General features: G+C 38.7%; 3 protein-coding genes across 3 annotated transcripts; 1 reads left to right on the top strand and 2 right to left on the bottom strand.

Moving 5' to 3' along the window:
* Nucleotides 1-34,404: 34,404 nt before the first annotated feature.
* cnih3 (cornichon family AMPA receptor auxiliary protein 3) lies at nt 34,405-90,592 on the top strand. The gene is made up of 6 exons (XM_055232273.1): nt 34,405-34,482; nt 58,142-58,210; nt 66,205-66,252; nt 78,594-78,706; nt 83,944-84,087; nt 89,975-90,592. Exons 1-6 carry the CDS (start codon nt 34,405-34,407, stop codon nt 90,003-90,005), a joined length of 483 nt encoding a protein of 160 aa, XP_055088248.1. The 3' UTR covers nt 90,006-90,592.
* Nucleotides 90,593-98,756: 8,164 nt separating this feature from the next.
* On the bottom strand, nt 98,757-104,009 carry si:dkey-1j5.4 (leucine-rich repeat-containing protein 15). The gene is made up of 7 exons (XM_055232270.1): nt 103,898-104,009; nt 102,706-102,893; nt 102,440-102,624; nt 101,667-101,923; nt 101,053-101,173; nt 99,490-99,625; nt 98,757-99,012 (listed from the first exon to the last, which is right to left on the bottom strand). The coding sequence occupies exons 2-7, from the start codon at nt 102,887-102,889 to the stop codon at nt 98,828-98,830; spliced, it is 1,068 nt and encodes a 355-aa protein (XP_055088245.1). The 5' UTR covers nt 102,890-102,893; nt 103,898-104,009; the 3' UTR covers nt 98,757-98,827.
* Nucleotides 104,010-106,096: 2,087 nt separating this feature from the next.
* enpp1 (ectonucleotide pyrophosphatase/phosphodiesterase 1) lies at nt 106,097-138,129 on the bottom strand. The gene is made up of 23 exons (XM_033991135.2): nt 137,929-138,129; nt 131,978-132,050; nt 125,737-125,794; nt 124,456-124,553; nt 123,860-123,939; nt 123,124-123,243; nt 119,062-119,171; nt 118,711-118,776; nt 118,552-118,624; nt 117,899-118,007; nt 115,835-115,966; nt 114,911-114,942; nt 114,492-114,619; nt 113,783-113,852; nt 112,658-112,745; nt 112,293-112,477; nt 111,510-111,549; nt 111,267-111,427; nt 110,195-110,321; nt 109,413-109,487; nt 107,833-107,965; nt 107,320-107,464; nt 106,097-106,757 (listed from the first exon to the last, which is right to left on the bottom strand). Exons 1-23 carry the CDS (start codon nt 138,058-138,060, stop codon nt 106,605-106,607), a joined length of 2,388 nt encoding a protein of 795 aa, XP_033847026.1. The 5' UTR covers nt 138,061-138,129; the 3' UTR covers nt 106,097-106,604.
* Nucleotides 138,130-144,179: the final 6,050 nt, after the last annotated feature.

The following is a 144,179-nucleotide window of genomic DNA, read 5'->3' as shown; positions in this document are numbered from 1 at the left end:
TGTACTGTCAGTTACTTTTTTTTTACTTAGCTGTGATACATGGGTTATGGTATTACTTATTGCTGGTCCCGTTTTGTACAGGCCAGGTTCCAGAACTGGATGGCGAGCTAGAAGGCCTCGAGCCTGGACAAGTATTGAGTGCGCCCGTCCGCCAGTGCGGTAGGAGGCGCTGCAGCCGCTCCCCACACACACACACTTGCATGCACACCAACAATCTCTGCTGGTGATAGGGTTCTGGACTTTGCAAGTATTGCACAAACCAACAACTGGTTCACCGATCCTCCAAATCTGAACTCTTTTTGCGCCTATGTGGATTTATGGACCCTTTTTGCGCTTACGTGGATTATGAACTCTTTATGAACAGTGGGAAAAAATCTCAGCTTGTGCACTCAACCTAAATAACTTCTTAAATGCATTGGATCCATTTTTGTTCTACATCACACACACATCTTGTAAATTATTGTACATAATGTCTGTTTGTCTATGGCGCTTTTGTAAATAACATCACAACTGAGCTCAACTCCAATATTTGAGTCTGGTTTTCATTGAGCACCCCATTTTCCTCCGAGCCGACCTATATCTTCTGATCCTAGCCTATTTTATTGAACTATTATTAACATTGGTAGTTATTATATGATTATCATATTGCAGCATTATACGTGCTACAAAACACATCTCACCTCAGGTTAACACAGACCAGTGCTTCAATCATTGATTCTGCATTGTATGATATTTCTTTTCTTTTTTTTCCTCATAAGCAGACATATTTGTTTTGATATGGCTTGACTATGTGTGTCCCTAAGTGGCTAATCACCTCTCAGTCATGCCTACCTGAACTCTGAGGTATACAACCAGTGACTATACCTACATCTTTGCAAAATATTGGAGAAGTTTGGATCCCAGGCTATAACAGGTGGACAAGGTCAGGCCATGAAAAATAAGTACTACACCAACGAAATCCTGATAATTACATGTGTACCGTTTGTGTAATGTTACCGGGCAGATTGCTGGTAGCTAAATAACATCATTTTACAGAGTGCTTCTTTGTTGCCCATATCCCCAAAATGTGCCGCATGTGAAGTGAGCCGTGTCCATAGCGACGTGTCACTTTTATGATGTTGGATGACTTTACAAGGATTGTGTGGAGCATGGGACACTATAGATGGAGAGCTTACGAGATGCACTGCTGCTTCAGACTAGAATAATGATAAGGCTTTATGTCGGGTGCATCCAAATACTGTACATCTGACCTTCACATGAGGTGGACTGTGCCATATTAACATCCATATAAACATGCACTCTCCTAATAGACTAGAAGAACACTGAATCTGAGAAGCACTGAAGGCACTTTAAATATACGGTTTTGTTTATTAGCAAATCATAAACATTTGTTTGGCTCATAGGGGCAAATGTATCATAGAAATTCACAGAGCTTAATGATAGTTTAACACTGTCTTATAACCTATCCAATAAATCTTTTATTATGTGTGAATAATTGTGTGGATTCTGTAAATGAGAGTTTTTAGCAGGTGCAAAGTGTACTGTATGCTTGGTGAGCTGCTCCTACTAGATTTATTTTTAATTAACCTTTTTATCATAGTTTATATTAGACTATAACCCCAAAGCAAATACCTAGTTTGTGAATTCTGTTTTGTTTATGATGATATTTTGCATCAAGCTGTAGTTTTCAACTTTTTACCTTTGGGTCAGTAGTGATTGGCAATTCCAGGGCTGAAATTATCCAGATATCCAAATTCTAGTGAAAAGGTATAGAGTTTAAAAACACAGTGGAGCACTTCCTGTATTACCACATGACATCACAAGGTGGAACAGAGCGTTTTCTGTTTGAGACAAGAACTCGGCCTAGTGTTTGTGTTTTAATTATATGTGAATGAAACAAAACACAACTCTGGGTACGTTTTTGATGAGGAAACAACATAACATAGAAAAGAAAATAACATAATAATAATAATAGTTTATTATTATTATTATTGGCTGTATTATTATTAATTTGTTTATTTTCCCTATATTTTTTTCTTTCAAAACAAATCTGTGTGAGGCAATTTAGATGGACAAACTATCAGTAATCCATCAGATATCTAAAATTGTGTAAACATATTATGCAATGCTCTGGACGCACATTCAGCACATCTTTTCTATTTTGCACATGAACAAACGTTAACGAGAAATCAGGAGCTATCTTTATTCCATTCTCCATATTGTACCTGCTCTTGCTACAGTAGTTTCTTCCTCCCAACTTAAAAAAAGCGGCGGTCATCTGTAATAAAAGTTCAAGCCTTAGTTTTGTCCCCGTGCCGCAAAGTCACAGACGTCATGGGAAGCAGAAGAAAGCCCACCATCTGCCCCCCTCGCTAAACTGCAGCATATGTTAATGTTAATGCAATACCGTGAGGCGTTCATGTGCTGCTGTGTAGTCAAGGACAAAATTGAATTGCCTGAGGATATTGTGTCATCCATATGCTTGACTTTTCAGCTCCATTGTGCCCCATGTCTGTCTCATTGCAACATCGCTCGCTCCTACTTGCTCCCACTCACATTTCTATTACTTACTTCAGATTGTCCATAATTACTTGAGGGTCGTATGTTCTCCCAGCGTTTATTTCTATAATTTGAAGAGACCGGTTACACTGCCGTGCCAACAGGCCAACTATTTCCTAGAGAGTACAAGGCTTAGTAAATCTAATTGAAATGATGGAAGCCTATATTGTCCCGCAATGTAACACCTAACATGTTTATCATGCATTTGTTCAATTAAAGATGTTTTTTTTTTTCTTTTAGCAGGGTCACCTCTTCACAGATCTGACCTGTAATTTGGCTTCGTAGTGTCGCCTGCTTTTCTCCATGTAGATCGATGAGTTTAAAGCCAGTAGGAGTACATTCCAGTAACCTTGTGTTCTGCAAGCTGATTGTGGCAAAGTTTGAGTTTTGAAGCTCACGAGAATCCATCTGCTCCCGGCTGATTCACTCAAGTCCACACAACTATTGGTGCAGTGCAGAAAGCGTACATTTTTAGAGAAAAACATTGTATTTATACTTGCCAACAGGGTATCAAGAGAAAGAAACGGTACCATGCTGCTTATTAATTTAGACAAAATTATATTGTTTTATCATCATGTAATCACCTGGATAGCAACCTTAGCGGTTCAAGGAGGAACAGAGCAGAGCTGAGACAGTTTGTCCAGTGCAGACCCAAGTGCATTTATTTGAACACCAAAAATATTTACAAAAACAAGGAAAAATTTAAAAGAATCAGCGTGGTAGTGATTCGGAGCGTGTGCCGAGTAGGGGAGGGGCCGTTTCCGCGATGCGCGTATCAAGGCTCGCTTCATTTAGGGGAGGAGCTCAAAATGATGACGTCCGAAGCCTCGCTGCCCGGCTGTAACACGTGACTGATTCAGTGATTTCAGATTTTGCCTCGAGTAACAACTTGTAGCGTAGGTAACAACCTGTGGTGTCGCCTGGATGACAGTGTCACAAACACAAAACGTGAGAGCAGACGCAAATATTGAGGTCCAACGCTACATGATGAAGCAAGGCTGGAGGACCACCTTCAATATTGGGGGAGACAGAAAAATGTGTATCCAGAGCCCATGTATATGTGTGTGTATTTACATAAGTTAGCAGTGGCATTCTTGTGTACACCTGCCTCATCTGTGCCCTCTGAGTGGGTGTTTTCCGCACACATACACAGATATACATTGTGTGTGTGGGTGTGGGTGTGTGTGGGTGTACACACACCACACAGTATACTGCCATCACTATAGTATACATATTTTGCATACTTCTTTATTTTGCTTTCTGCAAAATGCCACACACTTTAAATTCATGTAAACTGATATTTTTGCGTCCAGTAGATGTCCTACTAGAGCAAATGAAGCTTCAAGAAGCTCTGTGCTGAAGTGAACCAATTGGATAAAAGGCTTCAATGCTTCATGAAGCTTCATCTGCCCATCACTACAGCATGGCAACACCTCCCATACACGCAGCACCCTCTCCTTAGCCAACTGCGGTTTGCTCCTTTTATAGAGCACCTCCCTAATTGGCTGAGCCCACTCTGTAGTACAGGTAAGTTTACCCACATCCCATTATGTTGTTAAAAATGATCTCTACTCAAACAGTGTACAAAGGTATTCAAATAAATTGTTTGTTAAACTAATAATCTATGTTTAATTTATTTGTTTTAACAGTGAACACAAATTAGATAAGCTAAAATATCTGACACCCCTCCTTGTTAGCACCCAGTTGTCTGTCCCAGAACCTTCTTAAGGTGCTTTGGCTCCCCAGGGACTCATTTGGCCACAACATGGGTGAGTTGAAATTTGCAACAATTCAATTATAATGAATTGGCTGATACAACATTTTCATCAATAAAACATTTTAAACTTTTGTGTATTGTCCTTTCTTTCTGCTAGCCTCAAAAATAGGCCCATGTAATGGACTAGCAACATCACATCAGTATTTATTAGCTGCTGTGACTGGCTAAAACTCAGCAGAAAGTCCATCACCTTCCCGAATAATATCATCAGGAGTCATACCAGATTGATATCAAAAGCTAACCTTATTAGCGTTGGTATACTAATCAGCAATAACATCTCCATGGAGACAAGCATGGAGAAAAGTGACCTGGTGCACCTTTAACATTACTCTGACTAACAGTGCAAATACAAAGAAGACATCCCCGTGTTCTTTTAGACTCCCAAAAAAAAAAGTAGGCCCATTCTGCAGTGTTTCTGTCAGGAGCAATGGGCAATGCCAATTCATGGATCTTTTTTCAGATATTGACTTATAGGTTCACAGACAATAGCACCTACCCCTATGTATGTGTGTGATTTAGGTTATTGTGGCACCCAAAAGGAGACGAACAAGTCAAACCCGAGACGTCCCTGCTGTGCGGCAAAATTGTTACCGATCTGACTTAATTGTATCGCCATTTCCGGGAGATATTACACGGCCAAACATTCTTCTCCTATTACTCTATAACTGGCTGTATAGTGCAATCCCCCATAATGCACTGCACACGTTGTCATAAATAGCGTTGTGCGTTGGTCTCCGGAGAGCTAAATCACATTATATGGCACACACAACATAAACATATGAGATGAGAGCAGCGTAGCACGGAACATTCACCCAACCACCACACAAAGCAGGAATATCAATAAGCAATTTGTGAGGCGGCTGCTACCAAGGCGGCCGCTCGCAGATAAGTGCCAGAGGAAGGAGGAAACGGCAGGGACTGAGTGACTGTACAATCACAGGCATTTATCTGCTGCTGCTCTGGGATCAAGAATGGGTGTTATTGGGAAACACAATGGGCAGTAGTCTGGGCCATTTTGGTGGAAAGAATGTAACATGCACTCCTTCTTCCTCTCTTTTACTTGCCATTTTAGTATCAGCTAAAAATGGCAGTTGTATTTGTGTATTGTGGAGAGTCCAAAAAGAGAATACACAGCAAACAGGCAAGGCAAGTTTATTTGGATAGCACAGTTTGCACACAAAGTAATTCAAAGTGCTTTACAGAATAAGAAAGACATAGAATATAATACAATACAAACAAATCAAACAACATAACATCTGAAAATAACTAATCATAATGTATAGCAATAGTCATAATGTATAGCAGAACTTTTAAACAGTATGCAAAATATAATTAGGCTTGTCCTCTCCCACTCTAAATAAAATACCATTATTGTCACTCAACATAAGCTTTAAGGAAAGTAATGTGAGCACAACAAATAAGGCTCAATGTAGCTTATTAGATTGGCTTATTTTAGCTAAAACCCTCTGGACATGTACGTTTTTTGGGCTGAGGTCACTATTTTGTGCGTATACAGTCTGTTTCCCCATATAGCGCTCCTCTGAAGTGCACATTTCTAGAGCTGAGAGTTGGGCCAGGCAGGCTTGTACAGAGTCTGAGGCTGCTGCAGTCGTGCCAGCCCCTCAGGGTCTTCCTCCACTCATCAAAGTTTCAGTGTTTGGAGAAGCACTGAGCGCTTTCACTGAGAAAAGCCTGTACAAGAAGTGGCAGAGTTGGGTCGTTCCTCATATGAAACCACATATAGACATGATCAAGAGATGCTACGTTATTTGCGATAATTTGGTCAAGTTTTTCCCAAAGTCCAACTTGAATTGACTCTTGTGAAGTTTAAGCCATGTTATAATGTTGTTAACTCCTCAAAAACATTCCTGGAGTTGTATTTTGTGTTTGAATAACCCTTTATTATTAGTCTTTCTACCTCTCCAAAGCTCAAAATACTCTGTTGCACCTTGTGATGTCATGAAGTGGTAGTTTTCAAGTTAACAGCCACCTTTTACCTTTTGTTCAGTAGTTGCTCAGAAGACATTTGACTTGTAGATCTTGATAGAGACAAGCAGGTGGCAGCTACAGGCCACGTTACAAGTCAGATCTGTGGAGAGGCAAGCCCGCTCACAGTAAGAAAGCACGTTTTTCAAGTAAACCTTTGCCACACTATGTAACAGTCAATAACATCTACATAGAGACCAGCACCACCAGAAGATTTGCATATAGTTCACCTTTAAAAATCAATGTTGCTAATTTGTGTAGCATTGCATGTGGACTATTCACTTCTCTCTTCTCGGCTGGATATTTAACACATATTTATGGCATTGCTTTAACCTGAAGGGAATAGTATTTTCCATCTGCTTAAAATGTGTCGATGTGAGCACTAGGCATGGGGGACGATCAATAACAATAACATGGTACAGTGCTGAGCTGCTCCACAAGGCCCACACGGTTCACTCTTACTGCAGGGTGACCTCCCCATGGATACTCTGTGCTAATGAGAAATAATTGTAATTACTTGTGGGATGATTAGGCCATATTACAGCAGTAAGTGTTACCTGCCAGCTGTCCCCCACACAATAAAGGTCATTAAACATGCAGTATTAATCTGTCCTCACGAGGGCCGGTCCAGTGGGCTCTCCTAAACTCCATAGCTTTTCTGACGCATGAAGAACATAACAGATAATTAATATTCTGCATTTATACCGAGAGTGGTGTGTTACCTCTGGGTCTGTGCAATGTCACAAAGTACTGTAAAGACAGAGGGCATTGTGCTTTTGTTTTAATATTGGAAATGTGAATAGTGTTTGCCATGCTTTTAGTCACAAGAAATATTTGATGGCCCTAGAACAGCACCCTGTGGAACTCCTCTGAGAAATACCAGAACACTTCATCATGTTGCGAAGTGTTCTGGTGGAAAGCAATTACAGTAATACAAAAAAAAAAAAAAAAAGAATTTAATGTGGGCGACTGTAGCTCAGTTGGTTGAGAGTCAGATTCACTTATCCGAAAGTTGGTGATCCGAATCCCGCTTTCAATGTAAACATCATTGGTTGAGCGGTCAGATCCATTGACCCACAGGTTGGTGCTGCGATCCCAAGTCCCACAGATGACTGCTGTCTTTGTGTCCTTGGGCAAGACACTCAATCCACCTTGCCCTCAGTCTGTGTATACTGTATGAATGTGTGTGAATGGGTGAGTGCCTTGAAGATGGAAAAGCACTATATAAAAACGTGAGCATTTACCATATACTGTATTTATTATAGTCACTTGTATCTAAAGGTAGACATTTTTAGTCATAGCAACACAGGTGAAAGTAGATTTACCAATACATGGCGTGCCAGCTTTTGTCTTTAATACAAATGCTTCTTTATTGATCTCAATTTCCTTGGTTTTGAACACCACAAATTTGACTCGAAACCCTTAACTTGAATATATTTACTGATATGGTTATAACCTCTACAGTAGTGTACCCAAAGTCACTCTTATAAGAACAGATTGTTTGCAGAGTGGACCAATTCATTATTATAGACTGAGTTTGAGTAAATGAACACCACAAAGTTTTTTTTTTCTTTTTTTACTTTATTCCTGGATGTTACAGATATGTTTTCAAAAGTGCGATATAAAAGCATTTTCCAGCAGCGTTTCTTTTCCCCACTGCTTCTTAATTCCTTTGCATAAAACATTTTGGCGAGCGAAATTCATATTAAAATCATATGTATCTCAAAGTCAATCAGCTTTCATTTCTCATATCATTTGAAAGCAGCAGCAGTGAGGCACAACTGGTTAAATCCCATTGCTGCATGCTGAGTTATTATTGTCATTATGATGGGCACATTCACCAGCCCCTGTCAGTCCCATTTATCAGTGTCGCATGCAGATATTAAGGAAACTCATGATTGAAAATATCCACAGTGAATGCGTCAGATGTTGCTGATTCACACAAAACCAAACGCTCCACCATAAGAAAGTGGATTTTGAATGTCAAAAGAGCATTAAGTTGATTGTGGTGTGGAGATACGGGGGGTGCTCTAATAGGAAATCAGTGCGGCGTATAGCATTGGCAGCTTTTGGTCTATTTCTCGAATCAGTTTAAGAAGAAGAGCAGGTGCGACCATCTGAGACCGTCATGCTGGGGAGCCGAGGAATGTTCCGGATGAAAAGTGTGGAGCAGAAAGCGCCCTGGGCTGAACTGATTGAGAGCGTTTTGATCTGTGACAGTAATGAGATGAAGTTGTGCTTGGATAGGCTGCTGCCACTCAAATAGGCCGGGATGCTATAGGATGCGAGAGGTGACAACTTTTCAACTGGGAACAGAAAAATAAAAACGGAAATTGGCACTACAGTGAATGTGGTGTACGAAGGGGGCGATGGCACAGATTGGCAGACTTTCTTCTGCCAGTTTACTCCAAGGCAGCTGTGGCTAGAAGTAGCTCATCATCACCATGGAAAATGTGAAAAATGACTACAGTTTGTGATTCACATTACATTACGAGCTTGCATGGGCGATGGTTGGAGATGTAAGAATTGTTCATTTTTGGTGTAAGTATCGAAGAATACAAAGAGACTGAAACATAAAGTCAGAAGGGTTTAATGAGTTCCACACAGGTAAACTGAACCATGAAGCAACGGACTCTCTGGAAATGACAGGTGGAGAGCCCTGAGATGTGTCTGTTGACAGCCTTTATAGGGTCTTCCAATGTATGTGTGTGTGAGGCGGGTCTTCTTCTGGTCAGCATGGCGTTACACATTAAGAAACTTTAGTGTTTTATGACCCTCTCAAAGTGGAGGTCACACATTCCTGAGATGTAGCTACAGATAAGAAGTGGCTTTAATCAAAAGACCAGAATATTGGTGTAATGTTCTCATCCACACATGCTTGTAAGCCCCCACGCTAGTCTCCATAGCATTCCCCCGTGAATTCCAGTTTGTAGTAGTGCTGCACTGCTAGAAAATACCTCACAGAGATAGTTGAAATGGCAAAAAAAAAAAAAAAAAAAAATCATCAACACACCTCCAATTATCGGAATGGTTAAAGCAGTTTATATTAGTCAAATTAAATAATCAAAATCTATCGTATTCCTCTCTTGATCATCCTGGTACGTGTAAGCAGTGGGTTGGCAGCTCTTGATCAGGGGCCCTGTGTTATCTGGCTGAGTGAAGAGGGCAGAGATAAATGGCCATGTAAGAAGACAAGGAGCGGCATCAGAGGAAGGTAATGGCTTTGGCTGCCCACTCAGCGATGCATATACATTACACTAGCTTTTTATCCAGCAAGTAAATAAATGAACGCAAACCATTAGGATCATTACACTTGGAAATCACTCTTTGTAAAGGTACACCAACCTCCGCTATTCAAGACAAATGCTGTAGCCGATGGCAACTTGACGTGAATTAAATGTGAATGGAAAGAAACATGAATCACTGTATTTGCTCTGGCTACCTCAATACTTAGGCAGTATAAGCAGAGATGCCAAATGACTGACCACCAATATGAGCTTTCTTAAAAAAAAACTGCTGGAGACGTGGTTGAACATATTGTCAGTACAGAGACATTCTCCGTTTTGCTTGTAATTTTTTTTTACCCTTTGAGGTATTTAAGTGTTTTGTAAATGGTCAGGAGCTCTAGTCCTTTTCTGTGGCCTTCTCCTCTCACTTAAAATATCCTCAGAAGAAGAATTGTTTGTCCTTTACTGAGTAAGTGTTTTCATTATTGGATATTGTTGGACAAACTGTTTTTGTAAAGCTCTGTAAGGCAGCTGCTGCTGGTGTAATACTGGGCTACATAAAAATAAACTGAATAGCATTTTTCTTCATAGGCTAATAGAAATTGACCCACTACTAAAATAGTGTAGTGTTTTGACCCTCATTATGGTTGTTATTTTTGTTCTAACAATATTATTTATGTGCACTTAAACAAATTTTATTTTTTATAAATCCACATTTTGCATTGATTAAAGTTTTATTTTGAAGGTAAAGTGTTGCCCACTTCCTGTACCTGCTGTGTAAACAAGGTGCTAAAATGTTGTGCTGTAAAACATGTCAGAAGAACAAGAAAATACTTTAAACTCAACACTGGTTTCAAAATTGTCATTCAGTCCATCAATATTGCTTAGTATCGAATGGAGTTTTGGTATCACAACAACACTGAAGTTTGACTAACTGCGTTTACTGCATCAATGTCCAACAAGCACGACTAAATTCAAGTTTCCATCATAGCCTGTGACTATATCTCCTGATCCCCTGTTTCATAATTGTACTGCAGCCTCCCCGTCCTCTCTGAGCTGCTGTTTACAAATGCTCCCCTCTCTGGAAGATGCTCAGTGACAGGCGCTGTCAGTGGAAAGCCCTGATCCTAAAGACTCGTTCTGTTAAAGCCTGAACACTCCCACACCTCAAGCTGCACCAGCGCTTTGATCCCAGCTCTGACAAACAGCATATCTACCCTTCTGTTGACAACCGCAAGAAACTCTGCTAATCACCACAAACAAGACGAATTAGGCCCTATATGCAACATAGGATTTATATGAACCAGACACTCATCACACAACCAAAATATGTCTAACAGTCTCATTTTCTATGAGCTATTTTTTCAACAAAAACATCACAAGGCTAGTTTAATAAGCTTTGGCTTAAAGGACCAATATTACGCAATTTTCTAATTTATGTTACACTGTTGTTTATTCATCAAAAAAATACCCATAATGTTTAACACACAAACCCTGCATATTTAGGCTGAGTTCTTCTCTCAAACAGGAAACACTCTGCTCCACCTTGTGATGTCATGTGTACAGGAAGTGCTCCTCTGTGTTTATAAATTCTATACAACGGGGGTGTCAAACACATTTTCACCGAGGGCCACATCAGTAAAATGGTTGCTCTCAAAGTTTCAAATGTAATGTAAAATAAATGTAACTACTTTTGAACTAGTTCATTAACTGTTTCCGTATATATTAGTTATTCAAGTTAAAAAAATATTGCATATGCAATCCATCCATAGATGGCTGTATAACTGCGCATCTCCTGATAAACTGACATTTTAAGAGAGGCATAGATTTGAATTTATCTTGTTGTAGGCCACATAAAATGTCATAGGGGGCCAAATGTGGCCCCCCACATGATCTATGTCACTCGAATCATTTGGGTAATTTCAGCACTGGAATTTCTGGAATGGAGCTGTTAACTCAAAAACTACCTCTTCATGACATCACAAGGTGAAACAGACAGCTTTGCAGATGTAGACAGACTAATAACACAGGATAAATTAATGTGTGAATGAAACAAACACAACTCCAGATATGTTTTTGATGACGTACAATAGTCTAACATGGCGAAAAGCTCACAAGAGTCAATTTTGAACCTTTAATGTTCAACAGATTTGCTTCTGATTGTTGATTTCTGAATTATGGTTCATGTGGAGGAACAGAGAAGCAATAGAAACCTATAACCATTCAAGTAAAACTCCACACTGAAAGAGCCCACGCAGTTCATGGAGTATAATGACGTCTTCTTTGTGTAGATAATTGTGCTACTGCCAATTGCCTCTGCTCTTTCTTTTCTCTCCGTCCACATTCAGTGCTTCTGCAGAAAATAAAAATGACTGAAAAGCTTACAGGAATTACAAAATTGTGTTTTTCTCTGAGCTGCTCCTGTGTGAGAGAATGTTTTCAGAATGTGTGTCCCAGATCCAGACGCACTCAAAAACCTGCAGAGGAGTAGCTGTGAATTATTGATTCCTCAAAGCAGTAACTGGTCTTTTTTGACCTTTGACACAACAGCATAAGGATGGGCAATATTTCGGTTCTAATATCAGTATCGGTGATAACAGAGTGTTTTCCCACATTTGCATATCAGTCTGATATTTGGCACTTTTTCTAAGCTGTGTCCATGTTTCATCCCTCAGTGGATCAGATTTGTCTTTTTGAAGAGACTAATGATAAGTGAAATAAATAATGTTAAATTCTTAGTTAGTATCGGCAAATATCAGTTACCAGCTACAGCAGTAATTCGATTCCATTCAATTCAATTTTATGTATAAAGTACATTTAAAAACAACTTCAGCTGCTTTAAAAAGTCAACAAAAAGCAAATATACAGATAATATGATGCACAGGCAAAGAACAATAAAGCTTGCTAGTATTAAATGCCAGGGAGAAGAGGTGGGTTTTCAGTCTAGTTTTAAGTTTTAGTTTTTGTTTTGTTTTTTTGTTTTTTTTAATCTAGGGCTTTACTAGCCTCATCTGAAAATCTGGACTTTAGACAAATATGGGATACTGGTTATTACTAAGAATGGGCAATATTGAATTCTTTTAATTCTAATAATAAATGCGGAATTAACTATTTCTATATCCTTGTTTGAAATATTTACACCTTTATATCTTATACAGGCCATCTTCAACACTTTTGATATAATAATTATTTCTTCCTCTAGGTAAAAATCTAAACAAATTCGTAGTATTTGTAATTTTCTAAACTGATAACAACCTGTGTGCCGTTGTTACTCTTCTATATGACTGCATTGCTGTTTGTACATAGATTGCTTTTAACCAACCCCCCTTGTTCTTATCTCTCTTGACAGATACAGCAGCTGTAATTAGCCTGCTGTGATGCCACATACACAATCATGTCTTCTTCCTCCTCCTCTTCCTCACTGAAAACGCTGACTGACTCCTCCGTCCTCCAGGGTCATGTATTTTTTAAAGTCCAGCTCCAGCTTCGTGCATGCTTTCATGGGCTGAGAGAGAAGAAGCCAGAGAAGAGCAGGACGAGGTAGCCATTTTGGACGAAGCATAATCCATGTGATGCTGGCTCAGCAGAACAGTGGAGATAAGAGAAAGAGGGAGGGATGGAGGGAGAGAAAGAGGGAGAGAAAGAGGGAGGGGGATACCGGGGAAACCCTCCGAAGGAAAGACCACTGCAGTCACGTGCACTGTGGGCCACATCAGGATAATAGACTTGCATATTACATTCACATATTAGTGATTCCAGGTTCCCTATATCATCAATATGAAGAGGTAAACAGATCTGTAAAAACAGTTAAGGCACATGGATTTATACTAGATTACATTTTGTAGTTATACCACCTTGGTTGTCCAATCTCGTTTGATCTCGGCAGGGTTGGACCTGGTTACTTGAATGGGAGACCGCTGGGGATACCAGGTGCCACAATGGGGAAGCAATCACTGTGCTGTTTTGATTAGGGTGATCAGGAACCAGTATAAAGCATCTATATGTAAATCTTTCCTTTGAACAGCCGTGTGTTCATATGAATGTGCACCCTGAACTGCGGCAATGACTTTGGTCATGATAGAAGATCATTAACTGTGACTTTACGCTGCAGTGTCTCTGTGAGGCTGAAGGAGCTCCCCCACAGATCAGTGTGCAATATGGTGTAAGGCATTAAAACTAAAACATTATTGGTGTGCCGAACAGCAAGTATGAAGAAGATAAATCCATTCTCTGGTCTCTATATGTTAAAGTGAGACTAAATACCAACTCAATGCAATGCAGCTTTATGGTCTAAAACAGTCAAATACTGAATTTGTGTTTTTATCCATGGTGAAACGCCACACAAGCCTCTGAGAGGCTCATTCAAACACTCACCTGCAGGGAAAGAGTTTAAAGTTCAATTCATTATGTCCTTGGAGGTGAAAGCCTTCACAGCTTCAGCAGAGATCATTACTTCAAAAGTAATGTTCTACTCGATAAGGAAAATTTAGGTAGCATGCCTGAATGTAAGATGTAAGCTGTGTAACTTTGTAAGATAAGCACCAAAGGCATTGTCGGTTACTAAAATGTCTATGGTTTGATGTAGAAATAATCTATATCTGTATTTGATAGCACCATAAGATGTTTTGACCTTCATCAGTTTGTCATATTAATTTTTCCTGTCAACAGCAAAGATCTGAAAACACTGCAGTCTGTGATCATCGACTATTCTTAGACCTGTCTCTCCATTTTACCACATTCACCCTCTTTCATCTACTGCTGCTATTTCTGTTACAACTTTTGACTTTTTATATTTTTATGATTAGTACAATTTTATGACAATCCAGGGTTGGAGTAATACCAGAGAATGGGACCACTGACTGTTCAATTTTCATGTCTTCACTAAATAATTTGTCATTTTCTTGTTCCTACTTTGCAGTATTCTTCTACCCATAGAACCAGCCATTCAGTCATGAGTATGGGAGAGAACTGTGTTGAATAATAGATGTGTACAAAAGGAATGGATGAGGAGAAAGAAGACTAAATAAGTCGTGCATGTGCAGTTCATTTAAACACTTTTCCATAGAGGCTGACCTGAAAACATGCTTCTAATTGTTTAAAAGATACAGATCAGCTGACAACCGCTTTTCCATGACAAAGCAGCTGTCACATGTACCTAAGGGACAGGGGAAATGCAATTTGTAGAGGACATCAATTATGAATGGCAAATCAAAATTGAATTTAAATGTAGAAAGATGGCATTGTTTGGACAGGCCAGTGGAATTGGCTGTGGTTAGACCATAGCACAGAGCTGCTTGGGAAAACCGTGGCTCTGTAATATATTTTAAACGTTTTTTTTTTTAGTTTTTTTTCCTATAGTAAGAAAATTGTTCACATTTTTTTGTCACGATTCTCTGTCAAGTCTGATACATGTCTTTCTGTAATCCAACACAATAAGACACAAGAACGAATAACATACAGAATCGTAAAGCCTTTTCAAACGTCTGGAGAAGAACATAAGGCTCCAAGAGTGATGTGAAGCGTCTTAAGACAAATTATTCCTACTCTGAAAACATCCAAAAATAATGATGATGGACATAATTTACCCATCTGACTTCTTCCTGTGTCCAGTCTGGCTCCTCTGATATCTGCTGTATCAACCAAACCATCGGAGAGTCATTTCCCTGAGAGGCCGGCTCCTGGGCAGATAAACAGAGATGCCACATAAAACTCACTCATTGATTGGATCTAAACATAAAATAAATCTGGAGTGAACACTGCAGGCCCACAGCTCAACTAATGGACTTGGAAAGGGTTAGTGTGATGCTTCCCCTGAGAGGACAGCACTCCATCATCACATTGTGCAAAGTAAATGCCCATTCACTTAAACATAGCTTTTAAAAGCTGCATGTCCATCTGGAGGGATCTGTGGTCTTTCTAACATGCTTTACAGCTGCCCAGACTGGCCCTGGCTGCGTCTGCTGTGGGACCTGCAGACCATTTTGAATGGAGACATTTGCCGTATTATGTTTTTTACTTTTTGTTTTTTTTATTCTAGTATTTAGTGATAAACTAACACATGGAAGATTATTATTTCACATTTTTTCATTGTGTCCTTTTTGATCTAAGCCAATTTAGTAATAGAAACATGTCCATTTACTTCAAAAATGTGGAACAGTTTCTGCTGCTGGTCCTGCCTCTTCAAAGTGGTGTTTAAAAAAAAAAAAAAGTAAAAGCCTTTTGTATCTAACTTGGTGTCTAAATTTATCCAGGAACCACAACTAAGTACAGGAAGGGCCATGGGCGGGTAGGCTAAGGTATAAAGGGATTTTTTTTTCATGCTTTGCACAATTACTCAAATGTGCATGAATCACAACTATGTCAGTTTAGAATGAGGGAAAACTATAAAAATATGTAATTAGATAAAAATATTTTCAAAAAGGATCTGCGTTAGATAACTCCAGTCACACGGTTGAAGAGACAGTGTGTCCAGCAGTATGTGTTGAGACAGAGCAGAGACAGTGTGACAGAGACAGAGGCTGCCAAATCTGAGCTGTGTCCAGAGCAGACGACAGCTGGTGCCGAGGATCAGCACTCTCTGAAGGACAAACACAGCTACTAGAGAGACACTCACTCTATTTGGATTATATAGAGTACAGATAGGCAATTACTTCAGTATAGCTTTGGTGCACATCACAACATCTAATCTGCCCATATTTAAACCTGAGCAGCAGGTCAGGTCAGATCTCTTGCCTCAAAATTAAGATGAACTATTTTTACACTATGGATTAAAAAAGTAAAGTAAACATTGCTAATGAAATCAAGATTAATATAGCAAAGTTGTGGACCCAAACCCAAACAAAAAAGGTTTCAACATTCGTGGATTTTCTGTACGGTTCTTTCAAACTCAATGAACTGCCTGGAGACTATAAGAGACAATATGAGACAATATGAGACCATAGAGACGCCGTGTCGTCCGTGAGGCACACATAAAACAATGCACTTTACACAAGAGCTGAATATCTCAAAGCACATAAGCTTCTATCTCTGTATCACACTGTAGACAAACTCAAAGTCATTAGTCATGTGCCACAGGAGCCACCCACACAGAACACACACAACTTACACACGCTAACACACGCTAAGGCACTGATTGTAGGAGCTTGTGTTACGGCAGTATTTCCCCAGGGCCTCGCGGTGTTTCAGACTGACAGAAGCATGTATTATAGATGTGAATACTTCTCTTTAAGGTGGCTGCTCATGCATCGTGTGTGAATAATGTTGTGCGTCAGCCTGATTAGTAGCAAGATTTGTGGCAACCAAAAGTGGGGTGTGCTGTGTAGGATCTTTAAGGGACTTGAATCGCACCGTTGCCTTCTTTATATAACAATATGCCTTTTAAAATATATGTGTGAATGTGTGATTAAACAGGACAAACATTGGACTATCTGAACTAAAACCTTAAAGTTGAGCAAGTTAGGTTAACGTATTGATCCTTTGCATTGGACCAATCCTTAAATGCTGCTCACCTCCAGAGCTTAATGTCCTCCGATGTGATCTCCATGCCTTACAGTGACCAGATTCACGAGATATGCATTTTAATCCATCAAAATGTACTAAAATACACCTAAAATACGCAACACCACCAACATTTTATACAATATGTGATCAAGTATAATCTGAGTCACAGAAATTTGCAGTGGGAGACACAAGTCAACACAGTGTCACAAAATGCAAGCAACAATCTGAACTTCATCAGTGGGAACTTGAAGCACTGCCCCCTAGAGGCTAAGCCCATCGCCAATAACTCACTAGTTCGCCTCACCCTTGAATAATTGCGCTACCATGTGGGATCCTTACCTAGCAAAGGACACGAGTAAAAGGGCACTGTGATTTGTAACTTCTGATTATGAACCAAAGAGCACTGTAACAGCTTTGAAAGTGTCAACAACATGAATTTACCGCAACCAGCTCAAGCTCAAACTAGTGCCACCCACCTCAGTAAGAGACTTAGCCCTTATCAGCCGTAGACTGTATAAACATGTCTATGGTTTGGACCTCGTGGAAAGATGGTGCCTGATTTTAAGACCAAAATGATGAGTCTGAGAGCAGCAGTTACAGAGAGAGGGGCCACAGTTTTTCAATAGAAAGTGAATTGGAGCCAGAGTTGATGGAGCCAGAAGCACGCCCATGATCACTTCCTGTTTGGAATGCAGCAGCTAGCAGGTTAGCTATGTTGATTAACATATACAGGCTATGGTATAAACAGAGGTGGGTCGAGTAGCCAAAAATAAAAAAAAATAAAATAAAATAAAAACTTAAGTAAGAAGTAACTGTTTAGACATGTAAACATTTCATTTATAATTTGAAGTGAATGAAATGGAAGGACAAAGCATAAAAAATCCACAAAATCAGGTATTTTCAAACAGACACAAACGTGAGACAAACTAAATCATATCTAAGGAGCCAGAACCACAAATGTTCAAATCCTTTCATATTGTCAACATAAAGCTCAGGTCAGCCTTAATCACAGTTGGAAGAGGAACACAACTTTTACTCGAGTACACTGTAAAGTTTATAAAGTAGTTAAGTAGTAAAAGTTTGGAGCCTGAAAATTACACTGAGAAGAGCAATAAATAAAACCTCCCCCTGCTCGTTTCCACGGAAATGTTGTTCCTTGGCCTGTAATATTCCACATTATGGCATAAAAGACATGATCTAGTTCCATGGAGAATGTTCCGAAGTGTGGTTTTAACTTTCTATTTCCAATGGGATCATGTGGATGACTTCAGACAGCCAGCCCCAGAAAGTTACACACTGTACCTTTAAAGATTACTCAATAAACTTCTGCCTATAACTGCAAATGAAACAGGAACCGTTTTGATGTTTTGATAGCTGCAGCTCTAATCCAGTGCAATTCTATTGATTATTTTGCAGCTATTGATTATTCTCCTGTCGTCCTCATCTCCTGTCATCCTCGCTGCGCCACACTGTTGTTTAATCCATAAACTCACAGAAGAGTCTTACAGCAGGATTCATATCTGACTCACTGTTTCAGAGATATTTCATGGCTGTGGTCTTATTTTCTCTGCTAAAGCATTAGCTCTGCTGCTCCACATCTAAACAAACAGCTGTGTGTGATGATGTCACTCAAATCTAACGTCCTGTGTGAGTGTGACCCAAGTCTGGACCTAAACTCACCTGTGGAAACGCCCAGTCTCTTCACTGTTGTGCAGTCAGTACTGTACAGGCTCTGTGTGGAAACAAGTGTTTCCATGTGCTTCAGTTTCATGTGGTTTTGACTAATTATTATAATTAAACTAAACATTGAGGCAATAAAGTAAGAATCAAAGCTTTTTAGTAATCAGATTAATTGAATTACACATTGAATCATTTCAGCCCTACACTGTAGTGTCTCCTAAAAGCTGTGCTGATGTTTGTGTAGTCTAAGACTTATGTGTAAATGTGTAATGTAAATTTAAACATTTTTATGATTTAAACATTAAGCTCTGATGAATGGGCTAGTTGAGGTATCTGGAGTTCTATGAGCCTGGTTTGAATGCCCGGAGATCTTAGCCTGATTTAAATGTCCAGGGCTATTTGATCCTGATTATAATGCTCTGAGTTATTTGATCCTGATTTAAATGCCTAGAGTTATCTTAGCCTGGTTTTGAATGCCTGTGGTTTTTCAATCCTAATTTGAATGCTCTGAGTTATCTTAGTTTGATTTCAATGCTCAGATTTATCTTAGCCTGATTTAAATGCCTGGAGTTATCTTAACCTAATTTGAATGCGTACTGTGTGATTACATTAGCTGTACATATCGTCTGTGTGTTTGATGTAGGGCGTTTGAGGTAGGGCCAGAGCACCCAAGTCCATCACTCTCCCAAGGACGAGCTCCTTTGGGTGGGGTGCATCATTACGTCAAGTCCATCTCATTTCCAGAGTCTCTGCTGTTTCTGTTGTACCTCATCCAAACTTTTCAAAGAAGCAGAGTAATGAACGCATCACTAACACAATGTGTAGATCCGTAGGTTTGGGAAGAGAAAGGGCAATTTTGAAAGTAGCTCCTGTCAGGCCCATTGAACCAGTACTGCAAGGTAATGAAGGAGTAAAGCACTCGATTTAAGTACAGTTTTTGGTACCTGTACTTTTATTTTTATTTTACAGTGGTTACTTTTTCCTTTTACTTCACTACATTTGAGAGCAGCGTCTGTACTTTCTACTCCACTATTTTTTGAACAGGACTGAAAAGTAAAAAGTACTTTTCATATGATTTGAGGGGTTATTTTTACCATGTTTGACTAACGTTTTCGAGTTTGGTACACCATTTGTCCACTGATCTGAAGGTCGGCAGTTCAAATCCCTCTCTTTACTTAAATATCACTGGTAGAGCGGTTAGATCTACTGACCCACATGTTGGCGGTGCGATTCCAGCTCCCGCAGATGAACGCTGTCATTGTATCCGTTGGCATGAGCTGAAATCTAACCTTCTAGTTCTATCTAATCTTATTTTATGAAGAAAATGACAACAGCCTAGTTAATGTTTTCGTTTCTCAGTCTAATCTTCCTTCCTCTGGTCAAACTCTGGCCACATAAAGCTTAAGTTTGTAATCTGGATTCAAAAACAACACAATTAAAAGATACAGAAACACATTAAAACACTGATCTGGATCTGAGGACCATCGAAACAGGTCTAATCACCCATACAAATAACGAACCTTTAGACCCAAGACAACGCAGTATAACATTTTTTCCCATGCATGTAATTTTCCACATGCTACCATTTTTTTTTTTTGGCAAGAGTTTCTGGCCTGAGGGTTGTATTGGACAAAACAGTTGTAGCATGAGATTGAAAAAGAGAAGGTGTACACGTTCGGCAAATGGTCAGGGCAGGGAAGCGACATGTGCAACACCTTAGACACACAACATCACTGGCGAACACAAATTTGAGCTATTTTAGGTGATTTCAGAAGACTTTTCCTAAGTGAACTGCCTCAGCTCTTTATAGGAATGTGCTGCGTTCCACCCACACTCATATTGGGAGCAGATCAAAGCGGAGCCAGTGTTGTGATTCCTTTTGTGTGTGTGAGCGGGAGACAAGCCGATGCGCTCTCATTTAGGCAGCTGCAGATATGAGATACGCATTGGCCTCCTCTGGCACTTCATCAAACTGTTTCCATCACCTCGACTTAAGGTCAGCCTCAATGCGACGCTGTGCCAACCGAGCTCAAAACAGAACAGGCTACAGCGGGATGATGAGTGATCCAAGTGGGAAGAGGAGGCCTGAAAACATCTGATCAGACAACTCAAACTTTGTTGTACAGAGCCATAGTTTGGTTAGTCTGGGTTACTCGTTGTTGCATTCAACCTCCAACCCTGCTTGGACGTGTACATACTTCTTGGATGTGTACATACTGCGTTCTTGGGCTATACAGTTCACCTTGCTTTTTCTGGGCGGAGGAGCTGATGAAGCAGAATGGCAGCCTTACTTCTGTCAGGCTGTACGTAAAGAAGTAGCTTACATCAACAAATAGGACAGAGAATGCCTTCATAGATACTTGTCTATGAAGGCAAGTGTTCATGAGGCGGTTCGACCTTGTGTATATTGTCACTGTGTCCTTGGGCAAAAACTTTGGTCACACATGGTCACATTTTTATCTAGCGCTTTTTCACCTTCAAGACACTCAAAGCACTTGTTACAAACCGTTTCCAGGGGAGAAAGGAAAGTAACGCAGGATAGTATGTAATAAGTAGCTTTGTTTAATGTTGGGACAAGTAAGGGTGTATAAACGAAGTTAAAGTTACACTACAAAATAAAAGTCAACAAAAAGAGGCTCTAAGAGTACAAAATTCTAGATATGCTAAAAAAACAAAGATCAATTTCCTCCGTTACAGGTTTTAAGTCCAAAATTCACAAAAACACTCAATGTTCAAAGTCAGAAAGTTGGCATGCCCGTCATCGATCAAAATCAGGCAGCAAGGAGTGACAGGGGGCGGGTCCTTTTAAACTGAAGGGGCCACAGGTGGAGGGCGACGATTGGCCGTGTCCTTTGATTGTCCCTCCTCTCGCACGTAGAGCGGGGCTGTCAATCAACGCCAGCTGCGGGGCACACCAGGAGGAGCCGAGAGAGAGAAAGAGAGAGAGGGAAAGGGAGAGACACACGGTAGGAGGAGGTAACAGCACTTTATACGAAGAAAAAACTCACCCATTCACAAACTCATACACCAGTGTACACAGACACCAGGGGGCGAGGTGGGTTAACTGTCTTGCCCAAGGACACAACGACAGCATTCATCTATGGGCGCTAGAATCACACCATTGGACCACCATGTGACCGCTCCACCGGTGATGTTTATATCAAAGGTGGGAATGAAATCGCCAACTTTCAGATCAGTGAACAAACATTCTACCAGTGGAGCTGCTGTCGCCCCTTTCATCATTTTCATCTATGTTGCAAATGCCCAGAAACTGAGTGTGAGTAGTTTTGACTCCAGGTTTAACAAAAAGAAGAGAGATAAATGGATGCATAAATACTACACTCATATGGATCTCTATTTGATCATGACTGGGATGACTCTCTTTTCTTGATTGCCCTTGCGCTGTGTAAACCTAAAACTTAGAAACCCTTGATATTGTATGACTGTAAATTTTATCTCCCCAGTGACTCCTACACCAGTGTTAAAGTCCCTGCTGCTCTGTCCTTGTCTGTACCGCTGCAGTGTGAAATCTGAGCAGTGCCGGAGAATATGACGTTGTGACCAAAGTGAAGAAGCCCGTGATCCATCATTCTGCACTCAGTATGGAACAGAGAGGGCTATTCTTAGACACCAGCCACTCCTCTGACTGTGACTGTGATAGTCAAACTGCAACTTCATCTGCTACTTTTGGTCTCATAAAAATGGATTTCTATCAACCCCATGGCAGTTACGGTCAGATTTAAACATTCAGAACAGTTTAATAGTTTTAACATTATATTTATCATAGTTGGGGGATAATTCCAAGATGTAGCTTTGTAAAGAATATTGATTTTTTTAGCATGCTATGATTTTTTTACTCCAACTACAACCTCCAAACTAGGGCTGCAAGATTAATAACACGAAACGCAATTAGCACATCGCAACAACTGCAGTTTTTTAAATACCATAATTCCCTCCACACACGAGAAAATATTATGTCTTATTCTGCATAAAAACTGCTAACCCTGTAGTTTGGATCTGTTCAAGTGTGCTCTGAAATGCATGCGATCCAGTTCAAAGGCTTTTTTCAATCAAATTTTGTCAAATCTTCTGGAAACGTGTCGAATCTGAACTTTGAACAGAATCGCATTAGTAAAACAAATCGCAATCACAAGAAAGATAGTTTTCCCAAATTGTTCAGCCCTACTTCAAAGCAGTTTATGAGGCTAAACTGCTCATTTTTCATCTCTAGGCAGTTACACAGGTGCTTCATGTACTGGCCCCGCACACCTCTTCATACACCCCAAACATGCAAGACAAGAACATTTTGGCTACATAATCACTTCAGTCTAATTCTCAACACAAGGCAATATTTGATCTCTCTGCCCAGCTTTAATTTCTTCTAGTTCAGGTAATACAAAGCAGATATTTGTGTAACGATAGTGTGAAGTTTATTTAAGTCTAGTTATAGCAGGGATTTCCTCCAATGACCAAACTTTTGTTCACTTCCTGCTTGTTCGGACCAACTGAGCCAGACATGCCTATATCACACTATTTTCTGATCTATGTTATAATGTTGTTGTCATCAAAACATACCTGGACTTGTGTTTTGTTTCATTCACACAAGTTTAACACACAGACCCTACAAATTTAGGCTGATTTATTCTCTAAAACAGAAAACAATGTTCCACCTTGTGATGTCATGTGGTAATATAGGAAGTGCTTCAGTGTGTTTTTGAACTCCTTACACCTCGACTTGAATCGTTTGGATAATTTCAACGCTGCAATTTACGATCTCCACTAAACAAAAGGTAAAAAGTAGCTATTAACTTGATAACTATCACTACATGACATCACAAGGTGGAACAGAGCATTTTGAGCTTTGGAGATGTAGATAGACAAATGAAAATGGGTTACTCAAACATGTGTGAATGAAACAAAACAAAACTCCAGGTATGTTTTTGAGAAGATAACCATATTAAAACACGGCTTGAAGCTCACAAGAGTTAATTTTGCGTAATATAGGACCCATTTGAAGTTTGCAGAACCAACAAGTCATAAAATGCTTCTATTGAATGAGAATAACATGAAGGTAACTGTCTGAAACACAACTTTTTGTCCAGTCAGGAGTGTTGCTGGATGAGAACCATGAGGAAACAACTACCCCAGGCAGTTGTTTTTCTGTCATGGTGCAACATTAGTGAAAAAAGAACACAAATGATGCTCCTCTCTCATGGCTCAAAATAAAGTATAGGACCTTTATACCATTTGGCTTTGGCACAATAGATATTATTCAGTCAGAGCTTGAGTTATACTTCGACAAAATATAAATATAACTTATATATTTGAGTGGATTTTACTTGAACTTGAACTTAGTTTTGCCAAATGAGCAGTATTAGTGTGTGTTGAGTTTCCCTGCTGCCTCGCTATCTCATCTCCTTGGGCAATTATCTGATACCTACTCAGTAAAAAACCCTGTTCTTTGTTCTTTCAGAGCTTCTTTATACCGCCTCGGGCCAGAGCGCCTCCAGCTAAAACTGAAATATTTGATAATGAGGTCACGCCCATAAAAGGAAAGAGGCAAAGCGTGTTTAACATAACAAGACAACACCTCAACGGAACTCTGAAGAATTTGAAAAACACGTGGAAATATAAACGTTAATACATTTGGTTTTCTGTCCATTTGACCTTCGATTCATGTTTTAGTGTAATCTCTAAAAATTTAAGTTGTATTGTTCTAGATCTGTGCGGTTTGAAAAGTTTCCAACCAGACACGACTTTGGAAACTTCCACTTGACAAATATGATTGAGTAAAAATGTGTGGCTATTCTTCGAAGATATAAAAGATTGACACAAGGGGCAAGTTGGCGCACACCCACCACATTCAATTTAATTTGCTTTTGTACAGCCAAATGAGAACAGCAGTGGAGTGTTGAGGTAACCAGCAGAGAATCAAACAGTGAAACACACTAATCAACAATCAGAGGAGTAAATAACTGTGCCACAGCGCCCCCTGTCTTTAGAAGAGAGATCCACTCTCATGGATGGACAGGCTGTAGATGTGTCCAGGACTAAAGGAAAACTCAATTGGGACTAAAGCAGGACTAAAGCAGGACTAAAGCAGGACTAAAGCAGGACTCAAGTAGGACTAAAGCAGGGCTAAAGCAGGACTAAAGCAGGACTAAAGCAGGACTAAAGCAGGGCTAAAACAGGACTAAACCAGGATTCAATCAGGACTAAAGCCGGACTCAAGCAGGTCTAAAGCAGGACTAAAGCAGGACTAAAGCAGGACTAAAGCAGGACTAAACCAGGACTGTACCAGGACTAAATCAGAACTAAACCAGGACAAAACCAGGACTAAACCAAGAATAAAGCAGAACTAAACCAGGACTGAATCAGAACTAAACCAGGACAAACTCAGAAGTAAACCAGGACTAAACTAGGACTAAACCAGGACTGAACCAGAACTAAACCAGGACTAAATCAGGACTGAATCAGAACTAAACGAGGACGAATTCAGAACGAAACTAGGACTAAACTAGGAATAAACCAGGACTGAACCAGAACTAAACCAGGATGAACTCAGAAATAAACCAGGACTGAACCAGGACTAAACCAGGACTGAATCTGGACTAAACCAGGACTAAACCAAGACTGAATTAGAACTAAACCAGGACAAACTCAGGACTGAACCAGGATTAACCAGGACCAAACCAGGACTAAACCGAGACTAAACCAGGACTAAACCAGGACTAAACCGGGACTGAATCAGGACCAAACCAGGACTAAACGAAGATTGAATCAGAACTAAACCAGGATGAAACCAAAACTAAACCAGGACTAAAACAGGACTAAACCAGGACTAAATAGGCAGACAGACTGTGAATGCATCCAGGACTAAAGCAAAACTAAACCAGGACTAAAGAAGAAAGACAGGCTGTAGATGTGTCCAGGACTGATGTGATGCACATCCATTTGCAGATTAAAGTCTATAAAGCCAAGGTCCACTCTGGACAAAATGGACTATGTGGAGTGGAGAGTCAACTGGAACTAAACCTGGAACTAATTCTGGATTAGAACTCGACGAAACCGGGATCAGAACAGGACCAAACCAAGTCTGCAAAAGGACAAAACCAGGATCACATCAGAACTTAACCAGGACAAATGCCTGTATCTTTTAACAAGCTCCGTTTGCAGAGGTCTATCAAAGTCAAACATGAATGATCAGTTTGGAATAAGTTTATCTCTGAAGTGCACTTGCTCAAATGGCCCGACAACAGCTCTTAAATAAATGAGAGCGATTCCCGGTTGGCCCTCGGGAGCCTTCAGAGGGCCTATTGTTGCTGCTGTAGTGTAGTCTATTGATTAGCAGTACATTTACATCAAGGGCCTTTGTCCAGACAAAGTGTACCGCAATAAAGCTTTTCTGTTCCATTCATGGACAACTGATGAGACAACTCACTGGACTCTCGGTTAGATATACATGCACACTCCCTTATAGTACTACTACCACCTCTACTGTACTACTAACAACTTCATCAGCTAATCTGCACTGCAAGACAAATAGTTATATAACAGTAATGATAACATCTAGGTTTGTTTTTTTATAATTGGTAATATGAAATTTTACCACTTCTAAATGTTGATTGAAAGTGGATTGTTTAATTATATCTAAGGAGAAAATTAAGGTAATTTTTTTTTTTTTTTTTTTCAGTGCATATGGATTTATAAACTGAGAAGAAATGGTGTAATAAAAATGCATAAGTGCTGCATATGAGACTTTATGAGGGCGCACGGTACTGTATCATGATAAAATACAGCAGCAGCCTCATAAATCATAACATGCTGCAACTGGAGTCAAAGGCTGACATCTAGTGGAAATAAGCGTTACTTGCATAGATTTAAAGAACGAACAAAAAAAACTAAAAAATCATCAAGTTCATTCATGAGTGTATATTTTGCTCAATATTTTGCTTCAGAATTGTAAAAGTATCAGAGTTTCAAAGTACTGTTATGTTATATTATGTTTGGGTAATCCTGTATTGTCCTGTAATCAAGGAGCTTAGAGTGTTACCTACCTACCTACCTCCTATCTCAGCCATCACATCAGATTATTAAAAAAGAACAAAAAAAAAACAAAAAAAACTGAACTCTGGGTCATAGATTTAATGTTCAAAAATACCGTGAAGCCATTTTTCTAAAAAAAACAAACCAAACACCATAAAACAATAACAATAATAAATATACTAAAGCAGGGGTGAGCACACGGGCCGCAATGCGTTCTACAATTTGACAGAGGGACCGGGCCAGGATATATATACTGAATGGATATATTACATTAGAAATTTGGCCTGTAACATGTAGCGAAGGATAAAAACAAATGGTTTTCCAAATACATAAATTAAATCTGTAAATTGGCTGCCAACCTCTGAGTCGTAGTCGCCGTTCCTACGTTAACTGCTTTTTAGCGTAGTTGGCATGCTTCATAGCAAAGTGATGGCTGATATTCTACTCTTTGAAAACCGCAACAGTTTCTTGGCATATTAGGCATACAGCCTTTGATCGGACTTCAGTGAAAAAATATTTTGTTGTCCACTCCGTATTAAGCACTTGGCTCTCACTATCCACTTTTCTTTTCTTTGATAAGCTAATTTTTGGAAAAGGGCTGATAAGAGAATAAGAGAGTAATACACGCAAACAAGGTTGATGTAGCTGAAGTGCGTCATCTTTTGGGGAAACGTTGGCATTACAAGGGAAAGTAAACTGAACAAGATTTACCTTTACCTATTTTAATATAATTTGGTCACGTTTGGCGGGCCAGATTAATAAGCCTAAAGGGCCATGTGTGGCCCCTGGGCCACACATTTGCCCATGTTTGTACTAAAGGCTGAGGACATGTTTGCATAATCAGTGTGTAGCACAGACGTCTGCTCCATTACATAGACTGAACATGGTCTGCATCCATCCCACTGAAGAGACTGACCACTGTTTGAGACTGGACATTTGTATGAACAATATGAAGACAAAATATACTGTGCATGTATTTGAATTACAGTAAAGGATTCTGTTCAATGTTCACATTTTAAACCCACCCAGAGGAATTGACAAAAAGACTAACACATATGAACTGATAAATACAAGAATCATGTTTAAACAGATCGAAACAACAGGGTTAGCTTTTTTCTTTTTTTTTTTTTTTTGCTTTGATTGGTTATTTTATTGTGATTTTGATTGCGATTAATCTTGCACCCCTATGCTAGGCAGGTGAAATCTTTATATAGGCTGTATTTGTTTAGAATATATAGAAGAAAAAAAAAAAAAAAAAAAAAAAAAATGACCCAACTGTAAGCATATTTATGAATCTACAGTATCTTTACAGTGCATAAGACACAAGCCCGGGGTTAAACCGAGCTCCTTCAACGCTGTGTGGGACAGATGTCTTTACCATGAACCCGCCTCATTTGTCTCCTGACGAGTATTGACACGAGCTGAGAGACAAATGGACAAAGAAATTGAAGCTGAAATGGAGAAAGAGCATAACGGATTCGGTCGGCCTGGGTGGTCACATGACTCCGGGACATAACTGAACAAGGCGTTTAATAAGGCTCACGGCTTGTTTAACGTTCACAGTAATCAACATGTGAAATATACCTACTAAGAATCATGTGGGCGTTTGCATACCCAAGACAATTTTCTATAATTAATGTTCTGTGTAGCTAAAACATGTATGTATAGGCGTTTGTTGTGCAGAGCAATCAGACAAATTGCTGTTTACCGCTGCATTCTCATTGGCCCCATATAAAGTTGTTATATGAGAAGGCTACGCTAGCTTGATTTCTCGCTCTTTCCCCATCACAGTTTAATCTGCATATCCATTTCCACACAGTGAGGATCGTTTTTCATCCCAAAGCTGTTATTTGTGATAATGGCTCTCGCGGCGGCACAAAGACCATGGGTAAATCGGGAATAATAGTTTTCCATGTCTCCCTCTTAAGCTTTTCTGGAACACCTATAATACGATGCCATCAACGTCAACAACATTTGCATAATCACAATTACAAGTGTCAACTGACAGTCTGCCATCTTATCCCCATGGAGATGTTATTGCTTTGACTGGGTATTCCAACAAATGGCATTAATCTTCTCTTACGCTATGGAGAAAAGAAGATGGTGTCACCAGACTAGGTTAAAGGTTAGATCTGTGGAAAGGAGACCACGCTTTCATTAAGATTTTCAAGGATTTTTAAGCAAGGCCTTGACTATATGCAAGGAAGACAAAGTTTAAAGGTCCTATATTATTCAAAATGGACTCTTGTGCACTTTGAGGCATGTTATAATGTTGTTACTGTCTAAAAAACATACCTAGAGTTGTGTTGTGTTTCATTCACACATGTTTGAGTAATCTTTTATTATTAGTCTATCTATATCTCCAAAGCTCCAAATGTTCTGTTCCACCTTGTGATCTCATGAAGTGGTAGTTTTCAAGTTGCGTAAACAGTATTATAACAGAGGTCAGAAAACAGCGTAATATTAATGTCATACTGTTAAAAGTTGCATAGTGTACCTTTAAACCAACTGGACGTACAGTGGAAGTCTGCATGGTTTGATTGTTCCTTTCAGTACAAAACAAAAAGCGTCAACACACTCCATCTGCCCCACTGTGAGGATTCTTATTTTGAGATTAGAAATATTCAGTATGGAGCCAAAACAACTTTCTCCAGCTCAGACACGACTGAAGTCATTGTATTTGGCCCACAGAAACAAAGACAAAGTGTCAGCAGTCAGCTTTCAAACTAGAAATCTATAGGCAATAATGGACTCAGACTGAAACCGTAACAGTCGCATTCAATTATTAACATCTGCAGCTTTTAACCAGCTAAAAAAACATTGCAAAAATCAAAGATATACTGTCAAAACTAGACATAGAGAGACTTATTCATGCATTTGTGTCCAGTAGGTTAGACTACTGTAACAGCCTGCTCACTGGTCTCTCCAAACGAACATTAAGACAGCTGCAGTACATCCAGAACACTGCTGCTCAGGTCCTGACTAGAACCAGGAATGTGTATTATGTATATTTTGATTTGTTTGTATTGTGACTTTAATGTCTTTCTTATTTGGTAAATTACTTTGTGTATGAATTGTGCTATACAAATAAACTTGCCTTGCCTTGCCTCAAAAGCTTGTGTATTAAGTTCTTCTATACCGGATTATTTTAAGACTTTAATGGTCTGCTGATGGGACGTGTTTGTGAGGTGTAATATATAGGAGTTGTGTCTGGGAACTGAGGGTCCCCAGTCAAACCACGTTTACTCACATCTCCAGGAGCTCCAAGACGTCACACATGACAGACCAATACTTGACCTGCAATTATAACGAGGTGACTCCATTTTTAAAGAAGTCAAGTATTTTTTTTATCAAATGGAATATATTTCATCAAGTCTAAATCAAATTAGTAATAGAAATGGGTTTACTGGCTTCTTGTGCAAATTCTCACCATAACAACCAGCAGATTTACTTGTTTTTTTTTTTTTTTTTTAGCTTAGTTTACTTGTTTTTGTTGTTGAACAATAGCGACCCATTTTGAACCCTACCCTTTTTTTAAATAATCAGAAGTAAATACAGAGATGTGAGTGGAGATAGGGGGTAGGTGAAAACATATTTTCTGAACACACACAAGCCACAAATGCAGGGTAATACAGGATTACACAAACACGCATGAATCAAAATCAGAATACAACTCTGAATATGCCAGTGATGAGGAAACAACTTTATAACATGGGCAAAAGCTCATAAAACCTAATTTTGCATAATGTAAATGTTATACAAATCTTTTAATCAAATTCACTTTCAACTTCCTAAAATAGATAACAGTTATTTTTCACAAGGGATGTAAAATAAGACATAGTGAACCATTATCTCCACACAAACCACATCCCACATGAAATTAACACACCTATAGCCTTTTCTCATAACAGAGTATTTCAAGCGAAGCAATTTTGGCCAATAGTTGAGCTGTTGGTGTGTCTGCTGCTCCTGACCTCACACTGAGAGGACACACCGCTGAGCAGCACACACTCAGCCTGTAATTCACTTTTATTCCATTGTCTGCTGGGCCATGCTTTATTGATGAAGTCATTATCACAAAATTGATCTGTTCGCGTCATAGGAACTAGTTTGCAGCCCTAACAGTGATTGTCTCCTTCACAGCTCACTGGAGGAGAGAAACAAAGAGATCCTCGAAAATACAATTGGTTGTGTATAAAGCAGTTTAGTGTTAACAAGGGAATGAATTTGACTGTAATATTTATTTTATTGGATAATTTTCTTCTGAAGACAAAATCCTTAGTCTATGACTGCAAGGAAACTCAATATCTCCATCTACTGGACATACATGCTCCATGCAGCAATTACTTTTACACAGATGTCACAGATTTAAAAGACCAGAACACAAATTAATATCTTTGTTTAAAGTAGAAGTTCAACATTTTGTGTAATAAATGTACCTCACATGCAATAAAAGAAATGCATAAACACGTAAATAATGAATACCAGTATTGCATAGATTATAGTCCCTACTACAGTAGTGCAGAGAATATTAGTTGCTATGCGACAGCCTGTGCCAGCGGAGGCCTGAGCCGTGGCCTTGGCTCAGATCCAGATGAAGCCAACACCTGTGTCTCTGCTTCTGTTAAACACTGAGGCCATCAGGACTGTCCTGACACAACCACAGCTGCACCTTAAAACTAAAGTTCAACTAAAAGATTAGTTTGGAGAGTTCAAAAAAAAAAGGAGGTCATGGAATCCTCCATCCTTAGAATAATAACAATATAATTTAGACAGGACAAACATGTGAAACTCCTCACTCACTATGTGACACTGTGAGATGAGAGCTGATTGGCTGTGCAACAGTGGTCCACCCCGCTTCACTTTTCTGTCTGAAAAATCTACTCTAAAGTTATATACAGGTATATGAAGTTATATACAGTTATATTGTCCCCATAGGTCAGGAGTGGTGGCAGTGTAAGGCCCAGGACCCCATCTCCAGATCTTGAACTAGGTGTGGTCAGGACTGCCTTTGCTGGAGGATTTGACCTATTGAGCATGTTTTGGGTTGATGAGGAAAGAAAGAAACCCAACTGTCTGGGGGCGCAGGGGAGAAACATGCAAACTCCACACAGGAATGGCCTGTGAGTTGAACTCACAGTGAGGCGTGAGTCATCATGCTCCACAGTTTAACATTTTTTTTCTACCTAATAATTCCTCAGTTTCTGTTGACTCTCGTCTTCAGTCTGTCTGTCCTGTCTCCAGCATTTCACATTGTATTCTTATGTGTCCTAATCCGCTGTGGTGCTGTCAGTAACATTTCATTCACAGTTCCCCTCTCTCCTTCTGCCTACAGTAGTGTGTGGATGTGTGTTTGTGTTTGTGTGTGTGCGTGTGTGTATGTGTGTGCTTAAGTGTGCGTGCGTGTGTGTATGTGTGTGTCTGGCCTTGACTGTACACCAGCTGATCTCACGTCACATCAGAGACTTAAACCAAATAAAAGGACTGCCACAGGAGACTAGGTATAAGACACGACATCAGCAGTTGCCGGGCAGAATCCCTAAAGTGTCTTTATTCTGCCTGTTCCAGAAAGATGTCATTTTGGCTGCATTTCACTCTTCAAATCCTCATGTCAGGCTTGAAGGAGGCAGTTTTGACACAGTTTTGGTGCACAGATGTCTCCTTGAGTGACTCAGCCAAGCGTGTGTGTGGACATATTTACCGAGCCATGTGGGGACTCAAACCTGCAGAGACAGTCAATTAAGGAGACATGTTTTTCTATGTGGATCTATTTTAAAGGTTACATGTGGGTTCAGCCAGTATAAGGGTAAAAGTAGTAGTTAAGGTTAGACTCTAGAAATAAAGAGAGAGAGAGAGAGATTAGGCAGGGAGGGAAAGAAAGAGAGGGCGTGTGCGAGATGGAGGGATGAGTGAGGGATAGAGAGAGTAAGAGAGAGTACTAGAGGGAGAGAAGAGGGATAAAAGAGAGAGGGAAAGAGAGACAGAGAGAGTGGGAGGGAGAGAAAGAGGAGGAGGAAAGAGACAGAGAGATCTGGCAAAGGACAGGCAGTCAGATCCGTGGCAGTACAGTTTATCCAGAGCAGGTTGAGTGACAGACAGAAGTGTCACAAGGAATAAGGCGCCATTTTAAAGTCTGTTGTATCACCCCACACTCAGTTTGACGGAACGGTGAAAGTGAAAAGCAGTGGACTGACCCTCCACTCACACATTCGACCCACCCACACCAACGCTAGGGCACTGAAAGTTAGACTTATGTAGGCCACATGTAACCAGAAGCTCCACAAACGAGTCAGCCTGGGTCCTGGTAAGCACGGATGCGTGTATTCATAGGTTTCATCTTCCTGTTATTACATTTTGAGGATTTTTCACCATTCAAACTGCAGAATATGTTGTTGAAATTGGTAATGGTCCTAATTTTTCAACACACTGAAATCCAAGGATAGTGCGAGATAGTGAGAGATAGTCAGCTAAACATTGATATAGAGTGAGCCATATAAAACCACTGCAAACTTTCCAGCAATTTTTAACAATCTCATTTAGAAAGTAATAGCCTATTTGTAAATCTGTCACCCTCATGACTAAACAGGTGAAAGAAAAAGTCCTTTAGTCTATCATCAAGTTCAAAACGGCCTTGTGTACGTGTAGTTCTTGAACCTACCACAAGATGGCAGTAAACTCTCACATGTAACCTCGCCCTGGCCTTTTCTCGATGGGAAACCTGTCCATAGTGTTATGTGGGCGCCTTTGCTAAAAAATAAAAACAAATTCCAAGTTACACATCAACACTACTACTACTACTACTACTGCTACTATCACCACCTCCAGTACTGCAATCACAAAGCCTTTTATCCACTTTGAAGAGTCTAGTCTGGTTTGAACCCCACTGTGTCTATTGTCTTATGTTATTCTGGTCTTAAATTGGTAATAGGTTAGGTGCAATTGCTTGGTATTGTTAAAATATAAAGCACAGCTGCGTTGATGCGAGCATAAGCGCAAAAAGGTAACCGATGGCACGCTCCACACAAAGGCGCTTTACAATTACAGTAACTAACACAGTCTGTAGCCTCCCCTATATCCTTCTGGGTCGTTGATTCACAAAGGACTGAGATGTTATTACAGTTTAGATCACATCAGGTCCACGCACGCGCTCCCCAAACCCCGTGCGCCGTGCGTGCCTGATGCTGAGCCCTCTGATAGGTCTGTGCGAGCGCGCCGTGCCACTATTCCCGCGGTGCGCGCCAGCAGCGGAGGAGCTCCACTGTCGGAGACGCACTGAGAGGAGAGGGCTGTGGGCTTTTCCTCCTCCGCGGCGTGGAATCTACACTCTCACGCCCACGTAGCAGGACCAACACAAGCTCCTCTCCTTCTCCTCCTCTTCCTACTCGAGCACCGTGGATCCCCTGCTGCACCCCCACGGCACCGCGCAGCTCTCCATCTGCCTCCGCTGTCTGGTCCTTCTTCTCCCGCGGTTCTGCTGGATGGAGTGAAGAAGGGGCGGGAAGTCATGGTTCCAGCGCCTCCTTGAGAACTTCTTTGCACCTGGGAGACGTGCTTGTCCTTCCCTCGTGTGTGTTTTTTTCTTTTTTCTTTTTCTTTTTTTTTTCTTTTGTGGAAATCTAGATGTTAATTATGTTCACATTCGCTGCCTTCTGCTACATGCTGTCTCTGGTCCTCTGCGTCTCCCTCATATTCTTTGCAATATGGCACGTAAGTATAGCACTCGATGGATTTGGGGTTCACATGCAAATTGTGGGGGATTTAGGATGGATACTGTCTTTGTACAAACTGGAATCTTGGTTGGCAGTGTTGTAGGGAGCAGTTTATTTCATATATAACTGCACTAGGCTTCTTACCATCACCATGCTTTGTGGGTTCATGTAAATATTGGGGTGTTGACCTGTTCCATTAAATCCTTTGCTAGACAGAGTGCTCATCAGAATTGTTGCCCACTGCCCAAATATATTACACAGTCATTATATAGTCAAAGAAAGATTGGGTTTTCGGGGGGGCAATGAAAATGGGGGGCTGTTTTTTTATGCCAACTCAATGCTCAGTGCTATTTTAATGCTATCGTGTCAGCTGCAGAAGTGAGGTCTAGAGGAAGGTATAGCTACTTATAGAAATGAAGTTGGTTATGAAAGGTGATATGGTTAAATGGAGCAGAAGATTTTTTGTTTCCATTGGGGCACGGCGATATCAGACAGAATGAAATATCCAATAACAATGTCATTATTATCAAGTAAATAGGCTTATAACGTTGACATTCTTGAGATTTATGGTGCCGTGAAGTGCGCGGTTATCAAGTTCATTTTTCTTATTTGGCACTTTGTTGATTGCCTCAATTTGCACTGACCCAGTTTGATAGACACATGCCGTGCTAGATCATGTCGTGCCAGATCAATAAACCAACTTCCCCCTTCTGGACCAATTAGAAATTCTTGTTTGGTGATGTTGGATCTTTGATGCTCCTGCTCTGCTCCCTGTGCGTTTAATCAAGGTCCGGTGCCGATGAGTTCTGAAGTGCCAGGACGGTAATCACTTGGAGGATCTGTGCAAAGACACATTTGTGATAGAGTTGTCAAGATGCTAAAATTGAATTATAATACTTAAAATAATAATAATAATAAAATAAATAAATAAATAAATAAAGCTTGATACTGATTTCAATAGATTGTTTATTTTAAAAAAGACTTTTTTCCCCCTAAAACTACTAAGGAAATGACCAATTTATCCACTTTTGGTGGTTTTGTGAGTATCATTAATAGTTTTTGTATCAGTTAGTATCTGGATATACAATTCCAGGGTTGAGGATAAAGACAGACCTGACGTCAGTAGGAATGACTTTGTGGCCGTATGTTAATGCACTGATGCCAATCTAAGTGTCGTAACAACCATCAACTATACATCAGTATTTAAAAGAGAATGGATTATGTTAAGTGATTATTACTTCTCAGCTTTAAGCTTGGGTCATGCTTTTGCTATAGCGTATGTACTGTCAAACCTGTACACAATACTAATGATTTTGTTTTGGCATTGTTTTTATACCCTTCTGTGATGAAAACCTTTTTTTTCCGGCAGGCGAACAAAAATTGTACACTGACTTTTCTAAAGCGCAAAGTGTCAATCTTGCACTAACTCTCCATTGTCCAGGATGAAACCCACCTGGGGCTCCGATCACTAACGGCAGGTGAAATAAAATGAGACTATAGTTTGAGAAAGATGGTGGAATGAGGACAGAAAAAAGTCCTTTTGTCTCATTTACTCTCTGAGGCAAAAAGTGCATGTAGTCCTTGTTGCCCCAATTACTGCACTTCACGTCAGCAAAATGTGTTGTTGAATTTAAATGAGCTCAGACAGAGAAACATGGTGAACTAAATTAGTAAAATTCTTCACAATAAAATGGAGCACAAGCTCTAACATGGAGGCATTTATGTGTAAAAAAATAGGAAGGGCATCCAGCCTAGAAGTAACTCACAGTGTAGGGATGACAGGTTATCCTCTGCTGTTAAAGATAACAACATCAGAAGTTTTAAAATGTATCTTAAAAAAAGAGCAAAGTAAGACTTTGAAGAGGAAGAAAAGAGTATTTCATGTCTTTAAAGTGTCTTTGTTGTTTAAATCTTATCTACTGGTCCAATTTTGGACTCCTGTTTTATAATTGTATGCATATTTAATTATATTTTTAAGTAATTGACCCCAGGAAGACTAGTTGCAACAACTGTAGCAACTAATGGGCATCCATAAAAAACAAATAAACAAATAAATAAACAAAATCATTTTTGTTAATTGATAATTGTGATTATTCTGGTCGAAATATATTCACTTGAACAAAAAAATTATAATTGCTTGAGAAGCAAAATTAAGTGATTTCTATCCAATATAGTAAAAAATACAGGGAAATCATTTTTTGTTTGTCCTGTTTATTGTCGCATGAATGTCATCAGTATGACTTCATGAAGCTGGTCACATACAAAAGGAATGGTATGCAGAGCAAAGGAATTTCTTTTTCTTTCCTTTTTTTTTTTTTTTTTTAAATTTATGGAAATAATCCCAAAATCATGATGTTTGTTCTAATAATAACATTTTGTAATTGACATTCCCATTAGTGAGCAAAGTCTGCAGAGAATCTGAGATAATAGCACAAATGAAACAACAGAACTTGGTTAAAAATAAAAACAATTGCACCTATTTTTACTATTTCATGTTCAGTCATCTACTGTATATGTGCACTAACAAACACACAGGTCCATCTCCCAAAGGGGACAGTAATGGGCTATTGTCTTACTTCAGTGACTTCAAGACTCCACAAATCACTGTGCATGTCCCAGTGGGTGGAAAATGCATGTATTATTTTCAAACTTAAACGGCGCCGTTTGTGAGCAGGCTTCATGTTATTGATTGTTTTGTCAGTATCAGATTTGTCCCTGACATTGAAACCTGCTCTTTTATATATGTACAAACTCTCTCTTCTGCTTCTCACAGCTTCTGTGTCTTTCAGATAAGAAATAAAGGAGGTATTATCAAGGCACACTGTAGTTTATTTCTGCTTTTTAATGATAATATCTTATTATTTGAGACTTTTTACAATTGTAAACTGCAGTATTGATCCAAAACAACTTAGTATAGAAACATGTTCTCTGACTTCCTTTTCAAAATTGTAGAACTGATTCTCTAGTACTGACCTTTAGGTCCATGGCCTTAGTCGTTTAGTCAATTAATCAGTCGATGGTATCTTAGTCAACCAACGTTTGGATTAGTCGATTAATCATTTTATTTAGGTTATAAGGATTTATATAGGACAGCTACTGAAAGAAGGTAGTGAGTTAGTTAGCTAGAGATTTGTTTTTGTTTTTTGTTTTTTTATGTAAAAAGTCAGATTAAACTCATGATTCACAAGTTTAACCTGCCTTTATATAAATACATTTCTTCCTAGTACTTTTTTCTGCATAACTAGTTGTTTTTGCATGGACTCCCATGCAGGCGTACTCTTGTGAGTGCAGTTTGGGTTAGAAACATAGAGATATGTAATCATTTTGAGAGCTTTTGCCACACCCCCTTAATTAATCGATTCACAGGAGAAGAAGAATTTCTTAAATCGAGTACAACCCTACTGATCATAGTGATGTTCCGCGGGATGGTTCCTCGATACATACTGAATAACAATAACACTCAACTTTCATACTGTGACATCCCTAGTAAGTACACAACTGTAGTGGGGGAAAGGGGAAGGTGAAAACAGGAATTTTCTAAACACTCAAGCCAAAAATGCTGGAGAATGCAGGATTACTTGAAGATACATGAAGAAAAAAAAAAAAAAAAAAAAACACCGACACGAGGGAAAACCAATATAAGATGGTTAAAAGCTGAAAATCAAAACCCAATTTGGCACAATATGTCTCTCCTTTAACTGTAAATGCTTTTAGAATTATGGACAAATTACAAATTATCTAAAAAAAAATCCTTGAATGCAGCTAAGGAAAACCATTCAGGAACAATGGAAGAGAGTGCTGGACCCAGGAGCCCTTAGAGCTACTGGATTTTAGTCACGGAGCTAGAGGTTTAGTCTGTGCATGTTTTTGGTTGATAGTGGACGGAAACTGGAGCACCACGAGGACACACACCCGGATAAATATAGAACATCCAAACTCTACACTGAAAAGTTTGGAAAATAAACGCAGGGATGTTGCATTAATGTATGGTGTAGTAAAGTTTTATTTAGACAGGGACACTGTACAGTAAACAGAGCAAAAGGAAAGATGCATTGTACCGGGTTATAGCAGAAAATGTTACCTTTTATTGTATTCAGAATTTTTTTTTTTTTTTTTTTTTCCATTATTCATGATTATTGACACCATGAGCAACAAACAGAAAAACCCTTAAAGGTCCTATATTACACAAAATTGACTCTTGTAAGCTTTAAGCCATGTTATCATGCTGTTATCGCTTCAAAAATATAGCTGGAGTTGCGTTTTGTTTCATTCTTACATGTTTGAGTAACAATTTATTATTAGTCTGTTTACATCTTCAAAGCTCCAAATGCTCTGTTCCACCTTGTGATGTCATGTAGTGGTAGTTTTCAAGTTAACAGCTACTTTTTAGCTTTATTTCAGTCGAGATTGACAATTCCAGGTCTGAAATCTTCCAAATTATTCGAGTGAAGGTACAGGGGAACACTTCCTGTATTACGACATGACATCGCAAGGTGGTGTTTTCTGTTTGAGAGAAGCAAAACACAACTCTAGGTACGTTTATGACGAGAATCAGATCAGAAAATAGCGTAATATGGGCTCTTTAATGACTTTTACATTGTCAAAAAGCATAACACTCCTTTAGGTTGAAATCAAACTTCCGAAACGATGATGAATGCGACATTAGCAGACACAGTAAAAAGAACTTAAAATACCAGATATGGGTTTAGTTTTTTCCTTATATATAGATCAAAAAAAAGATTTAATTCCGTACTTCTGTCTTTTTTTTTTAGTTCTTATGATTATGTTGAATTACTAACCAAACGATGTTGACGTCTCTACCCAGGACCCTCTTGCTGTGAGGCGTATGTGCAGTTGATGCTCTCTGTTGTTGTCACGTTGTGGTGTTGATCCATCATCCTACTGAACAGATTGGCGCAGACATTGGACTTACAGCTAATGATTGCATTGTTAGCGCCTGTGGATTTAATTAGACGCTGGTATAATTTGGAGGCTGTGCTGCTCAGCTCTTCACCAACAGAAGGTATTGGAAGCACAAACACCCTTCAGATATGCCTGTAATGTAAATTTAGCACTGACTGAGGATCACAATGGGACACATAATTCTGTAGCTTCAGCAGCAATAATCCACTGCCGTTATTGTGCGTTCTGCTTGAGACGGCAGAAACACGCGGCGATCGCTCCCTTTTCGCAGACACGGTGAATAAGACGCCAGCCCGGAGCACGGTGAGCAAATGCAATTAGGTAGAAGCTGGAGGTGGGAGGAGAGCGAAACCGAATCTGAAACAGCCACCTGCCAATAATGCCGTTCCCTCCCAATTCGCCGCTCCCCGTCACCCAATGGCACGGCACGGCTCAGATCGCATGCGCATTTGTATTCATTTGGACTGACAGGTGATATTGTGTGTTTGACAGCCAGCATTCACGAATATGTACATATGGTGGGATCATGGTTCAGTTCTCGAGGTTTTTTGCTCAGTTTTGACACGCAAGTCAATCCGATAAGAGTACAAATGTGAACGGTGCCCTGACCCATCTATATGAATTCCTCCTGGAGTGATGCATGATGGATTTCTATTGTCCCGTAATTCAGTTTTTGGTTTGTAAAATTTGAGAATAGTTTTCGCTTAGGGTGGACACAAAATTCCGAAATATCACCTTTGTTTGAGATCATTTTGACGATGTACCCTCTATGTCAGGGGTGCCCAAACTTTTTTCAGCAAGGGCCATAACTTGAAAAATACAGTGGATACAGTCAATACAGTGGATAATTCAGATGTGCATTTAACATACTTTAAATAAGGCTTGGAATATTAATATTAAGTCTGTATGACAATTAAATGTGATGTTATTTAGGTTATATTGGCAGGATTACTCAAATTTGCCATCAAAAGTATTGATTATGATCAATTGGACCAGTTGAGGGCCAATAAAAATTGTTCTGAGGGCCGCATTTGGTCTCCGGGCCATAGTTTGGACATCCCTGCTCTATGTATTAATACTTGTCATTATTCTGTTACCATATAAATATCTATAAATACTCCTATTTTAAGCTTGTTGTAAGATACTCATAAAGCCTGATATGTTGTGAGGTGATACTTGAAGTGCGAATCACTGGTGTAAATATTCCAAGTTCCATTTTGACTCATTTTGGCACTTGAGATCTAGAAATAGTAGCAACTAATTTTGTTGTTTTGATTTGCGCAAAGAGGACTGAAACTAAACCCACAGAATGCTTCAAGACTTGAACCACTGAGAACTCTATACACTTTATCACTATAACTTTCAGGTTTAAGTCGTATGAAGTATCCTCTCAGTGGCTCTTGGCCTTTTGTTTGAGTTCATATTCACATCTGAAGTACTGCTTTGCCTTTAAAGAGGTGGTGCAGCGGCCACTTGACCAAAAGGTTGCCGTAAAGCCTGGAGGAGTGGTGCATCGCTAAAAAGATCAAGTGAACTGAGTCAAATCTCCCCAGGAAAAACACAGCTATAAATAAAAAAGCAGCCAGCAAGTGTGGGTGAACATAACAGGACTGAGGGCACACAAAAGACACAGGGAGAAACAGATATAGCTATTAAACATATAGATGCACTTTATTTGAACTCTAAATCTCTGGACATATATTGTTCCTAAAATATGTTTTATTTGAACAGTGTGACTATAACTATACAATCTGCAGCATTATATGGCTTGTCATGTGGGACCACTGCTCCTGACAGGAAAATACGGGTCAAATGCATTGTCCCCTAACCTTAACATCATACTAGCACACAAATGTTTTTTTTTTTTTTTTTTAAATCCTGGTTTGCTAGCACTAATCTTCAATACGACAATCAGTATCTCATAGCTCTTACTACGCATGATTTCGTTAAACTATCTACTGAAACAATCTAGGGTTTCCAGGTTGTGAATTCTGAATTTGTTGTAACGACTGACAGGGGGAACCAAAGAGACAGAACTCGGGGAATAGTGTAACAATGTTTATTTTAAGTTTTTTAAATGTGCAAATGAAAGTAGATTGATCAGATAGTTGAGAGCAGCATTGTTTGCAGTAGTCCAGGAGTAGATCATGGGCAGTGGGGTCAGAGACGAGGTGAGCTGGGTCGGAAGGTGTGAGGTTCGTACCGGTCGTGGAGAGCTGGGTCGGAGACAGAGGAGCTGAGCGGGTCCAGGGAGCAGGATCTGATGAGGAGCAAAACATCCAACTTAGAAATGAGTGTTAAAAATGAAAAAAAAAAAACAAGAGACGACCTGGCGCTGAGTGTCAAGTCCTGGGTCCCTTTGTCCTCCCCAGAAGCAGCTTGTTTGGCAATTAGTTGGAGGTGTGCATGGAAGAAGCCCGAGTCTCCGCCCAGCTCCCGGCTCTGACACAGAAGGGAGGAGGGAAACAGCACAAAACACAAGGCAGACTGGGATCTTGACCAAACTGATAACTTTAAAATAAAAAAAATTGTAAATAATAATCGAGTAGCTTTAGATTATGTTACCGGAGAAGTGGGTGGAGTTTGTGCAATTGTGGGTGGAGATATTTGTTCTACTTATTTACCATCAACAGAGGAAGGTAATGCAAATCTGACAATGGCCATAATGAACTTGCAATCCCTCATTCAGGAAATCATGCTTTCAATCAGTGTATAAGCTAAAGCAATTTGGCAGAGAAAGATCATTTACTGATAATTTATTTTATTTACTTTTATTCTGCACTTTTTGTTCCATTTGCAAGAAATTGTTAGCAGTAGGCAAAGAAGCAGAAGACATGTCAGATAACTGGTGTTTTTGGATGCTGAACCAGGAAATCCTCTGTTGAAGTCCAAGGTCTGGGCTCAGTATTTGCCTCGGGATTTCTGAATTTTTAAGAAGCAAAACTTAATCCTTACCGATTCTTTGTAACAGAAGTTTAATTTCAGTTTCTCAGCATCTTAAAGGAAAAAAAGACTTATACTAGTTGCCTTAATCGCAGTTGTATCGGAATTTAACGCTAGCTGACGTTAGCAGATCTCAAACGCTGCAGTTTTTTCAATTCCTCCACAGACGACAAAATATCCCGTCCTATTCTACATTAAGAAAAAACAAAACAACTTCTAGCCTTGTCGTTTACATCTCTACAAATGTCCTGAAATTTTATTCTTGTACCAGCTCATATTTCATTATTTTTGTCAGTTCTTCAGGACACGTTTTAAACCGAATCCTATCAATACCATGAAAAATAAATTGCAAATCTAATCGCAATTGCAATGCTTGTCAGAAAAAATCACAATTAGACAGATTCCATAGTCCTACTTACTACTTAATGTCTATCTAGCGTCCGGACTGGGCTGCGGGCGGATGGGAGCTCTGTATTTCTCAGTGTGTCAGGCTTTTGCATCATTTTGAGATGTAACAAGTACAGGGCATTTGTGAAGCTGAGGTGTCATGTGAATAATCCTTCACAGGGAACAAGCACAACACTGTCTCATCTGTCACCATCGCCATGGCGCTCACAGGCTGTTTACCACGGCAACCAGGACACGAGCTGGGGGGAAACTGAGGCGATGGGACACTTAAATAACCATTTGTTTGTTATGTTGGATCATGAATGGAAGCTGGTTATGATGGAGTCGGTAATAGGGGCATATGCTGGGTGCTTGTTTATGTTGATAGTGACTAATCGGTCATATTTTAGATTCTCTGGTCTTACTGTTTGGATTTCACATGTTTTTCTGTCTCAACATGAAACGAGAGTAATATTTTTCCCCATAACCTGATTTTCCTATACCAATACTTAATGTTACGCAGTCTTTTACAAACTTTCCTGTCTTTTCTCACTGAGATCAATATCCATTTTTGAGTTGAGTTTTGAATTGAATTGTATTTTACACAATAACGAAGCAATGAGGGTGTGGAACATATTGGACTGTGATTTGTAAAAACACTGGAGACTGTAACCTGAGGCTGAATTTGCCAGAATAAGCACATCAATTTGCTAATTATACTTTATTTGTAAATGCTAACAGTTGACATTTACTTTGTGTCCTGAAGGAATGTACTAGTTATCTTCATTACATACATTCTTATGTATAGGAAATAAGGTTACAATGATACAAGTGCGTCCACATATGCCCATATATGTTCTGTGACCTGACTCATATGACTCCCTGAGGTCTCAGCGCACTCATCTTCCTCTTGTGGACACATTTTGAACACATTTGGGCTGGCTGACTGAACACGTTTGAGATGTTTTGCACTCATATGTCAAGAAGATACATGTTTGAGTAAGTTCAGAATATATATTTGTTGAATAAATTTATTTGCAAATGTTCTGGCAACTGTTTGTGTCTTATTTGTGTTTGTGCTTGTATTTAAAACACCATAATAGCTAAACTGATCGTGGGATTATCGTGTATCTGCATCAAAAACACATGTACAGCTGCTTTTTTGTTCACGTGGATTGCTTTTGTGACTATGCAAAATGACAAAATACCAATTCAGATAGAAAAAAAAATGTTTAAAAAAATCCTTAAATAACATACAGTAGCACCATAGACTGTATGCTCACAACTCCATCAACTCTGGATCCAATTCTCTTTCCATTGAAAAGCTCTCACCCCTCTCACTGTAACTTCTGCTGTCAGACTCATCATTTGAGTCTTAAAATGCTCATTTAATCCGCTCTGCACAATCCTGGCATTTTCTTTTTGCTATTGTGTCCGTAAATCGAAATATGAATATTAATAACAGACAAATTAAGCGCCTTCTTTCCCCCCGAGGTAAGATTTGATTGGCAGCGTTGGTAAGGGTAAGGGATGTTACCTTCAACAGCCTCACTCTGGATTGGCTCTTTGGTTGCTATGATACTCATGGTCGGAAATCCAAATATGGAAGTCCGAATTCACCCGTATAACTGCTATTTGACTAGAGCTGAACACTAAAGGTTAGTCCACTTCTTTATACAGTCTATGAGTTGCACCTTTAATTTGCTTTTACATAATTTCTACAAACAGGAATTGCAATTAGATGTTGCTAGCCCATTTCTGCAAGGTCATGTTTACACCATGATAGTCATAATCAATGCGGACATGTTGCGTATCATAAATTCACGTGTCAGTCTGATTGACGGCTGCAGCGTTCAGATTCATGACATGAAACGGAGCCCGAAGGCATGCAGCAAAATGTAAGCAGACAGCAACCTTTAGATGGTAAGATCAAAGTCAGATGCAATCCATAAATTATAAAGGAATATTTCTTTGTGAGAAAGTTGTGCGAGGGCCAGTCCTAGTTCACTCTGGCCTCATCTGGATTATTTATACTTTAATAACAGACATAAAATAAAGATGAATTAGTCCCTGACTGTTCCATTGAAGTTCCAGCCCTGACCTCATGAACTCATTGTGTATTCTGTCCCATGTGGCTGAGAGTCTCCTGCAGAGAAACCTCTCCAGTGCCAGGTGTTAAGTAAAGCTATTTTATTTGGAGACTATTTACTCTGCTATTTTAATGCACTCACTCAACTTGGTATTCAGTGAGTGCGCGCCCCCCACTGAAACATGTTTTGTGGCTTTGTTTAGCTCACAATTTGTTCTCTAAGCACATGTTCAGATTTTCTCAGGGTAGTCTCAAACCGGGCATAAATATGGTCTAAAGTGTGAGTCTAAAGGGCGATATTGTCAAAATGAACCTTGATGCGTTTTGGGATTTTAGATAATCAACCACAAAAGTGCAGTAATATGACCTTATACATATTATGGAAGATTACACTGCATCTGTTTTTTTGTAGTTTTATATTGTTTTCTTATAACAGATGAAAGAATGTAAATTGTGCATGTCTTCAAAACACACCAGTCCTCTCCTCCAGCGTGAGGATCTGAGTGACAGGTGGACTTAACCAATTACAGTGAAGTGTAAAATACCAGAATAAGTAGAAGGCTTTAGTTATCTCTTAAAGGCAGTGTAAAGTTTCGTGATACAATCAAAATGATCATCTACTATCATAAGTAATCATATACATTACATTAGGCCTGTCACCATAATGACTACATCGATTTATTGTTCAGAATATAAAAGTTGGAACAGTATATTTTAGGGCTCAGTATTTATCATGTGGACATTGTTGTAAAAGTGGGGAGATTTTGAGTACTTGTGTTGTGTAATACTATAAGATTTGAGCTGTAGAGGGTTGGATAAATAACTTCTACGGCTAATTATTGGTTCATTTTGCTGTTTATTCGTCACAGCTCAGGCCTTTTAATGATACTATATATTTGAAAATGCTTTACTGGGAAATCCTGCTTTATTATTATTGTGTCAGTGGCATAAAGTAGTTTCAATATTATCATTTACCGCAGTATCTCTGTACCAACATATCGCACTTCAGAATGTGTTATCGTCGTGTTACACATTTTGGGCCTATCACTCACTAGTATTTTTTCTTTTGACAATACCCATCATTATTTTTGCTTCATAATAACAAATGTAGTAACGATCAGTGGCCCCCTGCACCCATTAGAGTGAGAAACTCTGTCTGAAACACCAAAAGCCAATAGCCTGAAATAGATACATCACAACAGGAAATCACATTTACAGGTCATGCATAACAAGTTCACATGCAGAGGAGGGGAGGTGGGCCGCTCGGGCTCCCCTGCTCCGCACTCAGCAGGGAGTATAGTATTCAAGGTGCCCTACTAAGACATCAGATGTGAGAAATGCATAGGTGATAGCATTGATTGTATACTCAATAAGGCCCACAGTCAAAGGGGATTTGTGGCATTGCCGAGCAGAGGCTAATGCAGTATCACCGTCCAGCTCCCAATCGATCTATGTGTTCATTAACCCAGGAGCTCCTCATCCATCATCCTGACTGCGCCATCTCACCATTGTCCACGGCACAGTACAGACCTGTGACAACAAACACCTGACTTAAACTGTTCTTTAAGGACCAGCCGGCTCCTTGTCAACGGGAATGGTCTCATGAAGTCGAAGGGAGGAGCGGATTTATAGGACCTAATGTGCCCCTATTTGTCATAATGTGTCCAAATGGTGGATCTTCTCTATGTGGCACAGGACGAAAAATAAATGATTTTTCTTAACTTAATTTAGAGTCGGTGTTATTCACATTTCTCTCCTCCATTGGTTAGAACTTCTGTAGTAATGATGTACTGTAGTCACACTTCAGACCTGGCTTAGCTCTTGTTTTTGACCTTGTTTATTCCTGTTGTAGACCTGGTTTGGGGATTCTCTTCTTCTCGTAGGTCTCTCGTAGGTGTTTAGTGTGAAAAGTTTGATAAGCTCTCAGATATGTCCAATGAGGTTGTAGCATTGATCCAGTCCTGGTTTAGTTGTGATCTTGTCCATAGTTAAAAAGGTCAATTTATTGAGCTAGAACGTTTGATATTTTGACATTTGAAGATGGTTCTGTATCCTGTACGTGGGTGGAACCATTCACTTCACATCACCTAATCCACACATGTCTTTGGATGCTGGAAAAAAGCTGAGTGTCCATTCTGTGAACCAACGTAGACTTCTCTAAGATGGACGATGTGGCCCACCATGTCCATTCACACTTTCATGCGCATATGTTCAATTGGAAATCACTTTTTTTCATCATGTCTTGAAATAAAATCAGATGGTGCTTTTGAATAGTAGGATTTTTTAGGATTAACTACCATATCGTCACTGAATTGTTACCAGTTTCAGCCAATTTCAGCATTTGAAAATCATTCCTCACAGTGAATGAATTGAACATTGATTGCTAGTGTTGGTGTTACGGTTAGGGTTAGACTTGTTACGATAAGAAATTTTGAAGTGTGATATATTATTGAAGCAAATATAGACGATAAACGATAATGCAGAAGCAGAATGTTGTTTGTGTCTATAATGAGTCACAGAAGTTAATAATTCAACCTTCTACAGCTCAAATCTCATCATGATTCAGAAAATTAACCAAACTTTTCCCACGAGTGCAAAGAAAAAGTCCTCACGATAAACACTGACCCTCAAAAATGATCATTCCATGTTATTTAGTGAACGATAAGTCGATATAATATTGATCGTGACAGGCCCAGTTGGTGTTTACAGTTAATAGGATAGTATTTAACCACTCTTTTCTTGTAAGGTGTATGGTATGTTTTATTTCAAAGGAAAAAAAAAAAAAAAAAAATCAGTGTTACATAAGTGATTTGTTGTGAGATCAAAAGCATAGTTTGTCCTGACATCTGGAACAAATTGCTTGTCTAATACATGAATTATGATCTTTACATAAAGAAATACTCCATTGTTGTTTATACAAGTCCACCACAACCACAAATGTACATGCAGTTATACACTCACTAACATTTTTAGCTTTTTATACTGTAATGATCTGATATTTTGTGTTTAGCTCAGAGTTGACGCTTTTCATTGTTCTCGTAACTGTTTATGTGTTGTCGTTAATGCAGCTGCTTTTGTATGCAACACTTGAATTTCTGTGCCAAGGAGTTATCTAAAGATTTTATTCGTGAGTTACTAGTTAATTTTGGAGACTGTCTGTTGTTTTGCTCTTGCTTTGGCATTAGTTACATCATCCATTAGCCCTTCTGTTCAGAAAAATAACCAACCAGAAGAAATTTGGGGTCTTTCCTTCCACAAAAACACTACAGTACTAATGTAAAAGAAAGCTTGAGATACCAAACCAAGAGGGTGTGTGTTTACCAGCCTGGTTTTACAGTAATTAAGGAATAATTCTCAGAGTAAAATTAATCACTGTCAAGCAGGGAAAGACTGGAGGATTCATGGGGATAGACAAAGTAGATTGGTATTGATTTTCTAATGTGTAAAGCTGTTTGGAATCCTCTTCCATTCCCCTGTTCACTGTAATGGATAACAAGGATCGTGCTACACAGAAAATATTTGCTGAAACGCACTTCCATAGAATAGAAAGTGCTTAAACATTCACTATGTAACTTTTCAGGGGCGTGCTTGTCTCCATGGAGTTGTTGCTTTGTGTAGAATGTTACACATAAGGAATCAAAGTTAAGGTCATTCATTCAAGGCATTCATTCAGTTTGTGGTGTTTTTATTGCGCAAATCCCTTAAACAATGTTCTTTCTTTCTGTGAGCGGGAACTCTTCTCCACAGATCTGAACTGTAACTTGACTTGGTAGTGTCATCTGCTTGTCCCTAGGGATTTGGATGTTTTTATGCCATGCAGTGGAACATCCAATACAAAGCAGCAACATCCATATGCAGAAATTCCATATTGTGCTGTTCTCATTTTAAAGAGCTATAAACAAATATTTCAGTGTTGGCAAAAAATATACCGTAAATTTCGGATTATAAGCCGCTACTTTTTTTCCACGCTTTGAACCCTGCGGCTTGTACAGCAGTGCGGCTTATTTATGGATTTTTTACTGGATAACGGCCCCTGGGTTTTATTTTCACGGACAAGCCTTCTACACGTGGCAGATAAATATGGCAAAAACAACTTAAGTGCATTAAAAAAATACAACTCACCAAACCGCTGCATCAGAGGGAGCCCTGCGCTGATTATGTGATTATGTCTACTCTGCTCCGCAGTTTCTTTCAAAAACTCTAAAGGCGTATCGTTTAATCCCAGGTGCTTATTCTCCATGTGCCAAAGCAGTTTTGAAGGTTTCATTGCCTTATTTGCTTTTCCCGTATGTTACGTAGAGCGGACTGTGCGCGTGAGTCACCTGCAGCGACAAACCCAGGTTTTAAGTAGGCATTGTCTGTTAAATTTATCTTTCTTTTTCTTGGAGGTGTAGTCTCCTCTTCTGGCTCCTCAGTTGTCCTTTTCCCCTTTGTTAAAAGCTCTCCAAAGACTTTTGTTTTGGCTCATTTTCACTCGCTTGTGGCTCTAGTTTTGTGCGTCGTGTCTGATGTGTTATACGTGATACGTCATCGCGGAGACAAGAGCAGATAATAAACTTGCTACTACATCAAATAGATTTCTGTGGCGATTTCCAGCAGGATTTTCATGATACATCTACGGACGAGCTTATTAGTGTGTCATTAGGGACGGGCCAAAGTTGCTCCTGACCCCTGTGCGCACAACGTCTGAAAATCAGGGCTCTATACGCAGGACTGTGAGCTGTGTCTGTGTCTGTGAGACGTGAGCGGTGTTTGTTTTGAACATTGTTCCGCGAGTGTGACGCTTATTTTGAGCAACGAAAAATAAGAAAATATAATTTTATTTTAAGATCATAATAATCTTCCAATTTAAACTACAACAAAAAAGAGCTAACACAAATAAAATACACTTCAGCCACGCAGAGCCGCAGTATAAGGCTGAAAGAGGCGCATACGGCTCCGGAGCCGCGGGTTGCCGACTCCTGAAATAGAGCCACTGCACGTAAGCTCGACATCAATGAATCCAACTTGGTCAATGTAAAAGACGACAAAAGTTTTCAGAGGAAATAAAAGCAGATTTTCCGTTTTGGTGCAGTTTTATTTTCTAAACCTGCAGATGTGTTCATCCCGTGTTGTTGTCGTGTTGGTTCCAATTTTCAGGCACAGTTTAAAAAAAGCGTGTCGGTGCACCGTCTTTCTGTGTAAATATCTCATGTTACAATATGAAAACCTGCGGCTTTTATTCAGGTGCGGCTTATATATGTACAAAATTGATTTTGTCTTCAAATTTAGCTGGTGCGGCTTTTAATCAGGTGCGCTCTGTAGTCCGAAATTTACGGTATATATATATGTGAACTATACCAGAAGACACCTAATGCAATTTAGTGTCTTGTGATTAGCGTGTTAAACCCATTGGTGACCTTTAATTGCCTGTAAATCCTCTCAGTATTGAATGAAATGCTTTCCTAACAGTTTTGGCACATTAGGTCAGGAAACAAGTTCAATGAAGATCAATGTTGCCATAGTAACACAACTCAGATTGATTTAAACGTGGGGTGTATTGTCTTGCAGTGTCTTCCAGTGCAGCTCCCCTTCCCCTCCTTGTACGGACCAGGCATTGTCATCTGTGCTCATGTTATGATTATGCTACTGTTTATGGAGGCTCTGTTTGGTCCTATAATCCCATTGCACTAAGTCCTGACAGCTGCACATACAGAATGCTGAGATATGGTTTTTGCTCACGACACAGATTCAAATGGATTGAAGTGTGAGGGGAAAGGGTTATAAGCTCCAGTCAGGAGATTTCTGGTCCAAAGGTGTTGAGCGCAGATAGGGTGCGACACAGAGTTAGCGGCTATCCAACAACAGCCAGCGACCTCCGGGGAAGAGTGCGCCGGAGAGCAGGGTTCAAGGTCCCCAAATGGAGACTGGTGCTGGGCCTGGAGGTGCTACAGAGAAGAACAGTGCAATTTGTTTTATATTGTCCGGTTTGGATTTGGTTTCTCTACTTGTAAGTGTAAGATTCGTTGTATTTAGACATTGAAAGTTACAGTATATATGGAAAGTTATGCAGTTTGGGGTGGATCAACCTGTTTCATGACATTGCTGCTCACTGGTTGAAATATGGATTTGTTTCATACATTTACCTTAAAAAATGCAAAAATTACAAGTAGGGATAGGACAAAGAACAATAATATCATTTATTGTGAGAAAAAGGACCATGATTGTTTTACGTAATCGTGAAAATTGCCACAAAGATCGTGATAATCGCCATTATATCGCCAGAATGTGAAAAAAAAACAACAAAAAAAACTTCTCCTTGATTGTCTCTTCTGGATCATTGTTGTTTTCACTCAAGACAAACTACAATAGTATAAAAGTTGTTTAAATATGGAGCATATTCATAACATTCAAATCATAATTAATCATATCTATAACATTTGTATAAACTGTCAGTAACTTTAATCATTATCGTGATATTATCGTTAATCGCAATTATTTAATTTCAACATCATCCCAGGCTTAATTATAAGGGCAATTGTCTTTCCCTCATCCATAGATAGCAATGTATTAAAATAAGCCCTGACATACTTTGAAACAAGTAAAAAAGTGAGTTCATTTCATTAATCCTGCTTTAATTAAGATACTTATTCTGAAATGAAGGTTGTTTTAACTCACGCAGACTGATCAATGCGTTTGTCTTGTTCACACTCAAAGCTTAGATATTGAAGTTACACAGAAAGGAACAGTGCTCATTAAAAGTTTGGGTAAAACTTGATGATTCAGGACTCGTGTAGTTCCTCTCTGCTTTTTATGTTTAACCTTCAGTTCAAATTGTAATTTCAACTGGCACGTATATCAAATATCAGAGGGTGCAGTTTTTATAGGTAATAGAATTTCCGCTACTGACAAAATATTGTGTCTTTGAAGGTGAAAATGGTTTACCCTTAAGTTTAAATGTGTTTATCTAAATTACTTGATCAGTTAATGACAATATGGACATGCTGAAAATTTACACTGTGAACCGTGAATCCAAATTTTAAAACATACTTTGCAAATCTAATCGCAATCCTTCAGAAAGAACGAAAGACAGCAATTTGATTTTTTCCCAAAAATCTGGCAGCCCTAGCGTCGGTTGATCTGTGAGCGTGGTGTGGAAATACATTTGAAAAGCACTGAGCAAAACAAAAGCATCCCATTGTGAGTTAACTAGATTGGCCTTTGCATTTTTCTCTTGGCTCAGATGAAATTTGAATGCAAGTGGTGGGGGGTTTTACTCAGACTGTACCATTGTCTCTGCCTCCAATCAGTTGTATGCAAATGAGAGCGTTCTGATTGGCCGGCTTCCAAATTGTATGTCGAGCCAGTGACTGATGGGACGCAGAAAATTAACCCGTATTGAGTGAGTTTAAGACTGCTATGAATAATTGAAATGTTTGGGTGAATAATTCAGGCGCTTCTTGTGGCGTTTACAATCGAGCGGGCGTCCTGTGAGTTCTGCTGAGGTTTTTAATGTTGTTATTTCCATCTGAATGCCTCCACGGCTCAATGGGGCAAATGATTGTTTCCGAAACATTTGATCAAATGTTGAAAATACACACGGTTCAGCGCATACAGAAATAGGACAAAGGTGAGGTGTTGCTGAGATGTTACAATGCTTGAGCCTCAGTTTCTCTTTGTGACATTTGTGTACCCTTTGCCTCAAGTGTATCTGTAACTGCAGTGTCTACGCTAAGCTACATCTGTGGCATAACGTTTAGCAAGTCCTCCTCATTCTTTCCTTGCCTTTTTGTGGTAGCGTTTGGAGCTTTTACCTGCACTGAAACCATGATTGATGAGCGTGTTAGCCCTGCCCACTTAGTCTTTTCTTTTACTCCTCTCGAAAAAGACATGATGGATCTTAAAGAAAAATCTTAAACACATATTGTGCTTGAGCCTGCTATGTAGTTGGATCATCATGTTATAATTTGCGCATTTTAAACCACAATATTCATCTAAAATAACTTAATAAAAGAAACAAATCTGCCAACTTCTGCGTTAGAAAACTGCAGTGACCAATAGGAGCAGATTTAAAAAAAAAACTTGTACCAATATGACTATGCGACGCAGCAGAATCCTACGCATATCACCGATTACGATAATAAAATATAATAAAATTGCCAAATGAAGTAAGTACAGAGCAGTGTGCGTTTACGTGGTGGTGAAAACAGGGATTGATCGGCAAAATAAGCGATTATAGGTTTTTCAAACATGCACGAATCGCTCCAAAAACAACTGTAAGAGGGTAAATGAGAAGAAGAAATGACTACAACATGGTTAAAAGCTGTGAAAATACTCTGATGTTGAACCCTGACAGACTTATAACCCTGTGGGATAGGTCAGGCAGTAGTCTCTAGATCACATATGTCAAACTGAAGTCCCGCGGGCCAAATGTGGCCCTCCAGATCATTTTATGCGGCCCTCGATAGGGTAAGTTAAAAGGTATGATGGTCTTAAAATGTAATTTAATCAGGAGATATGCAGTTACACAGCCATGTTTTTACATCTAGGGAAATGCATATATAATATTTGTAACTTGAATAAGTAATAAATACATAAACACTTAATTAACAAGTTTAAAAAGTAGTTAGATTTATTTTACATCTGGCCCTTTGAGGGTAGCCATTTTGCTGATGTGGCCCTCTGTGAAAATGTGTTTGACGCCCCTGCTTCAGATGATTCTCACCCAACTGCATACTTAATTGGACACATAAGTTCCTAGTAATCGGGTAAGTCTGGTATCTGGTATGTGAAATCCTTTAGTAATAGCTGCTTTTACTTTACGCTGCACGATGTGAAAGCCATTTATAGAAACAGAAGAAATTAAAAGTCAGTCTGTTATTTTTGATTTTCATGCATTTTTTGTTCATATTATTTATTTTGACTGGCAGGAGCGGGAGAAAAGGAGGAAAAGGTTATTCAAATAAATGAGAAAGTAATGAAAAACTTCTCCTTTGTTAAACTCTGTCTAGCCGCATTATTACCACACGATAAAACTTCAGTTAAGTAATTCAAGGCTTACACATACCAGCGATCCCACTCCAAATGAAAATCTTTTATATTGATTGTTTGGTTCTCATGGGGCAAAATTACCTGAGAATGTGTTGACCAAGATTTGATTTAAAACGTATTTGTGCGAGTTCATATTAAAGCCTCTTCTTGCACGTAAAGGTTGCATATGTCTGCGTTTATAATAGTGTTGTGCTCATGAGAGGAGTATCCATTGCGTGGGGGTTGAACGCCATATCAGGGCCATACTGGAGGTTTTGTTTTGTATTTAGTTTGAGTAATGACCCGTCTCTCTGAGGAAAACCTGCAGGCTGTGAATATAGATGGCTTCCACTTACACTGTATAGCTCCATAACAGTGTTTTGTCTCTGCAAATATCACGTCTCTCCACACACAAACACACACACACGCGCGCGTACGGCTCATATGTGATGTGTTCTGTCTGGAGATGATGAATCAGAACCATTACCAGAGCCACAGGCCATGCACTGAGATAACAGTTCCCTCCAGAGGTCAACAGCAGTAAGTATGCACCAACCCACACACACCAGCGCAGTGTTGTTTTCAGTCAAACGCAGCCAGACTACTCCAACAGACACGAGTAGGCAGATGTGTTACTACAGACGCCGCTCGAAATCAGAACACGGTGGTTGTAAAAAGCCCTGCGTAAAAAAAGAAGAGGGCGTTAAGACATACATACAGCCGACGTTTTTCTTAGGTTTTAGTTTGTATATACGACAATAAATATAAAATTGTCATCTTTGTTGCGATGTGCTATTTCAGTCAGGGCTGAACAATTGAATTTAAATAGAAAATTGAGTCACCACAGCTATTCAGTTTCGAAGGCTACAGTCAAATAGAAAGTCCTCTGTAAAGAACACATTATCCTATTTTTTTTTAATGGAAAACTCTTGTTGTAACTGTAGTTTAAACCTCTAAAAATATGTTTTGAAAATCTTGGGATTGGATTATGTGCCAGTTTTCTGCCAAATGTCAAAAGGGCCCATATTAAACTATTTCCTGATGTATGTTATAATGTTGTTTCCTTATTAAAAACAGACCTGGAGTTGTGACCTGGAGTTGTGTTTTTGTTTCATTCACACGTTTAACACACAAACCCTGCGTATTTAGGCTGTTTTTAAACTCCATACACCTTCACTAGAATAATTTGGATAATCTCAACTGAACAAAATGTGAAATGTAGCCGTTAACTTGAAAACTACCACTTCATGACATCACAAGTTGGAACAGAGCATTTTGAGCTTTGGGGATGTCGACAGACTAATAAAGGATAACTCGGACATGTGTGAATGAAACAAAACACAACTCTGGGTACGTTTTTGAGGAGTTGACAGCATTACAACATGGTTTAAATCCCTCAATAGTCAACTTTGCTTCTAGATCTAATCACATTTGCAATACGTTTTTCAGTTTTAAAGCTCAAACATATTCCCTCCCACCCCTTCTTTCTGTTGGTCATGGTCTGAGCGAGTGACGGGTGAATTTAACCAATCACAGCAGAGTGTAACCTCTCAGAAGAAACAGATTGTTGTAGTTGCCTCTTAAAGCAGTATAAAACTACTTTCTGAAGTATTGGAATAACATTGTGATATTGATTGTGATATACAGTTTTTGTCCATGTTATAATGTTTTTTTGTTTTTTTTTATCTATCTGTGAACTGAAGTCTTGAAGTATATTGCAGAACGAGAGGGCGACAGAGGTGCAGTGTCCAGAACCCAATCCAGGTGTTTAGCCCACGTCTTATTCAGGACTATAGGTAGAAGATTAGCCTATTGCGGTTGTTTCAGGGTCATGGGGCAAAGAGTACCAAGTAGAAAGTTTAAAACACTACTGGACCAGATTGATCGACCCTGAATTTTAGCGTGTCTTATTCTTTCTGGCTCCAAATACTCGTGTCTGATGTGAAGTCATCTAAAAAGGCAGCAGGTATTGATTTTCGCCTCATTTTAACTACTTCACACTGAGTCCCCGCGCCCTTGACTGGCAGTGGCCCTGTGGCATTTTATGATTTTGAAGTGTTTAGCCTCACAGCGAGAAGGTCTGAGCTACCATTTGTTTCAGCAGTAGGGGAGGGGAGCCTTCTCTGTATGCATGGATCTCTGCCTCATCATTAGATCCGCGTGCGTCGCTATCGCCCCGAGCAACTGGATGAGTGTATGGCAGCGAGGCGATGAGCCAGGACCACCGCTGGGGATACTCATGTGAGGAGAGTTGCTATGAGTGCTGCGAGTGCGGGGGCAGCCTCTGAACCCCCGCCAGCTCACTGCTCTATTCCCCACTCGCCCGTTAACGTGTTCAAACGCCCGGGCTTCACACATATGACAGTGATTCTGATGCACTGGGCTCCCACAGGCACGAACCGGCAAGCCGATATGCACAAATATGGGATTGCCTCATATCTATACTCTCTCTCCTGAAGTGCTGCAGCCAGGGTTTGCGTGAGTGAACTGCATGGAAACATTGTGTCTTTTGGCAAGGCACTTCACACAGGTTTCTTACGATGTCTTGGGCATCACATGGGTAAATTATGAAATGTATTATTGGGTGTTTGTTGGTGATTGGAAAGGTCTTAGGTCTGTTTTCTTAATCTGTTAGTTAGACTGAATATATAATAGACTTATGTAGCAGCAGTGGCTTAGTGGTTAGACCGTTCGCCCACTATCCCGAAGATCAACTGTTCAATCAAAGCTCAGATCAAATCCATACCGTTGTCGCATCTTTGTGAGAAACTCCCACCTCGTCTGTGCAGAATATGTTGCTTTATTAAAGAATTAGTAGTTGTTGCAGGGGCAGATGGTGCAGAACGCCAGGCTTACATCTGTCAGTCTACCCCAGGGCTGATGTGGCTTCAGAAGTAGCTTACCACTGAGTACGAAGTGCATGAATTATGACGAAACTTGTAAGGAATCATGAAGGGTTTATGGCTGCTACACTATGCACTTAAGTCATTAATACTGAAAAAAAGCCCATTCCTAATTTGAATCCTTAGCTCATTACAAAACCCTTTTGTTGTGTCCACTGCAAATACTTCTATTTCCCAAATCTGTGAGAGTCATAAATTATACACTGCACCTCATATATTATTCTACATTTGTATTATGTCCCTCATGACTTTTTTTTTTTTTTGTAGGCCTAGGATGATTTCTAACATGTTTGTCACATAGTTGCAAAGTCATTTTCCGCAGTTTTATCTCATTCTGTTGTTTGTCGGGCCACGTTCCCATGTGTTTTTGCTTGGAGCGAGCCCTCAGTACAGCAGTGGGTGGTAAACTCAGACGACACCAATCCAGTCTGTTCAGATTCAGATGTGAGCGCACAATTAGACACATCAGCATGACTCACTGGGAAGCTTCTCAAAAGGAGGACTCTGCTTAATAATGTTTTCTGTTTCATCATCGGGGTTACGGAAAAATGGGAAATCTCCAAACAGCACAAATGCAATATCCAGTGAGGAACAATTAGAGATCCATCGATATGTTTATTTTTATTTTTTTTATTTTATTTATTTTTTTTTATGACTGATACCGATACTGATTGTTTAGAATCAAGAGCAACTGACCACTGATAAGCTCTGCCGATATTTTTTGGGATGATATGTACGGCTTGACTATTTTCCCCAAATTATGTCATTTAAATTCGCCCCCAAGCCCTTTTTTTTTTTTTTTTTTTTTAACCACAAACCCTTAAGAGAACTGCGTAGTCATGTTTTGCGCAGCTATCTCTTCGTATTAAAATGTTAATATGAAGCCTTGTGTGTATTTTTGTAGGCAGTAGATCAACCAAACCAAAATATAGGCTTATGCTAGAGATTTAAGGCCAAAAAGTCCAGTGTAGTAACAATGCCTGTAATCTACCAAATAAATAATGCTCGGAATGATTTGGGCACAAAATCACTTATCAAATTTACATTGGGTTTCCATGTCCATTCCCGGTGGTGAACTGTCTACCAAAAAAAGTTACATAGCGCATCTTGAACTTTTGACAGAATGTAATTTCTTCTTCTTCTTTGCTGTAATGAAGCAGCCCTAGAAGAAAACAGCTAGGCACTTTAGCACCTTAGGTACCATGGACAGCTCCCTTAAGTGAAGTCCAATGCCACTGCAGATTCTTCCATTATGAATAGAGTTTACAGTTTTTTCCCATTTTTATAATTTTTTTTCAAGCAATGCACTGCCTGTGTTGAGTTTTTACTTTTACTCGCGTTAATGTATATTCAGGTACATCTAAATTCAACTGTGACGTTTATATTCTGTGCTTTTCTTCCAGATCACAGCCTTTGATGAGCTCCAGGCTGACTTCAAGGTCCCCATCGATCAGGGAAACCCTCTCCATGCGGTAGGTCTACTCTGTACAGCACATTTACTACATGTTGGGTTAATATCCTCATCTATTTCAACATAGATACACACTTATACATTTGTATTCTTAGAGTACCTATGTATAATTTCTCACATACTGCTTTTACTCATTATTGGCTAGACCTCTCCAATTAAAAAAAAAAAGCACAAATCTTAGAGGCCATGTGAAATTATTGGATATTTATTTGATTAAAATGTGATTAATTGCTCAGCCTGATCTCATTAAACCAATATATTGCAGGTTAATTTATGTACTGAATAATTCATGAAAAAGGCGCCTGATAAAAAGCGCTCTTAATGACTCTGAATGATAAACAGTTCAGTGAGTTCAATAGTGTAAATGCCCATACTGCTGTTTTGTATACAAACTCCATGTTTCTGTACTGCTTATTTTTGACTGTATTTTTCCAGAATGACGTGTTTGTGATTAGAGGATGCAACACTGTATTTTTACAATGCACCACTCATGGGCTTGTAAAGAGGATTAGCCTGAATTCACTGCAGTGTGAAGTGAATATAGGATTATCCAAATAATTAATTTTATTCTTGTTTAATTTATTTTTTACTTAGGAGCACTTGCACATAACTTGCACGCTGTAGTATATAAAATGATGAATGTAAAACTACTGCAACTACTACTTTTTGTATTACATAACACTATTAAATTTTGATTTGCACTATAACTTTCCTGGTTGAGGGAGATTTTATCACTTTGCCTAGAATGTTCCACTGCGAGCTATTAACCTTGTCTATCTCCATGAAGACAAGCAGGTGACAACACCAGTCCAAGTGAAAGGACAGATCTGTGGAGAGGCAAGCCCACTCACACTAATGCATGTTTCTTGTTTCTTATTCTGGGGCACTATCACAAATCGAATAAATGACACTTAGATCAGTGGCCATACTGTGGAACATTGCAGGCAAAGTAATAGGATCTCCATGGAGACTGGTAGTGCGCCTTTGACATATTTTATTTATTTTATTCAAGAATCCCCCAGTGACCAATAGGGAATGGTTGCGGGTCAAATATTGCATCATGTCTCCCTGTAAATCCTGCACTCCCCGGGGGTTTAAGCTCACCTCTGCTAGTCTTAATAATTCATGGAAGTTTGGAGGTGACTTTGACTTAAGAGTGGACTGATATCGACTGGAGAAAATGGTCTGGGATGAAAGGACACACGAGATGGAAATCAGCTGGAAACTGGGTAAAAAAATAGTTTGTTGAAAAAAAGAAAAAAGTAAAAAAAAAAAAAAAATTACACTGCAAATTAGATTTTAATACAGTGATGATGTAGGTTAGAATTTTATTTTATTTTGTTTACTTATTTTTTGGTTGTGCATCTAAAATACTAAAATACCCTGTGGTTGTTTTATTTATTTATTTTATTTATTTTATTTATTTTATTTATTTTATTTATTTTATTTATTTTATTTATTTTATTTATTTTATTTATTTTATTTATTTTATTTATTTTATTTATTTTATTTATTTTATTTATTTATTTATGTATGTTTATATACATATATTTCTTACCCCAGTACAGATGCATAATTATGTACTATAAGCTGCTCTTGAGATCAGTTTAAGTCCACTGTGTTTTACTGTATCAAGTGTGCAATTACCAAGCTAGTTTTTGTTAGCTTTACTCTGGCCTCTTAAAAAAATGAAATGTGCTTATAAACATATCACAGTGAACACTTAGGATGCTTGGAATTCATGTGGTAAGTGAGGATATAAAATCAGCTACAGAGCGATTATTACAATTCAAATCCATGAATCAAATTGGATATATTAAAAGCCTCTGGTTCTGAGAGGAATTCAGATTTTGTAGGAATAAATTGGATTTTTTGGTGTGCAAGTAACCAGTGTGAAAAGCCCAGTCGTTACCTCTCCGTTACCTCTCTCTTAGTGGACACATTGATTTAGAGTGATTTAGACTGAGTCAGACATCCTGCCACACAAATCTTCACGGTAAGCTGTCTGTTTTTGTGAAGATGATGTTTGAGTTTCATTTTTTATATTTTATTTTGTTTATGTATTGCATTATACCTAAAAAAAAAAAATGGCCTCTGGTGCATTGCAGTATCATTTCTATAACACTGAACTAGAGCATGTAGGTAAGACTGTTGTGCTGTGAGGTTTGTCTGGAGCCTGGCTGTAGTCGCCCCTGTGTTACCCTGAACAGTGGGAGCAGAGAAAATGAATCATGGATCTTAAAGAGTGGAACTAACTCCAGGATTGTCCCGGTTATAGGGGAACTGGAGCAGGACCTTTCAAAATATTGCCACGGGTGATTCTTTTTAGAGCTATGGACCCTTTTAGTCTATATATAGAACAGCTACGTTTAAATGTACACACCACTATAGGCAGTAAAACTCACAATGTGTGTTAGTTTTACTTTAATACAGATTGGACAATAGCAGTTCTTATTTAACCTTTACTGCATTTTCACAATAGATATAAATGGCCCTGCGTAAACCCGATATATATAAATGGCCTTGTGTATACAGACTGATTAAGATAAAGGTATGATATATGCACCCAATTATGACATGTCCCTATAGTTAGATTTCATTTCGCATGCCTCTGAAATGCATTGTAAGTGAGGGCCAGCTATGCATATAAAATAGTGTTGTTGTATAAACTTTAAAGAGTTTTACTTTTGGGAACATGAACTGGCAATAAACAGTGTCCACTCATTAATATAAATGAGGACCCCGGATAGTTGTTAATTTATATAGTCCACCTCAAATATAAACCAAGTGCAATGTGCAATCTTTCTGTATGAAAATAAGGAGTCACATTTTGAAATAGGCCTTACGCATTTCATTCTATTGTGTGTTTAATGTTTGTAATGTAAGTATTTCTAGCCTGAATGTTACATATAGAAGTGCAGGTGAGCGTAAAAAATCTAAATGTGTAAATACTCCCTCCCTTATGTGCACAGAAGAGACACTCATGCATGTCCATAATGTGTGATGGAGTAATAATGTAAACATCTGTAACACGTCTGTATCTGCAGGGAGAACGTGCTATTATAACCGCCTCAATTACTCTTCATGGCTGAGTTCACACTTTCTGTCCTGGTTTGGTCTTGGTTTGATCCTGGTTTAGTCCTAATGTAGACTTAGTTTAGTTCTAATCCTGGTTTAGTCAGTGTTGTCATGATACTGAAACCTCAAACACTAAGGAAAAGGCTTGATAGATACAAATACCACAATTATGAAACACAATTACTACATTTTTTTCATTAGAATGCAGTACTTGACACAAAACCTTAGTAGTTTTGTTAATATTACCATGAACTGGTCTGAAACATCAAGATGTTTTGTAAAAGTTTATCAATTTCATCGTTTATGTCATTTCTTCTATGTTGTTACTACTGAAAGAGTGGCGGTAGCTCAGTTTTATAGTTCGAATCCTGCTCTAGACATAAATATCGTTGGTTGAGCGGTCAAAACCACTGACCCACAGGTTGGCGGTGCGATTCCCACAGATGAATGTTGTTGTGTAAAAATGTGACCATGAGACTAGTGCCTGGATTGGATTACAGTTTTGGGGTATTTATTATTTTTATTTTTTTCTACACTCTTGTCCTGGTTTAGTTCCCGGTTTTGTCCAGTTTGGTATGAGTTCTGATGTGCTCAAGTTCTTATTCTAACTGATCATAGTGTCCAATTTTGGAGTTGCCAGCCATGTTTTTCAGCCTTATCCAATTAACTTCATGTCAGTTAGTGCATAAACCTCATCTTTGGTCTTCATTTATGGACTTTCTATGCATATATACCAGAACATCAGCTTTCTTCTATAAGTAAATATTGTAAGAATTATTCATTTCAGTTGCCAGTTGTCCAAAACTATTACACTGTCTAGAAGCTCAGACCCCCAATCAAAATGCATTAGACATTACAACCCTATGCATATACGATGGAGATTGGCACCCTATGTGCTCATCCAGTGTGCTTCGACTGCTTGAGTAAGTAGCGTCTTGGTGCCATTTAAATCCCTACTCCTATCACTCCATCTCACTACTCCACGCCTGTCTACGCCTGTCTACGCCACTCACCACTGCTCTCTACAAGGGCGTGTACTTTTAGGCACACGTTTAGGCACACTTTACTGCATGACGACAACATCTGGACATACAACATATGGTGCAATGTTTAGGTTGACATGGAGTTTGGTCTTAATTGGCCCGTATGTGCTGGTGAAGGGCAGGCTAAAGCTCCGATCCCCTTGTAACGCCTGTCAACTGGATCAGGCAGAGGAGGGCTTCAAAGAGCCATCAGCCTAATTGTCTTCTAATGAGGAGACATTGGAGGGGAGTGCGAGGTAGTCACTCTTTCACACTGACACTCGGTCGGGGGGGAATACATTTACATGTCCTTATCTAAACCCAGGAGGAGCTACAGGGAGGGAAGAGAAAGGTGGAGAATCAGTTGGCGTACTTGTTTAGGGTTGGGAAGTAACTAAAAGTAACAAAAATACCTATTCAGGATGCTATACTTTAATGACTCTTTTAGTTTTCAGAGTCACTCATAATTGACCCGTATTTTTTAAATGAAGGCTAAGCAAATATATCTTAAAACTTAAAACTGTATGAGTGCAAATTAGTTTAAAATGTTGTTATTTCACAAACAAATCTGAAAAAAAAAAATTGTAGCAATGGTCACTTTTATGCTTTAAATTCTGATGCATTTTTCAAACTCCAATTCTAATTTCTACAACCAGAAATCAGGTAATATCTTTGCTTGTTACTAAAAATAAAATAAATATAAAACATTCTTTAAGTTCTGCAGTTCACCATTTAAACTTGACTTGAGTTTACAGCGTCATAAAAAGCTATTTATATATAGGTATAATAGGTTATAACAGTATAATAGGTTATTCAGACAGCACAAATGCATTTTTTCCCATCAGGCTACATAGTTATTTTTTCCTCAATACTTTTTTATGCAACATCTAACATCTAAAACAAAGTGAAACAAGGTCAGCCCCCAGGAGAAGCTCTGGAAACAAAAGTACAACTTCTCACCTCTCTGCCAAAATGTGAACTTTACAAGCCGCACACATTTTCATGACTCAGCTTGGCGTTCCAGTCAAGAATACGTAACAGGAGTACTACTCTGCAGATTTTTTATGGATTATTGGTGCAGGGCGAGTGATGTGTGCAGACTTTTGACCATACTGAACCCTTATTGATTTTTTATAGAGAGTCACTCGACCATTTGGTCTGTGGAGAAAGGGACTGACAGGATTTCAGTGGTTCATTTTATTATATTTAGGGGTATGGGAGTCAAGATTCTAGCTAAAGTAGTTCTTGGTTTGTGAGCAGCTAGCTGAAAGAAAGAGAAAAAAAAGAGACAAGGGTATGAAAGATAAATACTGTAGATCTTTCCAGCCAATGCATTCGTGCTTGGTCTCCCAGGTTAAAAATTGAACCTAAAACATAATATATCACTACTGCTTTAGCACTACTGTACCTAGATACCAGATTTAGGAATTCAAACTATTAAATGAGTTATGACTGACATGAAAACTTAAGTGCTTTACAGTTTGTTTGCTGTTTTATTTTATTTTATTCTCACTATTATTATTATTATTATTATTATTATTATTATTATTATTATTATTATTATTATTATTATTATTATTATTATTATTATTATTATTATTATTATTATTGTTATTGTTATTATTATTATTATTATTATTATTATTATTATTAGTAGTAGTAGTAGTAGTATTGTTTTTATTATTATTATTGTTTTTATTATTATTGTTGTTGTTGATGTTTTTATTTATTTATGTATTTATTTAGTGTTGTGATAAATATAATATGACATTTATAACAGTTCATTGTAAATAAATTAATCATACATATTTTTTGATCCTCTTTTCTGATTGAGTGCAGGAGGGTTTGGGACCAGACATAAATCACAAGAGAATACAGTTACATGAAAACTGGAACTATATTTATTATTTTTTGTGATCAGTATTCATCATGTCTACTTTTTCTTTGCGCTAGTGGGGAATTTTTAGCTATTTTTTGCTAATATGATAAGATTTATGCAGTAAAATATTGACTTCTATGACTCATTATAGACACATTCTGCAGTTTATTTATTGCACTTCATTTTTTAACAATATTGTACACTTAGAATATTTTTTTTTTTTTTTTTTTTTTTTGGGGGGGGGGGGGGAGAATTTGTTTCAATGTTATCGTTTATCATCGATATTTTCTTCATCAATATGTTGCACTTCAAATCTGTTACCGTGACAGGCCTCGTTTGACACCAACATAGTGTTTCTCTGATTGGATATGGATACATACAGTATGATGCCAATCTCCTGTCTGCCTCCATCAGGACTAAACTTAAGACCTGGGGGGACAGCGTTTTCTCCGCTGCTGCCCCCCCACCCTCTGGAACTCCCGCCCAAACACATCAGAGACTCACCCGCAGTTATTATCTTCAAAAAAGCTCAGAAAACTCACCTGATCAAGACGTCCTTCGAGTAATCACATAGTTGAAGAACATATATATAGTGAAAATATGATATACAATAACAAGCACAAACTTAATGTGGATTTATTGAACCTGTGACATGCAGCTCTTGTTTCTGGGAGCATATACTGTAGTTGAGGCTCTTCTGTAGTTGATACTAGTCTGATTTAATGAACTGTAATGAGCTCAAACAGCCGTTCCTCTTAGATCGATCTGTTATATAAGAATCCCACACGTAGGAACCGCGCTGCTAGTCCACTCCACAGGGCTTCAGAGAAATGAGTGAATAAAACATGACTAAGTTAAAAGGTTTGGTGGACTGGATGGTGGCGTCAGCAGCACTGGAACAACTGCTGATTTAGACTTTTCACACTTGCACATCACAGGCACTCATATCACCCTTCACTAACAACACACGGAGCAGAGCTGACGTGGTCCTCGTACTATATACTTGCAGTGTGTTTTCTATATATGCTATGGGAGATTTACTGTTTTGAATGAAATACCTAAACATATGACCCACAAATATTGAACCTTAACGTTACTGGTTTGGGATTGTCTTGAAGTTTGACATATTCATCTCATGGCTTATTTATGCTGGTGTTGAAGAGAGGATGAAGATTTTGGAGTTAACCATAAACAAATCAGCAATCTGACAGGATTCTCAAACACAATTTATACTCTGCTTCTCTTAATAATCTTAAAGCCTGCACAATAAGCATATAACTTAATGCTTTCAGCCATAGCATCTGCCACATAGGCCTAGTAGAATTCAGTTTTATTTCTGTAGCACATTTAAAAACAACTTCAGCTGCCCAAAGTGCTTCACATAAAAGTCAACCATAAACAAATATACAGATAATATGATACACAGGCAAAGAACAATAAAACACTAAGATATACTGTCTAGCTAGTATTAAATGCCAGGGAGAAGAGGTGGGTTTTCAGTCTAGACTTAAATTGTGTTAAAGACTGAGAGGATCTGACAGGCAGAGGGACGCTGTTACAAAGTCTGGGTGTTGCCGCAGAAAAGGTTCTGTCACCTCTGGTTTTGAGCCTGGCTTTGGGCACAGCAGCAGGAGCTGGTCAGCTGACCTCGGGACTCTGGGTGGAGTATAGGGTTGCTTTACCTCCCTCAAATAAAGAGGCCCCATAGAGTGTAAACATTTAAACACAATAGCATCAATAACATTTTGAATTGCACCCTATATGAAAAAGAATGGATCAAAATACAGAGGAAGTTGCAGAAGTTCATTTTCCCACAATCATGTTTACTACTACTACTGTCTACTCCTTAATCACACAATAAACCACATTATATATACAGGTATATACCAGCAAAGAGCAACAAAGAGATGCTTAGTTGCCATAGATGTGCCTATTCCCCTGTAAATATAACAGAATTGGATTCTGTCCATGTTTTATAGAACTAACTGAAAATTAAATCACATTTATGTGTTCCAGAGGGAGAGGCTGAGGAACATTGAGAGGATCTGCAACCTGCTGCGGAAGGTAAGCATGACTTTGTCTCTTTAATGTAGAACATGGAACGGCTGGTTTGAATAGTCTAGGTGTGAGTGCTTAGCATTTCTCTCACAGCTAGACTGTTTAGTGGAGTTTTATTTTTATATTTCTCCTAATGCCCCAAGGGTGTAGAGATGTAGCCCATGAAGTGATTGAATACCAAAGTGCAGCAGTATGTCTTATTCATTAAGGGTTAATGGTCTTGGTTTCTAGTCCAGCTTTGTTTCTGGGCATAGTTCCTGTTTAGTCCCAGTTTTGATGTGGTGTGTGTGGAAGTAGAAGAGATATTACCGATCAGGGCATGCACAAGTGACTTGACAGGTGATTTTTTGAGAAAGGTATGGTTTTTGGTGTATGAACAACCTGATCATCAGAACCTAGTGACGTGTCAGTTCATACATTGATTTTTAGAGCTGCATTTGGAAGACAAAGTATACATCAAAAAAACTGCAGTGTTAAAATGACTTTCAATCTTTAACATTTTCTCTTTCATTTTTGGTTCATTGGTTCACATTTTTGGATAATATTCTTCAAAACCTGAGAAAGGAGTTCGATTACTTACATCAGATAGAACTGTTTACATTACATCTGAATCATCTGATAACTCCAGAAATCAGATAAAGCATGTAAACAGGCAGTGAGAGAAGACAGAGATTTAGTAGTGTTCCTGGGTGAATTTATGGCTCACCTTTACCTCACCTTCTGGCATGAATATTTTAGACATCCCTCACCACTCATCTGACCCTACCAGGACAATGAAAAAATATTGACCACATTTGAGAGCCAGATGTGCTAGTAACAAATGGTGTACTGTTCTTGCATGAACTCCCATGCAGGTATAGTCTTGTGAGTGCAATTTGGGTCAGATATATAGAGATACAAATGCGAATCAATGAGCGGGACATGCCTTTAGTCTACCACAAATTTCTTTAGTTGACTGCATCCCTGATGTACTGTATACTCCCAGCTGCTGTCACTATAACCTGTGTAACATCTGCTTCTAATACTGAGCCGATCATATGCAACTGGGGCCCTCAGGTCAGGTGCACGGACCCCTGGGAACAAACTGTCCTCTCTGGCACAACAGTCAAACTACAGTAAACCATCGAGTGTAAGGTTCCCAGGCGGCGAAGTGTCCTCAACAAACATCCAATTCAAGCCTTAATTGTCCCATACAGTCAATATTTGTCAGGGACCAGCCTCGGTAATGTTCATGAAGTGACTAAATCAATATGGTATAATGGTGAGATGAAGTCCATTCCCCTCAGACTGCGCCAGTGACACCTCTATTATGTTTCTGCAGCGGGCCAAAAGACACCTTAAAAGCATGGATTTAAAAAAAAAAAGTACTTATTCAGGGTTATGTACAGTGGATCGTTTCAAAATTCCAAAAAGAAATCCTGAGGAATTTGGGACCTATTATGCAAAATTGACTTTTCAGAGATTTTAACCATGTTATAGTTGTTGTTATAGTTTCTTATTTACCCTCTCAACATTGCATTTAATGTGATCCATGCTTGTTTGAGTAATCTTTATACTCCTGTATCCAAGACGTCATTGCTCCAATTGTCAAGAAAACTCTGTTCTCGACACGCTGTTTTACCAAAAAAAGACTCATAACAGGTATTAGACTTTCTTACTCTGATCAGAGGGGATCAGAGGGAAGGAAGAAGAAACTACACAAGCTGCTTCCATGAGGTCTTCTTCTGCCTTCTCTACCATCTCCTTTTCAGAGCAGGCTTTTATTAACAGCTTGATATTCCTCAGCAATTTCCTTATTTGTCAGTAGAACAACATCTCAGTCCCCTCCCCACATTCACATGGCCTTTCTGATCTTTAAGGTTACCCATCTGTTGACCCTTCAACTTTTCAACTTAGTTCAATTACTTTACAACTTGTTTATACAGACTTGTAGTTTTCCACCTGGTTAGTCTCACAACACAATATAAGCATAAAATTCATTAATGATAAAACATAATTTCATTCACACCAATCAACCCCCATTTTTACCACCACAGGTATACTCCCACTGCTCTGTACTCACTTTGTTCTCTAATTTTATTTTCTTAATCGATGACACGCATAGAATTTGTGTGTTTCTTAGCTATTTTGGCACCAATGAAAATAAAACTGCTACTCGCTAATGTGGCGTGCAACTATCTATAAAAAGTGCTGAGTTGTACTGCTCTTTGTTTCGATCAATATTGCAATTTAAAATGTTATAACGTAATGATCCAGGGGTGTCAGATTTTACAACTATATAGCAGACTCAAGCACAGTATGTTTTCTTTAAGGGTCCAATGCTACGAAAAAAACAACAGGTTTTAATGAGGGAAAGGATCTAGTAAGAAAACCAATTTGTTTTTTTTAACTGAGGAGTCGATCGGCCTTACACTGCAATAAACTACTCCTGAGTCTTATGTTTGCATTATGTAGCAACTCAGGACCAAGACTATGATCCTTATACTCTTTACTTACTGTTCTGAATATAGAAATATAGTCTCATAATGAAATTTGTAGCTTGATTGTATCATATCTTGTACTTATAATTGTCTTTTTCCATTATTCTCTTGTCTATACCAGACTTTAGCCTCTGGCATAGTGCACAGACTGGGCCATAAGCTTTTGTGTAATTGTAATTCTACTCCGGCACGCTCCTTTACAATATGTCATTTTGAGATACACAGTTTGCATTTTAAATTGAGGTAATGATGGTCTTAATATATAGCCCATTGCCGCTCTGCACATTCATATTCCGCAGATATGGAGATGCAGGTCTATGTGTTGTTCATTAGATACGCTATCGGAGCTGGGAGGATGAGCTGGCTCGTTGCCATGGGAGACGGGCAAACCTGAACACTCATTAGTCCCTATTCTGTATTTTTGGGCCTGTCTGGAACTCCTCTTCCTCTGTCCCTGAGCTGTAATGAATGGAAGGTCAGGCCACAATCCTGCTCTGCTATATTCAGCTTAGCGTCAATGTCAACTTCTGCAGTAATTTTTCACAGCTTAAAAAATGCAAATCACCGACTTCTGATCAAGACGTTTTGCTCTTTAAGGTTAAGTAAGGTACTTAATTGTCATCCTCGGAAAATTTGCCCTCTGCATTTGACCCATTTGTCAATACTGCTGGGGCAACCTGTCAGGAGCAGGGGGAGGGGACACATGTTCAAATCTTGAGCTAGTCTTGGTCACGACTACCTCAGCTGAAGGATTTTACCTATTGGGTGTTTAAAATTCTGTCTCAAATTTGGAAACTACAGTGGAAATAACTGAAATAATAATAATGTCATGAATATTTTGTTTGTATTTGGCAGTAACATTCTGTCCTGGGACATTCCCTGTTGTCAATAATTAAGCTCGCTGTTATGATACCAGTGGTCCATACTATTATTTGGGGACTGCTGATTATAACAGCTCTAAGGCACTGAGCAGTAAATAAATTGACTGACCAACTAATCATCATGCAAAATGTAATTAAAAAGTGAGCACGCAGCTTCCTTTAAGACACAGAGATAGCAAACACAGACTGTAAACATCTGATGCATGCATAAATAATTCCGTTAAGGTGTAATTGGAAATCCGTCACTGCTTTTTTCAATACGGTCAAGATAAGCAATTGGTTGGAAACTGTGCGAATTGTCAGCACAGGGATGTATAATATTCAAGTTAGCCATAGTATTTTATTTAACTTAATTTTGTGCATGTTTTTTCTCATAGCAGACCATTTCGGAAGCTGCATTTGACTGAGTTGTTAATGTGAATTCAAGCCTGAAGCTCTGACTGCCTCATCAGTGACCACATCCATATTCAACAGCTCAGCCCAGTTAAGTGTTCCTCCAGCGAGTGGTGACAGTTCACAGCTGTGGTCCTCTGATACACGGAGCCAATAACAATAAGAAACTCAACTCGTACATCTCCAAGAAGTAGGGCTGCAAGATTAATTGCAATCGAAATGAAATCGCAATTTGAATGAACGCAATTAGCAAATCGCAAAGGTGGAATTTTCCGAGCGTTCTGGTTCGTCTTATCAACCCAAAACATGTACAGTAGGCTAATCCTCCTGGCTCCAGATCAAAAGTTGTTTGGGCTAACTACTTATTCCACAGCGACTGGTTGAAGGATGGGTCAAACGCAGAAGACATACAGTATTTCCCTCTGGAGACAATAGGGTCTTAAAACTAAACAAAAAAGCTATTGTCTGTTGTGGTGTTTATCCTGTTAAGTGTGGTAGTTATTTAATTGCACATTCCTGGCTTCGTGAATGGATTCCCTTATGGCAGGAGATGTAATTTGAGTTGGTGTCACAGGTTCTTGTATAGAGCCAAATCCTTGAGTCCACAGGGAGATGTTAGTGAATAGTAGCAGATTTCTCCTGACCTGTGCATGTGCTTCTTAATTAACCTGCCCAATAACAACATGCAGGTGGACAAAGGAGCTGACTCCATAGCTGATGTTGTGCATTTATTATTGTTGAAAAGTGTCAGGTGCTGCACAAACAAGCTTTTTATGAATACGAGGCTTATGCGAGACTCAAAATCTTAGCGTTTATTGTTTTAACGATGCACTATACATTTTCTCCATTTATTGTTTCCATGGAGATGTTATTGCTTACAGTGTTCTACAATATGGGATTAAATGTATCTATCTTCATGGAGCAGGTGGCACCTCAAGGCCAAGTTATAGGTCATATCTGTGGAGAAAGAAGAAGTCTTTTTCACTAGAATTTATGCTTTTCATTGTATTTTTAAGAAACAAAAACGTGTACAATTGAATACATGCAAAATAGGTTTAATGCCATACTGTGGAACATTGAAGGCATAGCAACAACACCCCCATGGAGACCCCCAACAGAAAAGTTACATAATACATTTTTAAAGCTAACATTTAACACAAATACTGTTTACTGTTATCAATTAAAATACTACGTCATAGTATTTTTAAGCAACAACTTGTACAATTAAGTGTGTGCAAAATAGGTTTAATGTCATACTGTGGAACATTCAAGGCAAAGCAATAACATCCCCATCGAGACTCCTAACAGAAAAGTTACATAATATATTTTTAAAGCAAACATTTAAGACAAATAGCGTTTACTGTTATCAATTAAAATACTACGCCATGGTATTTTTAAGCAACAACTCGTACAATTTAGTACATGCAAAATAGGTTTAATGACATACTGTGGAACATTCAAGGCAAAGCAATAACATCTCCATGGAGATTTCCAACAGAAAAGTTACATATTGTACTTTTAAAGGTAACATTTAAGACAAATACAGTTTACAGTTATCAGTTAAAATACTGTGTCAACGTAATGCTGCATCAGTCTTAACGAAAACTAAACCCTAAGCTCAATCAAACCAAATAAACTATTCTGAATGCGCACTCTGCTTATTCAGGCTTCACTCCAAGGAAAAGACAGCAGTTTCTAGGAACAAAGGACTGTAGTGAGCGCTCATCATTAATGTGATTTCTATATTTACAGTACACATCGTCGCGTTAGGACATCCCTGTTTCCAAGGTAGAGCAATTTGCATTCCAGTCGTGGTTTCTTCTTTAGATCTGCCTTTCCTTTCATGTTGAAGTGCAGTGATGTCAAGGTAAAACCCGCCTCTGCATCCTGTTCTTGACCAATGGGAGCGCGGCATCGGAGGTGTGGGTGGGGAAAAACGCGTCGGGTCCCCTGTGGTTCCCGTGGTGCGTTTGAAGTTACAGTACAAAGCGTCTGTGAGTCACTCCGTCATGGCTCCTCTCTCCTCTCTTCTTTCATCCGTGTCTCCGTAGTCGCCGTTCTCATATTCTGTGGACACTGTGAGGGGAAAGCTGTGGCGGTTCGTTAAGCAGAGGTCATTGGGAGTCTGAGCGCTGGGTTGATGTTTGCCAAATGGAAGCGACTAGGCTACACAGATGGTCCGTCTGTTTGCAGTTTGATTGAAATTGAAAGACACACACATGCTGTACACAAGCGTGAGGCAGACAGGAAATGCCTCTTTTAAGGTTTTAATAATAGTACGGTGAAGATATCTACCCAGTTTAACAGTAGAAATCAATGTCCACATGCAATTAAGTGTAAAACATTGGATTTATATGGCAGTTTTTAAGTCACCCAAAGCGCTTCGCAATACATTATGTGTTCACTCTCTACTACTGGTGGTAAACGACTGTAGCTGCAGCATACATGGGGTAAATGGACAGAAGCCAGGCTGCCAATCTGCGGCATCAGCCCCTTCGACCACCACCAGCTACTCACGCAAACACCACTTTCATACTGGGCAAGGTGGATGAAGTGTCTAGCCTAAGGACCCAACAACAGCTTGCACTAGAGTCACTGATGCCCCACTGTGGTACTTGATATACTCCCAGCAGTCTCCCGTCTCATACTAACCAATAGTCATACTCCAAAATCAGACGAGATCAGGCATTCTCAGGTAATATACATTCTTCTTGTTCTTCTCTGTGGGTTTGGTGCATCCCCTTAAACAACCAAAACATTTTAGAGATTGTTCAAATAACTTTACTTTTTATGAACTTTCAGTTACACTACTAATTGCTGAGTATCACCATTCTCTGGATAAGAAATGCCAAATGTCATAGGTTATGGTTTAATTAGCACCTTCCACAACGAGAAATGTTAATGTGCTTGGAAAAACGGTGGGTTGTTTCACTATCGCTACAGCTACGAAATAGCTCGACTACAAAAATGATGGTGTAAAATGAGCGTACAATTGTCAATAATACAATAAGTCTTCCGGCTGTAACTGTAAACGTCTGCGAGAGAGCTGGCAGGAAATCAAAACATTTTATACATGAGGTGCAAATCCTGGAAAAACATCTGAATTTTAAAACAGGAAATGCGCTGCACCACTGCTAAAGATCTGAAGGAGGATGTTATCAATTACATGTCGTGACAGAAAAAATGTTTGTGTTGATTAATCCCTTCGCGTTGTAAACGGAAATCTGGCGAACAAGCTACAGCGTATCATCCCTCATATTGATTGTAAATATGAAATGGTTAGTTACAAATGCAACCGATTCCAGACTGGTTATGTGCAAAATATTGAAAATAAGTCATCTAGACATAAAACATAAATGAGTTTCTTTTGCTTTTTAAAATTTGTGCTGTGTAACTTTTCCGATCGCTCTTTCATTTACAGTTGTTTTATCTAACTTGAAATCATGCAGTCTTATAGTGAGTAGGTTCACGTTTCTATAGATCTAACCTGTAACTTGGCTTGTTAGTGCCACGGGCTTGTCTCCATGGAGATAGTTTAATGCCAGACAAATCATTAACATCTCAAGCAGCAGTGGCCCCTCTGAAAAAATGACATAGTGCACTGTTATAAATGAAAACTCGATATTCATCACAGCAGCTACTTTAAAACCCAATTCATTTTAATATAGCCTGGAAGTAAAGCCCTTATCAGTTTAACCAATATATTTAAAATACGCATTATAAAATCTCCTGGTCCAGTGATACAGCGGCACGACTTCAAAGCTGTTTGTCCATGGACTCACATCTGCAGAGTCAGTATATGCCCGCTCAGAATATAGGACAAGATATAATCAGTGTGAAGGAGCATGAGTGTGGGGGATGTGGAGAAGACCGCTCATTAGACTGTCATAGGCTCTGAGCATCTCTGAGCCCAGCCGTGGAAACAGGCTGCAGCAGAACAATGAGAAGAAGAGAGGCGCGAGCTGACTCCAGTGCACTGTACAAACAAAAGGCTATAGAAGGATTGTAATAAGGGAAAATGAGGGCCTAATATTCCAATGCATAATATGGCAGAATATATTATATAAGATAAACCTATGGCGTGCTTGTCAAATATATGTCTTGTTCATCTATAATTTTAATTTAGACTCCGTCATTTGTAATAGTCTTGGGTCTTAATCTTACTTGGGAGATCTATAGTCAATCCTCTGTCAGTAAAAGCTTGTGGTTTGGGAATTTGGAAATGGAGTTCAGTTTTGGAGGTGTTAAAAGCCTCACTTTTTCAAGTTTAGGGAATTAATATTGAAAGACATTTTTCTCATGGGACTGTATAACATAGCAATTTTGGCCCAGCTCTTCATCATAGTAAAACATACACATTTTTATGCATATGGAGTACAGTATTTACTTCTAACCCTAACCCCCTAACTTTAAACCCCTAACCCTAAACCCTTAACCCTAAACCTGTAACCCAAACACTCTAACCCTAGCCCACTAAACCCTAACGCTAACCCCTAACCCTCACAACCTAACCCAATAACCCTAACCATCTAACCCTCTTACCCTCTGTCTAAACTTAATCCTCCAACCCTAACCCCTAACCCTCTAACCCTAACCTTCTAACCCTCTGACCCCCCAACCCTCTAACCCTCTAACCACCTAACCCCCTAACCCCCTAACTCTTTAGCCCTAACCTCCAGCCCTAACACCCTAACCCTCTAATCCTAACCCCTAACCCCTAACCCCCAACCTTAACCCCCTAACCCTCTAAGCCTTTAACCCCCTAACCGTAATCCTCTAACTCTAACCCCATAACCCTCTAATTCTAGCCCTCTAACACTAACCCTTTTACCTTAACCCTCTAATCCTAACCACCAACCCTAATCCCCTAACACTCTTACCCTCTAACACTAAACCTATAATCCTAACCCCCTAACCTTCCCCTCTAACCCTCTACCCTCAACTCTAACCCTCTAACCCTCTAACCCTAACACCCTAAACCCTAACACTAACCCTAACTCTAACCTTAACCCCATCAAATGTATGAGCATCTAAATTTGATGAATAGAATTTCAAGTGCATCTTAAAGCATTTGAACACCAAAATGCAACATAAAACACATGCATTAGTTAAGATTGCTATTGAACACTGGCTCATATTGAAGTGGCAGTTTATTTCTATGATATTCCCCATGGCAAATGATATTTACAACGTGCACGAGTTTCTTCACCTCATCAAGGTTAGAAATCCCACGATGCTTATACTGTTAATGAATATGTTTGCATCAGCAACTTGGTGAAGCACATACACATCTCAGTGGGAGATGAATCATAAAACATGAGCTATTGTTTTTAGCCAAAGACGTAACATTGCATATTGATATTAATGCAGAGGCAGTAATTAGCTACTGGCTGAAACACTTTTGTCCTGGTCCAGAGCCAGACTGGACCTCAGTGAGAGAAGGGGAGACAAGACGGACAGCACCATATGTGGAGATCTGGCAGAGGGCCGTGCATCTGTGGGTTCATCTGCTCTGCCTCCAGCCTCATGCACACAGCAAACATGTTCTGATCATCACAAGAACATTGGCAGACATAAAAGTTTAAAGGTCCCATATATGTCCTCAATGCTTTAAATTCTCCAAACTTTTTATTTATTTATTTTTACCTGTGGACATCTTTCCAATACAACGCATAAGTATGGAAAATGTGTTATTTTGAGATTCAGTTTTGTAATATGTGTGTGGATACTGTGCAGTCTGGTAGAATTTATTAATTTGTAAAAGAAAAAAAAAACAAACATAAAAATACATAAATAAATAAATAAAAATGATAAAAAATAAATAAAATAAAATAGAATAAAATGAAATAAATAAACAAATCCCTTAATCTGTTATATAATCATTTGTCATCCATATAGTTTCATGGGTGAGCCTCATTGCGACATAATCAACATAATCTGCCTATAACCGGATATAATACTGAGAGATTGGGTTCTGTTATCTTCTGCTGACAATAGAGGCAATGAAATGTGTTTAAATGGCAAAGTAGCAGTACTTATATTGCATTAGCTAACAGATGAATGCTTTGTTGAAGATATACAGTAAAGTGTGTGAATGGAACAAGAAGACTAAGGGACTAGGACTGACGGAATCAAGAGGGGATAAAATAAAGTACTGTCAGCAAAGTCAAGAAGTATAACAACAATTATGTAACTCAGGTCAGATGCAGCTCATATATTATAAACATCGTAGCTGATGATCAGAAGTAGACATATGCTTCCTTTCTTGATCATCATCCAAAGTCTATGTATCTCATCTGTCTGAAGTAGATCTATCAACATATCTGCAGCTGTACCAAGTGTACCGTGATTAAAAGTGGATCCATCCTGTAAGTTAGTGATTGGAGTTGTTTGACGAGAGCTGAGTTGGATCAGATGGACTAAAGGGCGACCCTCAGGCCAAACAAACCGGAGCCAGTCCCAGATGGGTTTTTGCTCTCACATTCATTCATGAGATGACATGAGGACTTTAGAGAGGAGAGAAAATATGATGATACATACCTACTCATCAGTAACCATGGGAGACTGCGTATGCTACTGTCCTGTGTGTTAAATGTAATGTAAATGTTGTCCGTATGTGTATGCTAGTATACTCCTCCTTAATAAACCTTATGCTCAAGGGCTTGTAGCAAAGGAGTTAAGTGTTCATAAAACTATCAATTGTGTTATTAACAGTAGATAGACAGTAGATGAGACTGGATTTACACACATCTTCAGGGAGACTTTTCCAGGTTTTAGCTGCATAAAACTCAAACGTCTATTCCCCATGTTTAGTCCAAATCTGGGCACCAGCAGGAGGCCGGTCCCTGAGGTCCTCATGTCAGAGGTGAGACTGCCCACTGTGGACCCCCTAAGGCCCAAAGTAAGATCAGTTCCATAAAAATCTATCAACTAATGAATAAATAGTTGAAATGTATTTTGCTTCACTACAATAAAGATACATTATGTTTGTTTATTCGTAGAGCAGTTGGGTGAACAGATACAAACACATCTGCTTCTGGTGCATGCAGTTCTGCCTCTGCATGTAGTTTTAAGCCTATATCTGAGCCTTCGTGCTACTATTGTTTTTCCGAATCTGCTCCACGTGCGAAAACAAATGTGGTTTTGTACTCTCCTGCGGTTTACAAGCTTTTGAGTGCAAATGTGTTTTTGTGTTAATAAAAGCCATGTGAAAGTATGAATTATGCATCCTCTTTATGCTTACATCTATAGTGATGTTTGCATCCAGAATGGCACTGTAATGTGTTGGCCTGTTAAATTTACATGAGACCAAAGTGGCTTTCTCCTTGAATATTAAGTGCGAAATGCCAAGGCACATTTCTTACTCAGTGTTTTAGGAGAATCAGGTGGATTTGCATGCCAAGCAGTTTCTCAGTGTTTGTTCAGGCCTGGCTGTACTGACCACATTGTGTAACTCAATTAGCAACTCTTCCTGCATAGTTAAGTGGATAGTGACAATGTGTCCCTATTACAGAACAATCTCATTTATTTAGTTACAGATCTTTTTGAATCTCCTATGAGTTAGTTGTGAGTTCTTAATAAGCAGTACATACATTTCAGATTGTTATTTCACTATATAGATATTGGAATTATTAGGTCTTAAATCTGTTTACTCAAGTACATTTACTTTAGTAACTTTCTCTTGGCGACAGTACCCACCTCCGGTCACAACTCAATCCTAAGCTCTATTCCCTCAGTAGAAAAAAAGACGTTTTTGTCATTTTGGAAAAGAGCTAACAGAATGAAACCCTGGCCAAAATAAACTTTCTCTCCAGCCTAAAGCTCTTTCAACTCCCGCATACGGACTGCCGCTGTAAAGCTGCACAGACATAAGCTTCTTTCCCAAATGTTTGTTTCCGAGACTTGTGCTGGTGCCTTCAGGGACAATGGGATCGTTCAGCCTCAGGACACAGGTGCCACTCTGTGCTTTGGCAGCAGACTCTCCTGTTTTCAGATGCCATACCCCCTGGTTATTGTGAGAAGGATGGAACATGGCCACCTGGCGACAGCAATATAAGACTTACCTGAGTATAACAGTTGACAGATAATCCAACTAGATGAGTCGTCTTTATTTGCACATAGACCTGTCACGATAATCACTATATCGACTGGAACAATGCATTTTGGTACCTCGGTATTTATCATTTGTACTATTTCTTTGCAGTAGTAGGGGGATTTTAGGCGTTTTCAAGTAATACGATTAGATTTTAGCTTCAGAGGGTTGAATAAATAACTTCTGTGGGTAATTATGAGTTAATTCTGCTATTCATTTGTTGCAGGCCTTTTAATGATACAGTATATTTAGAAATTGGTTTACTGGGATTGTACTGCTCTGTGTGTGGCATAAAACAGTCTCAATATTATCGTTTATCATTGTATTTCTGCGTACCCATATATTGTACTTTAAAATGTGTTAACCGTTCACCACCACCAAGTCTAGGTAGTGAAAAAGTGACGCTATTAAAATGTGCTCATATCTTCCCCCAGACCATCTCACCATTCCTACGGTTACTTCTGGATTACCAAGCTGATGTTGTGTATGTTGTGCGTTTAGCTGGTGCTGCCGGAGTACTCCATCCATGGGCTCTTCTGCATCATGTTCCTGTGTGCTCAGGAGTGGCTGACGGTGGGCCTCAACATCCCCCTTCTCTTCTACAACACATGGAGGTAACTATACTATCTGTCTGTACTGTATGTACGCAGGACTACGGTAAGAGACAAGGGACAGATCCTGTTGCATTGGTAGTTTTAATAGAACTCAGGGTTTCGAATTTTGTATTTTGGAGTATTAGTTAATTGCAAAGGCTAGACATAGATGGAGGTTAGATGATTAATTATACTGAGACCTGATGCAAACTCCATTGACTCTATGAAGTATGGCATGGGATCGGAAATAAACTCTTGTAAAAAACAGATCAGCCATATGCAAAAATATTTAAAGAATGTGGTAGTATTTGGATAACAATATAAATACCTAAAGATGTATTCGTAATGTACATGACAAATGAAAAGTAAAGATAAAACAGGGGCTACACTAAAGGTACACTAAGTAGCCTTTATGGTGAGGATTTGTCACCGTCTTGCCTCTAGATCACATGTGTCAAACTCAAGGCCCATGGGCCAAATGTGGCCCGCCACGTCAGTTTACATGGCCTGCAACAAATTAAAAGGTATGGTATGAGATACAGTTACAGAAACATTTTTCATATCTATACAAATCCATATGCATATGTAATTTGAATAAGTAACAAATATAGAAACCATTAATTAACCAAATTCAAAAGTAGTTGCATTTAATTAAATTTATTTTACAGTTACATCTGGCCCTTTGAGAGCAACCATTTTGTTGATGTGGCCCTCTGTGAAAATGAGTTTGACACCCCAGCTCTAGATGTTATTGCTTTGCTCAGAATATTCCACAGTATGGCATTACATATCTACGGAAACATCCAGGTAACGCTACTAGGTCAAGTTCGAGGTCAGATCAATGAAGATGTGACAGTAACAATGCATGTTTTTCAAGATATTGTTTAATCAGTAAAAACAAATGTGCTTGAATACATTCCATATTAGTTTAATGCCATAGTGTGGAACATCCGAGGCATATGATTAAATTGAAGAGAATAGCATTAAGGCAACAGACTGTGTAAAATTGTCCAGGCAAAACATCTAGTATATTCTGAACAGCTTAATAAACCTTTTTTCAGACAGACGGAGAATTCCAGATTTTAGACCTGAAGTGAGGTGTATAAAAAAGGGTTGCCAGTCCCTTTGTTCCCTGTGCCTTTGTAGCTACGCGCCTGTTCTTGGCTGTCGGTGTTATGGACTCCACTCTTCTGCTCAGCTGCCTAAACTTACACGAGGAAAGGAAAGGAGGAGAGGAAAGGAGGAGAAAGAGGAAAAGTGTTCTTGCTGTCTCATTAGTGGAGCCGGAGCCCGAAGCCCAGCGGCTACACATGCTGCTTCCTGCACAGCTGAGAGCGGCAGGGACGAGCTAGCAGCTGATAGAGTGGAGTGCGACAGGAGAGAGAGAGAGAGTCCGACAGAGATGGAGCAGGATAAGAAGAACTGAGGTTAGGCTGAGTTACTGAGAGGACACTGATCTAATACTGACAAGAGAAGAGGCAGGAGGCAGGGGGCAGAGAAACAAATAAACGAGTAGCAAGTGAATCTATAGGCCCAAAAAACACTATGTATAACAAACCCATGCATTACCGCTGTACAGACCTAGGAACAAGCTTATATCTTAATAGCTGGAAATGTACCCTGGACCTTCAAGCTATAATTGCTAAAGACTTGTTTATACTTATAGTGGCATTGAGCGTACATACTGTATGCATAAACCACTAATAGTAGCAGTAGTTAGGCTAGATATAGTGACTTAATGTGGAAGTAATTAAATCCATATAGATGCTAATTCCATGCTTACGGTCTTTCTTATCGCTAACAAGCACATCATCACACTGGCACATTCATATGAACAGCATAGGTAAAGTGTATTCCTCAAGGACACAAGCAGTATGCATTGCAAGAAGGATTTCTCAGTATATACCTCGAATACTCACTTTGTTTTTAGATATTACCAGCTTTTAATAAAACATGTTGTTAGAGCCGGAGACTGTTTAAAGAAGTGGATTAAGGGACGTCACTCGTAATGTTCAGCTCCAGTCAAAGGAAGCTCAAGGGCGAATTTGGAGACAAGTTCCATATTTGGAATTCCGGCCACGTGTATCATAGCAACCAAAGAGCCAATCCGGAGCAATCAAAGTGGCGAGCCTGACAGCAGCAGTTACCGACAGAGGGGCGATAGTTTTTCAATGCAAAGTGAATTGGAGCCAGAGTTGATAGATCAGGAAGCGCGCCCATGCTCACTTCCTATTTAGAACGAGGCGGTTAGCAGGTTAGCTATGTCCATTTATATATACAGTCTATGGTTAGCACACTTAGCGCTTCACTTTTTTGGTTAAACTATGTATGTTTAAAGATGCTTGACACAGTTCAGGACAGACAAAACACAAATGAACGAAACAGATACACAGGAGATGCAGTTATTTGAATGCAGTCTTGAACAGGTGAGTTTTCAGGGCTTTTTTGGACACGGTGAGTGTGGATGAGTCCCTGATGTGTTTGGGCAGGGAGCTCCAGAGGGTGGGGGGCAGCAGCAGAGAACGCCCTGTCCCTCCAGGTCTCATGTTTAGTCCTGATGGGGGGAGACAGGAGGTTGGCATCAGCTGATCAGAGAGCTCGGGCGGGTGTGCGGCGGCGAAGGAGCGGTAGGTGGGGGCCAGTTTTTGGAGGGACTAGTTGTAATGTAAAAAAACAAAATCACTCTTAACTTGTGCTATAAGGTCCAGGTGCATACAGAAATATATAAGGAGAGTGACGCTGCTTTCATCTGATGCCAAAGAATTAGAAAGATGGGAGTGGTTTCCATGGCAACAGCTCTTGACACCAGATTAGGTTTGTACAGATCAGAGCAAAGTGTGAGCTGCAGGGAAAGCCCAGGAAGATGATGCGGCATTGATGTTTTATCTCTGTCAGTATAAGCTTATAAATGTGGGCTATACCTCATGCTATGCTACGATCCTATGATTGATAGTATGCTAGTCTTTACGTAGCATTTACAGTGTGCCGTTAACCTCCTCATCATCAAGTCATTATGCATGTATCTCTGTACACAATGCATGAGACCAAACGCTGTGTCAAGATGAAGATGACATTAAGATGCATACATGAATATTTCATACATGCATGGGTCATATGTAGTTAATGGATGTAAACTAATTGTTATGTTCATGTTGCAGCCATTGTTACAACACAGTGTGAATTAACCAGTGCAGTGACTATGGCTGAGAACATGTTTCATTTGTATGGCAGTTTTATTAACATCTGATAAGGCTATAAGCATGGTAATAGTGGTTGGTGATAATATATGTCTATAATTACCTTAAAACAGACAGAAACATTTAGTCTAATCTCCAAAATAAGTATGTATGCGTGCCCTTTTGTGGTTAATTGCATTGTTCATTTAAGTTTTGGGCTAGGCTTGAACCTCAATCTAGATAACACACACAAAAACAATGTCTATATTCATTTTTTTGCCAATATCACCCACTACTCTGTGCTTAGGTATGTTGTATAGATTCATTGATAAAGTTCCTGTTCCCGACTTTTAGTTCTTCAAATTCAGTCAATGCCTTTTATGCAATGCAGTGCAAAATACTTGGAGACAATACTACCTATGCATTTTAAAAGACATTGTGCTGGATAGAATGAGAACCATATTGAAGCAAAGTTGTGTGACTATTCCAGATGTTGTTTGCTTTTCATGATGCTATAAGAAAATTAAAAAAAAAAAAAAAATGCTGGGATCAAGTTGGCAGAACCTGATGAGAACTATTTGGAAACAGCTGTCTGAACTATCCCCTACAGTTATTTCTTTGTCATGTGAGAGAAAAGACCAAAGTGGGACCAAAGTGGGGTTAAAACTAAAACATGTTCTTTACTTATGGTTCAAAATCGGGTACACAGGCTTTATGTTATTATTATAGTATATATTTTTGCATCAATGTTTATTCTCTAATAGAATAAAGTGAATGGGCCCTTTAGAACAAGTGTGCATTCGTTTTCATTCAAGAGACACAATTCATGCACACATAAAGGGCGCAGTGTATGTGTTCATGCAATTGTATCAGGCTTGGAATCCTGTCTGTTCAAACTGGGACAAATGTAAGCGACGACTTTTCCTTGATCTGTTTCATATGAAGTTGACCATCTCAGTGTAAGTGGTGCATTCTTCATAGTGATCCATTGTGAAAAAAAGTGTTCATCTACTGTACATCCGCTGTGGGGTCCTATAGAGCTGCTGCAGAATATCTGTATTATTCTTTGACATATGACCCCGCAGCTGATTGTGTAACTGTACTGCAGACTTGGGTGAAGTTATATTTGAATATCGATTCAAATCTTAGAGAAGCGGTACTTATCTTGTTTATTTCAAGATAAGCTTTAAAATGACTGTTCACAGACTTTCACTTTAATACGCAATGTTTAGGACAGTTTCTTATTCCAAATCACAATACTCTTTCCTGCATTTACACTTATTCAATGTGTTCAACTCGTTAGCTGATTTTACTGACATGTAACATAGTTGTCATTTCATTTAACAATCTTACCAGTTCTCTTTAAAGGGAACTATGGAACATTTCTGGCTAAGATTCTGCCACTAGGTTGTCTCCGTGTAGACCTGTCAGGATAAATACTATCCTGACTTATTGTTCAATACATGGGGTGGGGGGTCAATATTTATAGTTTTTCTTTGTACTAGTGGGAAATATTTGGTTAATTTTCTGCAACACAATGAGACTTGAACTTATATGGCTCATTATAGACACAAACTAACTACCTAAGTGTTGCATTTTGTCATTTATTTATTGCAGATCGTATTTTTTTTTAAACAATATCGTACATGTAGAATCTTATTGGGAGGATAATTCTGCTTTATGATTTGGTTTCAAGATTCTCATTTATTATCTATACCTCACACTTCAAAATTTTGACAGGTTTATATCCATGTCTTCTTGTCTAAAGCAACCACATCTCCATGGAGACAAACATGTTGCGCTCCCTAACAACAGAAAAGTTACACAGGGCACCTTGTGATTTGACCAGAGCAGTCCTCATTGCAGTCTGTGAACAGTCTTTTCAGTTTTCTCTCTGGCTCTCCCACGTCTGCTGCATGATGTGTCCTCTTAACTCATCATGCCATCTTTCTCCGTGCTGTCCTCCCATCCCCTCCCATCCCCTCCCATCCCGTCCCATCCCATCCCGCCCACATACCCCCTCCCCCCCGGGCTCGTGAACGGGTCAACTACCCGCTGTGTGGTCTTTGCCCCCTGTGGTAGGTACTTTCACTCGCCCACCGACACGAAGGAGCTGCTGTACGATCCGGCATCTGTCATGAATGGAGACACGCTCAAGTTCTGCCTGAAGGAGGCCTGGTGCAAGTTGTCCTTCTTCGTCCTGTCCTTCTTCTACTACCTGTACTGGTGAGCACGGGGGGGAGGGGGGCACAGGAGGGGATATGCAACTTCGGGGACATACGCAAAACACAAATGAATATCAGGAATAGATTTTATTATTTTTATTCAGTATTTGTTTTCAGTTATACAAAGCCATTTTATTACAAATGTATGGTTCAGTTATTGTTTTGTTTTTTTAAATAATAATAATATATATTTTTATTAATAATTTGATTTCAGTACATACATAAATTAATCGTGTTTATCATAATCATCAATATCAAAATGGATCATCCAGTAAAATGCATGTATCTTGGCTAATTATTAATTACAAAATACTGTGTTTTTTATTATTATTTTCAATCAATACAGTTATATGCCAATACCATTTATTTATTTATTTTTTCTTTTTTTTCAATATCACATCTTTAATTCTTTTAAATCTGAGACAGTTGCTCTCCCCCACTAGTTTGTGTTTAGCATATGTTTTTGAAGTATGTCAGCTTTGGGGACCACTGCATGCTCAAATAGCCTGTTTTATGCTTATGAGACTTCAATTTAGGCATCACAGCCAGTTCTGCCTCACACCAAATGAAAATATTTTCTTCCAGCACTGGAGAAGTCAGTGCAACTCTCTGAATAAAGTAACAATTTCTCAGACAGTCACATGCACAACAGGGACACACTGTAGGTTAGCTAGGACAGGCTCTTGAGCTAATGCATGTGATGTTGCGAGAATTTGATTCTTTACTTCATTGACAAGCACTAGCATAATGACAAAGCCTGAAGGATCCACGTGTCAGCAGACATCTCTATGGCAATGTGCCTTTGGGCAATACACCTCTTGTGTTACTCTTGATGATGTTTTTGATTTTTGTGCATAACCACCTTGTTATTAACTGCTCCGGACTCTTCTCTGTTATGTGGGGGCTGCAGTGTGTGGAACCTGGATATATCCCTCTAATAGATCTTATCAATGGATACACTTAAAGGTACAATTCTTATATATTTTTACGTTGTATGTTTCTTTGTTTTTAGTTTAAGTAGTGTATCGTCTGTGTGCGTATAGATTCTATATTTTCTTCAGTCAAGCTAATTTCATGGCCAACCAATCACCTGCAAGATTATATAGCAGATAGGTCAATACTGCCAAAAACTAAACAAAAATGTGAAGACTCAACAGCGCTCCCTCCTGGCATGGTGCAGCGGCACAATGTACTATCTAATGTTAGTGTAGTTTTGTTAAACTCATATCCATTTCCATACAAATGCTGTTTTATTTTCAGGCATAAATGCAACTTTGATAATTTTATAAGTTAATAAAGTGACTCATTTGTACATTGTGAACTTGATACTGAAGTAGTGTATAGGATAAAAGGTAAAGATGCTACGTTTAGAAGGAAGATGTATTAGCTATGGTCTTTTTATTCACATAGTTTGTGTAATTTTGTCCCTAATATTGTTCTGTAAGGATTTTGGCGACAGTGTGCTTTCATGTCAAACTGAACCCATCTGGCTTCCTTCATCCCATTGCGCTGTGTGGCTTTCATCCAAGTGGTGTTTTCAATGTTTTACAGACAACTACAGCAGCTGCAGAGACGAGCAGAGAGGTACTCCTCCTATAGTCTGTTCACTGTCAGTCCAGCCAAGAGTTTGAAAGCCAAGGAAATGAAATATGAAGCATGCAAGTAAAAAAAATAAAAAAAATTAAAAGTGTAACTTTTCTAGAGCTGGGTCAATCACCTGCTTGTCTCCATGGAGATGTTAACACTTTGGCTATTTGGCTAGAATGTTTCACATGATGGCATTAACCTGATCTATCTCCATGGAGACAAGCAAGTGACCTCAACTGGCCAGCTTGCTTACACTAAAATCAAATGCGTTACTTCAAGATATTTTTGAGCAATAAAACCTTAATAGATTTAACTTACCTGGCAAAAAATAGCAACTCAATTGAAAAAAGTAGGTAGCGAACCCCCACCCCCCAGTAGAAAAGCTACATAGTGCCTCTTTATTAACTATCAGCCATGTATTCTTCAGTAGATTTTGATGGGTAAATGTATGATTTTGGACTGACAGTGAATGGGTCTAAAGCCTGCTTCTTGGTCTTGTCTATTTTAACTTTTGCCTCCAGCTCTCCTTTTTCCAATTTTCCTTGAACACAGCATCACCTACTCGCCTGCCTCTGTGCCCTCAATATCCTTTCACCAGCACACTTGTATCCTTGTATCTCTCCAAATGGACAATGCAGCTCTGAATCCTGTATCTGATATCTACACAGACCCAGCCCATGCATGCTCCCACAGCCCCCACACAAACCGTGACCCCCTGAGCTCTAACAAAAGACCAGGTTGAGGGTAATTTCACATCCTTTGTGTTGCTCAGTGAAGCCTGACCACTGCAGATGATCAGCTAGAATCAGCCTCCAACTCTTGATTTTTCCCTTTTTACAATAAGAACAGAAGTGGGTCAGAACTGCAGTTATATGCTTAGTCTGGCCAGATTATTACCATGATTGCAAAGATTTAAACCGTACAGTCACAAGAAACACTATTTGAATGGGCGTTCTTAAGAAAAATATACGTTTTGAGTTTCATAATACAGTAATTCATTGAAAGAATTAAATAGAATCATTAATTTAAGGAGCTTACGGTAGAGTTTCTGCTCCTGTATGTTAAGAGAAGGATCTGAAATAGCCTGTGAATAATATGTACAGATTATTATTACATTATTTAAGTTAAGGAGCAAATTTCGTGTATAAAAATGTAATATGCAAAATTATTCTGCCAATTTTAAACCAGTTATAACCAAGCTACACTGCCTGGCCAAAAAATAAAATAAAATAAATAATGGTCACACACTCTAATATTTCGTTGTTCCGCCTTTAGCTTTGATTACGGCATTCATTCGCCGTGGCATTGTTTTGATTTCACTTCTGCAATGTCACAATAATTATTTCCATCCAGTGTTGCATTAATTTTTCACCAACATCTCACATCGATGATGGTAGAGTCTGACGCTGCACAAAGCCTTCTCCAGCACATCCCAAAGATTCTCAATGGGGTTAAGATCTGGACTCTGTGGTGGACAATCCATGTGTGAAAATTATGTTTCTTGCTCCCTGAACCACTCTTTCACAATTTGAGCCTGATGAATCCCAGCATTATAATCTTGGAATATGCCCGTGCCATCAGGGAAGAAAAAAAATCCATTGATGGAATAACCTGGTCATTCAGTATATTCAGGTGTCAGCTGACCTCATTCTTTGAGCACAGACTGTTACTGAACCTAGACCTGACCAACTGCAGCAACCCCAACCTATTTGCTGAGTTAAATTCAGGTGGTGACTTTTTTTTTTTTGGCCAGGCAACGTATGTTCCCAACATTCCAGCACTTCCCCCATTCCCTCTTTCTCTGAGCAGTTGTATGGATTGTAACGTTGTGGACCAAAATCCCACCTTGGCATGCTTTGAAATGTGTGCTATGTTTTAACTGTACCTTTTGTGTTGATTACCTCAGCCTCAAATTCAAATGATGGAAACAAAAGATGAAGAAATAGATGTTTTGCACTAAGTAGACTTTAGATAAGACGACAGATGTATTTACACACTGATGAGACGTTAATCTTGTTAATGTACAATGTCTTAGTAACGCATTTTGGGACAGTAAGTATAAGGATTCAGTTCTTCTTTCACACAATTAAAAGAATGTAGTGTAAGGAACGCACAAAACCTCACAAAAGCCAAATATTCTAATGGTTTATAGACTAAGATTGAGCAACAATTGAAAGACCAACATGCATCTACTACTAGTATGAACGATCTATATACTTATGGTTAGGTTCGCTCATGTATAAGTCTGAGTTAGCGATGAAAAAAAAAACAAAAAGGAAAAAAATAAAATAAAAATCTTCCAACAAGATGATTTTTCACAAAACAGCCTCTTTCTGTATTCAATAATGCAGTGGATTTCACCTTGATAACCTTTAGTGGTGTGTGCAGCATAAGAAGTCCTCCAGTGGGGGTCTCATTAGAGGACTGTGATGTCCGCTCATTAACTGTAACACTGTGTCGTCGGAGACTCATTTACCTTCTAATGGTCACAGGTCTCTGCTCACAGCCGATCCTCCATTGACACTGTCGTCATAGCAACATGCTCTAGATGCTGAAGTGTGGAGCGCAGAGAGACATGGCGATGCGCTGCCCTAAAACTAAAGTACTGTATCTTTAGACCGTGCCAAGCTTTTATTTGACAGTTAAATCAGTAAAATCTATATAAATTGTTACAGTGATTACACAAGCTAACGCCACGCCTGCTATTGTTTAAGGCTTTTATGGTAAATGATTTGACAGTTACTAAAACGTTATTGCAGCTGTGTGCCTTTGACTATGTTTTGTGAGAGAGGCTGTTAGCATGGACCGGCAGCCACTTTCTGTCAGTTAGCCTTAGGGCAGCTATGGCAGAATTAGCTTGCCACCGTCAAGTTTAAGAATAATGGGTTTATATACTTCTGCTTGTGCTTTCAAAGTGTAATATAAAGCCATTATTAAATTGTTTTCAGCTTCTTGCTACCATTCTTGTACCATGGCTGTGCTTCTGTGTGTATAAATGTTGATCAGAGTGTGAAATGTAATAAGCAAATACATGATATATGACTGTGTACTGCTTAAATATTGATGGTTGAATTGAATAATTTCTGTGGCACCTGAGATGGTTCTTAATGACAGCTGTGATTGGCTGCCTGCTGTTCTTCACACATTCTGGGGTCATGTCACCTGAGAGTACCCCCTTCTGGCCTGGCAATCAAATATTAATGTGGTTAGGTATAACAAGAGGAGTGATACATATTTTAACATAAATAACAAAGCACATAGGATTTTTTTTATTATTTAAAAATCCAGAGACTTTTATGGTGCAGCATATTCCACATTATGTCTAGTTTGTGTGTATAAACAATCAACTAAAGCATTTTCTTAGACCACTGTCCTTGTTAGCTTTAACCACAGAAATAGTCTCTTTCAAGTTTAAATTTCTATTACTTTCATCCAGGTCTTTGTATTCTGGTTTCTTTTGTGTCTTGTGACATTTGTTTAACAGTGCAATAACACAATATGAATAATTTACCTGTCCATTATGAGAATAGTATTGGTCCGAGTACTAAGCCTTGTGGTATTCCTTGCTGCTGACTGTCATAATTCCTTATCTATAGCAAGAATGGTAAAGCTACAATATGCAATAACTCATGCAAAATACTAAAATCAGTTTGTTTATCTTACCAAATACAGTTTTTATATATAAAGAAAAGTTTTGAGCAGTATTTACAGAACTCTTCGGTTGATGGAGGCCCTGGTTCTGACCCTCCTTGATCTGTACTAGTCTCTCATTCTGCACATGCTCATTGCCTCACATGGGTCATCAGCTTGACTTTTTATTTTGCATTTTCACTGGTGCTTCTTTTTCTTCCCAACTAAAGGTTTACTAAACATGCCAGGAAGGACGGATTGTTCTTAGATTTTTAGGCCATGGTAAAAGCCTAAAAATGTAAAATGATCAATTTGAAGTGAAGATGCACAATGAACTGAAACATGTTTAAATTTTAGGAAGTGTTTTTAGTTGTTTTTATGTAGACAACTTTATATTAGGCTAGCTTTTTCCAATGAAATGATGTTGGTTTAAAATTATGCATAATTTCATTTGAAAAAGCTGTTTGTTTTGACGGGTGTTGTGTATAGAGGAGCAAACATAAGCAGCCTAGGCTCACGATCATTATTTTTTAGCTCAGATCAGCATTCCATTAGCACTGGGGGTGAGAAAACAGTTAATTCTACACAGAAAACACCATGGCACATTTTGACAGCTTTCACAATGCGATGGCGGTCGATTCACTTCTTTGTTTGTTCTTTTATTCTTGCAGTATGATCTACGCCTTGGTTACCTCATCATAACAACTGACCAATCAGCGAACAGGAGACGACGCCTCCGAGCCAACCTGCAGTAGTCTCAATGTAGAGACCACCTCACGAACATAGCACTGATCTGGTCTGAGGTCCCACTCGGCTGCTCCGCTGTACATAGGAACTGAAGAACTGTTTGTAACGGGTCTGGTGACTGTATCAGACTTGATCATCACTGCCTGGTTAGTACCACTCACTCTGGCACAACGCTCTGGAGCCAGTAGCAGAGCCGGAGAGCACACGGTAGCGTTTGCACAGTTTGTCTCAGGCACAGTTTCGGTGAAAGCACTGCCCGACCGCACAAGCCCCGCCCTCCTGCCGCGCCTCGCCTCCTGTAGCTTCAGCGAGACCGGTCACACGGAGCACACTGTACAGAGGGATCGAACTGAAGTGAGGGGTGCTCTGGACCACCTCTCCCACCCTGACACATGGCCCCCAGTCTGTGGGTTTTTCTTAACATAGATATTATATAGATATGAATGGCTTTGTGATGTGAGCATTTTTGTGTATTCTTTATAAAGGCATTCTTTCCTTCAGTCCCATTTCCATAAGGTTAAAATTGTATGGTAACTGAAGATTTCAAATCTCGCTTTGGGCCATTAACATGAACATACAAGCTTCCCCCACTTCTGTAGTAGCATCTGACTTGCCCTAGCAAACTCTTGTAGCTAAGTGGATATTGATGTGCAGGTAATGGCTACGTTCAGAGAATTGTGAATTGAAAACTCTAATTTGCGCTGGACGGGGTTGACCCCAGTGTCAGATACACCACAATGCCATTTACACAATAAGCTCTAAGCAGGTATGTTTCCCTTCTGACAGAAGTCAGACCAGAGACCAGTGAAGAGAAATATGGAACAAAAATATTATGGCAAGACCTGTGACACAGGTCGTAATCGTGGTTATTATGAGTGTAATTCTGCACACTCTACACACAGGTGAGATAAAGGGGTAACATCTGCGGCAGCAGCTCAAACCCTGTGGACTGTGTAACTCTAAGGGGGGGCTTTAAAATGAGCCATATTTTTTATCACTTGGTGGAAATGGGGCTGGTGGTATGATCTACTGCAGGTGTGGCTGTCCCTCTGATATGGACTGACATTACAAATGTTATGTTTATCACATTATCACATGTGCTATTATAAATAGTGAGATTCACTTGCTTATGTTTATGCTATTGATTCATTTATAGTTTTTCTTTTGAAATTTGAGTAACACTTAATAATCCTCCAGACATATTTGAGGTAAGCTGTAACCTGTGACGATGCCAGACTTAGTGCTTTTATAAAGGTCCATGTGCTGAGGAGGTGGGGGGCTGACCTCAGTAGAATCATACAGGAAATGCCTCACTGTTGTTGTCCTTGTGTCATTTCATTGTGACAAACTTTTCTAAAACTACAGATTTCCAAAAGAAAACCTGGTGATGATTTTCTAGACAAGCACATTCTTTGCACAAATAGTGTCTTTGATCTTGCACTGAACCGGCAATATTGGGTTATTTATTATTCTACGGTAAAGGTAAAGGTCTTCCAATATTCAGAACTGTCAATCCCCTTTTGACACAGGGAAGCAGTATGAATCTTTTATAGAAAAATGGACCAAATGTCGTCATTCATATTTAAAAATGTTATTTATTTTTGCTTTGTGTGAGTTAATGTGGGCTTGCCATCATGTTTTAGTCTTTTCTTATTTTGGAGAGTAACGTCAAGAAGGAGGACCTAGCATTACCAAATGAAAGACTGTAGCATGCTTCTTCAAACCAACATGAGCTTCACCAGCTTCAGTGTGAACGAGCATTTGTAGATTGGCAGAGCTAAGGAAAAGTCTGTTTATTCAACTGAGCATTTTAGATATCTGGGGATCAGTAATCTGAACTGTCATCATTTCTTAAAAGATCTGGTGACTGAAAACATTTAAATCCTGTATTTTATTCCTTGCACCACCTATAATAGCAGTGGGGTGGTGCAAGTCTCAATTCTGTCTATTTCTCTCAATGAGAACTAAAGTATAGACATAATCACAGTCCCAAGAATCTGTTTTGAACCTTATTGTGTATGTGCTCAGCTCATTTACGTTTAGATATTGTTTATGAAATAAAACATTTTAAAATTAAACTTTGACCTTGGCCTTTGAGTATAACAGTACATGTTTTATTGTTATTATTTATTTATTATTTCTTCATTATTTGAGGCTGACATTTTACATAATGTACATAACATGATGCACTTTCTAGGAACTTTTGTGTCCTAGATGCGTGACCAGACCAGTACCTGCTATAAATTATCTGGCACAGTTAAGAAGCAGTTCTCTGCCAAAAATGGGAGGATGAAAGATGGCCACTTCAGCCTCACAAATAACACTGGCTTTTTGCGGTGCCCCCTTCACAAACACAGCCAAAAATATTACACTCTTTTGGCAGGAGACTCTGAGGCTTTCTATGAATTGGCTCCAGCTCCAGGTTTGTGTGTGTTGTGCATTTGAGCTTTGACTTTGAACAGTGATAACCTGCACTGGACAGAAGCACTTTGCCACATATTGATACAGAATCTCTAAACTACATGTCTTTGCAAAGAACACTTTTGTCAACCCTATTATCACAGTTAAATTCACCGTGTCTTACCCTACTTTTGTTACTTAGAAACTGCATGAACAAAACTGGTTAAAAGACAAAATGTTCCCGCAAATGTTAAAAATGCACTATGCCATAAATTGATACGGGCTAATTGCATAACCCTCAAACAAAGAAAAGTATTGGAGGAATAAAATATGAGTCTTCAGCTGTGTGTATGTAGCTTACTTCAGATCAAAGATAAGGCCAATTGTGATTAGGCTTCTAGAAGACCGCCCTCTGGTGGTTGAATTGTTTGGCACACTAGTAAATGAAAACCTGCATGCGTCTGCTCCAGTCTGTTTTGAAGATAGAAAATGATCCCCAGATTTGATGGACAAGGACTTTCTCCCAATTGGATTTCCCCTCTGCTTGTAGACGACAGTAGCAGCTGTCATGACCGACCCCGGTGAATGGGGCAGGTTGTGGGGGGTAGGTTGGGAGCAGATGCTGGTTGTCTGTGGGAGAGCTCATTTCCACGTTGACTTCCTCTCCACACCACGCTGACCTTCTACACTGTGGCATTAAACACACACACAAACACACACACACACACACACACACACACAAACACACACGCACATGAACCTCCCTCCTCTGTCTCTGTCCTTTACTTCACAGCAGCATCACACACTACTCTATAAAGTGTATTCTCCTGCTCATCCGGGAGCCCCAAACTGCCTGCGGGTAACACTCATTCAAAAGAGATGTTTAAATGTAACAGCTCAGATCTGATCACCAATCATTTAATATTTAAAGCTACACTATGTAACTTTCTGGAGGCAGGAAATCACCTGCATGATTTCGGAGAGATAGAATTACTTCCAGACATTTTCCACGGAGAAAGACTTTTTTTTTTAATTCCATGCTGTGAAAAATTATAGCCAAAGGAACAACATGCAGCTCTGCTCAGAGTAAGGATGCATGTTTTTCTAAGCTTTTCAATGTGATAACAACAACCAAATGAAAAAAACAACAACAACAAAACAAACAATAAAACATACATTTACTTAAGTGGACTTTTTTTAGTAAATACTAATGCACACAATATATATTCTATATTAAATATTTATATATATATATAATATTATTCTGCCTCAGTAATAGACTCCAGTCCCCTCCATCATGGTCACGTGCTTTAGAAATGATGCGATGGGGAGGAGACAAAGCATCAGTGGATAAACCCAAATGGACGTGGCAGAGTGTGGAGTCAGCAGCAGCAGACTTTGAGTCACTTCACCTGCCACATACCTACAGATCTGCTCCTGTCACATGGACCTGAAGAAAACGTCCTGCTGTGTGTGATCATTTACTATGGCAGTTATTCACAACTAGACTTAAGGTCGTAGCACCTGATTTTCAAACTGCGAAAAGAGGTACTTAAAATCACCTATAGCTTTAACAAACTCTCAGAGGAACAGAGGAACTGTGTGTGTGTGTGTGTGGGGGGGGTGTAATATTATTTTATTTATTTATTTATTTAAAAAAGGGACAATGCACATTAATCAACATTACAAAAAAATTTAAATGTGCCCGAGTTAGCTGACTAGAGCTAATTTTCATTGGTTGTCCCCCGGCCAGATGTAACAAGGCAACCTACAATTAAGAGAACATTTCATATCAAAAACATTCAAAGATAACAATTAAACATATTGAAAGACAATATAATGTGGACATAATTAAAAATATGTACATTTACAGATACCTATTTACAATTAATGCTCACAAGACTGAGTTTCCACAAGCCATTTTTTGACATTCTTTTTAAATGAAAAGAATGATGGAGACTCTCTAATGGCTTCAGGCTCTGTGTTCCACTGCTGGGAGGCTTTGACTGAGAAACTGCCTGACTAAAGGCTGATCTTCTGTGAGGAATAACACAGTCTGCCCTCGCTGTGTATGTCTGTGTTTATGTATGTACACTTTTAAATTATATAAATATGACCTGCGTCTGAAGTTAAACATGTTCAAATCAAACACAGTTGTTACTAATAACAACTGCAATGCTTATTTAATCTTTATTACAAAACATTGAACATTCCATGTCATTTTTAATCCAGATCCAAGTGCTGAATATCCAAAGAGCTATTAGGGGCTCAAACCTGATTAGTTTCCTTGATTTGGCTTTGGCTCGAAGTATATAAGTGCATGAGCTCTTCCCTCTGTTCTGATAGTGTTTTCACATTCCCTTTGGGGGATGTGTGTCCCTCCTTACTACAAACATGGCTCTGATTACATATTCCAAGTTCACGTAATTGAGCCGCAAAGACAAAATCACAGAGATTGAGCTGAGTTCAAAGCACAAAATATGAAAACTTTTTAAAATGAAAGACTGCAGTTATTAGCCTGCACTGATATTTTGTATTAAAACTTTAAAAGTGATTAGTTTTAGCTTCTAGGACATCAGTTATCACTATTTTACAGTTAGCTTGAGTTCAGATTGATGCCACACCACAGCAAACAACATTATGATAATTAAAAGTAAGACCATAGCCTTTTTTTTTTTTTTTCCTGTAAAACTCAGTTGAGAAAGCTCATCTTAACCTCCTGTAGTGAAAAGAAAATAAATACACAAACACAGATGCCAGACCAGCATGGGGCAGGTTAAGTGGTGCCTTCTACTTTCCACCACAGGGGGCAGTAACACAAGCGTGCAGAGGCAGGACAGATGGAGACAACTCAAGCAGAATTTGGTCCAAAAAAAAGCGATAATAAAGATCATTTGTCATAGTTTTTAGCTTTTAGCTTTTATTACAGGCACTACATTTTTATCCTTTTTTAAAATTAAGATTTAACACAATTTTTTAATACATGGGGAAACATTGTGTGTATTTCGCATCTTATATTTACAAATAATCCACGGGTCTGTTGTCTTTTAGTGCATTTTGGATTTGCTAATATGTACTGCCCAAAAGTGGAGTGGGTGCCCAGACTGTGCATAGTGAAGCTTAACATTCCTAACTTTGCCCATTCATTCTCCCTGTAGTGCCTTATAGTCTCAAAGCAATGTCTCTTGGATTACCATGTGCCAAATTGGGAGCATTATTTCCCTTCTACCATAAGTGTGCAAGGCTTTCTCAGAGCAGAGTTTTACTGGCATGGCAATATTAACGAGCAGCTTTCTAACGAGCGTTTCCAGATCATCAAACAATAAAATGCTTCATAATTACATGCAGACAGCACACAGCGTTCATCAGGAGCTCAGTTGGTAGAATGTTTGTTCACTCATCTGAAGGTTGATGGTTTGAATCTTGCTCTTTACATAAACATCATTGGTAGAGAGATCAGATCCACTGACCTACAAGTTGACGGTGCGATTACAACTCCAACAGATGAGTGCTGTTGTTGTGTCCTTGGGCAAGACACTTAACCTACTTCAGACTTGAACTTTAACAGCCACATCAAATCAATAACATCTGCAGCTTTTTACCATCTAAACAACATTGTAAAAATCAAAAATATACTGTCAAAACCAGACTTGGAGAGACTTATCTATACATGTGTCTCCAGTAGGTTAGACTACTGTAACGTTCTGCTCACTGGCCTCTCCAAACGTGCGTTAAGACAACTGCAGTACATCCAGAACACTGCTGCTCAGGTCCTGACTAGAACCAGTAAGTACGAGCACATAAGTCCTGTGCTCAGGTCTCTGCACTGGCTCCTGTGGCTCAGAGAATAGACTTTAAAGCAGCTCAGCTTGTGTACAAGTCTCTCCATGGCCTAGGTCCAAAGTACATTTCTTCCATGTTAGTGCCATACGAACCATCTCTGAGGACCTCAGGGACCGGCCTCCTGCTGGTCCCCAGAGTCAGGACTAAACATGGAGAGTCAGTGTTTCAGTTTTATGCAGCTAAAACCTGAAACAGTCTTCCTGAAGATGTGAGACAGGCCTCTACTTTGACAATGTTTAAATCCAGGCTCAAACGCTTCTGTTTAGCCGTGCATATGACTGAAAGGTTTTTATTCTGCACTCTTCTCTTTTAGCGTTAATTTTATGATGATTATTTGTGATTATTTGTTTTGATTTGTTGTATTGTGATTTGAATGTCCTTCTTATCCTTCTTATGTACGAATTATGCTATACAAATAAACCTGCCTTGCCTTAAAAACAAACAAAAAACAAACACAAATTCCACTGAGCAGCACAGTTATTAACAACACAATGCTGTGAGAACCTCTGTACAGAAAGCCCCAGTCCGGCTGCCAGACTACTTTTAACTACCTTCACCTCTTCAATTTAACTGCTCCCGAAAGTGAAATTAGCACAGCAGGAAGGAGACATTCAAGGACATAGCTTTCAAGAAGAGAGCTTTGTCCCATCTGCTCCACTGTACACACTGTTCTAAGGGCTGGTGTGTCACTGCGCCTGGAGCTTCAGAAGATAACGCTCCTCCTCTTCCTCTCCGTTATCACCGCCCGGACGCCGCTACTGGAATTAATCAGGCCGACCTATGATGAATTAGTTTCCAAGGCAATAGCGAGATAATCAGAAAGCTGCGATTTTTGTCGAGAATAGGAGCGTTTTTTTACATTTTAAATGCATTATAATGACTTAGGACTGTAGTGTTGGAGAGGTTTAGCTTGAGTAAATGTTTATATGTTATATTTGTTTATGAATTCCTACAATTATCACGATTAATGCAATAAATATATCAGGATACATAGCTGGGTTTTTTTTGTTTTTTTTTTCCTATAGCAAAAAAAAAATAAAATAATGCATATTGTAAGTGATCATATTAAAAATGTATAAAAAAAATTGTATAAAAAATAAATAAATAAAAAAGATAGTGTTGCTTTATTGCCTTGTCCAGATTTCATTTGACAAATATCTGCTGCTTCAAAATAAGACTAAGAACGTATTAAACTGCAAGTGGATTAAGGGATAAGCGTATTACTCTGGTACTAAACCGCAGCCAACAAAATGTATTTTATTAAACAAATATATAGGGATTTGTATCATAATACTAAACCTCGCAAAACCAACACAACACTAATTATTTTTATGCACGTGGAGCGCATGGGCACACATTTTAGGCCTGTTTCTGTCACTCTTCATCATCATCACAGCAAATAAACTAGTGTGACCTCTGGTAGTTGCTTGGTGTTGACGTTCAAGTGTGATTTATCCTCCTCTGCCAAACACTAAAACCTGTTTGCTGTGAATGTGATCCCTGTCAAAGTGTCAAAGAACGACTTGAATGGCCCTTACAAACCTGTTCAACGCTGTTTAGACATTACACATTTTTGACCTGTACGTTTTAACTTCCCCTTTCACCCCTTTTTTTTTTGTCTTGGTTTTGTTTTGACAGATATTTCAGCAGACTCTATGAAGGTTTCGATCTACAAAAACATGTCTTATCACTGTGAACTGTTGAGTGTCGGCGGTGATGGAGCGGGCATGAGTAAGCATGAGTGTAAGTGTGCTTTAACACTGTTCTGCTGCTGGCGCTCACACAGAGACTCACTGTCATTCAGCGTAACCACCCGCTCAGCAGCACATGCCTTAGGATTTTACACACACACTTCAACAAATGTGCTGCAGGAAACATGATTTTAACGTGTGATATTTTCAATCTTTACATATAGTCTGTGTACATGTTTCTGTGTAAAAGCATCCCTTATATTTGGTAATTTGACTCTTACATGAGCTTCGGTGTTACCATGCGATTTGACTCATTTTCCGTCCATGTAATTTCATTCATTTTCCTGCTGGTGCCTTTTTCACAAGACCCATGATTCACCAGCACAGACTTTTCCTGAGTTCACCCCTGGGATTATCAGGTGTGACTGTGTGGGAAACTGTCCTTAGGCAAGACACAGGGATCAGACGGGATATGCATTTGGAGTTTTTTCTGATTAATCAACCACAACTAATAAAGACAATCATAGTCATTTATTTTGAAATTCACAAGCGATATACAAGTGAAAATAATACCACATGTTAATCTTATACTATGTACTGTATGTTTGAACTTACCTAGTATCTCTAACACCATGTGGTCTTATATAGATTAAGATTATTCTACAATTGTTCAGGAAATGTGCCATTCTGTGCACTGTAGAAATATACCAACATATGCAAATGAGAATCTAGTTTTGATTCTAGTTTTATTAATGATGTCTGTTTTGTGTAATCTTGCGAGTATAAGCACAAAACATTGCCGCGTAAATGTAAAAGAGTCATACTTTGTGGAGTTGTTTATTTTCAGGCAGGACAAACGGTCTGATCCTCTTTCAGACTGCTCATGGTCTTTCCATGGAGCTGCTGAGGACTCACACAGCGCAGAGAGGGGGACACAGAGCTCTGGGTTTGGCTCAAATACTGCACCAGGGAGCGGATGTTACAGTCACAGTGCCACGGGTTGTCGTGGAGGTGGAGCTTCTTCATGCCTGCACACAGTGAACAGAGGGTTAGAGATTAAATGTTAGAATATAGGGATGTTAAGCAAACTGTATTCATATTTTAAGAGCTCAATTAAGTTTAAAATCATATCAGGCTTGAAAATAATGAGTTGCATCTTAGTTTTTTCAATCATCAAATATATTTAAATGCAATAAAAGTCATCCCTTTTTGATAAAATCCACTTAACTTTCAGTTTCACTTAAAAAACAAACAAACAAAAAAAACAAACATTGAACAACTTTGAATACTGTTACAAATTGGGGTATCTGTTTTTATCACTTAACTCATTTCAATCATGTTTTGGATGCTGATCAATAGTTATAAAAAATCCAGGACATGTTAGGACTCCGCAGCTAGTGATGTTCTTTGGAAAAAAGCCACTAAAACCCTAACCTTCAAAGAAATATAAAGTTGACGCAGCTCCAAAGAGCCTCACACATGATTTGCAGTAGTCCTATCCCTACCTGTCACGGGGGCAAAGAGATTCCCATCCAGACTCTTGAGTTTGTTCCCGCTGAGGGCCAGCTGAGAGAGCAGAGTTGTGCCCCTGAATATGCCCGGAGGAAGACTCTCCAGCTCATTGTTCCTCAAGTACAGCTCCTGGAACAACGCAGTACTTTAGGGACACAGTGAGATCCGATTAAACATGGGTCAAATTCTTATTCTAAGTGCCAGTCTTATTTATGTTTTCTTTATATCTGACATTTTTACACGTGTCCTCAGTGTTGACATTATATTCTTTGCTTACTGACCACTGGATCAGGTCTTTTTTTAAAGTGTGTGTCCAATTAATGTTTAAACAAGTCGGTAGTTGTATAATTTGTACTGAGTGATTCACTTTTGACTTTAAGCTATACATAAATGTTAAAATATGCTTGCATTATATTGGAACAATTCAAGGTTAGGGTGATGAAGAATACAATTACATCCAAAAAATGGCTTCTGGGACTGAATGTGTTATAGAAGAAGGCAAAATGAAAATCTATGAAATCTAACAGCATTTGGGCTCATATTAAGTTATGTTCTGATCTATGTTATAATGTTGTTTCCTCATCAAAAAGATAGCCAGAGTTTTTTGTTTAACACACAATATTTAGGCTGAGTTCTTCTCTCAAATAGAAAACACTCTGTTCCATTTTCTGATGTCATGTGGTAATACAGGAAGTGATTCACTGTGTTTTTTTAAAATCCATGCACGATTTCATGCAAGGATAACATCTGAACTTCACTGTTTTCAAAGGAGTAGTTAGTGTCTTTAAGATGGAGATGCACTGCAGACTGCTGTCCAGAGGAGCTCTCACGCTGGTGTTGGTACATCCTCTTATGGAGATCTTAGTCAGATAAAGAGAGGGAAGTTAAAGAAGCTGTTTTTGTTAGGAAAGACAATCCTTTCTTAAACGGGAGTGGGGGCCTGAGACATAATCTGTTACTAATCTACAACTGTATACTCAGACCCTTAGCAAACAAAAACAATGAGAACAATAGGCGGCCATTACAGGTTGAATAGAGCTGTTAAGGCTGAAACTGGAGACAAAAGCTGTTTATAGTTTCAGTGTAATTAGCTCCTCTCTTCAGACAGATATAAGGCAGTGTCCACCAGCAATAATCTGACCAGAACTGAAGAAGCGGCTTGGATGAGCAGCGAAACGTCTTCACTCCTGCAACGATTTGTCCTGTTGACAGATTTAATTTTGTCTTTTGCTGTGGATCAGATCTGGACGACTGAGGGATTACACAGACATCACAAGGTGGAACAGAGCATTTTGAGTTTTAGAGATGTAAACAGACTAACAAAAGACTAAATAAAGGATTACTGAAACATGTGTGAATAAAACAAAACACAATTCCAGATCTGTTTTTGAGCAGGTAACAACATTATAACATCACCAAAATGAGTAAGCAGGAGCAAGGCACTATATTATCGTAGCTTTGAGATACCACTGGGGTTTCGGTCATTGCGCTGTGTAACTTCCTGCATTATTGTCAATATTTATAAACGTCAGAAGGTCATTGAGTGTGTTATCGACCTGGAGATTGACGAGTCCATCCAAAACTGTGGTCTCCAGTGTGGTCAGGAGGTTATTGTCCAAGACCAGCATCTCCAGAGCGCGCAGAGGTTTGAACACTCCAGCAGGAAGAGTCTTAATGCTACAGGGGTCAAAAAAAAAGAGAGAGAAATCGGAAAGACAACTGAAGAACTGTTACTTTATTAGACACTGAATGGATGTTGTCATTTATAATTCATCTGCAAAAACACATGAGAGCCAGAAGAACTGCTGACGACTACCAGTATACGCTTTGTGTTTGCATGTTTGGGTTTTTTTTTGCTTTTTTTTTCAATTTTATCCCAGTCCACACACTGTAATTAATAGACAGAAAGTGACACATTTTAAAAACTGAAATATTTTGTATTTGTTTTGCTTTTTACTCTTACTATTGTACCACAACACAGCAACTACGGTAAACCAGTTCCAACTGCAACAACATGGTTATTTTTGAAAGGAAATTTCATAAAAGAACTTGCTGCCAACTCAAACTCCCTCTGGTGTTGATGTTTTTGGTAAGGAAAGCGGATAGGTGTACTTTTTTAAAAACTAGAATACAGATTATTGTTTGAGCATGATCCGATCCACCTCTGTACCTGTTATTGTCCAGGTTGAGGAAGAGCAGCTGCCTGAGTCCAGTGAAGGCCTTTGGAGAGATGGTGGTGATTCGGTTCATGGACAGATCCAGGACTTTGAGCACGATGAGTGGTTTGAAGGCGTTTGGCGTCAGCTTTGAGAGCCCGTTCAGAGGGAGGTCCAGCTCTGACAGGTTTCTCAGCCCCACGAACATGTCCGGCCTCAGTGCCCCGATCTCGTTCTGGCCCAACATCAGGAAGCGAAGGTTACGCAGTTCCTGACACAAAAGTATTCAGTCGTTTATTCAGTGGTTTAAATGTGCACTATGTAACTTTTCAACAGCTTTCCTCCACAGATATGATATTGCTTTGTCTGGTATGCTCCACAATATGACATTACACTTAGCTATCTCCATGGAAACCAGCAGATGATGCTATTAGACCAAGTTACAGGTCAGATCTGTGAAGACGCGACCCTGCTCACATTAAAAATTGATGTTTTACGCAGCATTTTTGAGCAACACACGTGATTATGCCATATTACAGGTAATGCAACAACGTCTCCATGGTTACCACCACCAGAAAAATTACATAGTGCGCCTTTACGGATAGAGAGACATCAAATCTGGTTTTATTTGATCTTTTGTGAAAGATTATTCCCTTTTTTTCTACATTTTCATCTAAAATGCTGTTATGAGTTAAGTTTAGATACAAGATAATGAAGACGTAATCCCAAACAAACTAAAATAAATGATTGTTTTCAGGAACCATAATTGTTCTCCATGAGCTGTTACCTGGAGTGCTCGCGGGGGGAGTGTGCTGATGTGGTTGCCGTACAGTTTTAACAGCATCAGTTGCTTTGCGCCAGTGAAAGCCTGAGGATGGATGAATTTGATGGCATTTCGCTCCAAATTTAAACTTTCAATTTTGGGAACTGTTTTCAGAAGAGCAGCCTTCAGGTCTGTGATGCCATTCTCACCTAAGCACACAAGTTTAGAGCACAGTCCAGCATTTTCACAAGGTACATTCTCCAAGCATATTTCTTGTCGCTGTCACTCACCCAGTTTGAGGTTCCAGGTATCGGGGGGCAGGTTGGAGGGGAAAGTGAGGAGGCCTCTTTTGTGACAGTTGACCTCGGACCTTTCGGGACCAGACTTCCTGGAGCATTTACAGGAGTCGGGACAGGCCCCTGCAGACGGTGTCAGCCACAGCAGCCCCAGTATCACATGGAGGAAGAGCCGCATGTTTCTGAGGCAAAGGAGAGAGGGCTCAGTCGGGTCACACACAGTAAGCGCCTCCCTTTGTCCATTTTCCTCTTTACTTTTAGTTTTATTTATCATAATGCACAGTTTAATAAAATATTCACCACCACGGTTTACATACACTCAAAGGCGAATGAAAAAAACCCAACGCATTTATTATTCTCTTACCACAAAAACTTAAAAGTGACTTTTATAGTGGGGGGTATGTCTTCATGGAAATACATTTGCTTTACCTGAAATATTCCACAGTATTAACATTAAACATATCACCATAGAGACACCAGCAGGCCAAGTTACAGGTCATATTTGTGGAGAGGCAACTGCACTCACCCTACCTCATGTTTTTTAAGGTATGCAGCTGAATCAGTGCGGGATGTATAAGTTTAATGCCACACTTTGGAACATTAGAGGAAAAATTAAAATATATGGAAAGAAACAAGCAGTTGACACACTCCCCAACAAAAAAGTTACATAGTGCACTTTTAAAAATGTTCTAATCATGTCAATAATAATAATAATAATTTAAATTTGTAATATATCCTTGAAAAGTTCATTTGAAAAAAACTAAAAAAACTAAAAAACTAAAAAACTAAAACAGATATCTCCAGTAAAAAAAATAAAAAAATAAAAAAAATAAAAATAAATGGCAACTGTATTTGTTCTTTTTCTTCTTATCAGTGACAATAATGTACAGTGGATTTGATCAAGGAGGGATGGAATATTCAAGTAGCATTAAAACACATTTTCTTTTTTAAAACCATACAAGGAGTAAACTGCAAAAACCTTCTTAAAAAGTCACTGTTTTGGCAAATGAACTCTCCGTTTGCTATTCATAATTTAGTAACTTATGTAATATTTAGTTTGATGATGGTCTAAGTATCGCACATTGGATTTGGATTTTAAATTTAAGTTGTGAGTTGAGTTTATGCAGTGTATCAGTCTATATTTCTGTCACTCTCAGAATTTAAGAAATATAAAGATGTAACTTACCATAACGGTAAAAACGCCTCAATGGAAATCCAGTTTATTGCATACCTCTACCTCCTCCTGTGAGACGTTTGTTTACAGGCAGCACATGGACTTCTACCTTAATCGAACTCTGCAGAGATGTCTTAGATTCAGTAGTGTGTATCCATGTAGTGATACAGGTCCGCCTCTGCAGACATCAAAACTAAGTGTGAAATTCACAGGGCTCCGACTCCAGCCGTCTCACATGCCCCATAGAAATGTAACGTCTTTTATCCACTTTTTATTCCAGCAGCCAACAGTGCATTCAGTGTTCTGCTGCAACCTGATAACTGGACTTACACCACACGTTACCCCATCAATGGAGCAGAAACCTGTTTACCATATTTTTCTAGTGGTATATGGGAAACTGCCCAGAGAAAACCTATTCAAACACAAACTCCAAATAGAAATCAAACCTGGGACCTTCTTGTTGTGAGGTTGGAGCCTAACCACTATGCCACTGTTAAATGCAACCATGTAGTTAAGAAAAAGAGGACAAAAGGAAGAAAGAGAAGGAAGGAAAATAATAAGGTAAAAAGGAAAAGGGGGGGGGGGGGGGAAAGAATGGAGACTCAACCCTGAAACTGAATGACAAAACTAGTTGTAACTTGATAACTATACTCACTCATTCATTAATTTTACCTGCTCGATAATAAAACGTTAGCTCATTGTAAGCCCTCAGCCCGCCACCTCAACCCACCCCCTCAGCCCGCCCCCTCAACCCATCCCAAGCTCTGATGATTCTTTTATTTCTGTTTCTTGTCCTATGCTTTGTACTAGATCTATCATTTTATTGTCTGTTTCTTTTTTTTTCTGTGCATGTGTCTATCTCTTTTCAAGTCCTGTTATGTTTTGTACTGTACTGTTTTTTTAATAAAAAAATAAATATTATTATTATTATTATTATTATTATTAACAATAATAATAAATAAAAAACAACAACAATTAATTAATAATAATTTAAAAAAATCCGGGACCTTCTTGCTGTAATGCTGTTGTTGTTGTTGTTTTTTTCATAAATAAAATAAAAAAAATAAATAAATAAATAAAAAAGGACAACTTAAAATAAAAATCAAATCAAATAAAAAAAAAAAAAAAAAGGAAGTTCTTGCTGTGAGGCTGAAACCTAACCTCCATGCCACTGTTAAATGCAAACATGTAGTTTCTCTTAAAAAAATAGAAACAGCACTGATTCATATTATTTCATGAAATGTTAAGTGTAAATCAGTAAAAAAAAACAAAAAAAAAACAAGAAAAGTTTTGTAGTAAAAAGTTTATGTTCATAGCTGCCATTTCTGACAATCTGTAAAAATGTGAATGACAACAATCTGCTACTGCACATATCTGTCGTATCAAAATGAATCATTATAGTCATAAAATGGCTACTTTTACACAATCACATCGAAGAAATGCCCAGAAATGTACAGGTTATAAACATACACAGTGGCGTTTTACACATAAAGCACATTATTATCAACACACTGCAAAGATTTGACACAAACAATAAAAAAGTCATTTCATACATGAGGCAGTGTTGCGGATGGACTTTGTCTGTAGATATTCGTGGAATGTGCTGGTCAGAATTTGATGATAAAATCTGAGATGGAGAGCAGGCAGCAGTATCAATCGGTCAGGCATTTTAATTATAGTCACATTCATAATGCACATAATAATTAGCTTTATGTTAATTATTTATCTGAATAACATTAGATATACTGATATGTTTTACGTGTTTCGCAATTAAAGAGAGATATTACATTAGAGGTATTTAATCTATGTCATTTACAGATTCCTCCCTGCTCCTGTAGCCTGCTCTCAATCTCACATAACACATTATTCCTGAATGCAACCCATAAAACCCACTATGAGGAGTGTAAGGGATGCCCTACTACAGCAGAATGGAATGAGCTTTTGCAGCAATGTCTTAAACTCAACAAAGAGAAAAATATAAGGGACCAACCACATACAAGGAATGGTGACATCTTGTGGTCAATCTTCAGAATGCATCTATGCTCCTCTGATTTTTTATGTTGCTATACAATGAATTATTTTGAAGGAAAACAAGGCATTCAATAATTCAAAACATGTCTCTAAAATCAGATTCTAAAATTGACCCAACTGCAAAAAAAAAAAAAAAAAAAAAAAAAAAAAAAAAAAAAAAAAAAAAAAGTTAAGTAATACTCTCTGTAATCGTTCAGTTGTGTCTTTGGTTTCCATATTTTTGCCACCACAATCTCACAAAACACTGAATGGCTTTAGCCTTTTTTTACATTTACGTTTAAAACCTGGACGGATGTTGCAGAAAATAATAGTTAGATTTTTATAACTAAAAAAAGGAGACCTGATTCTTGTTTAGTCCTGAATAGATATGTTTTCCATCAAGTTTATCCCTGGTTTAGTTTTATAGTTTGCACCTGGCTCACATGAATACTGTCAAAAACTACATTACAGAAATTAACACAATCTTTCATTCTGTTTTTCCCTCATAGAAACTGATTTTTTTTGCAAAACACTGCCCCCTGCTGGCTGTTTAACAAATCATATTACATCTTAACTGAACTCCTGACTATTATTTGAAAAATCCCCTGTTATCGTCCACAAATATCCATAAGAAATAAACACCAACATGGCTTCTTTGGATTACAGCTGGTTGAATGTCTCTGTCGTGTGTTTTCCTATCGCTGTTAGCTTATGCAGTCTGTAGAAATGTTTTGAGCCGTAGCGTCTCATCCACTGATATCCTGTCGTGGTAAAAACTCAGTCCTGTTAGAAGCTCGATATCTCGGACTCTGGCCGTGTGGAACTTCATCCACCGCTCCGCCCAATCCTCCACCTGACCCGACTGTAAAGACAAGGGAAAGAAGACAAAAAGTCCTGTAAATAAACTGGACTAAGGATCACATGTATGTTTATTATTTACTAGTTTCCAGAAATGTGATTTACTTTTACTTTTGAAAATATACTTACAGCTAAAAATGACTATACTTTTCTATACTATTCCTTCTAAATAATACAAAATAATACACCTTTACGTTCCGCACATCTGTGTCTTTAAACCCTTATTTCTACAATTTTGAATAATTATGGACACGCTGGAGGGACTATGTCTCTCGGCTGGCCTGGGAACGGCATGGGGTCCCACCGGAGGAGCTGGAGGACGTGTCTGGGGTGAGGGAAGTCTGGGAGTCCCTGCTTGGACTGCTGACCCCGCGGACCCCGGATAAGCGGAACAAAGTGGATGGATGGATGTTTTGTGTTTTAAGATTATTTTGAGATGCATCACATTTATAACATAATACTAAGATATATTTGAGTACTTTTCTTTTTCTTTTTTCTAAGTAATGTAAGTTATAAGTGTAAGTAATTAATCATGCAACTAATGTCATGCAGTACTGTATACTCACGGCACAGTTTTCCCTGTAGTCGGGTCTATGGGGCAGGATGAAGGACTGGACTTTGAGCGGACCAGAGCAGGAGCCTGGACTCAGACTGGAGTTCCCACAACTCGTTAGGATCAGGAAAAAGTGTGTTGGCGTCGGTGCCTGTGAACTTAAAAAGAAAAACAGTCTAAGAATTAAAATCTGGCTGTCTGGAAATGAAAAATGTGTTGTTAATCCAGAGCTCTGATTCATAAGATTAACAATTTCAACAAACATTTGGCTTTACACCATTAGGGATGTCAACTGTTTGTGGTTAATCAAATAAATCAGAAATATAATTGTAAAAAAAAAACAAATAAAACCCCAAACTATAGATTATTTTTTTTTTTTTTTTACAAGCTGAATTATTTGATTTATAAATGTGTTTATTCTATTTATTTATGTGACAGGAGCAATGAAGCACAGTTTTCTCATGGATAACCATATGTATGTCTCTACAAACCAATTCTTGCATAAAAAAGCGCAAATGTGGCTTACTCTACAGTTGGTTTTGGCTTATCCACATTTCCGTCGTAGTCTTCGTCGAATATAGGCCCGCTGATGACGTTGACTCCGTTGAGCTGCTGGGAATATTTAGGGAGCAGGGTGGTATGGAAGTGGTCCCAAATGGCTGAAAAGATAAACGCATGTGTAATGTAAATAGATTAAGTTGAATTTAATCCCCAATCTTTAAACTACGGTAGATAGAGGCTACTAAAGACGGAATACATCACAAAAAATGCTAAAAACAGGTCTAAGACTTTGACAAAACAAAAAAAGAATGATTCCCCCCCAAAAAAAAATAAGCATAACAAATTTCAGTTGAAAGTTAAAAAAATAACTAAGGTCCCAGGTTTGATTTGAATAACTAAAAAATAACATATTGAGTAGCATTTAGAGAACCTGGTTGGTCAGAAACGATGGCGCACTATCTTAATGACCACTAGAGGGCAGCATATCTTCACTGATTCAAGCCCACACCGATCAAGTGCAAACCTGTTGCGTTTGCTCTAGACAATGCCATGTAATTTATTTATTTCTAAAACCCGTACCTTAGTAAATCCCCAAAAGCTATGAACAAGTCCTGACAAAACATGAAACCTCGTAGCACGCACAGGAATGAGTGAGAATCTGTTGAGTAATGCCACAACCTCTCGAGAATTAAAAGTCAAAGTAAAATTAAGCAACAGGTCATGACGCAATCTTAAATACATGTTATAATCACTGTAATCCCACAATAAAGAATGTTTACTGGCGAGATAAAAGAACTATAGTTTATTCTTTGATACAGTAAAGGATTTTTCAAGTGTTATAAATGTAAATGTATTTATAAAAAGGCAAGTCTTGGTTTCTATAGTATTCTACTTGAATCTAATGTTAGTTATATTGTGATTTAACTTCAAATAACTACTAACTACTACTATTACTACTACTATTACTACTAGTACTGCTACTACTGAATGTGTAAAGTTTATCAAATCACTGTACAACTGTTACAGGCCTCCATTTACTATGAGAGAAGAAACTACTCATTTCAACAAGTATCGATACTGAAAACCAAAAAAACGACATAAATAATAAATATTACATGTTATGAATATTTTCTGAATAGCTTTAAAATGATCTTGATGTATTACCAGAAGTAGTAGAAGTAGCCTAAATGAAACTACGATTAATTTGTGTTGAAAATTACATTCCATATTCCATAAACAGTCAGTGATTATCAGTCATGTATTTAACTATTTGATTAGAATGTAACCAGTATCTTACAGTAAACTCCTCAGCAGGTCCAAACTAGGATTGTGCTACAACGACACTGACAATTATACTGTGTAGCTCAATTTCTGAAGAACACTAACCTTCATGTTTGTTGATATTTGAAATGTACTTTAACAATAATGGGTTAAAATCAAACCAACAACGATCCTATGTCTCAACACTAATTAAATTATAGCCTATAGCTGTTTTCTTATTCCTGGCAAAGTCCCTCCCCAAGATGAATAACTCTACAATCACTTCCTGAGTACAATGATTGTTGTGCTTAGCAGTTTTGGGGAAATACTTCAATCACGACTCACCCAGAAAAGCAGGAAACATCGGGACCATGTTACTAGTGAGGAGCGATCCAGTCAGACCGCCTTGGGATTCCAGGTCTGAGGCAAATACAAGGAAGAAAAAAATCAAATCTATGTAGTAGTTCCATTACATGACATAAATTCATACTAAAGCTGCACTGTGTAACTTTTCTGATACATGCTTGTCTCCATGGATGTGCTATTGCTTTGCCTAGAATGTTCAACAGCATGGCATTACGCTATAACATTAGAAGAAGTAGTAACGGTGGTAGTAACTGGGAGGAATGAAGTAAATCTGTTAATCACTAAGTTTGTCCCACATGGGCCCCAATAGGAAGTGAACCTAATAGTCAATTTACTTTAATGACTATAATGGATCGCATATGTCCAAAATGCTTCCCTAAAGGTTATTTGGGGTTAATCTGGTAAAAAATAGGCCAAACGTGGCACCGGAAAACGCACAACCCTGACTCTACGGTCAAATTAAATACATTCTGTCTAAATATAAACCTATCAGTATGTGTCACTGTCTGTAAACTCGGTCAATATCGTTTGAAAGTATCCTCAGGTTTCAGGTATCAGGTTTTTCAGTGCCATAACAACTCTTAAACAACACATTCCTGTCTTTGTCCAACCTTCACCTGAGCGCTATACAATCTATACAGTGATTTAAATATAAAGGACAGCGAGGACCCTCCGTAGGAACGTGTCTTTAGAGTCACGTCAGTTTGAATTGGACACCCCATGCATCCCCAAAAGCAGAGCCCCACGTGGGTGACACTCACAGGGTGGATGCAGCAGCCCAAAGGTGAGCCCGGGGTCGTCACTATAGCGACCGCACTTCTGGGATCGGGATGGTTCGATACGGACATCGGCGCGCACACATGGGCTCATCGGAGGGACAACTTTTACCTAAGAAAAAGAGAGAAAATGAATGGGATGAAGAGGTCAGTGAGTGTTGCGGTGTTATGCAAGAAAGCCTTAGGTCAGCGAGGACAGAGAAATGCCACAAATTTGAAACATTTGTTATAACACTGTCAAGGCAGCACTGTCATTTGGGAACTGACTGTAGGTCTGTGGGTTAGATAGAAAACAGTTACATATAAAGAGGCTGGAAGTGTCAGCGTTATTTTAAGAAAGCAATAATTCTCCACAAGACGATCCAAAATTGTGTAAAGTAGCCAAAAAAGCTAAATAAAAATAGCTGTACTGTATTTCAACTCTATCTGGTTAACGTTTATCGGCCTAAACTGGAGTCGCAGATGCTTTCAGTCGCAACTAATTCAATTTACAAATGTATAAACACATTTAGACCATCTGGATTTGGATTGAATACTTCAGGAGTGACTAAAACCAGATACAATGTACTGTAACGCATGACGTACCTTTTGTCTAACTTCCTTTTGAGATCGTGTACCAAACCTAAGGCAAATAGATGCTGGGATAAACACATGTGTGGACAAATTAGTCTAGAATCAGGATCAGTTGAGGGTGAGAAAATCTAACACTAGAAAGACCAGTTTCGGACAGATCTTGATTTACAGTGAAGCGCTGCAGTGTTTGGCTTAGTACAGTTGTCCTCAGATAAGTAACAGCTGCTCACATAGTTACTAACAACCTTCTCAGCCTCCTGCCAGGGACCAAAACCAGACCAGGAACTGAAACAGAGCCAGGACTGAAGCCTCAACAGGGAGGAACAAAAAATTTCATTGGTTTTATATGGGCTTTTGAACGGATTCGCCTGTGAGCTTTGACATGTGATGATATGTGACAATGAATGAACCAGTACTTCCACTTTGCACTTTTTACACAATAAAGTTAAGACTATTTAACTTCAGCCCCGGTGCCCTCACTCACCAGGGGAGGTATGGTGTAAGAGACCCACAGAGGCATGAGTCTATCCCGGCTGTACCCGCTCAGGAAGTCCCTCTGATGGAGCAGGCAGAAGGACACGTCAGACTCGACCACACGAGGAGTGCCAAAGGGGTGGTGCTGTCTCCGCAACTGGGCTTTGGCGGCTGGACAGGACATAGTCAAAAATTGTGCTATAAATATCAAATCCAGCAGATAAGTATGGGAGGAACTAAAGAGGGTTCTTACCAGAGTTTATGCTGAGAAGTTGTGTGTTCATCTCTTTGTGCTGGGAAGAATAAAACAAAATGTTAGTCAAATTAAAAGTGTGATTGGTTGTGTATAGATGGAAAATATTTACCATAAGCAGGGGATATATTTTAAAGGTGTACCGTGTAACTTTTCTAGTAGAGGGCCAGCCTGTTGTTATTGCTATGCCTATACATTAAACTCATCTCCAAGGAGACAAGCGGGTGGCAACACCAGGACAAATTACAGCTCTGATATGTGCAAAGGCAAGCTCCCCGCCACCGGAAAATTACAAAATCCACCTTTAAATAAATATTTGCCTGGCAAACCCAGACTGATCTCTGTCTCTATGTTTTAAACAGATTGATATCAGTCTGGTGCTCACGCCCTTCATTGTGTCTCAGCCCCGGACAAACATCATCAGATTCATTTTTTTTTTTCAGTAACACATGTGAAACGAATTGCTCGCCTGTGATTTACAAATGACCTCACCTCAGATTAGTCACTGATTCTGCAGAAAATCTGCAGTGTTTTTTTCAGCTCCGTGTGATATTTTTTTTCCTATATTTTTTCCGAGACAGACAGACCATGTGTGTCCCCTATTGGCTAATCCACTGGTCAATAATCTGAAAATAGGGAGATTCACCGGTGACCAGACTCAGATCTTAGTATGTTAGTATTAAAGAAGTTTGTTTTTTAGTAAGTGAATTAACATAACATTATTACATTTTACGATATAGTATACAAATAAGAAAAGGTGGAATTTGTTTTTTTTAAAAATACCATTTCTGGGGTTTGATTGCTGCAGTTGCACTGGAGGTCGTCTGAGGGGGTGGGATCAGATGCATCACATGGTGTGTCATGTGACAGCTGGGCAGGGTGCACCGGCTGGAACGGTGCCCTCTTCAGGAGGTGGTTCAGACTCCCATGGGTCCCATTGTTAGGAGCAGGACGGATCCCCAGGAGGTCTGTAGCCAGTAACAAAGAAATTAGTAAAGTTATAGTCATCTTTATGGCATTTAAAACCTTTCACTTTGCAACATAGTATGAATTTGAACTTTGACAGAATATTAAATTGAGTATAAAGTTTGAACTAGGTGTCTTTAAAACAATAAGTTAAAGGCCAGTAGGATAAAGAAAGAACTTACCACACATGAGGTTGTACACTTCAATATTCTCAAAAGTTGGGACTACAGTCTTGTGTTTGAATCCTGGACCATAGCCAATGAAAATACCCTAAAGAAACAGACAAACATTAATATTTAAACATCAGTGCACTCACCACTTGAGCTGCGAACTGTGCTTAACAGGTTGGGCATTTGTAGTATTTTTTTTTTAAATATAAGTTTCCAAACAAGTTGTGCAAAATCAAGTTTAAAAGCAGCACTTTCACTGCTTTTTAAACATCCCGAAATGACCTTTTTGCACATCCATTTACAAAATAACATTGTGGTTGCTGATATTTTTGGATGGGAAACGGTCTATTCCCAATATATAAACTTGTACACTGTGCCATGTACGGTTCAACTGAGGCTGTAAGTGAATATATGAATATATGAATATGAATTTCTGGATGTTGTGACTATGTAAGCTAATTATGTTGAGGTAAATCCAAGTTCAATCTGATGCTAAAAGCAGGATTCCTGCCAACACGCTTTAAAATTCTGAACCCGAGGGACTGGGTAAGAGGGAAAGAGGGCAGATAGTTAAAACATTGAAGGACTAGTACAAGAGACTGAGTGAATCTAAAATCTTTGTAAAATGTTATACAATTAATGAAAGTTTTTTTTTTATTTTTTTTTTTTATTTTTACCATTCTAACACTTTATAATACCTACACCTTAATTAAAAACAGAGCAGGAGTTAATTCATAATGCAGAAATAGTTCATTAAGAAGACTTCAGGCTTGGTAATTACTTGATTAATACCATAACCCCTAACTCCTTAATTAAGTAGTTGTTAAGCCTCAATCATTCTTGATAAACCATTTGTTCATTATGTATTTATGCTGTGTTAAAGCTATAAACAGTGTACTTATTATAAAGTCTTACCCACTTCCATATTCTAGGAGTTATACTGTGACATTGACCTTATGTAAAGACCATTTTTAGTCCAGATAAAGCACTGCATTAGGGTGTTTTCAGGCCAATCCTACTGCATCCTGTTTAGTTACTATAAAAGTGCCAAGACTATAAATACGTCCACGTCCAAAAAGCCAAGGATTTTGCTTCATTTATCTGCCAGACGCACTTCCCTTTTGTCGTGTATCTAACCTGCATGTTCTTGAAGAGGTTATCTGACCCGTGGAATCCTCCGGAGCAGTATTTCATTTCCTTTTTGGTCCTGAAAATATAAAACCACACCATTAAGAAGTCTGTGTTTTCCGAATGCAACTCCAGCAAAACAAATAACATAATACTGTTGTTTGTAGAGCCCCATTTGATCTTGTGTCTTGAAGTAATTTTCTCTGATTGTATAATTGCTGGTGTGTTTTACTAGGAGTGCATTTCTACAAAAAGAGCCATGATAATCTTTGTAAACACAGAAGAACTAGGTTGGCAACTGTCTGTTTTTCAAAAGATTGGTTTTAGTGAAGATTCAGATGTGATTTCTGTAATATATTCACGGCAAACCAACTTTATAACATTGATTTTTGTATTTTTTTTTATTTTAGCATGCAATAACTTGTGTTTGACAGTTCATTAACATAATTCTTGGATAGAGGCGTCACTATTTTAAGATTTAGTGTAAGATTATTGAGAAAAGAAACACTAAATCTTGACAAAACAGCTGTGAAATCCTTAATTTTCTATCTAATACATCACCAGTGCTCATGTTTGACTAAACTTTCTGCGTAATATTAGTGATATAAACCAGCTCAGTTAATATGAAGCACTTTTTATTTTGGGGGGAGATATGTTGAATCATCTAATCGTGCTTCTAAAATGTGTATTATTGTAAACATTAAGCTTGCTAACTCACATAGAAGCCTGCCAGCCCTCCTTCATGTACAGGTGCCCCCTCTCTATCCTCTCATTGTTGGCGAAGTGGAACCGTTTGGGGAGGTGCTCTTTGAGGTAGGGTCTCATTGGCTGGTCAGGCGTCCTGCACTTAACATCACACCAGAACAATCAACCCACAGATAAGACAATGTTTGACTTAGGCTCAATCAAGCGGATAATCTTTCATTCTTCTGCTGGGTGTAAAAGGATAAGGTTGGACATAGTTGGCATGCCGACAGACTGAAACAACTAACGTCAACATAGAGATTAGACAAAAATAAAACAGAGCTGAAGGATAAAACATATTGAGAAAATAATGAACATTTTGAAACATTTGGTGTGACTAATTCAGATGTTAACCAGGATCAAACCGGATGTAAAAGACAGTAGTAGACATACCGACAGACGCTCAATCAGGTCTTCGTAGTCGACTGTAGAAATAGGACAAAAGAACAAGAACATGCATTTAAAGATATAGAATGTAACTTTTCTGCTATCAGCTTGTCTCCATCGCATATAGAAACACTTGTATAGGTTTAAGCTGCTGAGACCTGGCGTCCTCATCTGTGGACAACACATTTTGGGTTGTCTAGGCCACAATGCAATTTTTTAGAAGAACAACAACAACAACAAGAACAGCAACAATGCAAAAATGTTCAATTTTGAATATTTCTAAGAGTTCAGAATGTTCAGAATATTTATTTATTTTATTTTATTTACTTATTTATTTAGTTTTATTTGTTTTATTTTATGTATGTATTTATTTATTATTTATTTTTTTATTTAATTTACCGGTATTTATTTATAATTTTTATTTATGTATTATTTTATTTATTTTTGTTAAAGCATATATCTTCCTGCACCTGTTTGCAGCACTTCAAATGAGACACATTGTTCCAAGAGGCACAATTGTTTTTACACTCAGGAAAAATGTTGCTGTGTTCAGGCACTTAGTTTTTGCAAATAAAGTCCTGCAAGAGCTCGGGTCTCAGGAGGTTAAATGCAAGATAAATGCAAGTAATTTATCGCTAAAATGTGGAACAATAACATATTCATGGAGACAAGCGCATGGCAGACCAGAAATGTTACTTTGTGTGGCTTTAATTTAATCCAAAAAAAAGTTAAAGCTACACCAAATTGCAAAGGAATAGATAAATATACATAAATAAGTAAATAACATTAACAACAATCTAAACAATTTTGTCATATTCTGCCAACACTCTAGTTGAGAGCTCAAAGTTGGCTACAAGAGTTACAAACAATCTGACAGTGAGTGATTTAGGAGCAGTGGGAAAAAACACACTTGTATCAACAACAACTCACACGTGAAGAACTCCTGAGGAAGACGTGAGGGTCGGATCCGAGCGGCTGGGCCCTGGATCACAGAGAAGTCTTCGGTATTGTTAACGAACGATGACACAAAAACAGCTTTTTCACAAGAAGCCTCTTCCATACCTGAGAACAGAGCAGAGGATGATGTAACAAAGAACACACGGTCTGCATTGCTGATATTACCATGGTGTTATGCAGAGGTGTATCAAAATATATCGTGTGACTTGAAATGTTTTGATATTCACTTCAGATGGTGCGATGTATCTGAAGCCTAGTCCTGGAGTGTGCAACTTTTCTGCAGCAACGAGGAGTGAAAATAGCGTCTTTGAAAATATATGAATAAATAAATACAATAAATAAACACTCTGTTTTTAATGTGGTGGAGTCTTAAATATTTCTATGGGTTTCAAAATGTGACTCGCTCTATAAAAGGTTTGGACACCCCTGCTCTAAACTTCGGAGAATTTTAAATCAGGCAAAAACACATGTAACGTTTACTTTTCATGTAACGTTGTGTATAGGTCTATCTATCTATCTATCTATAGGTCTGCAGCTGTCCTAAGAGTTTTGGCCCAGATTGAATCCCTCAGGAGGAATAAAATACATTTGATTACATTACTTACATATTCAAACGTATAGCCTGAAACTATAAATGAAAACATGTTTCTATACATTCAAAGTCAAAATAAAATTTTCATTTTCATTCATTTATCAGACAAACTTGCTGATGGATGATGAGATCTTTTGCCCCCTGGCCTCCTTTGAATGCCTCGTCCCTGTCACTGTCACAACTCTTGAAATTCACTGCAGATGCTGGGTGTAATTTTGGTTTATTTTTACACTTGTTGACATCCCATTGGGTGTGACATTTTCTCTTGCCCTCATCACACTACACTAAATCGTACATTAATTAGTAGTGTTGTGGAGCTGTGATGTGACAGAGACTGAGACAGAACTCAGATACATGTGTTTTGAATATAGATAATAATACGACAGGCATTTGGTTTACTTCTGTGGAAAGGGTTGGGTACAATACTGATTTTCTTGAGAATCCAAAAACGATGAATTCATGTAGAAAGATCCATAAATTACATTAACTCATCAAAATGAAAATTATCTTGACAACATAAAACGTCTGATTCATATAAAGGTTAAACAGACTGAACTAGTCCATTCGGATTTACAGGCACGTCTGAGATCCATTTGTTACTTAGTACTTGGCTTTGTAAGGAAATTTGTCATCTACATTTGACCCATCCCTTAATGCCACTGGGACAAGCTGACAGCCATCTTAAGATCTTGAGCTTGGCACGGTCAAGACTCAATTATCTGAATATAAACCTTTTGTGCATGTTTTAGGTTGAACATCATCATCATCATCGTCAAGGTTATCTAATAGTACGACAGGCATTTGGTTTACTTCTGTGGAAAGAGTTGGGTACAATACTGATTTTCTTGAGAATCCAAAAACGATGAATTCATGTAGAAAGATCGATAAATTACATTGACATCTTCATAAGATAAAAACATCTGATTCATATAAAGGTGAAACTGATTGAACTAGTCCATTAGGATTTACAAGCACACCTGAGATCCATCTGATCAGTCTGTGCTTTGAAAATTGACAATTTATGTAAATTTTATTAGAAAACAGCAACTTTTTTACTTGCTTGAGAAAAATATGAACTATAGCAATATCCCAGTTACGCAGTCACATTTTATTCATGGGTGCAATTTTTGCAACTTTTGATGATCCAAAATATGTTGTTTTTTTGTTTTTTTTGTTGTCTATTGCCATAGAAACAGTGCTAAACGTTCATCACTCTGAAACTCAGGGAGACATTTTTTACTTGAATCATTGTTGTCAACTCTGGGAAAAATTAATTAAAAAGTTTCGTTGCATGTGTTTTTGTGCAGCTTTTAGACCTTGAGTAATTTTAAAGACCAATTTGATCCTTTGCCCGCACACCCTGTCCCTACTTGATCTGTGCTCCTCTGTACTGACTGTCCTAGCAGTGTGTGGAGTAGTTTGTGTGTCGATAATGCAGCTCTCACCGTGATCAGAAACCACGATCAGATTGACACATTTGTGCAGGTTCCTCTCTTTGAGTCCGTCCATCAGCATTCCCAGAATCCGGTCCACTTTTTCCAGCGCTTCAATCACCTAATAACACAGCAACAGTTCAACAAGTACACACTATACACATTATAATACTTAATGTCTATTTTTGTGTATATTTTATTATTTGTTTAATTATAGAATGTCATGTGGCTACGGCCTTACGCATGAGCACTTAATTGTAAATTCATACATTTTATTCTGAATTGGGGTTGTTGTTCTGGCCCAGGAAAAAGATTATTTTAAAACCTGAATCTTAAAAAGTTAGATATACATACTAGAAACAAATCTAGACTAAATCTTAAGCTTTGTTTTTGACAGTTCATGAATCATTTTTTTTAATATAATGGTGATTTCAGTTTGCCCAAATATATATATTTTTTCACATAATTAAGCAAAAGTACAACAGTCTCTGAACATAATGAAAATATAGTTGTATAAGATAATGCCTGGATATGTTAAGGGCAGTACGTCCATATTTTAAAATGATTTACTGTCTCTCACACAATCATGTTAAGCATTAGTTAACCTTTGTATGTTCAGTGACTAAACAGCTGATTCAGAAACAGCAGTATATTGTAATTTGGACCTCATTGCTCCCTGGACCAAAATGGTGTCCGGAATGGTCTGGTTCTTCAAAGTACAGAGTGAAGAAATCAGGTCTGAAAATACAAAAGGAAGGTTGAGTTTAGAGTACAGGTTTATAAAGTATTATATAACACTTTATTTTATTTATTTTTTTTAATACCGTTCTCCTTGAGGTAAACTGAGCCACTCGAACACTGTGGTGATTCTCTTCTCAAAGTCGATGCTTCTGTTAACAGACACAAACCATCTTTTAATATATGTATAAAAAGAACAACTCAATTTATACTAATTTACCAGCTTGAATACGCTAGAAGTTTAAAAAGTGATGTGTGTATGAGTGACATGCACATTAAACTAACTAGGTAATGTATAAGATGCACGTGTGTAGACAATTATCACATTTTAACTTATATTTTAAAATGTTGGAACTATTAAAATGGCGTGTATTACACAGCTACAAACAGCTGACCCCAACTCTCAGCACTTTAAACAATACAACAATCATACTTACTTGTCATACGTGTGGTAGAATGTGGGGAATGTCCCAGTGACGTTCACATCTGATCCGGGCCAAAAGAAAGTGGCTGTTTTTAAATTGTGACGCATCGCTGTCACCCAGACCTGTGAAGAAAAGCAAAAAAATGATGCAATCTGTTTGATATGAGCACTTGGCAATGGAAAATTATTAACTAAAGTGGATTTATTTATTATTTTTATTATTTTTATTTATTAATTTATTCATTTATTTCGAGCATATCAGGTACACTTAAAGTACATTTCACAAATTAATACTTATATAAGCTCAAAAAGGAGTGGGAAGAAAAAAACTTATTAAATCCCACCCCTATCTTCATTTAAGACATAAATTCAATGCTTTGTTTAAGCTTCCTATTCCTATATATGGATTTAATTCCCTTGTGAGATAAAAGAGCTGACTAAGATCTTTAACTATACAAAATTGCAAATAAATACTACAAAATGAAATTCTGCAGTTAAAAAAAAAAAAAAAATCAATCATGAATTTTGCGCTTCATACAAGGAAAGGACCCACAGCTCAAATGTAAGCCCGGTTTCCGTGTGCATACCAGATGGAACGATTTGGCACAACCACCCACAAAACTGAACACATTTTTCCTGTTGGCTCAGAGGCAGCAGGCTAAAATAAGCAAATGCAATGGGAAGATTTTTGGAAATAGTCCCTCATTTATAAACGTGTCGTAGGAACAAGACTTTGAAAAGATTTGGGCGTAGATCAAGTGTAGCTAAAGAGATCACGCTGCAGGGGTCTGATTCAGCACAGTAAGGACAGTCCAAAAACGAGACGAAGACGAAGACAATACAACGACGAAAAGACAATGGAACGCACAACTGTAATTTTCAATGAAGAGATTTGATAAATTTCGTAGTTTACATTCAAGTCGTTTGTTAAAGGTTATTTAGTACTTGGCTTTGTACCCATGTTTTAGGTAGAAGTTCATCGTGTCAAGGTTATCTACACCTCATATCCATCAGTGTGGCGCAGTTTAAAAAGCATTCACTTTACTGTATTGCTTGTCGCTATTAACATAAAGAGAACGGACAAAAGCACTTAAAGAAAACTCATAATTAATTCAACTACTAACTCAGTCTTTAGGTTTAGTCCATTACAGAGCCATTCGTCACTGCTCTGACAGAAAATCAATATAAACTAGACCGATACGTAATATTATTCATGTATACAGTCTTTGATGGTGCACTTGTTTTTACAGACACTACAGACACATCACGGCTCACTACTTCCCGCTGGCTCCTTCCTGGAAATCCCTGCGGTCCTGTGTTTTCCAATGGAGTCGTCTGTCACTTAGCAGAGGAGAGAAGAAGATTTAAGGAGGAAAACCACTAACAACCTCCACACCCCAAGCTGTCACACATGCTGCTTGTTATATAAAGATCTGGATACGAGGAAGAATTTTTGACCTTGTTGACAAAAATGCACAATATAACGCTGTCTGTAATCTGCATCTAATTATAAAGCGTTTTATCTTACGACGTTTGGGAAGTGTGTTGTTAGCATGCTAGTTGGTATTGGTCTACGAAAGTTGGTCAGGGCGCATGTAACTCTTCACGGCGAATAATTAGGATGTTAGAAATGCGTAAGGAAAGTGAGGAATTACTTTGGATAATCAATAAAAAAAAATATAGTGTTATTAAAAAGCATGAGTGACAACAAATACATAGCAGAATGAAGCAATAATTAGTTCTGGAAGATACTTTTTCATCCTTCTACAGCACATGCGTCAAACTCAAAGCCCGGGGGCCAAATGAGGCCCGCCACATGATTTTATGTGGCCCGCGAGAAGGTAAATTGAAAGGAATGACTGTCATTTTAAAATAAGTCCGTGCTGCTTTACTGTGTGCATCGACCATAAACTAATGAGATTTTTCCAACAAGTGGAACTGAGAAATATTTGCAAATGATCCCAAAATGTTCAGAAAAATTGTCGGCAGTTTCAGGAAAGGTGAAGGTGAATACAAGTGTGTGTTAGTTCAAGGAGAAAAACCGGTATGTTTTTTGTGTTATGAGACGCGGTCGGTTGTGAAAGTGAACTACCTGCGTCGGCATTTTGACACCAAACACGGAGCTAAGTATGCACACGTTAGTCTTCAAGAAAAACAACAAATTGTCCAATAATTAAAAGGCTGTTTTTGAAGCTGAGCTGAAGGTCTGAGCGGCTGTGCCCCGATACACTTTTAAAAATGTCAATCTTACCGTATTACATAAAACATACCAGAAACCTCCCACTATTGCAGCAAAATTATGCACACGATAAACACTGAGCCCCAAAATATATCGTTCTACCTTTCATACACTGAACAATAAGTCGTTATAGTAATTATTGTGACAGGCCTAAAATGTCTCTCACCAAATCTTCCTTGAAACTGTTCCTGTGTTTTGAAATAGAGCTGTGTCGTCTGTCATGTAGCTCATCGATTTAAGGAGGAAAACCACTAACTACCTTCTTTGAGCTGTCACATCTGCCACTGCTCATTAAAATAAGATCAAAACCAGCAAGAGATTTTTGGATTTGTCAGATAAACGTGTCTTGTGCCATTCACTTCCAGTTAATTACAGGAGGGCCCCAGTGGGAGAGCTGCTTAAATACCGTAGACTTCACGGCTTCAACACATATTCAACACAACACAAGCCACTAAATACGGGTTGGGTATCTTTCACGGGTTCCTTTTTACAGTTAAGTCTGGCACCGTGTACAGTAACGATTGTGCGTGGAGGAAATGGCAGGTTTTCAAGAGAATAGGTTTAAAGTGCGACTTGCTTTGATTATGTGTGGTCATATTTAGAAATCCGTGTGATAAAGATACGTTTCAATGAACTGCTAAGAAGAAGTGGCACAAGCATTTAAATGTGTGTATGGATAGCATGTAATGAAAAGGCTTCCCTTACTGTATTGGGGTCGTGCTTTGCTCTTTTATTCGTACTACCCAGATCTATTTGTCATATTTTTTTTGGTAATGATGTTCGATTGGTTGTTTGTGGAGATATTCAGTGCTGGCAAACACAACCACATGAAAACTGCCTATTAGCTCACTCTGGTAATCTGTTGGTTGATATGCACTGTAATAAAAATCATAAAAGTATCAAGTGTCACTGTTGGTCACATTGAATAACATTGATTCAAGGTCCTATATTACACAAAACTGACTTTTCTGATGTTTAAGCCATGTTATAATGCTGTTACCTCATCAAAAACGTACCTGGACTTGTGTTTTGTTCCATTCACACATGTCTGAGTAATCATTTATTATTAGTCTGTCTATATCGCCAAAGCTCAAAATGCTCTGTCCTCCTTTGTGATGTCATGAAGTGGTGTTTTTCTAGTTAACAGCTGCCTTTTACTTTTTGTTTAGTAGATATAGGAAATTCCAGTTCTGAAATTATCCAAATGAAGGTGTATGGAGTTTAAAAACACAGTGGAGGACTTCCTGGGTTACCACATGACATCACAAGGTGGAACAGGGTGTTTTCTGTTTGAGGGAAAACTCAATATAAATAAATATACAGAATTTGTGTGTTAACCCTATAGAGACGGATGCTATCATCGCCGATAGAGCGCAATTGCGGACTCTCCATTACTGTAACTCTGCAACTAATTGTGCTCTCCTGTAAATTCAAACAGAGACAAGGGGCTTTTTAAATATTTGACTGTCATTATGGTAATCTGCCTCCGTTGTCACTTAGAGATGACGAATGAGAGCGCAGGTGCCGCAGGGATTTTCACAGTCACTTATTCAGTGCATCAAAGACAAAATACAGATGGATATGTAAAATAGAGGTAGTTGTGTGAAAAAAAAGAATAAAAGTCTAAGCGAGCTATACTGGTCTATAGTGTGCTCAGTCCTTGTGTGACTGTAGCTCAGAAAATAAGCATAATTCAGACATCATATTAGTAGTAGTCACTGAGGAGGATTTAAAAAGTATCAAAAGTACCTGGAAAATCACTATACTACTCAACTAGTGCTAGAACAAGGAGTATGTAGTACCTTAGCTTAATACTAATGAGTCCACATTACTCACTGGTTGGCCCTGGTACCACTCTGCGTTGAACTTCTCATCACTTCTGAGGCTGAAGAAAGCGTTTCTCCTCACGTCGTACATTTTGTTGTCCACTATGCCATGGGACTCTGGATAAAGACCCTGCAAAGACAATTCACAAAAACAAACTACTTAGTGTTTTATAAATCTAGACAATGGCATAGGCATAACATGGAAATATAGTTAAAATAATGAATTAAAATGGGGAAATCATATTCTGAAAAGACAATATTTCTAATTTTATGTCACATTTTTTATATAGCGCTTTTCTTTTCATCAAGGAAAATGTTCTAACGGACAAAATATCACTCTTCAGGTGATTTTGAGAGCAGTATCAGCTAACATAATACGTAAACCCAGAGATTTGACCTAGATACCAGGGTCTGTAAGCCAAATAAAATACAAATAAACTCTAATGTTGCATAAAGAAATGTCACAGCTCACCCAAAGCTTATCCATATTTATTTTAACTACAGACCAAGACCAAACTTTGTCCCAACTCTCCTTGTGGCATTTGTTTACAATTATTCATTTAAGTCTGCTTCCTCTAGCCATCCACAAACTGCAATCCCCTTTCTCTAGATTTCTTCTGGCTCAATGGACCCTCCCAGTAATCTGTCTTCTGTCTGCTCTGAATCAAACCAAAGGGAAGTTGCTTGAGAGGAAACTTCACTGGGACAACGCTTCATTGTGTGGAATAAAAAATCGTTCTCCTCACCGTCACAATGCTGTAGTGGTTTGGAAAGGTCTTGGTAGGATACACCGGGCGCATGTTTGGAGTCGTGGTGCCGTACTTTCCTGAAATAATAAATGTATGTATTTATCAGATGGTTCTTGTTGTTATGTGGCGTTAACATGGCAAATACAAGTATCCATACATTTTTTTTTTTCTAATTTGGATTTGTTGATGCAATAAAAAATTCAAATGATGTACACAAAATGGGCAGCAGATGGTACGTGTATGTGTAACTTCCACAACCTGCTTGCCTCCAATGAAACACCTGGAAATGAATAAAATGAACGGTATACTGTGAAAATTATACACAGACGCACACAAAAAATACGTTTCCATGGAGACAGGCAGGTGACAGACCCCCCCTCCATCAACAGAAAAGTTACATCATGCTCATTTAAGGGTTTAAACAATATTAATTTTGCTTTATATTTATATGGGCTTCATAAACTAGATTACATGAGATCCTAACCTTACTTCCCTAGGTGCCAAGGGAACTATGTGAACTGCAAAAACTACGTGAGTAAAGTATTTTATAAACTAAGTGTAGTTTGTAGGGTGAATATAAATGTCTTGTTTACTTAGCATGTTGATGACAGGGATGTGACTGCTGTGGTCCTTCAGATATTCTGCCCTGAACCCGTCCAAAGACACAAGGATTAGAGGAGGTTTGTTGAACCTGGCAACCAAAAAAACAAGGAAGTAGTCTGAGTAAAATAGATATAAAAAGAGATATCGGAAATTCTAAAAGAAGGAACAAAATACGTAAACTTAAGCAAGAATTCTGAGGAAAATCCTGTGTTTCTTTTCTTGAAATGATGTTATTCTGCAGTGGTAGCAAATGTCTGTATAGCGGTAGATTACTTTTTTTTTTAAACAGAAAGCGAGGTCATATATATATAAAGTCGAAAACATGAACATTGACTAAAATGTTATGCAATGCACTACTGGAGCTTTCTATATGGCATCAAAATATGACGTAAATATGGAAGACATCTGACAATTCAATTCAAATTTTGTGACACTGACCCCTACATGAGTTTGCTCTGTCTGGTAGTTGTGGTTCATGCTTATTACTTGGAACTCGTATTTCTCCCAATCAATCTCGAAGCGTTCTTAACTCTTTCTAGACTCTTTCCCTGAATATTTTGGTTATATTTTGGCCTGGATAAACAGTAGTCTTGGTTACAGTGGTTGAAAATACGTAACTCATAAACCGGCACTAAAAATAATTAGGCCTATATATGTTATTTTTAGACATTCACAAGGTCTGTAGGTCTGTTGTATACATATTATAAACAGACGCTCACACGCTTAGGTTTTAAATAATGGTGCTTTATTCGATTGCGTAAATAAACATTGAAAACTGCGATTTATTAGCTACATGCATGTGAGGACAGATGTGTAGGACAGATAGTTTTGTTTACTGTTTGTAAAAAAAAATAAATAAAAAAACTAAAACAAAAAACAAAAAACTGCCATACTGTATGTTTTTGTATTGTTCATTTATGTATTTAATGGCCAGGTAGTCACAAAAACAACATGACATTGACTGATATCAACAATAAAACAAAACAGCCTGGCATATTAATAAAACATTACCAACGCCGTCTGTTTTTGCGTCTGTATAATTTTCCACAGAGTAATGAGGTCGCTCCCAAAGCACTAACCATTAGCATGAATTAGCCATTAGCCTAGTTTCCACAAGTTTCCACATCAGCAGCCATGTTTTGTTGAAAAAGAACAACAGTAGGCTAGACTGGGTAGAGTTTTCCGTAGCAGCCACCCACACCACACACTTGAAAAAACCTTAAAAGAACACAGAGACATTTCTTGGTTGAGAGCAGGACATAAAAACTCACCCAGGTGGGCACTGAGGCATCTGGAGGTCTTCAAATGTGCCCTGGAGCCAGACTTTTCCTGACAAACAAAATACAAATACGTTTTTCAGGTGATATCAGGTTATATCAATAAAAGCCATAGAGTTGCAAGCGACTAAAAAGAAGGAATAGCTGACCTGAACCGCACTCACAACACTACACCTGCACAGGAGCTCATGCAAAAGCAATTATTTATGCAGAAAAACGTACTAGGAAACAATGTATTTATATAAAGACTAAAGGTTAAACTTGTGTATCATGAGTTTAATCTGCCTTTCTATATTTAAATACCAAATCTTCAACTCCTTAAAATTATTAGCTGACAAATATATTTTTTTACTAAGACCTACATATTTCTAGTTGTAGATGATGATGATGATGATGATGATGATGATGATGATGATGATGATGATGATGATTATTATTATTATTATTATTATTATTATTATTATTATTATTATTATTATTATTATTATTATTATTATTATTAATGTGTTTTTGTTTTTTTTTATAGCCAACACCTATACCACGGATTCCGCATTGTGAGGCAAATAAAGGGTTTCTCAAGTTATCCTGTCTTTTCTATTATGAGGAAGGATTATGCTCTTTGTTACTAAATCTACTTCCCTCAATATTACCGACAATAGTTTAAAAAAAGGGATCTGTCACAATCACAGGCACTCTGGGTGATTATGAATCATTTCTTGCAACAATCAGGATAACTTGAGTGTTTTCTCATCTACATCTGTATCAGATGAACAAGACAGAAGGGAGTTTCCATTCTGGTGGGAAGCTGCAGTTTTTGCATATGTTTGATGTGGCTTGGATCAGAGTCCCATTGCAAACATATGTAGCCCACAAGCTCTAGGAAACAGAAGTAGGTCAAATTAAACACCCAGCCCAACACCATTAAGTTAAGGACATTCTGAAGAATTATATGACTAAAACATACACTGGAGTAGACACTAAAACTAATATAGTATAATATATTGACCTGTTTCCTTAGTATCAAACAACCATAAGCAAAATATTGTCCCACAGATACTATGACAACCTATGTATAGCATAAATACAGTACTTGGAATGAGAAATGACCACCAAAGTCGATTTACTCAGCTTAAATTTCCCCAGTACATATGGACCTGTGACATGTTTACAGCTCTGGTTATGGCCTTGAGCTGGTCTAAGCTAAATACTGACCAAAACCTTGATGCTTAAAGTTCCCATATCTGTGCTTCACTTCCCCAACAGTGAGATTTATGTCCTGGTAACTTCCATTTACTTTGTTGTGTTCAAGAAAATCTCTGAGTCTGAGTGCATTTGGGTTCATGAACTGTCATTATTTCTGGATGGTATCGTTTAGAGCAGGACCAGTGGTGTGCTGTGGTTTGCTAAAGTGCATTTCATTTGAGTGCTGTCTGCAACATCTGGAAATATTAGAGAAAGAGAGAGTGACTTTAAGATCACATCTGTTCCAAACAGAAACGTCAAAAAAATAATAAATTTAATAGCAAACTGAATTTGGACAATGAATTCCCCTAAAAGTCTTAACTGTTCTTGTGACACTCTTAGCTTGTATGTTTCTTCCCATGTCTGGGTGGGTTTCCACCACTCCGGTTTCACCCATCAACCCAACCCATGAACAAAAGGTAAAATCTTCCAGCTAAGATAGTCGCCCTGAGCTGAGCTCAAGATCTGAATATGGTTCCTCAGGTGCGGCGAATGGAAGAGTCAAATGACTCAAATGTAGAGGACAAATTTAATTTATGTCCAGCCGTATAGCCAAGGGACAATCCTGTACATGAAGAAATATAGGCAAAATACCTTCTGATGTATTTGGAAATTATTAAATTTGTGCAGAAAGAAAGTGGAAAGTGAAACATTCCCAGGAAAATCCAAAGCAATGGTAGAATGGAAAACATATAAAGTGCAGCGCAATGTCAAATTTGTCTATTTGACATATCTTTCCACTGACATCACCCACAGACCAGTGTATATCAGAGCGAACAAAACAACATATTACAAAGAGCCCATTGTAGAACCCGGTCTAATCTAATGCCTTGATACAGAACAATCACACATAGTATCCTCCATGTCCCTGAATGGTGTTTTGTGACAAAGTCTTTACTCAGCAGTTACAGCTTTGGCCTTGTTCAATCCTACTGCTGAGTGGATAGTAGACAGATGGGTTCTTAGCACGACAGAGAGAAAACCCCTCCTAAACTGAGTTCTGAGCCAAGTCCATGTGGTCTGGACTGGACTAGGGATGAACCGGTCTAGAGGGACCAGCTGCAGGGGCCTCCAGTCCAAGGGAAAACCCACATTACACAAAAACTCAACAGCTATTTCTGTCGGATTCATCTGATGCCAAGAGATTTCACCAGACACACTTAGAACCAAGAGCAGCGTATCAGATATAACACACAGTTTTCTTGAGCTTTTTCAAAAGGTTGGTGCTATATATAGTACGTTGCAATTGTATAGTGTGCCATTTAACGTGTGGAAGATCAGGAACAGGGTTAGGAAAGGGATATGGTTAATAAGGTTATAGGGATAGTGAAAAGCCAACCGTAACCTTTTCAAAATCACATGCCTGGAAATTCCCAAATATGACAGGCCTTTGGAAGACTATGACACATTCTATAGGCCTATTAATTATTGTTTTTGTAATATTGTTTATAATATATTGCTGACTGAACTGTCTGCTATAGTCTTGACCACGACTCCATCGAAAAATAGATCTCAAATAAAGTTTTCAAAAGTAAATGTCCCTTTTAACAACAATCAGCTGTGAACACTGATTGTGAACACTTTGTATAACACTGAACGTTGACCCGGCTTGTCCCAATATCACCATGACAACAGTGAAAACCTGCATTTCTTTCAATCGCATAGCCAAGCGTTCTTTTAGTGTCTGAGTAGCTTCGTAAAATCAAGGTTTCTAAATGTTAATGTGACATAAGCAGCCAGGTAATAAAGTGCTACTAATTGCCAGGATATGTTTTTATAATTATTTGCAAAAAGGACCCACCTATTTCCATTCAGCATGACCCTTACAGTGCGCACATTTTCTATATAAAGACATTGGAGGTCTTTAAACTGCGCTGGTTTCATATGTTTTTCATATGGAGAGGGTGTGAATGCCAAAGCACTGCTCCACCCCTGTGTGAGAGGGACTCGTACCACAGTCACCAGGATGTTTTTGTTCAGTGGTTTAACACAAAGAACATTCAGAATCTGCTGCCCACGTTTGACCAAAGACGCGCTCGAAAACATTCCGTCAGAGTTTCAGTCTGGTGTTTACGACATGTTTAAGAAGAGAGAAGACAGAACATCCCTCACACTGCTGTATCCTGTCCATATGTCCTAGCTCATCACTTCAGCTGTCAGGGTTGTCCGTAGCATTATAGATCCTTCCAGAAAAGAATGTAAATAGTGAAAAAAAAATAGAGGGGGTATTATGCACAAGTTTGTTTTTTTAGCTTTCTACCATGCTTTAATAATAATAATAATAATAATAATAATAATAATAATAATAATAATAATAATAATAATAATAATAATAAATAATGGCTTACACTTGTAATGCGCTTTTTCATGTTATTCTTTCACCAAAACCATGCCTGAAGAGGTCGTAGATGTCATTATTGCATGTTTTAGTAATTTAGTGATCTTTCCCGGGCCGTATTCAAACCCTTATTACTGTTAGCTGAAAGATTCTGTCCAGTGCTCAGCCATAAGCCTATGTCATCCATACTCCCACACGATGATGCTTCATAAATATACAAAAGCATGATACAAAACTGTACAAAAAAACTTGATAAACCTGATGTGCAGTAGGTTCATTAGCAAAATGCACGCCAAGTGTAATGTGATAGCACTCTGAAGGGGGAGTGCGGAGAACAAGGGGTGAGGACACTCTGTTCATCAAAAGCGAGAGTGAAAATTGTTATGTTAATATGTCAATCCCTCTGAGTACACAAAATCGTATTACCCTCAATTCTAAACTACACAATTATATAACAAACTAAGAAGTTTAATAAGTATGCTTATGCCCGCATGTTAGTGCCATATGAACCGTCTCACACTCTGAGGACTTCAGGGACAGGCCTCCTGCTGGTGCCCAGAGTCAGGACTAAACATGGAGAATCAGTGTTTCAGTTTTATGCAGCTAAAACCTGGAACAGAAGATGTGAGACAGGCCTCCACTTTGACAATGTTTAAATCCAGGTTCAAAACGGCTCTGTTTAGCTGTGCATATGACTGAAAGGTTTTTATTCTGCACGCTTCTCTTTTGTTAATTTTATGATGTTATGATGATGTTTTCTGTGAAGGATTTGAATTACTTTGCGTGTGAATTGCACTATACAAATAAACTTGCCGTGTCTTAACTTTAAAACGGTTTAATTCATTCACTCCCTACATTTAATTACAAGTCTAACTACAAACTGTTCTGAGGATAGCAATGCATGAACTCATTGAACTGCTTCTCCAACCACCACCAGACACTGTGAAGCATCTTGCCAAAGGACACAACAACAACAATATGTTCTGAACTGTAAATGAATAGCCAGTAGACACACACACACACACACACACACATTGTACCTTCCTTGGATCATCTTTGATACTGATCACTGCAGACTGGGGACATTTAGGCCTGTCACGATAATGACTATATCGACTTAATACTTACATTTCATTTATTTACTGCAGCTCATGATCATAAACAGTACTGCATATATTGTTTTTGTGTCAGGTGTCATGGTAAAGTCACTGCAGCTGTCAGTGGTAATGTTAGATTTATGGAAATAACACTTAAGACTTTTTTTGGGTTAACAGTTTTGAGTTTCAGGTGGATTTCTAAAGGTTTATATTACATGTTTAGTCTCCTCATATACTCGAAATCCTAACAGCTGCTGTGGGCTGTAAGTACCATCTCCTGCACTTATATAAATACACTTGTTTTCTGTCTGTTGCCAGTGTTGATATAACTTAATTTACCCTTTGCGTTAAGCGTTATTTAGTCTACATTCCTACGCAACCTAACAAATCTGCCAACTCAGAATATGTTATTTACGCCTCGGGAAGTCACTGTGAAAGACCAAGTGGGAGTTTTCGCTTGAGGAATGAAATGAATTTAGTTACCATAATTTTCATACCAGACATCTAGTACCAGCAAACAAACAACAAAAACAACTACATAAAACTACACTAATCCAAAGCCACAATTGTCAGGGGTGAATAGTGAAGAAACCAGGTCTAAATTATGACTTAATCCAGTTCAAATTAGGACAAAACCAGATCTAATCCGAGGCTAAAAGAGGTCTAAACCAAACCACAGAAAAAGAGATTCCTTAACCAGATCCAAATGAGAACTATAATAAAAGAAGTCTAAGTATTCCTCCAAATACCCCAGTTTGAGAAGCACTGCTGTAGACTATTGTACTGTATGTCTAGTCTTCATAACACCATAAAATGCATGCATCCCTCTAATTAGCTGAGAACAATTGGGCTGGCAGAGATCCATCATAGCCTCTAAATCACGCCTGCTTCAGAGAGATATGGGTAAAGTTGTTAACGATTTTAAACAAATGATCCACCAGCTCTGCCAGCTCACTCCTGTTTTAAGCTACGCCCAGAATCTATACAGTCTGAACAGCTGCAAAATGATTAACAATTGCCTTCTGCCAAAAAAGTTTTCCCTTGTTGAGAAATTTAACAATGCATTTTGTCATTCTGCCACTGCGCTAATGGAATCCGGGTATAACGTAGTGGAATTTTGACTTAATTAAATGCACCCTACTTTCAGATGAGAGATCCACCATCTGCTTGTCTCCATGGAGATGTTATTGCTTTGCCTAGAATGTTCATCAGTGTGGTATTACACTTGTCTGTCTTGCATTGTTCTTTTACAAGATTTGTATTGCGCAAAAAAAATACACTGAAAAAGATGTATTTTTATTATGAGCGGGGGGCCTCTTCTGCGCGACTTGTAACTTGGCCTAATGGGGTCACCTGATTTGTCTCCATGGCGATTGATACATTTAATACCTTACTATTGAACATTCCAGGCAGAGAAACAACATTCCTATGGCGACAAGCAGTGGGCGTACCTCCAAAAACCTTATATAGTGCACCTATTAAGTAGGTTGACAAGCGCTAACAAAGTGATTCATGAAAGATTTAGTCAGTGTAAACTTTAAACTTGTATTTTACTTACCCTTTTCTTTGCTTCCTTTCTTCAGAGAGAAGGCCACAGCCAACACGACAACCAGAAAACACAGCAGCAGAACCTGTCAATGTACACACAAATAAGGCATGAGTTTTAAAGGCATTTTTCTCATCCCGGCGCAGATGACATTATTTAGAGACACCAGACCTCACATGGACATGTTTAAACAAGGGAAATATAAATACTAGGAAGAGTGAAGAACAGAAAGATAAATTATCAGCAGTTAAGTCTACGTTTTACCAAAGTGAAGGGTTAGAATTCAACAAAAGCAATTATATTTTGTTGTCTAGTGACAGGTGATTTGGTTTTCTCTACTCTGTGTTTCTTTAAGAGTGAGTTGTGGTCAAATATGAGTAATTGAAACACATGGAAGTTGAGTAGACTTATAGTTTTAATGCTACTCTTACATGATTTGAGTCTATGGAAAAATAGTGAAGGACAATTTTGACACACACATTTAAAACAGCTGGCTAATACTGATGTGTTTTGTATTTCTGCTTTAAACCCTTTTCCTCTTCTTATTTATGCGAGTAAAGTAACTTCCGTTCTTGGCCTTAAGGTTATGCTAACAGTGTGTCGGGTTAAATCGCTCAACAATGAAGGGGAGTTTTCATGTTTATGTTATAATCTTACATAGGAGGTAAGGTGCGTTTGAGTGTTGAAGAGGAAAAAAACTAAAATGTTGCCAGAAAAAATGCATTGCCTACTTCTTGTCACCTTTTCAGTATATGCTACCTTTGCCGATTCTCTCTGCCCAACTTTTATCTTCCATTTTTGATTTATACAGTATGTTCACAAACCTATACTCTACTATACTTAGCGAACTCATCACCTACCATATTCTATCCAACTCCTCCTAATCAACTAAAGAAACTCTTGGTCGACTAAAAACGTGTCCAATCAATCAATTAATCAACCAAAAAGGGGGCATGGCATCCATGATCTGACCCTTTTCTGACCAAAACCACACTCAAAAGACAACAACTGCACAGTTCATGGTCATGGTCACGTTTTTTATAGCGCTTTTCCACCTTCAAGACACTCAAAGTGCTTTTAGGAACCACTCACCCGTTCACACGCACATTTACACACAGATGTACGCAGACACTGGGGGCAAAGTGGGCTAAGCGTCTTGCCCAAGGACACAACAACAGTATTCATATGTGGGAGCTGGAATCGCAGCGTCAACCTGTGGCTCACTGGATCTGACCGCTCAACCAATGTATATGTCAAGGGCGGGATTTGAACCACCAACCTTTGGATCAGTGGACAAAGACTCTATTGCTGTCAACTATTTAGAAAACTACTAGGAAACAGTATATCTATAGTCAAAGAAAATGCAGATTCACTCCTCTTGAGCTTGTTCATAATTTCTATCCATCCATCTTCTTCCTCTTATCTGGAATGGGGTCGTGGGGGCAGCAGTCTAACCAGGGACTCCCAGACTTCCCTCACCCCAGACACGTCCTCCAGCTCCTCCCGTGTGACCGAGCTCCTTACCCTATCTCTAAGGGAGCACCCAGCCACCCTACGAAGGAAACCTATTTCGGCCAATTGTATCTTGTCCTCTCGGTCATTACGTAAAGCTCATGATCATAGGTGTGGGTCGGATGTAGATTGACCAGCTTGTTCAAAACTTATAATACAGATTTTGGTCGACTATGGCACCATGACTAAAGGACTACAGCCCTATTTCAAACCCTTTTGCTTTGCCTCTACCTACCTGCCAGAATCTAAGCCCCATGGTTCATCCATTACACACATTTCTTTACAAACCCAACATGCATTAGTCTAAAACATGATGTATTTACTTGAACTTTGCCAAACATGCTACTGCTAACTATTTCCTTATGTTTCCCTGTCCCATACGTTCTCTGTAGTTGATCCAGCACATGGCTTACATCTGTAGACTCAGACCAACCCTGTGTAATTAAAGGGACATTTCAGTTTGGAGTCCCATGTATGGATGTCAAGATGGCCACCGCCGCTGCCTGCTCCTTCTTCCCACTACACAGAGCCCCGTGCCCATGTCAGGTCTTACCCCCCTGTGTATAATTAGTGCTTGAGTTGAACTGTGGTTTGAAGCCAGATGTTTAGGATCATGTATGCAGTTGTCATGACCAGGGCCCAGAGTAAAGCGCTTTTCCCACTGAGCAATCAGGAGGGACGCGTGGATTGGACATTCATGGTAAACGGTACATTTTTACACATTTTTATATAGTACTTTTCCGCCTTTAAATCACTCAAAGCTATTTACATCAAGGAACTACTGACCCATTCCTCACCCAACCTCACAAATCTGTCTGTATCTGCTGCTATATCTGCCATCTCATTACTTTACATGGAGTGTCGTACAATATAGAGGCTAAGTTACAGGTCAGATCTGTGGAGAGGCAAACCCAGCAGTAAGAATCCATAACTTCCATGTATTTTTGGCAATAAAAGCACCTGTGATTAAATAAATGCAAGATGAATGGAACATAGAGACAAGGAGCTACATGCTGGTCTCTTTTTTATACACTGTAACAGAAGTTTAAAAACAAAGCCCCATACTTTGAAACCAGCAAAGAAAAAAAAAAGAAAAAAATAGGATGTTGCCTGAGGTCTGCAAATAAAGACGTAAACAACCAGAACAAGGATAGCCCTGATATAACTCCTCCACAACTTCCCTCTTTCCCTTAAGTCAGTGCAACACACAGCTAAGAACTGTGGGAATTTTCTATGTAATAATAATCCCACTGGTTTGATCCTCATGAGTCGAGTTAAATAAATGCGTCTGGAGCGTGGTGTCTGTTGAAACCAGGGCCTGTGTGCTGCTGTTATGGAGGGGAAAACCTGGAGACGTGGGTTTGCTAAAGTAAATAGTGTCTGCAATTGCATATACTCTGGGATTTTACACTTCTGTCTGTTGTGAGGAAGGGCGAGAGCTAAGTGGAAATAGTATAGGGCTCAATGAATCTCACAAGAATTCTTTCGATTAATCAATTACCGTAGTTGTTTAAGTTGTAAAAGTTCAGTGAACATAAGATTTCTTGTTTAACTGACCCAGATGAAGCTAAACTTAGGCCGCTTGAGGTCATCTTGAGTATATTTACAGGTTTTCCATCAAAAATACTCAAAAACCTCTTCTCTCAGCTTGTTTTGAGGTCTGTGTACAATTATTCCTTTACTAAATTAATTGCGAAATACCTCAGCAACTGATTAGCTGTGGTTAACTGATAAACTTTCAGCTTTAGACATTGGTGAATAAACCAGAGAGGACAAGTACTGTTAACGTTTTGGATAATGTATAATTACTTTATAACAAAGCTGAACCCAAAATAGAGCTAGAAAAGTCATAACTACTAACCCTGACTGAAACTTGCTGACATCTACATTCTGACAGAACTACAACTTGGTGCATCCACTCAGATACCAAGGTATTACAGATACACAAATACAAATGTACTCTCAGAAAAGTGCTCTAAAAAGTGTTATTTAACAACACGCCCCCTCGTAAATCAGCCGCCTAGTGTGGCGTCTGGGTGTAGACTCTATTCCTGTGTCCCTTTTCCACTTTTGGGACCTGACCTGACTTCCGTCTTATATCAGCAGGAACAATCCATTTGAGGCTATGCACATTACACTGTGGTTTTGACCAGAAGTCCACCACATGTATCTCATTTACACACACTGACAGACTTCCTGGATACTCAGAGGGCATGTGCGCACAAGAACAATGCTCCTTCTGAAGCTATTGTTATGAAAACATCTACGAAATCATTACAACTTAGAGTCAAACCACACTTTTGTGAACAGTTAATTTGGAACATTTGTAAATGCGAGTCTCTAAAGTGCACTATGACACTACAATAATGTGCGGTTTAAACTCAGGAGTAACCACCATGATTGTAAATTAAAAAAAAAAAATCCAAAACAAAACCATGAATCATAGAATGGGAATAAAAAACAGCTGATTTGTCTCCAAGGTTGTTCATGTCTCATAGTGATAAAGCTGATGACGGAACAGGACCCAGTTGACTATTTGAGCAAAACAATTTCATAATCTAATCTAAAAAATAAAAAAAACTGAAAGATTTTTTGGACTACTAAATAATTTAAACATTTCATTACATAATTAACCTATAAGTGAAATAAACACACCCTGACTGTAACCAGATCTAAAATTGTGCCCAAAACCCTGACTTTATCAAAAGAAACTGTGACAAAATCATCCCCCTTGTGTTGTGTCTGGGTGTAGACTCTATTCCTGTGTTTAACTGTACAAATAAATCTAAAAGTACCAGCCTTAATTTGGAAAAAAGTGTGGTTAAGCCTTACGCGCGCCACAAGCGCCGTTTTGTTTCTTAAGTACAACCCCGCAAACACAAAAGCCATACTCATTCAATTAAACTTTTGGTCATGGGCTGTTCCTGAGGTGATGTGTCAAAGGTTTCCAAACAAGAAAGAACTGACCTCAGCATTTTAGCAAAACCAAGAAAACAAGCACAAGTGGTTGGCATGAGTCACACAAGGAAAAGAAAACAGGAAAAAACAGGAAAGCAAAACAACTTTATGAAAACGCATCTAATGACAAGTCGAGTGCTTTTTTTCTGTGCAAAATCATTTAAACTGCAGGTGTATTTGAACATCATTAATTAATTTGAATTTCAGTTAGTATTAGCTTCAAGACACTAATACAACTTGGCTAATTTCCAATAGCGTGAAGATGGCCTATTGAATTTACTGTACAATTAGTAGAAGCAGTAATAGTAGCAGTATGATGGTGATAGTAAAAGTAATAGTTGTAGTTGTTGTTGTGCAGGACATTATAAATAGTTCAATCTTCATCTATAAACTAGGGCAAATAAGGAAGTTCAATATTTTAGAGGGGAAAAGTGAAATGTAACACAAAGTTATGATTAAAACTGTCTATTTGAGTTAGTCGCAGACAGTGTGCTAAGTCCACCTTGGCAGCGTTCAGCCACAGCACTGCCAGAGTAAACACGGGCAAAACAGTAGTGAGACAGGAGACATGTGAGATACTTCTATGGCACACATTTAGGTCAGTGGAGAGTCAGGTTTGATGATATCATGGGAGACTCATGTACTTTTTGCATGTACGTGGTAGTAGTGGCTGCAGTAGGAGTTTTAATAGCTGTCCTGTCATAGGTTGTACATTATGCTAATAACTACAGCACATTGTGTCAATGCATTCTGATGAGAATGTTAAATACGAAAACCAGGTGAGTCTCTATAGAAAATTAAAAGTGGTGAGTAGTTCTAGTAAAATAAATAATATTAGACGTATTAGGCACGCACACAACCATAAGTTGTGTATAGCTTTTCATAGAAAGATAAGAGGTGATAGCCTATTTTACACAAAGTGCAAAAGTAGTAGTAATAAGTTGCCATGTATTGTCACCACTTGCTATGTTCACACCAAAAATCTGATCATTATCTCATTTCTGGACATTTAAGATTATTTAAATGTAAACATGTGACATGTAAACCACAAAATCCAATGTGAGTAATCAGAGGGACCATGGATCCCAAAGAAATCAGATGAATTTGCTCTTTACATGTCAATTAAATAATCTTATAACTCCAAAAGTCTGCATGTAACTGCAGCCAGTGTTAATGCTGTATTTGCATGAATAAGTTGAATTCTATATTCACATTCTAGCTGAATATTGTCCAGTCCAACTGGATTTAGTATAGAAACTAACACTATATTTTTGTTCAGTAGTTTCATGTGTTGCATGTTATAGAAAGTCCAATATTCCAGTTGTAAAGCTAAAGTTAGAAGTCATAAATGTGAATGTACCTTTTTTAACCATAATACTAACCTACAATACAACATGGAAAGACCAGAGTTACCTCAAAGTACCATGCATCTTTTTCAATAGATTATTGTTCTACTCTACATAAAATATGCATTCATCTCCCAAACTCCTCACCGCTATGATGACTTTCCAGTGGCTCCTCTTCTTGCTCGTGGGCCGCCTCTGGTTCTCAGAGTCCGGGCTCCTGAACAGAGACGCCGCGTGCTCCGCGCTCCGGTCCTCCGCTGATGGTTTGGCCTGGTCCATGTTGCGCGTTCCGGGCGTCAGAGCACCCGGTGTGTCCCAGTGTGGAGTGGAGCGCTGTGGTGATGAGCTGTGAGTCGGATCATATGGAGCCGCTCTGTTTAGCGCCGCCTCGATCCTGCATGACGTCCTTGGTTTATAGGAGTATTGCGCGCGGGAGGATCACTTTTAATCTCCCTGCTGCTTTTGAGGAAAGGCACAAAAGGGTGCCATGCATTCCTGTCAGCAGTAGTCTGTTTTAGTCACAATTTTAACGAAGATAGACTAAAGGTGAATGTAAGTTAAAAAGCAAATGTTGGCTCAGTTACTGTTTGTTTTGCGTTAAAGTGTGCCCAAATATCCAACTTTATCACTCCAAAAAAGTATGCCCACCTGAGAATGTGACTGACCTCTAGTGGTCTTGGGTTGCAAAAGCACTTGTTAATTAAAACCAACTGGTCTCAGCATGTTATATGAATGTGAACCATGCTGCTATCAGATACTTTTTAATCAAGCAAGTGGATGTTTGATTGATTTAATTATTATAGGCCTTATGCATTGTTGTTTTATACTGTTTTATACTTTATACTGTATTGGGTGTAACAAAGGAGACAAGCATATTAAATGTCTTTTATATGGGTATTACATGTTATGAGGGCACTTATGAAAGAACCCCATAGCATCATAAAGAACAGCTCATAACTACCATACCATATGACCATGTCTTGGTACATACTGGTACATAATATAGACTATATATTTTCTCATTCAGTCATCAGTTTCTCCTACATCCACTATAGATTATGTGGCTCATATGCAGCGCTGTAGCCCCCGATTGTCTTTTCTTTTCTTTTTTCTTACATAAACCTTGAAAAATATAGATACTGGCTTAAGAGTGCCTTTTTTAATTAATCAGGTGCAATGACTTTACCCTAAGTTGGAGACAGGCTCACAGAGAGGAAACCTACACCCAGAATGCACCTCTCCTCTGGTAGTTCTCACACATCTGGAAACAACTGAGGCCATGTGTGTTCTGTGTGTTATGTAAACAAAGAGAGAGCAGGGTCACACTCACTGTTGCATTCTGGCCTCTATACTTCAGCCAAACATGACATAACCCGGTAGATCTTAAACTTTGGAACGCGGATTCCTTTGCAGTTCAAACATGTGCAGAATAGAGTCAATTCAGTCTACACTTTATTTGGGTTAGCCCTTGTTAAGAACTATAGCAAGTTAGTGTTATATACCTGGTTTATTTAACACTATAGACCTATAGACTAGTGTTTTAGACCTGTTTTGTTTTATCTGATCGTACCGCAAAGTCCAAATATTTCCTTGGGTAGTATTTGATGTGTAAAGTTTAAGAACCTCTGATTTAGGACAAGAAAGGGTAAAAAAACAAAAAACAAAACTCAAATAAAGTCTATTATATAATGCTTGGTGTGCAAAATACTATACGGCCCGCTGTAGTAAACCTATATTTTATTTTCAGTATAACCTCTGTCAATATTTATTCACTTTTTCATATAATAGTGAACTGGGTAAGGAAGAAACTGCTTGTTTTATGAATTCCGTTGTTGTATCAATGCATGTTCTCCACAAGAGGACACTGCTGCAACATCTTTACCCCTAGACCTTCAGATTCAACACACTCACACAGTTATTTTCATGTATCTATTAAAATAAAATCATTTTCCCAACGTAAAAACATCAGTTTTTCTGTTACACACAAGCTCTTATTCCTGTGAGGTCCAGCTCTGCACTTTTGTGAAGCATGGGCCCCACACTGCCTTGACCTTTCACCTTTAGCCTGTCCTCCCCAGCTGTAGTTCTTTGTTTTAGTTTTGTAGTTTTCTTGTTTTTCTTTAAGACTCAGTTTGATGGTGTGATGTCAATTTGAGAGAATGTGGAGAAGAGGACGGCATGTCACCAGCTCAGCACGTGTTTGACCCAACTGTCCTCAAGAAATCTCCTCACTCATGTCTTGAACAAGCACCAGGGCGGATTGTAACACCCACTCTGACCTTAGTGTGGGTGCTCTGGGCAGTGTGTATGACTTTGTGCGAAGTAAGACTCAAGAAGAAAGAAGAAAATGATTTGAAACTGTGGGAAAAACCAGAGACATCATTGCAGTTTGATTTATTGTTAGCCTGAAACAGCTCTTTTCTATAATATTGTCACGACTGCTGTTGTGCTTTTGGGCGAAACAAAAATTAACTGAGTTGAATTGAGTTTGTGGGTTCCAACTTCCTGTTATAAGCAGACTTTTGAGGACTTTTTACCATTCAAAAGATATAATATATGTAGTTTTGAATTGCTAATTGTAGCTAATGTTTAATTACTTTGAAACTCATTCTTAAGCAGAATAATATAAAACAAACTGCATAACAAAACCTGATTACTTATGTATGTCTTATGTGTAGTTCTTTGCAATATGTATGTTCTTTTGTGTGGTAAATTTTCATGCAATTACGTACTTTGATGAGGTTCGGACAGCAGATCAGTAATAGCCCCTGTTACTTATGTAAACACCACCTACCCCTCTAACGCTACATTTATGCAAAGGCAGGGTTAGTGAAGTGTGTTGCCCAGTGAAATAACAGCGTTACTCAGCTCGCCTCAAACACGCAACCTTCAGGTGAGTGGGCTCTAGCCACTGATCCATCGCTCGTGTATTTATTCATGAAGGGACTGAAGTACTAAGGACGACCTAAACTATAGAACATAATTCATATTGTGGACCATTTTCCCATAGACCTGAAAGTCTGTTAAATTCATAATTAATCTCAGACTGGCAGAGGAGAACAGTGATTCTTAATGTTCTCTGATGAATCTTTAACTCGAGCTGATACAGTTCATATTTTATTTATTTTCATGGTTGCTTTAGGTCATAACAGTTTTTTAAGTTTTTTTTTAATTTTTTTTTTTTACTGTTTTTCTTTTTGCTTTCTTCAGCTCAGCTCCAGCATGATCCCTCACCTGGACTTACCCTGTTTATGTGTACATTTTATTTCTTCTTATGAATATGAAGAGTGTGTGTTCAACCAATGTATTTACTCCAGGCTTCTTTAAAAGTTACCAAACCTCCATAACAATGTGTAGACAAAATGTTAAATGTGGGCAACACAATGTTATTCCTGTGAATTAGTGCATTTTCCATTGAGTAGATTGTAAACCACAGGATTAATGGTCCAGTCTGCTTCACTTCACCGTCTGAAAAACATTGTCTCTTTCCTCTTTTCCTAGTTAGTGCGAAGACTATGGAGCATCCTCCGTCTCCCCGTCAGATCCTTGCTGTGCAGTTTAAGAATAGACCGAATATCCACCTCTTCTCCCTGGCATTTAAAGGGGCCATATTATACTATTTTCTGATCTATGTTATAATGTTGTTTCCTCATCAAAAACATACCTGGAGTTTAACACACAACGACAACACACCGTTTAGCACGCATATCCTGCATATTTAGGCTGAGTTCTTCTCTCAAACAGAAAACACTCTGTTCCACCTTGTGATGTCACGTGGTGATACAGGAAGTGCTCCACTGTGTGTTTTCCAACTCCTTGCACCTTCACTAGAATCATTTGGACAATTACAGCCCTGGAACTGCCAATGTCTGCTGAACTAAAGGTAAAAAGTAGATGTTAATATTAAAACTAGCGCTTCATGACATCACAAAGTGGAACAGAGCATTTTGAGCTTTGGAGATGTAGATAGACTGATAATAAAGGGTTACTCAAACAACTTCAATTATGTTTTTGAGGAGGTAACAGGATTATAACATGGCTTAGAGCTCACAAGAGTCAATATAATATCAGACCTTTAATACAAGCTAGACAGGAAATCTTGGTGTTTTATTGTTCTTTTCCTATGTATTGTATTATCTGTTTATTTGTTTTTGGTGAAGTTGTTTTAAATGTGCTATAGAAATGAAATTGAATGGAATAGTAACACAGGTAATCCATGTTAAAATACAATCACTGTCTGCTCTACATAGTTTAGAGCTTTAATAAAAAACAAAAAACAAATGACATAATAACATAGAAATCAATAGGCAAACTCATATAATCAAAGATAACATGAAGAAAGAGCTGGGAGCAAGAGACTAAACTATGTGTGAGGAATTAGAATGAAAGTGATTGGAGAACTTCGCCCAAGGACAAATCGTGTTGGCAAGGTGAGTACTTGAGAGCTCTGTTAAAACTCTAGTTCTCTGCTGAGCCAAGTCTGAAGTGGTGTGGAAAATCAGTGCATGGTTTATGAAATCAAACGGCCTTTCCATATATACACGTGTTCCCAAATTCATCTCCCAAACATCATTTCCTTCTTTATATATAGTGCTTCCGTAGGCGAGTGTCAGTCACTGTGTTGATGTGGGAGTATCTAAACCAAATTTATCTACAATCTGAAAGGTGGCTATTATTTCTGTCATTCAAAGTAAGTCTGTGCATATGTTTAAATAAGTCGCCCCTTCAGGTCAACAACAAACTGTGACAGCTACAACCAGTTTATAGCAGACGAAACATGAAGGATAGATTTTGGACTATTTGTTCAACCTTATGTGTATTTTGTTAAGTTTAGAAAAATATACCTGAACCTGGGAAGATTTTCAGTCTCATGAAGCGTAGTTTTGGAGATGCTGAGTCAACTTTCAATTGGCATCACATTTTTCTCCTACAAAATTTTGACAATTTTTGCAACTGAAAATCTTGTCTGAAATAGTGTCTTCAAAATAGGGGAGGACAATATGCAAAAAAGAAAAAATGAAAGCCTCAATCACATAGAAAAAATCTGTTTTTGCTCTTGAACTCTTCATACGTTGCCTCTAAAACAGGCATTCTGTCACGATCTGTGTCATTCCTGCTTTTTTCCATGTTTTACCTCCTGTCCTGCTCCTTCCCTCCCTCACCTGCCGGAGCTGGGCTGAGCTCCTGGCTCCTCCCGCGCGCACCTGCAGCTCATCAGCGCAATCAACACCACCTGCCGTGGATAAGAGGAGCCAGGACCAGACACTCGGTGCCAGATCGTCCACGTGTCTACGTGAATATCTAGCGTGTTCTTACCTTTTTGTATTTGCGTTCGCTGTACCCTGCTCATTGGAGTTTTATGCTGCTCTTCAGATCCTGCTCTCTGGACCGTCCCCAGCTTCCTCGCTCCCTGCTCTGCTCCGACCCTGCCTCCCAGTCCTGGTGCAGTCTGGCCTTGTCTTGTCTCTGCACTCCACGTCTCTGGACACTGCCCTGCACCCTGCTCCTCGTTCTGGCTCTGGCCGTCTTCTCTCCGTCCCTGCACGCCACGACCTCGGACCCCGGCTCGCACTCTGCTCCCCGCCCCGGCGCTGCCCGCACCGCCATCCCCGCTGTGCTTCATATTCCGTCCCAGGATCCTGGCCCATATCTCGCCCCCTGCTCACCACCAGATCAACCCACTTAATTGTACTATTATTCACAACTTGTAAATAAACTTTCCCCGAGTCTTGCATCTCTTGGTCCCATTTGCCTGCATTATGACACATTCCCAAACTGTGGCCCGGAGACCAAATGCAGCCCTCAAACCAATTTTTCTTGGCCCTCAAGCTTCCAGGTGAATTGTCCCATATTACCTTTAAACAGTACTTTTTACCGTACATTTCTGAAAATCTACTTTAACAAGCCCATATCAAATATTTAATGTGTCCCATTGAGGATGTAAGCATGAATAACAGTCTGGTGGTTCAGTCTAACTTTACAGATTTTAAGTATTCACTGTATTGGCGACCAGTTTATGCCCCTCAATCGGCCCTCGGCTTCATCTGTGTTTTATATGTGGCCCTTAATGAGAAAAGTTTGGACATCCCTGCTCTAAAAGGGAACTAGAGCTATATCTGTTCCATCTGAAAAACCACGCTTCACTCTGATTGGTTAAATCCACCTGTCGCTCACTGTTTTAGGATAGCGCTGCATTAAACAAAGAAGCACTGAAAAATGACAGCATCACCAAAATACTGAACATCAAATTCAATGAACGTAAGCACTGTTTAACCTCACCTCACCTGCAATGGAATATTTTATACTTAAAGTTTGGATAATGATTTTCTCTCCCCATGATCTCCGTATCATTACATTAGACATCATAACATTAGAAGTCATTATGAGCTCAAAGATAG

Source organism: Periophthalmus magnuspinnatus, chromosome 24 (genome assembly GCF_009829125.3).
Source record: "Periophthalmus magnuspinnatus isolate fPerMag1 chromosome 24, fPerMag1.2.pri, whole genome shotgun sequence".
In the NCBI taxonomy this organism is placed as follows: Eukaryota; Metazoa; Chordata; class Actinopteri; order Gobiiformes; family Gobiidae; genus Periophthalmus; species Periophthalmus magnuspinnatus.
This window is presented reverse-complemented; position numbering and strand designations above follow the sequence as displayed.

Bases quoted from the DNA above. Each gene is read 5' to 3' on its own strand.
- cnih3 (XM_055232273.1), top strand. From the start codon at position 34,405: ATGTTCACATTCGCTGCCTTCTGCTACATGCTGTCTCTGGTCCTCTGC. The intron at 58,211-66,204 runs GTAGGTCTACTC...TATGTGTTCCAG, and splicing joins AGGGAAACCCTCTCCATGCG to AGGGAGAGGCTGAGGAACAT. The intron at 78,707-83,943 runs GTAACTATACTA...CCCCTGTGGTAG, and splicing joins CTCTTCTACAACACATGGAG to GTACTTTCACTCGCCCACCG.
- si:dkey-1j5.4 (XM_055232270.1), bottom strand. From the start codon at position 102,889: ATGCGGCTCTTCCTCCATGTGATACTGGGGCTGCTGTGGCTGACACCG. The intron at 101,174-101,666 runs GTACAGAGGTGG...TGACCCCTGTAG, and splicing joins CTCAACCTGGACAATAACAG to CATTAAGACTCTTCCTGCTG. The intron at 99,013-99,489 runs GTAGGGATAGGA...CACTGTGTGCAG, and splicing joins TCTCTTTGCCCCCGTGACAG to GCATGAAGAAGCTCCACCTC.
- enpp1 (XM_033991135.2), bottom strand. From the start codon at position 138,060: ATGGACCAGGCCAAACCATCAGCGGAGGACCGGAGCGCGGAGCACGCG. The intron at 112,478-112,657 runs GTAAGTTCTTTC...TACTGGCTACAG, and splicing joins AGTGTACAACCTCATGTGTG to ACCTCCTGGGGATCCGTCCT. The intron at 106,758-107,319 runs GTGAGTATACAG...TTGTCTTTACAG, and splicing joins ACTACAGGGAAAACTGTGCC to TCGGGTCAGGTGGAGGATTG.